General features: G+C 40.8%; 3 protein-coding genes across 6 annotated transcripts; 2 read left to right on the forward strand and 1 right to left on the reverse strand.

Annotated features, from left to right (window-relative positions):
- Positions 1-23,163: 23,163 nt before the first annotated feature.
- On the forward strand, positions 23,164-45,374 carry SPTY2D1 (SPT2 chromatin protein domain containing 1). 2 transcript variants are annotated; one of them, XM_081240455.1, is made up of 6 exons: positions 23,164-23,417; positions 33,900-34,014; positions 35,253-36,887; positions 39,113-39,284; positions 40,993-41,070; positions 42,031-45,374. In XM_081240455.1, exons 1-6 carry the CDS (start codon positions 23,358-23,360, stop codon positions 42,122-42,124), a joined length of 2,154 nt encoding a protein of 717 aa, XP_081096581.1. In that variant the 5' UTR covers positions 23,164-23,357; the 3' UTR covers positions 42,125-45,374. The 2 variants fall into 2 exon arrangements, with proteins under 2 accessions (XP_081096581.1, XP_081096582.1); XM_081240456.1 differs by lacking the exon at positions 23,164-23,417 and adding an exon at positions 23,442-23,685.
- A 4,443-nt stretch (positions 45,375-49,817) lies between these two features.
- On the reverse strand, positions 49,818-50,815 carry MISFA (mitochondrial sheath formation associated). Its single transcript, XM_081239958.1, is given in 4 exon segments — positions 49,818-50,137; positions 50,141-50,159; positions 50,161-50,165; positions 50,604-50,815. Coding segments are annotated over 4 exon segments (156 nt in total). The 5' UTR covers positions 50,673-50,815; the 3' UTR covers positions 49,818-50,074.
- Positions 50,816-62,511: 11,696 nt separating this feature from the next.
- UEVLD (UEV and lactate/malate dehyrogenase domains) lies at positions 62,512-110,146 on the forward strand. 3 transcript variants are annotated; one of them, XM_081241282.1, is made up of 10 exons: positions 62,512-62,621; positions 69,640-69,724; positions 72,979-73,044; positions 79,566-79,729; positions 84,150-84,285; positions 85,019-85,137; positions 89,253-89,355; positions 95,493-95,663; positions 96,692-96,865; positions 107,543-110,146. In XM_081241282.1, the coding sequence occupies exons 1-10, from the start codon at positions 62,580-62,582 to the stop codon at positions 107,578-107,580; spliced, it is 1,098 nt and encodes a 365-aa protein (XP_081097408.1). In that variant the 5' UTR covers positions 62,512-62,579; the 3' UTR covers positions 107,581-110,146. The 3 variants fall into 3 exon arrangements, with proteins under 3 accessions (XP_081097408.1, XP_081097410.1, XP_081097409.1); XM_081241284.1 differs by having other exon boundaries at positions 96,811-96,865; XM_081241283.1 differs by lacking the exon at positions 72,979-73,044.
- The last annotated feature ends 786 nt before the right edge of the window (positions 110,147-110,932 follow it).

Below are 110,932 nucleotides of genomic sequence, written 5' to 3' on the forward strand. Positions count from 1 at the left end.
AATTGTCCTTAGGCACACACTTCTCACAACTCAGAGACAACTGTAACACACACAAGAACACACCAGGAATGATAGATAGGCAGACCTGAGCATACTTAAGGACCCAAAGGAGTGTGAACTAACCCCACCAAAAATGCAACTTAAGCAGATTAATGTTGATGTCACACAGACTAAAAGTACACAGGCACATTTGGAACCAAGCATGTTCAGAATCATGGGAATTACATGATGCTGGGGTTTAAAAACTTCAGTAAGATATAGATTCTGGGAATTCCCTGGTGGTACAGTGGTTAGGACTCCTCACTCTCACTGCCATGGCCCGGGTTCAATCCCTGATCAGGGAACTAAGATTCCATAGGCCGTGTGGCGCAGCCAAAAGAAAAAAATATATGTAGGTTCTGTCCTCACAGAGTTCCGTTCAGGCAGGCAAGTAAACAGTAATTATGGAGTGTGGCAATTGAAATAATTGAGGCATGAAGATATGTCTCCTGTGACATCAAAAAAATGTCAGAATCATTCAGCCTGCCTGGAGGAGCTGAGAAAACTGGGGCTAAATCTACAAAGATGAGTTCGTCTTCACTGAGTAGACACTAATGGAAATGATGTTCTAGGTGCCAACTAAAAATTGTCACTTGCCTTCTGCCTCTACAAAGTCACTAGCCACTGCAGTCACTGACCTTCAACACACCGTGAAAGAAGTTCTGGGTGGAGATCAGGAATGAGGTCCTCTGTGCTCTGGGAAAAGCTGGCAGAACAGGCCTTCGGATAGTTAGATATTTTCAGAAGATTTTATGAGCCCAATTTCTTGCATCCCTCATATCTAGAAAAGCACTAAAGTCATTAACAAAGACATCTGCTCCTTGTGACTAGCAACAACTTTCTCGTGACTCGCAGAAACCCTCTGCCCAAATGTGTGCTTGATTGCACGTATGTCCCTTCACTAAAATCATATATAATACTGCCCCCCCCATATCTTCGGAGCAGTTCCTCAGAGCTATCTGAGACGCTGTCTCCCAGGCTATATTCCTCATTTTCCCCACATATAACTTAACTCACAACTCTCACGTTGTGCATTTTTTTTCAGTCAACATAGGACGGAGGGAACTGCATATGTACATAGAAGCACAAGAGACACACTGAATACAGGGAAATGCCTGTAGTCCTGGAGTGAGCTGGGGGGTGAAAAAGGTGAACCTGGAGAAGTAAGAATGTGCCAGGTCAGAAAGGATCTGAATGTTTTGCTAGGGAGTTTGGACTTGACATAGTAGATGACTGGAAGCCAGTTGCCTTCTGTTCCTTAAAAAAAAAAAGAAAGAAATCAGTTTCTCTGATCGTTTTCTGTTCTTACACACCAGACACATGGAGGATACACAGAAAGGGTGACCAACCATCATTCTGGGCTTGCCTTGCTTCCTCTTGTGGGGCTTTTTCTCACCAGTAGCCTCCTCCATCTCTGACCGCTGTGATTTTGCCCTGGGATATATTCTGCTCGCTTGGTTTGCCCCACTTGGCATTGTAATCCATTGTTTACCTGATTCCTGACCTGCTGCTGAATCTCAGCTAATTTCTACATGTCTGTTCCAGATCCCCAGAACACTTCTAACCAACCCTCAGGGCCACCCCACCCCATCCCACCCGTGCCCCACTTGGAGATCTGGGGAGGAAAATCAGACAATGGTGAATAAATACTAAGGAGGGTGTGACGAGTTTAGATGTTCTGATAGCAATGCAGGGGGAGTGAGTTGGTGAGTTGTTAGAAGTGAGCTGAATGTGTGTGCCAAGTGGAGGCGTTTGGGAGGAGCTGGATACACATCTGGAGCTCAGGACCAAGGTGACACATCTTCACTCCTGACTGTGTGCTCCAACAGCTTATGGTCTGCTTTGAGGCTCCATTCTCCCAACCCCAGCCCAGGGCATTCCTGCAGGTCTCTCCTGCTCTCTCTGCTTACAGGAGTCCACTTAGGGGTACCAAATCCCAGTGTAATCCATCTTCTGAAGACATTGGTTCCAGAATGCCTCTGTCCTGCTGGACCCCTCCTGGGCCAGGCAGGTGAGCCCTAGAGTAGCTGATGTAGCCTGGGATGCAGGGTCTGCTCCTGGAGCCTTTAGGAAAAGGACAAAGATTTTAACAAAACTCTCCAGACCCTCCATTAGGGCTAAATTTTTTTTTTTTTTTTTGGCTGTGTTGGGTCTTCGTTTCTGTGCGAGGGCTTTCTCTAGTTGCGGCAAGCGGGGGCCACTCTTCATCGCGGTGCGTGGGCCTCTCACTGTCCCGGCCTCTCTTGTTGTGGAGCACAGGCTCCAGACGCGCAGGCTCAGTAGTTGTGGCTCACGGGCCTAGTTGCTCCGCGGCATGTGGGATCCTCCCAGACCAGGGCTCGAACCTGTGTCCCCTGCATTGGCAGGCAGATTCTCAACCACTGCGCCACCAGGGAAGCCCCAAGGGCTAAATATTAATGCTGTCTTGAGATAATTTGTGGGTCAGTGTCCCTAAGGACATTCTGGGCTCTTTGTTTGGCTTCTGGGCTTGGGGCCGACACACATGGGTTCTTACTCCTCTTTCCTTTCCTTTGTTTACTGACAGGGGCATCATTATTAGACCTTAGACATAAGCGGATTTCTCTAACTGTAATACTGCCAAATCAAGGGTCTCCTAATGGAGTTCAATAACAGGGTTGTCTCAGGAGGGTTTCATAATTTTTGTGGGGTGTATGGGATTAGATGACCTCCAACACCCAAATGTGGTTACTGCTGATTTAAATAAAATCCCCCTTCTATCTCCTGAGCCTGTTTCCTTGGCTCTCGCTGCAGCAAGTGGAGATGGGCTGTGTAGTTGTGGCGCACAGGTTCCAGGGTGCATGGGCTCTGTAGTTTGCGGTACGCAGGCTCCATAGTTGAGGCGTGCAAGCTCAGTAGTTGCGGCGTTCGGGCTTAGTTGCCCTGCGGCGTGTGGGATCTTATTTCCCTGACCAGGGATCGAACCCACGTCCTCTGAATTGTAAGGTGGATTCTTTACCACTGGACCACCAGGGAAGTCCCGCTGTGTCATTCTTTTAAAAGTTGTGCACTGTCCCCTTCCCTCCTGTTTCAAGGGTACTTAGCTTTGCCTAGGAAAGAATTAAGCCATAGTAAAATGAAAGCATAGATACACATTCCATAGGCAGAACGTGGTCCATTTCAGAAGGTGAGAGCCACCCCGAAACATGGGGTGGTAAGTTTTTATGGGCTGGGTAAATTCGTAGGCTAACAAGTGGGAGGATTATTCCGACTATTTGGGGGAAGGGGCAGGGATTTCCAGGAACTGGGCCACTGCCCACTTTTTGGCCTTTTATGGTCAGTCTTGGAACTGTCACGGGCACCTGTGGGTGAATTATTTAGCATGCTAATGCATTACAATGAGCATATAATGAGGTTCAAGGTCTACTGGAAGTCAAATCTTCTGCCATCTTGAGCCTACTTGGTTCTAACCAGTTTATGTTGTATCCTCAGCAACTGTGTCACTCTTTTAATGGTTGTGCCCTGCCTGCTTCCCTCCTGAATCAGTTGGATCTTTCTGAACTTCAATTTCCTTTGAAGTGAGGAAACCAGTAGTCTTCGTAGAGAGTTTTTGTGGGGATTCAGCTTACATATAAGGCAGCTGATACTTATAAAGTACTCGGTAAATAGTGCTTTCCTTTGAGGAGACTTAAATTCAGAGTGGGCATTTATCTGCCTGGTATGACTTAGGCACAGTCTTTTCTGAAGATAAGTGGGATTTTGGAGCGCATCGAAATCATCTGGGAAGCTTGCTAAGCATACAGGTGTTAGCCCAGGTCGTTCTGTCTCAGTAGCTTTAGAGTGTGGCCCTGGCATTTATTTTAACAAGCTCACCAAGAAATTCATATGCGTATTGAAGTTTGAGAACTTCTGTACTAGATAACCCTTCATTCAGTAAGTATGAGCTAGATGCCAGGCAGAAACAAAGAAGAAAACAATGTATTTTTTGAAAGGCTAGTGCCTAGCACAGACCTGGCACTGATGAGCACTTATTAAATAGTTATCAAATGAAAGCCTTCAAGGAGGTGCATCCTATTGGGGATATGAGCAGATAAATCAGCTAGTAGCCACAAGAACGTGTAAGGAAAGTGGGCACCAAAGAAAGGGTAGCCAAAGGGTAACTAATGCTGTCTGCAGAGGGAGGTGTCTGAAAAGGCTTCCTAGGGGAAGGGTATCTGACAGCTTGAAGAATAGTCTGGGTTTACCAGCCAGATTAGTGGCTGTGTGCAAAGAACGTGACTAGGTATGTCTGGAGCATAGGTACCGGGGGAATGCTGGGAAATGAAGCAGGAAGAGATGTGTGTTTGGAGACTAGACTGTGATGGATCTGCTCTACTAGGGAGTTTCAACTTTAGGACGTTGGGGAGTCATACAGGTGATGGGGGTGAACAAACAGATTTTCACTGTAGAAAGCTCATTTTAGCAGTCGTCAGTATGGAGTACAGGATGGCACAGTCAATACTGGAGGCAAGGAGAGTGGTTAGGAAGCTGTTGCAGTAGTCCGTGAGAAATCTGGAAAAGATCCAAACTGCAGAAGTGACATTAGAGTGTAGACAGAGGCTTTTTATGTAGTCCTTTCCCATATTGGAATTCTGTCATGCCACTGTGGTCTTTTACAAAGGTTAGGGAGAAAATCTGTCTATGAGGCTATTAAAAAGAACCTTCTTTGATTGTGAAAGTAACACACATTCATTACGAAAAATTTGGAAAATATACAAAAGCATAAATAATAGGAATCACCTATAATGCCACAGTCCAGAGCAGAGATAATCACAGCTGAGTGTTTTGGTATATTTCCTTCCAATTGTTTTACATGCATATTTCAAGTTTTAAAATATAAATTCACCATAATTTATTTAATTTTCCCATATCGTTGAATATGTACATTTTTTCCCTACTATAAATAATGCTATAATGAACATGCTCCACATAAATCTTTGCCCACATCTTTGATTATTTTCTTAGGGAAGATTTTTAGAAGTAGGATGATTAAACCAAAGGAAATTATTATATTTATGATTCACAAACATCATTCCAGATTAATTGCCAAATTACTCTCCAAAACAGCTTCTGCTTTTGTGATAGCTATGAACCACATTAGTTCATCTGGGAAATAAACTTGTAAATTCTTTACTTAAGCATGATATAAAGATCTGTTTCTATTAACTTCTGAGAAGCTCTACTTCCTGTATTAATAATAACAAATGTTTTCTTGTGTTTGCTATATACCAGATGCTGTACTGGGTGCTGTGTGCATATATATAAATATATATATATATATATATTTTTTTTTAATAATTCAGATTATTTATTTATTTGTTGTTGGTTTTTTTTTTTTTTTTGGCTGCCCCACGTGGCTTGCAGGGTCTTAGTTCCCCAACGAGAGATGGAACCCACGCCCGTTGCAGTGGAAGCGTGGAGTCCTAACCACTGGACCGCCAGGGAATTTCCTCACTATATATTTTTTAATTCTTACAATATCTTTATGATACAGGCACTATTATTGTCTCCATGAGGAACTTGAGGCTCAGAGAGGCTAAGAGACTTGACCTAGGTCACATATGAGGAAACAGAAATGATAAACCCCCAAAATTCTTTAATCAGCATTGGCCAGAAATTATATTGAAGCCAGAAGCCACAAGCCTTAGTTCCCCGTTTAATGAGGAATCTTGAAAAGAATAAGTTGACTGTTGACACAGGTGCTTGGAGACAAAGTTTTTAGCTGGCCTTACATCTTGGGTAGATAATGAAAAGAATAGAGAATATTTACATACCAGTTATAAAATTTATGTTAAATCTATATTTACTTATAGCCTGTCATTATAAAGTTGAGCTTCTAAGTTTGTTTACTAAGAGGCAAAGAACTTCCTTGTGATATGACACATTGGTTTTCACGGTTTCCAGGGATTGCTGGCTAACAACCTTGAGACCATAAGTTTTTTTGTTTTTTTTTTTTGCGGTACGCGGGTCTCTCACTGTTGTGGCCTCTCCCGTTGCGGAGCACAGGCTCCAGACGCGCAGGCCCAGAGGCCATGGCTCACGGGCCCAGCCGCTCTGCGGCATGTGGGATCTTCCTGGACCGGGGCACGAACCCGTGTCCCCTGCATTGGCAGGCAGACTCTCAACCACTGCGCCACCAGGGAAGCCCCATAAATATTTTTTATAGGAAATTACTTCTGTTTAAATGTTTTTTGTATGAAATTAGGTTGTTTACTCAAGATTGTTTACCGGGCTTATCATAAGACACTGTCCTCATTTGTCAACTTGTGATAATTAACTCCCTATGACTTCCTTGACTTAATTAAGTCAATTTACTAGCAAAGGTGACTGAACTTGTTTGTTGGACAACACCGTGACCACCGCCTTTGACATTTATTCTTTTAGAGATGTCACCTCGATTTACAATTATGAGCACAATTAATGAGACTATTTGATTACTTTTTCCCCTACCAGATTAGAAGTTCCATAAGAGATGAGACCATGCCTGTTTCTGGCCATTATTGTGTCACCAGTGTTTAACACAGAGCCTGACACATAGTAGGTGCTCAATACATATTTGGCAAATAAATGAATGATGTCTGATTAAACATGCCATATAGCCTGTAGGGATCTCACTGAGGGAGGAGAGCTAGAAATGATGAAGAGGGAGAACTAGAAGGACTGGATATTGTGGCCACAGGAAAAAAAAGTCCACTGGTAATGAGACAGTTAAAGGGCTAACAAGAATGTAGATGATTATACAGTAAAGCAATGGCTCTCAAACCGTATTCCTGCAGAACTTCAGTGGTTCCTTAATGTTCTGTGAGCTGGCCTGAACATGGCTTTGTACCACTTAAAAAAAATAATCCTAGGCTTGTTCTCAATTTTAATTTTCTCAACCTTAAGTTTTAATTTCATGTATTTTTCTTAATTTTTTGATACCTGCCGTCCCTTATCTATATGAAGACCTAGTGTATTGTGGCATGTTATATAACATATAGTCAGCAAAAATTTAATATAAAATGCTTCATAAAGTCCACAAATAAGATGACAGCCTATTTGAAAATACCTGGGGAAAAGGGTTGCAGATGGCAGGATTTGTTTTGAGGTAACAGGGGCTGGGAGACCCCACACTAAAGCTTCAAGGCACCTTAGAACTGTGTTGGGGAGGTTGCCCAGATATAATGTTGTCCCGGTAATGTCTGCATCTGACCAGAGGAGAAAAGCCAGCTCTTTTGGTGACCATCTTGTCCCACCAGCCTGAGCTAAGCTTCTAGTTAATTAAATCCAAAATATTTTCTTCCATCCTTTGACTTGGTAATTTTTTGCATCTAAATTTAGGATTTGGTATTTTTCCTATTATGTTTTATCTCTGTTGATTCTTGTCCATGGCAGATTTGTGGATCCAGATTCTGGCAGTAAGTTCCATAGGTCCTGTCCATCCTCTCTGCTGTGGACTGAATTGTACCCCTCTTCAAATATAAAAGCCCTAACCCCCAGTATGACGGTATTTGGAGATAGGGCTTTGGGGAGGTAATTAGGGTTAGAGGAGGTCACTGTGGGTGAGGCTCTCTTGATGGGATTAGTGCCCCTATAAGAAGAGACACCAGAGAGCGTGCCCTCGCCCTCGCCTTCTCCCTCTCTCTTTCTCCCCACCATTGATATCACAGCTAGAAGACAGCAGTCTGCAAGCCAGGAAGAGACTCCTCACCAGAACCTGACCATGCTGGCACCCTGATCTCAGACTTTCAGCTTCTAGAGCTATGAGAAAATAAATGTCTACTGTTTAAGCCCCACAGTCTATGACATTTTGTTACAGTAGCCTAAGCTGATTAAGGCACCCTGTTTACCCCATTATCTCATGACTCCATTATCCTCAACTCTCCCCTTCTTTGCCATCTAGTTGCATCACCAGGTTACATGATTGCTCACCTTCCAGATGCCCTTGCATTTGCTCCACAAGCTACCCTAGGTCCCACCTGGCCTCTGTCCCTGCCAACTCCAACAAAATTGAATATGCCCTCCTCTGGGTTTTCCCTCCTCTATTAATCAAAATATGGAAGGCAGAGAGAGCCACTAACATTTAGCAAATCAATTAAAAACATAGGCTCTGAGGCCAGAATGTTAGGGTTCAAGTCCGAATTCTGCCATGTTAACTTCCTGACCTTAGGCAAGTAATTCAACCTATCTGTGCCTCAGTTAGCTCATCTATAAAACGAGGTGATTACATGAGTTAATAAACCTGTAGTACTTGGAATGTTATCTAGCGCATAGGAAAGACTCAGTAATTGTTACCATTATTACTACTCTGTCCCAGGCACAGTGCTAAGTGCTTCACATGTTGTATCTTACGTAATCTTTATATCAATCCTGTGAAGTAGGGATTACCATCTCCTTCTTCATGTAAGCAGCACCCCTGCCCACTCTATCCCTCTACCCTATTTTATTGTCTTTATAGCATCTACTACCATTCCCTTATGACATTATCTATTAGTTTTCTTGCCTGTTGTCTGTCTCCCCAACACCCCTTCACACCTGCTAAAATGAAAGCTCTTGGAGATAAGGGACTTTATCTTGTTCACCATGAAATTCTAATACCTAGTAAGTTCTCAATAAATATTTTTGAATAAATGTCTGATTGAATGAATGAATGAATGAAAATAAGGAGCTCAGGCACAGAGAGGCAAAGTTGCTAGGCCATGGTCACATAGCAAGTAAGGGGCAGAGCCAGGATTTGACATCAGGTCTAGATGGTTCTAAAAATCCATACTGTCTCTGTTGCTCCCCAGAGCAGCAGAGATGAGCGCAGCTGGAGGAAGAAGTCAGGAGGAGAGAGTTAGACAACATTCAGCTCCCTAAGTCAGAGCTCGCCCTGTCTCCTCCCACTGGTCAAGTCACACTTCACAGTTGGTAAAGTCCATGTTGACATCCAGGGTGCCTTCAGGACTTGTGACCCAGCTCCACCTTGCATCTATGAGAGGAATGTCTGGGATTTCCCAGAGAGAAAGCCTCAAGTATAGGAATGGTCCCAGTTCAGGAGTCCAGAGGCCAAGGCTACAATCCCAGTTTAGCAAGTCAACTACCCATTGAAGTAACATGCCAATTTTTTTTTTGGCCTGTGCCGTGAGGCTTGCGGGATCTTTACTACACATGCCTCTCTCGGCTAAGATGAGTGACTGTTACTTGTCTTGTTTATCAATGACAGATTTATTATCCCTGTAGTCAACTATCCCTGAAAATGAGATTTATTGAGATATTCTACCATAGAATTTCTATCATTTTCTCTTTTTATTTCATTAATTAATAATAATTATTATTATTTTTTTGGCCACACCACGCAGCTTGAGGGGTCTTAGTTCCCCGACCAGGGATCAAACCCAAGCCCTCTGCAGTGAAAGCACAGAGCCCTAACCACTGGACGACCAGGGAGTTCCTGAGAACACTCCACTTAAACTCTCTTAACCTTTCTTCTTCCTTTTTTCATTTGTGCTGATGACATGATTTTATTGACACAAATTAATAAACAAACTCACCATAAAGGGAACGTACTTTAGTACCAATTAATTGTCAGAAAGGCTGCCTTAGCATTAATCATGCCTAAATTTTAAAATGCTGTAATTTGGCAGGAATTCTCCAAAATTGAAGTGAAAAATATATGCTGAATGGCCAACTAATTTGCTACTCTGGGTACATTTGAGAATACATTTTTGGGAAGAGATATAAAATGATTTTTTCTGAATAATTACACCAAGGCTCAGTTTTAGTAAAAATTTTTATTCTTTGTTAAAATAACTGGCTTGTAATATTTTCACTTAACATTTTAGATATTCTCTTATAACCTTTATATGCAAAATGGTGGTATTTCAGCACTTTCCTTGAATTTTAGTTTCTTCCCTTGTAAAAAGGGGGCAATAATCCCTACCTCACAAACATGTTAAGAAATTCACATGGAATAATGTGTGTTGAACAATTGGAAGAGAGTGTGATACATAGTCAACACATGGTACTTCTATTAGTTTTCTTTTTCTGCATAACACATTAACCCTAAACTTCACACAACAGGCATTTCTTATCTTGTGGTTTCCAACGGCCAGGAATGCAGAAGTAGCTTAGCAGAGATGGTCTGACTCAGTCTCTCAAGAGGTTGCAGTCAAGTTGTCAGCTACTGGCCGAGGGCTGCAATGATCTCGGGCCTCAAACGGGGCTGAAAAATCCTCTTCTAACCTCACTCACAAGGTTGTTGACAAGCTTCAGTTCTCAGCTGCACAGAGGCTTCTGTTCCTTGCCTCACAGGTCTCTCCAAAGAGCTGTTGACAACGTAGAAGCTTGCTTCTCCAGAGTGACAGATTGAAGAAAGACAGGGAAAGTGGGCACCCAAGGTGGAAGCCGAAAACATTTGTAACCTAATCTTGGAAGAGAAATCACTTCATTTCTGCCAGATGCTAACCCAGGTACCATGCGGGAAGAAACTACACACGGGTGTGACTATCACAAGGCAGGAACCAATGGGGCCATCTTGGAGGCTGGCTACTATAGTGTTTGTTATTATTTCTTCATCTGGTTAAAATTCAATTTCCTGACCCCACCTCTAGACCTTCCCATGTAGTAGTACTGAAGTAGCCATCAAAAAGCCAGGCAAGTGGGGGCTTCCCTGGTGGCGCAGTAGTTGAGAGTCCGCCTGCCAATGCAGGGGACATGGGTTCGTGCCCCGGTCCGGGAGGATCCCACATGCCATGGAGCAGCTGGGCCCGTGAGCCATGGCCACTGAGCCTGCACGTCCGGAGCCTGTGCTCCACAACGGGAGAGGCCACAACAGTGAGAGGCCCGTGTACCAGGAAAAAAAAAAAAAAAAAGCCAGACAATTTTGATCCTGGTAGTCTGCAGACAGTGGTGAATTATCCAGTACAGAGATAATTGGAGTTATCTAAACTCCAGCTATCTATATCACAAGTTCCATGTATTAGCAAATAAGGGAAGCAGAAAGATGAGGAAAGGATTTTGTGTTTGGTATTTAAAAGATCAAAACAGTCACAGTGGGAAAATTCTAGAACTTATAGACATCCATACCTTTTTATTTTTTAATTACATATGTGTTAGGAGGTGGAGTCAGTGTTTTTCAATGTTTAGGGCCTTGTCTGGAGTGCACACGTTGAGAGCCACTGTTCTCATTCTAAATTCTCTCTCCTGGACTAAACTTCTTGTTTTTCCCGTTTGGCAGCTGCCCCTACTTCTGGCCTCTTTGCCTTTCTCTTCTTGCTACTGTTAATATTCTAGGCCTCTCCTATCAGTAGCATCAAAACCCCCAGTGACTAACATGACCACAGGCTCTTTGTCAAACCAAAAGAGTGATGTCTCAGACTGTGTTACTTGAAGTAAGGTACCCAGGTGAGGAGAGGCTTCAGGCCCTACCCTGTGCTGGTCTTTCTCATCCACAGTTTGTATGAATGTCATCTTATGCTCCGGCTGCCTGAGAAGCGGCCAGTGGTCAGGGTCCCTCCACAGCAGCTCCTTGAGTACAGAGGTTGTGGGCACTTTTCTAGCTCAAACCAAGGGAGGCCAGGCATCCTAGGAACCAGAGGTTTTTCCATGTGTTCTGGACAGAACTGCCCAGCTTGCGGCTGCCTCATGACACTCTCCGTTGCCCAGGGGCTGGACCCATTTCCCTTTTCCCATCTCATTTTTGGACACATTGCCTTCTACGTCTTAGTCTGACTTGACATTCTTTGTTTCTTCTAACTTCTACTTTACTTTAAATTGGTAAAGGTAATATCAACATGAGGTTTTCAAAAGTTAACAGGTGGGCTTCCCTGGTGGCGCAGTGGTTAAGAATCCGCCTGCCAGTGCAGGGGACACGGGTTCGAGCCCTGGTCCGGGAAGATCCCACATGCCGCGGAGCAACTAAGTCCATGTGCCACAGCTACTGAGCCTGCGCTCTAGAGCCCGCGAGACACAAATACTGAGCCCGCGTGCCACAACTACTGAAGCCCGTGTGCCCAGAGCCCGTGCTCTGCAACAAGAGAAGCCACTGCAATGAGAAGCCTGTGCACCACAACAAAGAGTGGCCTCCGCTCGACGCAACTAGAGAAAGCCCAGGCGCAGGAACGAAGGCCCAACGCAGCCAAAAATAAATAATAAATAAATAAATAAATAAATTTTAAAAAAAATTAACAGGTAAAACCCATGCGGTGGGTAGTAAACTTCCTTCCCATCCCGGACCCCTGCCTCCCTCCATCATGGAACTAGTGTGGACAGTTTCTTGGGTACCCCTTAGAACCAGTTTATGAATTCATAAATACATCTCATTCCCTCTCTGTTACACACAAATTTGTTAATTTGTGTGTAACAGAGAGGGAAGGTCTGCACATTGCTTTGTTCACTTGGCAAAATACCCTGGAATTTTTTACTGATCAACATATAGATCTACAGCATTCTTTAAATGGCCGCATAGTATTCCATTATCTGGATATGTTACCATTTATTAATTACGTCCCTTTGCATGGATGTTTAGGCTGTTTTTTTTTTTTTTTGGCTAGTACAACAATGAACATCTTCATATGTTTCCACATATATGTGAAAGCAAATTTGTTTGATAGATCCCTAAAAGTTAAATCACTGGTTAAAGGCTACATGCAATTTAACTTTTTATATTAATCCAAAGGTGATAGGCTAGTCTCCACCCACACAGTATTTCCTCACACTTTCAGACCATTGAGTATTATTAATCCTTTTGATATTTTTATTTTTGCCAATTTGAGAGTTGGAAAATATCTCATTTTAATTCAGGTTTACTCATTTAATTATGAATGGAGCTGAGCTTCTTTTCATGTTTATTAGTCATGAATAAGCTGTTCTTTTTCTGTGAGCTGCCTGCTCCTTCCTTTATGATTTGATTTGTGATTCTAGCCCTGATGGACAGCAGTCCCAAAGCCCTTTCCCAGGCCTGCTCTGCAGCCACCATCGGCCCCTCCCCGTGTCCTGCTCAGTCCTCTACTGCCGCCTAGTGGCAGGGGTTGGATTTACCACTGGCCCTCACGGCCCTCGCGGATGCTCTAAGTGCGGGCTCCTCGCTGGGGCTAACTCCCTGTGCTGAAATGATGTCCTTGCTTCCTAGGTACCTCTTTAAGCAAATTAAAATGCAAGACCTCCAGTTAATATGAATATCAGATAAACAACAAATAACTTTTTAGCTGGTACATACTTGTACTAAAAAATTACTCATGGTTTATCTGAAATCCAAATTTAGGTGTTGTGTAACTTATCCGGCAACCCTATTCCAGGGCTTCACTAAATCCGGGTTCCCAGCCCCACCATGTCTTATCCCCTTTATTCTCAGCAAGTTCTGTTGTATCACGTTCCACCTCAGCGGTTTTCAAGATGGTGGTTGCAGGTGATACGGGAATTACTGTGGCTCTGGATTTAGAATCCTAGCTCCAGCCTCTTACAAGGTGTGAAAGCTCATGAGAGTAACATCCTCTCTGGCACCTGTTTCCTCATCAGAAGGGTAAAAATAATATTTTCCTCATTGCGTTACTTTGATGATTTATAACATTAAAGCTACCATTTGTTGAGCACTAAACACTTCACATGTGTCCATTCCTGTTATCATTATTAGAGTAAAAAAGAAATTATAAAGATATTGTTTACGGGACTTCCCTGGTGGTCCAGCGGTTAAGACTCCGTGCTCCCAATGCAGGGGGCCCAGATTCGATCCCTGGTCAGGGGACTAGGTCCCACATGCCGCAACTAAGAGCACCCATGATGCAACTAAAAAGATCCCATGTGCCGCAACTAAGACCCGGTGCAGCCAAATACATAAAAAATAAAAAGAAACTTTTTAGACATATAAAAGTTAAATACTAGGGAGGCATCCAGAAGAATTGAGCGTGGTGGCCATTGCGGGGGGCATCCTGGGGAGTATGGAGAGGAGTGGTATAAAATACTATTCTTATTTAAAATAATTTTACTGGGACTTTTCTTGTGGTGCAGTGGTTAAGAATCCGCCTGCCAATGCAGGGGACATGGGTTTGAGCCCTGGTCTGGGAAGATCCCACATGCCACAGAGCAACTAAGCCCGTGCGCTACAACTACTGAGCCCACGTGCCACAACTACTGAACCCCGTGCACCTAGAGCCCGTGCTGCACAACAAGAGAAGCCACTGCAATGAGAAGCCCACGCACTGCAGCGAAGAGTAGCCCCTGCTCACCACAACTAGAGAAAGCCCGTGCAAAGCAACAAAGACCCAATGCAGCCAAAATTAATTAATTTTAAAAAATAATAATTTAAATTTTAAAACCAAATGCATGGGGCTTCCCTGGTGGCACAGTGGTTAGGAATCTGCCTGCCAATGCAGGGGGCACAGGTTCGAGCCCTGGTCTGGGAAGATCCCACATGCTGTGGAGCAACTAAGCCTGTGTGCCACAACTACTGAGCCTGCGCTCCAGAGCCCACAAGCCACAACTACTGAAGCCTGCGCGCCTAGAGCCTGTGTTCTGCAACAAGAGAAGCCACCACAATCAGAAGCCCGCACAAGGCAACAAAGAGTGGCCCCCGCTCGCCACAACTAGAGAAAGCCCACCCCACGTGCAACAACGAAGACCCAATGCAGCCGAAAATAAATAAATAAATTCATTAAAAAAAAAAACCAAATGCATGCATTCATTACTTGGTTAAAAAATTATTTTTGTTAAGTTTTTTAAGCAGAGAGGCATAAGGGCTCAGAGCTCTGATTGCATATTTCTGTAATTTTTTACTCTGTTTTTCTCTGTTCTCTTTAGGGTATTAGCTTCCCTTGTAATAGCAAAGTAGCTGCAGCCGTTCCAGGCCTCATATCAGCACAGATGTAAAACAGATAACTAGTGGGAAGCAGCCGCATAGCACAGGGAGTTCAGCTGGGTGCTGTGTGTCTACCTAGAGGGGTGGGATAGGGAGGGTGGGAGGGAGACTCAAGAGGGAGGGGATACGGGGATATATGTATATGTATAACTGATTCACTTTGTTAAAAGGCAGAAACTGACACACCATTGTAAAGTAATTATACTCCAATAAAGATGTTAAAAAAATACTGTGCAATACACCCATTTAAAAAATAACAAAAAATAACTGGCCTAAGGACACATAGCCCTTCCAAGGCAGAGCTAAGATGACAGCCTAGACCTGCGATTGGCAAAGGCAGCTCATTCCATTATTCCCTGTTCACACAACCTCTCTGAGTTTCCTTTCTCCCAGTAGCCCCCACCCTCCCCCCTCATTCCTGCATGTATCTCACCTTTTCTTCATCACCAAATGTCTTCACCTCCCAAAGTCACCCGTTCTTCCTCCCACTCATTAAGCCCTGGTCACTCTGTTCCCCTCAGGTCACATGGTCACATGGAGGAAACTGCTTATCAAAGCCCTGCTGTCAGGTTGGGTTTGTATAATTACTGGAGGAACTCTGAGTGCTGAGACAGCTAAACACACAGGCCTGCACTGCTCAGGCCTCTGCCTCTCACGGATGACAATAAAAGCACCACTGCTGTAGCTCAACGCTCTAGAGAGTCCATTCCAAATGGTGGTCTCTGATAGAGTATCTCATGTCTATAACATGACTCTCCAGAAAGGGGTCAATAAGGCTTTCCTCTAAGATCATTTGAGCATCAAAGAAACTCATGCATATGAGTGCACATTATAAAGTGGAGAGTGCTACAAAACCATTGGCTATTATAATCTCTTTTTTAAAGCCTGAAAAAAAAATGGTGTATTTTGAAAAAGTAGTACATGCACAAGAAGAAACATTCAAACAGCACCAAAGAGAATGAGATGGAAAGTAAACCTTCCTCCCTCCTACCTGTGACTGAGTTCTCTCCTCCACAGAAGCAATCAGTTTCTAGCTCATCTTCTTGGCAACCATCCGTTCAGAGATAATCTTTGTATATACAAGTGTATGTGTGTATCATATCTATATTTGCTTTTTTTTTTTTACCCCAGTAGGGGCACACTTCTATGTCTTGCTCTTTTCACCCAACACTATATCTCAGAGATCATGCCATATGCATACTTATGGATCTGCCTCATTCTTTCTAAGGGCTGCATAGTTTTCCACTCTAAGGCTGTACCAAAATGTGTTTAATTAGTCTCCTACTAATGGACATTCAGATTGTTTTTCAAACCATGCTGCAATAAATAATGTCATTCAATTGTCTTTGCACACATGTGTGAATATTCTGGTAGACCATTTTCCTAGAAGGGAAATTTCTGTGTCAGAGTAGTTGCCTTTTAGATTTTTGACTGATAGGGCCAGGATATTGTAATAGAGCACATACTGGAGCCACGTGCTGGCTCGTCCTCTTACCAGTTGGATGAACTTGGACAAGTCCCTTAACCTCCTCATCTCTAATGCCACAGTTTCCCCATCTCTAATAGGACCTCCCCCACAGGGTTGCTGTGAAAATTCAGTGAGTTAATATACAAATGAAACTGCTTAGAAGAGCACCTGGTATGCAATAAACACATAGCATTAGCCTTTATTACATGATATTATTTTCTTACTTTGTCACATTGCCTTCAAGAGGTTAAGGTAACTTATATTCCCACCATAGTGTCTTATTTCCCTGACCCTCACCAACATTGCTCATTTTCAAACTTTTGAACTTGGTCAATCTGATGGGTGAAAAGCATATCTCATTATTATTTTAATTTCCTTTCCTTTTCTTTTTTTTTTTTTTTTTTTTTGCGGTACGTGGGCCTCTCACTGTTGTGGTCTCTCCCGTTGCAGAGCACAGGCTCCGGACGTGCAGGCTCAGCGGCCATGGCTCACGGGCCCAGCCGCTCCACAGCATGTGGGATCTTCCTGGACCGGGGCACGAACCCGTGTCCCCTGCATCAGTAGGCGGACTCTCAACCACTGCGCCACCAAGGAAGCCCCTCCTTTTCTTTTTTTAAATTTATTTTTTGGGCATTAAAAAAAATTGAAGTATAGTTATTTTACAATGTTGTGTTAGTTTCAGATGTACAGCAAAATAATTCAGATATATATATATTACAGATTTTTTCCATTATAGGTTATTACAAGATATTGAATATAGTTCCTTGTGCTATACAGTAGGTCCTTGATGTTTATCTATTTTATACATAGTAGTGTGTATATGTCAATCCCAAACTCTTAATTGATCTCCCCCACCCCTGCTGGCCCCTTTGTTTTCTGTGTCTGTGAGTCTATTTCTGTTTTGTAAATAAGTTCATTAGCATCTTTTTTTAGATTCCCCATATAACTGATATCATATGATTTTAATTTTCATATAAAAACTCAATTGCTGAATTCAGTGACCTTCTGAGTCTTATTCCTACTGAACCTCTTGGTAGCATATGACATTTGAAGCCTAGACCTATTAGATTGTCCTCTCCTGAACAACTCTTCTCCAGGGCCTGCTGGAACACTGCACTCTACTCCTGGGGTTCTCCTCCTGCCTCTCTGACTGGTCTTATTTATTTATTTATTTATATAAATTTATTTATTTATTTTTGGCTGCATTGGGTCTTCGTTGTTGTGTGCAGGCTTTCTCTAGTTGCGGCAAGCAGGGGCTACCCTTCGTTGCGGTGTGAGGGCTTCTCATTGCGGTGGCTTCTCATTGCGGAGCACGGGCTCTAGGCGTGCGGGTTTCGGTAGTTGTGGCGCACGGGCTTAGTTGCTCCGCGGCATGTGGGATCTTCCCGGACCAGGGCTCAAACCCATGTCCCCTGCATTGGCAGGCGATTCTTAACCAGTACGCCACCAGGGAAACCCCTGACTTTTCTTTTTTACTTGTTCCTCTTCCTCCTTCTCTCCTGCCGTGGCTCTCAAGACCTTCTCAACATGGGTTCACCTACTTCTCTGACCTTATTTTCTTCTAAACACATCTACTTGTTCTCTGAACACTTATATATGTTTTCCTGCTTCTCTGTCTCTGCTCATGTTCTAAGTGGAACTCCATCACTGTTAGGGTTGCCAGATAAAATACAGGACACTCAGTTAAATTTGAATTTCAGATAAACAACAAACTATTTTTAGTGTTTATCTGAAATTCAGATAGATATTTTATTTGCTAAATCTGGCCACCCTACCCCCAGTACTTTGTACCCCTAATGCAGTTAACATTTTGTCTGACATCATTGTTACTAGTGTTCATACAAGAACTAAAGCCCTGGCCAGGCAAGGGCTGGGTCTTTGTATTGTACATAGGGCCAGGCACACAGTAGTTTCTCAGGAAATATTTGCCGAATTCGGTGATACAAATTTTTTTTGGGTACAGGAAAATTACTCCTTTCCTCTTATTCCTTACCTCACTCCCACATTCAGCAATTGTTCTTGGTGATTTTGAGTAACCATATATTAGTTATCTAATCCAAGCTCTCTTAGATTATCTATAATTTCACGTGTATATGTTTACAGCTGTTCATGGATTAATTGAAAGATAAAGAAGCAGTCTAGCATGGTGGCCAGTCTCTCCCCGATTTAAGTCTTGGTTCTCTTTAACCATTTGTACAATATTAGCCCAGTTATTTCATCTCTTCAAACCTCAGTTTTTCCATGTATAAAATAGGAACAAGTGCCTTACTACAGGCACTTATGATTAAATCAGCTATTATGATATTGAATATTGAGGGCTTTCATTTGGCCAAATATGTGGGGGTTTTTTGGCCATGCCATGCAGCTTGCGGGATCTTAGTTCCCCAACCAGGAATTGAACCCAGGGCCCGGCTCCTAACCACTGGGCTGCCAGGGAATTCCCAAAAAAATGCTTTCTTGTTTTTTTCAAATGGTAGACCTTTTCCTTTTTCAAATTGAGGTAAATTGACATAAAATATTTTATGTTTCAGGTGTACAACATAATGATTCAATATTTGTATATATTGTGAAGTGATCACTACTGTAAGTCTAATTGACATCCATCACCATACTTAGTTACAAAAGTTTTTTTCTTGTGGTGAGGACTTTAAAAATCTACTCTTTTAGCAACTTTCAACTATGTATCCCAAAGTGTTTATTGCAGCTTTTATGTGCATGAGCAGGGAACTGTGCTGGTGACAGGAACAGTAATGGATAAAATAGGTTTGGTCCCTGTTCTCATGGACCTTACAATCTAACACTAGAGAGAGCCAGTAGTTAGAAAGAAAAAACCACAAATATGTAATTACAAATTGTGATAGGTTCTATGAAGCAAAATGCTGGGGGCTGTAAGAATTTACGAAACGGGTCCTGAGCTAGTTCAGGGAGAGCTTCCTTGAGAAATAATACCTGACATTTATTGAATACTCACCATATGCCAGTGTATTAGCTTGCTAGGGCTGCCATAACAAAGTAGTACAGACTGGGTGGCATGAACAACAGAAATTTATTTTCTCACAATTTTTTTTTTTTTTTTAATTTTATTTATTTATTTATGGCTGTGTTGGGTCTTTGTTTCTGTGCGAGGGCTTTCTCTAGTTGCGGCAAGTGGGGGCCACTCCTCATCGCGGTGCGCGGGCCTCTCATTATCGCGGCCTCTCTTGTTGTGGAGCACAGGCTCCAGACGCGCAGGCTCAGTAATTGTGGCTCACGGGGCTAGCCGCTCCGCGGCATGTGGGATCTTCCCAGACCAGGGCTCGAACCCATGTCCCCTGCATTGGCAGGTAGATTCTCAACCACTGCACCACCAGGGAAGCCCTCTCACAATTTTTTTTCTTTTTTTTTTTTGTGGTACACGGGCCTCTCACTGTTGTGGCCTCTCCCGTTGCGGAGCACAGGCTCCGGACGCGCAGACTCAGCGGCCATGGCTCACGGGCCCAGCCACTCCGTGGCATGTGGGATCTTCCCGGACTGGGGCACGAACCTGTGTCCCCTGCATCGGCAGGCGGACTCTCAACCACTGCGCCACCAGGGAAGACCCCAATTTTCTCACAATTTTTGAAGCTAGAAGTCTGAGATCAAGGTGTCAGCAGGGCTGATTTCTTCTGAGACCTTCCTCCTTGGCTTATAGACGGCTATCTTCTCCCTGTGTCTTCTCTCTGTACCTGTGTCCATATTTCCTCTTCTTATAAAGACAACCATCATGTTGGACTAGGGCCCACTCTAATGACCTCATTTTAACTTAGTTATCTCTTTAAAGACCCTATCTACAGGGAATTCCCTGGTGGTCCAGTGGTTAGGACTCTTGCTTCCATTGCAGGGGTCACAGTTTCCATCCCTGGTTATGGAACTAAGATCCCGCAAGCCATGTGGTGCGGCTAAAGAAAAAAAGATTAAAAAAGAAAAAAAGACCCTATCTACAAATATGGTCATACTCTGGGATCCTGGGTGTTTGGATGGAAGAAATTTTCTCATATTGAGGTGTGGGGAAGTCATCCTGGCTTATACATGATTTAACTTTAAACTTTATGCTAACTAGAATAGCCTGTTTTGTGGCATATTAAGCATACACTGTACATCTGCTCTAACCATTAAAGAAAAGGGTGCATCGTCCAGAAGTAAAGAATGTCTGTTTTGAAGATAGAGATAAATACCTCCCTTCCTGGAACATCAATGCTACACTCCTTTGATGATAAGACTCTCTTTGCAGGCTCCAAGTCCAGGCTGATTTGCTGTGTACGTGCTCATCTATCTTCTTTGAAATTTTGAAGGTATGTACCCTGTAATGTTTGATGTTCTTTGCTCTGACAAGATACAAAGCTGTGCTAAAAACCATGCTTCTTTGGAACAGTGCCTCAGAGCTATCTGAGAGACTGTCTCCTTGGCTATAGTCCTCAGTTTGGCTCAAATAAAACTCTTTTCTAGTCCCATTACAGATTGTTTATTGCTTATTTCTGTCAACAATATGAATTTGAGGGCACAACTCATCACATAACAGCCAGATATTAATTAGCACTTACATGCATTATTTTACAGCAATCCTATCATTGTTACTTTACTATTATAGATTAAACTGAGGTACAGAGAGAGGTTACACACTTGCCTAAGGTCATACAATACCTAGGAGTCATGAAAACTGGGGCTTGAACCCTGATAACAATCACCACAAGCTTATGGAGTGCTGAACAACAAGTTGGAGCTGGCCCAGCAAAGGCTAGAGGGCACATACCAGGCAGATGGGATTATATGCAAAGGGCCCGGAGTAGAGGAGAGCTTGGCACTTCTGACAGAATGAAAGAGTCAAGTTGATAACGTTAAAGAAGAGGGCCAGAACCTAGGGGCAGGACAGCAATAAAGACGCAGACCTGGGCTTCCCTGGTGGCGCAGTGGTTGAGAGTCCGCCTGCCGATGCAGAGGACACGGGTTCGGGCCAAGATCCCACATCCCGCGGAGTGGCTAGGCCTGTGAGCCATGGCCACTGAGCCCGCGAGTCTGGAGCCTGTGCTCCACAGCAGGAGAGGCCACAACAGTGAGAGGGCTGCGTACCGTAAAAAAAAAAAAAAAAAAAAAAAAAAAGACGCAGACCTACTAGAGAATGGACTTGAGGACACGGGGAGGGACAAGGGTAAGCTGGGACAAAGTGAGAGAGTGGCATGGACATATATACACTACCAAATGTAAAATAGATAGCTAGTGGGAAGCAGCCACATAGCACAGGGAGATCAGCTTGGTGTTTTGTGACCACCTAGAGGTGTAGGATAGGGAGGGTAGGAGGGAGATGCAAGAGGGAGGAGATACAGGGATATATGTATATGTATAGCTGAATCACTTTGTTATAAAGCAGAAACCAACACACCATTGTACAGCAATTATACTCCAATAAAGATGTTAAAAAAAAAAAAAGAAGGCGGCCAGGGTAACTCATAGCAGTCCTTTCAGGCCACGATAGGATTAAGATTTTGGTCTTCATCCTAAGAACAATGGGAAACCATTGGCTTTATCTGCTGAATAGAGAACCACTTGAAGGAACTTTCAAAATCTTAGTTTTAATTTTTAATAGATGAGGAACCTGACATCTGTTAGTTTTTTCAATATATTACACCCAAGATTCCATATAACTTACAATCCTGTGAGGGGGAAATATTTGTAGAGTTGGCCTCCAGCAAGTGTGAACTACTTAAAATAGATGGGTATGTATTTGAAAGGAACTATGGCATAAGTTACAGTATGCTATGCTGGGTTCCACAGAGGGCGTAAAAACATTGAGAACTACAGTTCTGCCATTGGACAAAGGCTTAATTTTGGTCTGTTGTTTGGGCAGCCTTAAATGGAGAAAGGTAGTTAGGGCCACACCTTCAGCATTAAACTTCGGTTGAAAAAGGAAGACAGAGAGGCTTTGCCTAATATTTTTAAACAGCTTTATTGAGATAAGTTACATACTGCAAAATTCACCTGTTTTAAGTGCACGATGATGTGCCATCAGCACATCCAGTTTGGGAGCATTTCCAGCACACCAGAAAGCTCCCTACTGTTTGCAGTCGACCCGGCCTATTCTTCCCCACAGCCCCAGGCCTGCCTAATTAGTGTATTTTACTGAGTAAAAATTACCCCAGATAACCTTAAGAGGAACCCTCGACTGAATATGAATACGTACATATAAATATATGTACGTCTTGATCAGTGGGCCTAGTATATCCAGGCCGGGGGTGTATGTGAGAAATTCCTCCATTTATCCACTGAGCAAAACACACAGTTCGCTGCCCTACATGGGGCTTATTATCTAAATGAGGCAAAAGCAGTAAGCGGGCGCCTCTATACACGGCATGCGTGCATGTGTGTAGGAGGTGAGCACACGCCCTGTGCCAAGACGCTTTGAGCAACGTGTGTGTACCCAAGACAGACGACCAGTCGGTGCGGTTTGCGCCTGCGCAGCTTGGCGAGTGCCTACAAACGGGTAACTGAAACCCCCTGCTCGAGACCTGTCGGGTCTGCTGTTGGGACGCCGCCGTCTCAAACCTGAGCGTCCACCCGTGACACCCAGCGAACCCAGGCCTGGTAGGTAACCCCTCACCCCCTCGACTCCCCTACCCAGACCTCACAAGGGGCACCAAAATTGTCAGGGCTCCCGCCAAGGCCCTCAGGGTAGCGATTCTCTCCCTTGGCCACACCCCACAGTTTACTAGGCCGAGTCTCCTTGGTCGGTGAAGGGCTTAGTCCCGCCCCTTCGAGCCAACGTCAACAGCCACGTACCACGTTTCTACGTGTCTGAAAGCGGAAGTTACGCCGCAAACAAGCGAGGGAAGCGGCGGACCTGGAAGGGTACTGGCCGCTGGAGGAAAGAGGGTGGGCAGACGGCTTTGGAAGGCTCCGGAAGTGGTTGTGCACTGGGGGGGGTGGGAGAGGGGCTGGTCAGGCAGTTCATTCGGATGTTGCTGGTCGCCTCGCTAAGGCGCAGGTTCACTCTTCTCCGAGAGGCTGGCCCAGCCCTCCGCCTCGGCCAGAATGGACTTCAGGGAAATTCTCCTGATAGCTTCCAAAGCACAAGGTGTCAACAACGTGCCGGTAAGTACCAGCCGGGGCGCGACTGTAGGAGATCCTGGACTTCCAGTTACGAATGTGTGGCCCTTGGAACTTCCAGGAATCCGTCTGTCGGCTCTGGGAGAGGAAAGACCTGGACGGCGTTTTTGTTTGTTGGTTGGTTGGTGGTTTTGTTTTTTTTCTCTTGGACATGTACTTCTGAGTACTGGGGGTGAAGACGGGCTTGAGATGCGAGGCGGGAGCCTTCTGACGAGCGGCTTGTTTAGGCTGTTACCCCTGCAACTTTGCGCTGGTGAGTAGAGCCATGCTTGGCACGTAGTGCAATCTAGCGCTAGTAGTTTCTAGCTTCGGCGTAAACGTCAATCCAAAGGTTGGGGAGTTCAGGAATTTTAGGGACTTGGCCTGATAGCTTTTGAGGCGATTTCCCACTGATCTTTGGGTCAGCGTTTTGTGATTTCCCAAAAAAGTTCTTTGACTTGTGGCCCCACCCACTCAACCAACCAGGTGATTGAATTATCACCTCCCAAGGCGGGAGTTGAGTGGATTCCACGAAATCCTTGGCCAACAGAATGAGTGAAGTAGTTTCAGCTTCCATTTATTTGTGGTCTTCCAGATTTGTCTTTGTTTCAAATCTAGGTCCCATTTACTCAGTAAGGTTTGCTAACTCGCTAACATTCGCAGAGCGGTGTAAGACTTTAAATGAGGTAGTGGGTGAGAGTGCCTGCTTTGCGGGGGTGTAGCTGTTTTGCATAAACTAATCATTTCTGTATCCTCAGATGGTACCACAGCCCAGCTGTAAACCGATAAATTGCATTGTGTTACCTGCGGTTTGAGCGATGAGGTGTAGAGCTCAAATGGCTCTCTTTTAAAGTCAATTCAACTGGACCTTATTGAGCTCTCACTATGCATTTCTTAGATTTTTGTATATTTGCAATATTTTTTCCCTCCCCTGCGCTTTTCTTGTCTTTTGAGGCTGGCTCATTGTTTTTACTCTTTTGAAGATATTGATCTAAAAATAGTAAAATAACTGGTAAATAAAACTGATATTCATCAGCTTATTATATATATTCACATCCCATCCGAAATACTCCGAATGATCTTGAAGTTATGAAACCTTGAATGACAGAATTACTTTCTGCACCTGTAAATTTCCTAGACAAGTCGATATTGGATCTAGTAACATTCATATTTGCATAAATTAGGTCCATATCTCATTCTACATCTTACTCAATTTCAGTGGAGGTCAAAGATAGATAATACTAGCCCTGATGCCGAAGACTATTCTGTGGAAGAATCAGAACCAAGTTACTCGTTTCTTATTCTAAAAACCAATGGTTGCTGAGAGAAAAGTACATATTTCTAGAGCAGAAGTTTTCAAACTATGTCTGTATTTCAGAATATATATATTATCGATTTATCTATGTTTGGAATAACAAAGATTGGAAGCAAAAAGGAGAATGGGTAAATTGGTGGTCATTTAAAATTTAATAGATGAACATAGGCATGTACTTCATGAAAGCATGCTTTTCCCTCCCACCCACCCCAAAAGCTAGTAAGCCTGGAAGTTTGATTTAGTTATCAGCATTATAACCCTTACCTTTTTACTTCAGATGAAAGTAAGTCACAAAAGAAACTATTGAGGAATAGAGCAAGATTGTATTTAATTTAATCCATTATCTTGTTTTTACTCGATTCATCTAATTATTTTAAGTTATTGAATATTTGCTTTATCAGCTCAAAGTAAAGCCTTTTAGAGCACACTATCACTTGTGAAATCTAACACATATTGTACAGTGTAAGATTGTTACAAAGCAAGTATCCTTATAAACCACCATCCAAGTCAAGAAAAACATTTCTGCAAGTGCACAGACACACACACACACACACTCTCTCTCTCTCTCTCTCTCTCTCCCTCCCTCTCCCTCTCCCTCCCTCCCTCCCTCCCTCCCTGCTTGACAAAAACTTTACTGATTGAATTATGGTCTGAGAACCACAGAGGCTTTGCAGTAATTGCAGATAACTGCATCCTTCTCTAGTGCTTGGTTCATATTTCTCTTTTAGCCATCTCTTCCCCCACCTTCCATTTGGATCCTGTCGGAGCTGACTTTCGATTTCAGTCATCAAGTTCCTGTGTCACACCTTTGCTACAGAAAAGAAGTACACTAGCATTGATTGGACTAAAATCCAAGGGAGACTAAAATCTGAAACACCTGTACAGCCATTTGGAACTCTTTGCAGGGCTTTTATTTTTAGGAAGTGTCTACTGTATATGACTTGAAAAGCAATGAACAGTTCCCATTGGGACAGCTTTCTTTTACATTGTTTCTTTCTAAGAGAAATAGTTGCCTTTATAATGTTTTAGTTAAAAGAAGGATTGCATCATGCCTAGAAATATTCAGCATGCTGTCATTTCACAGTGGAAAACTGAATACAAAAAAGCAGCTGATCGGGCTTCCCTGGTGGTGCAGTGGTTGGGAGTCCGCCTGCCGATGCAGGGGACACGGGTTCGTGCCCCGGTCCGGGAGGATCCCACGTGCCGCGGAGCGGCTGGGCCCGTGAGCCATGGCCGCTGGGCCTGCGTGACCGGAGCCTGTGCTCCGCAGCGGGAGAGGCCGCAGCAGTGAGAGGCCCGCGTACCGCAAAAAAAAAAAAAAAAGCAGCTGATCAAGGGGATGTAACCAGTCACTGTTTTTAGCTCTGTTTATTTTAAAGGAGGAAAGATATTTTTGGTAACCTTGCCCTTAATATTTTTCTCCCGGGGTTCCTCTAACAAAGACAAAGTGGTTGTCTTGTTTAGCAGAATAGAAGAGCTTAGAATCTGGATTCTTACAGGTTACAAGTAACTATAATTGATGGCTTGTAGCACATGAGGCAAGTTAAATGGTCTTTCTCACAGTCAGTCTGAAAATCATCCCAGACAAGATACTGTAGCTCTGGTGTGACCCTCAGATCAAAAAGTAAGGGGAAGCCTTCATGTGGTATCAGACATATAAGGATTTGGGGAGCTATAGACCCTTGAGGGTAAGAATATAGGTACTTTATAGTAGTTACATTTCCTTTTTTTTAAATTGAAGTGTAGTTGACTTACAATATTGCATTAGTTTCAGGTGACAATATAGTCATTTGATATTTTTATAGATTATACTCCATATAAAATTATTATAAAATACTAGCTATATTCCTTGTGCTGGTTATATTTCCTTTTTTATTTTTTAAAAACTTAAAAATTTTTAAAAATTATTATTGCAGTATAGTTGATTTACAATGTTGTGTTAGTTTCTGGTGAACTGTAAAGTGAAGCAGTTATACATATACATATATCCACTCTTTTTTAGATGCTTTTCCCATATAGGTCATTACAGAGTACTGAACAGAGTTCCCTGTGCTATACACAGTCCTTATTATCTATTTTATTAGATAATAAAAGGTCCTTATTATCTATTTTATATATAGTAGTGTGTTTATGTCAACCCCAATCTTCCGATTTATCCCTCCCCCGCCCTTTCCCCTGGTAACCATAAGTTTGTTTTCTACATCTGTGACTCTATTTCTGTTTTGTAGATAAGTTCATTTGTACCATTTATTTTTAGAGTCCACGTATAAGTGATATCATATGATATTTGTCTTTCTCTGTCTGACTTCACTCAGTATGACAATCCCTGGGTCCATCCATGTCACTGCAAATGGCATTATTTTGTTCTTTTTTATGGCTGAGTAATATTCCACTGTATATGTGTACCACATTTTTATTCACTCCTATGTCAGTGGACATTTAGGTTGCTTCCATGTCTTGGCTATTGTAAATAGTGCTGCAGTGAACATAGGGGTGCATGTATCTTTTCGAATTATGGTTTTCTCCAGATATATGCCCAGGAGTGGGATTACTGGATCATATGGTCATTCTATATTTAGTTTTTTAAGGAGCCTTCATGCTGTCCTCCATAATGGTTGTACCAATTTACATTCCCATCAACAGTGAGGGAGGGTTCCGTTTTCTCCACTCCCTCTCTAGCATTTATTGTTTGTAGATTTTTTGATGATGGCCATTCTGTAGTTTTGATTTGCATTTCTATAATAATTAGTGATGTTGAGCCTCTTTTCGTGTGCTTTTTGTCCATCTATACTTCCTTTTAAAGAATAGTATAGGCCAACAAAAAAGTTTCCGCAGGCAGTCACTTTGTAACCCTTGATGATAGTTGATTATAACTGGATTATTTCCCACTCTTAGATGTGAAGATGACTTTGTAGTGCCTGGGGCAGCTTTAGATTTCTAGCCTGGAGCAGTACTTATGAACTGGTGTTTTAGGGAAAGGGTCTTTTAGAAACTACTGCCCCACAGAGATTATATTATTTCTCTTCCCCATCACTACCTAGACAATCTCTTTATGAATAATAAGGATAATAGTAACAACAATTAACATTTATAGTGCTTCCTTTGTGCCAGGCACTGTTCTAGGCACTTTTTGTATATTAATTAATTTAATCATCATAATAACCATATACGGAAGCTTGTTTTACAGATCAGGAAACTGAAGTCCAGGGAGATGAAGAAATGTTCCCAGAGTCACACAGCTAATAAGTGACAGGGTTAGTCATGGCAGAGCGGAGAAAGTAGTCCAGGCAAACTGGCTTCAGAGTTCTTGCTCTTAATCACTACCCTGTGTTGAATGAGGAGAGTCTTTTGGAAATGGGGTGGTGAGGAAGGTTGTCTTCTATAAAGCCTGAATCCATCTAGCTCCCTATCCCCAACTCCAGCCTCATATAGCCTTGGGCAGTAACCCTGTTGTTTTTTTGATGACACTTCTCAGTGTACAGTAAAGTCTGATGGGAGAGAAATTTAAAGACCAAACTAACAGCATATGGAAACTGGAGGACAGAGATTTACAGCCTGTTTGGGAGAGTGCCAGCATAGTTAACAGAAATAGAGTCTGAGGTTGAGGGAAGGTTCAGTGGTGGACCTGTTTGGGGTAATGGCACGATCTAAGAGGCAGATAGAAATTAGGGAATAGCATTTAAGAATGAGGTTCGAGCTAGAGATGAAAATGTTGGGATTAAGTTAGAAGTGAAGCATTTTGTAGTGGGAACACTTTTGCCCCTGAGTCAGGAGACCTAGATTCTAATTCAGACACTGCTACAAATTGTGTGAGTGATAGCCAGTAGTAAATACACAGTTGTCTTTTGGGGGCCATTTCTAACATGAAGTTGGACTAGAGGCTCTGAGGTATCCATTTGATACATTTTATATAATCTGGTATACTTTTTAAACACAGTAATAGTAAAATTTACATTTGACCCCATAGCAGTCTCGAATAGCATGCTTTTTGGTTGTTTTATTTTCACCCTCTTAGCTACCCAGCTAAGCAAGCCTAATGCAAATCAGTGGTTTTCCAGGCCTGCATTCATTCCCTGAGTATGATGTTTTGAGAAGATTGTAGAAGTTGTGTAGTCATTATTAAAGTTAAGGATAAATTCTTTTATTTTATTTTTATTTTTTTGGCTGCGTTGGGTCTTCGTTGCTGCGCGCAGGCTTTCTCTAGTTGCAGTGGGTGGGGGCTACTCTTCATTGCAGTGTGCGGGGCTTCTCATTGTGGTGGCTTCTCTTGTTGTGAAGCACGGGCTCTAGATGCGCGGGCTTCAGTAGTTGTGGCTCGCGGGCTCAGTGGTTGTGACTCGTGGGGTCTAGGGTGCAGGCTCAGTCGTTGCCACGCACGGACTTAGTTGCTCCATGGCATTTGGGATGTTCCTGGAGCAGGGCTGGAACCCGTGTCCCCTGCATTGGCAGGTGGATTCTTTTTTTTTTTTTTTTTTTTTTTTGCGGTACTTGGGCCTCTCACTGTTGTGGCCTCTCCCGTTGCGGAGCACAGGCTCCAGACGCGCAGGCTCAGCGGCCATGGCTCATGGGCCCAGCCGCTCCACGGCATGTGGGATCTTCCCGGACCAAGGCACGAACCCGTGTCCCCTGCATCGGCAGGCGGACTCTCAACCACTGCGCCAACAGGGAAGTCCAGGATATATTCTTTGAATATTTCTAACTCCTATTTGTAACCAATGATAAACCTCTAATTTATATAAAACCATCAGGAAATATATATTTTCTACAATTACAACAATATATTATCTCCTGAGTAAAGAACAGCTTTCAAGAAGGAATTGACTATTGATTCTAATATAACATATTTGGTGAACATATATTTCCAGACTGAAAGCTCCTTATTTTCTTAATCTGACCATGACAGTATAGTTTCAATGCAAGGAACACATGTGTTTAAAAGTGACTTAACATTTTTTAGGTCTCTTGGCTTCAGAATTACAAATCTTGGCAAAATCTCTGATACTGTATTTCAATGGCATGTGCTTCACTGTTGTGGATCTTTCACTGGGGCCCAGCAGAATGACTGAGTCGGCTTGCAGTATAATAAAATGGGTACACTTAGGATAAAAGAAACTCTTGTCCAGCTGCTTCTCATGAAGCTCATACAATGAAGCAGCCTGGTGCCTTGAGTCAGATACAGAATTGGTGGATGCGTCTTGATGTGTTGCTGCTAGAGCTAAATGTGACCATCTGATGTGGGAGAAAGTGCAGACAGTTCTCCTGCATTATTAAATGGAATATAATGTAATCCCAGCCTGAAGCTTTCTTTTCAACACATGGTTCTCTGCTGGGCACCTCTGTGGGAGAAGGAGACTGTCTAATAAAATATTCTGTTACAGCAAATCTTCTAATACCAGGGTCTGACTGCAACCCCTTTTTCAAAAGTCTAGCCAGCTCAATGTTAGGAACGTCTATCGTGATAGACCCAAGAGAAAGGAAAATACACGTTACAGGAGAACTTGTACACAGATGTTCACAGCAGCATTATTCATAATAGCCAAAAAGTGGAAACAACCTAAATATCCATTAACTGATGATTAGATAAACGTGGTATATCCCTACAATGAAAAATTATTCATCCATAAAAGCAATGAAGTACTGACTATGTTACAACATGAACCTTGAAAACATTATGCTAAGTGAAAGTAGTAAGATAGGAAAGACCACTGTAGCAGTCAGGGTTCTCCAGAAAAACAGAACCAGTAGGATCTGTCTTAGGGAATTGGCTCATGTCGCTGTGGGGGCTGGCAAGTCTGGAATGTGTTGGGGAGGCTGGCGCTCAGGCTGGAGCTAATGCTGTCGGAAGTGGGGTGGTGAGGAAGGTTGTTGTCTGTAAAGCTCAAATCCATCTAGCTCCCTACTCCAGCTCTCCAACTCCAGCCTAATAAAGCCTTGGGCAGTAACCCTGTTGGTGTTTTTGATGACACTTGTAAGTGTTCAGTAAAGTCTGATGAGAGAGAGTTTCACATAGAAATTCTGGAGCAGATGGAGAAAAAAAAGTTTTTTTAATTGAAAAATCTTACCTACTTTGTATAATCACTTATCTACATAATCATTTACCTACGGCTTCTAAATTTTACCTTATTTTATGATGCATCTCAGTCACTATGTAGTGGTACATTAGGTGCATGATTTCATTTATATGAAATGTCCAGAAGTGGCAAATCCATAGAGACAGAAAGTAGATTAGTGGCTGCCAGGGGCATAGGTGAAGGGGGAATGGGGGAATGATTGCTGAAGGGTAAGGGATTTCTTTTTTGGAAGGTGAAAATGTTCTGGAATCAGATAGTGGTGATGGTTGTACAACTCTATGAATATACTCATACATATTAAACGGGTGGATTTTATCGTATGTGAATTAAATCTCATTAAAAATGTTAAAAAAGAAGATCATTATTATCTCTGGAGACCCAGCCCTTTTTTTTTTCTCCCCAGATTTCTAGGTTTTGATCTAAACTTGCCTAAGAGAATATTTTAATACTCTCCTGGTATCTGCTTTTGAGTGCATCAAGATACAGAGGATGTAAGAAACTATTAATTATGACTCAGCTTGTGTCAGTAAATAAGATTAAGCGTCATCAAGTAGGACCTTGTCCTACTTAAATTGTTTCCCAGCAGGCCTGCAGAGTAAGACGTTGTATAGATTCATTGAATTCCTTCTCCATCATATGGACAGGACAGCAAAATTGTTGGGTTAAATGTGAGGCCAGCTTAATAAGTATCCTTAAGGGTTAGCAGTGTTTAAAAATAAAAGCTGAATTTGAAATTGGCATGTGAATTGATGAAAATAGGTGTATACTTTGAAAAAAGCTCAAAGTAGTCTTTGGGATTCTTTTCTGAGTGAATCGAGTTCCTGAACCCCCTCCCTTGTTTCTTTATTGTGTTCGTCTTTCTTGTGCTTATATTTCCCAGTCGGTGTTTCCCAAAGTGAAGTACGCATAGCTTTGGCTGTACTATGATTTTAGGTGATACACAAATACGTTTTATTCTCATAGTTGCATTTTTTTTAAGTTATATATTTTGATAGGATTTGGAAAAATATAACTAGCCTTTCAAGCCTGTCATTTTATGGGTATTATTGCTTGAGGTAAAGCTGTAGTAATAAGTCATGGTGTTTGATCTACATGTTTTCTTAAAATTAGTAAATTATAATACAAGTGGTATACTATAAAAGGGCAAAAATCATGAAAGTGATATGCGAATGATTGGAGCTTAGTAAACAAGGCATTAAACTGCCCCATTGACACTGTGGTTTTCTCGTTCAGTGCTTGTATTCAGTCAAGAGTAGCTTTTCTGCTAGTCATACCCCATTACCTACCTCTTTAAGTCCCAGGTTAGGAAGAAAGATGTCTGCCCTGAAATCAAAGTAGGAAGTGCTCACTTGCTGCTGTCATACCTAGGTAACAAACCAATCCTGTTTTCAATCATTAACACGAATGTGTATATTGGCATTTTGGGGTAGGGGGAGCCCTGTGTAAGCTTTGATTTGGCAGGTGAATCTCTGGGCTATATAGTTGGCAGGGACAGAAAAATCTTGAGCCTTGGCAACACAAATCCACCCTTCCTCTTCTCACATATCTACTTGATGGCATGGGGTAGAGTGAGTGTGTGCCTCTGCTTATGAGTCTATGTGTCTTATGCAACTTGAACCATCTTCACGGTAGCACTTCTGTTAAGAAAATGTGAGCTTCCTGTGGATAAGGCCTATGTTTGAGGTTCTTGTAAACCATGACAAATTTTATATATCTAGTTAGGTAAGCAGTATTCTTTTTCTCCTGTCTTCCTTTCCCTTTCCTTTCTCCTTTACATATTGGGTCGCAATCCACTATGGAAAGGATTGCAACTAAACTTGCAAAGATATGGACTTCTTAAAGGATTTTATTATGACAGCCAAGGGGACTGGGAAAGGAATCTGGATGTTCTCTTTTGGAATTTCTCTCTATGTGGGATGTGTCAGGTCTCAAGCATTGCCATCACGTAGGATTTTCAGGTTGGATTAGGGCCTGCTGTCTTGGCCAGCTGCTTTGTTGGTAGACTAACTTAGCTGGAACTTCCAGCCTGTTTCAAGATGCCTTCTATTTGGCAGCTGTGTAGTAAGCATGAGTCCTTTGGCTTTCCTCCAGGAATTTCATACACATTTTGGGAGTCACTTTGTTGGTTCCTAAGTAGCTCCATTTGTTCTCATAGGTTAGTGTTTCTTAACTAGCACACCATCAGGTTGAGTGGATAAGAATGTCATCTGTCTAAGACGAAAGAAGGAGGGCATTAAAAAATTCTTATTTCCTATCCCATAAATTTAATTTGGAATGGTCCTAGAGATTAATCATCCTGGTCTGAGTTATTAGCTCTGTTTATCATACTTCTCTAATGATAAGATAAAAGGAAATATTTTTCCTTTTATAGTTTAAATTAGCATTATTCTAGTTTTAGTCATTTCCCAGTGCAGTTAGATAAAAATCCAAGCCCAGAGAAATACCATCTGTTCCAGGATAATGTAAGTACTTTTTGGGTGACATGGAAACCTGTCTAAAAGGGTTTGTGTGGCAAATTAATATTTAACGAACATAGAGCTGCACTTAAAGGTTACAGAGACTTGGGCCCTTCTTGCTGCTTAAATTTCTTTGAAATGCTTTTTGGCTATGGCTGGCCACCAGCTTTGCCCATGGTCAAAGGAGAATCTCAGTATTTCATGTTGAAAGCAAAGTAACCTATGAAGCAGCTATAAAAATCATCTGGAGTAGGGTACTCAGGAGGAAAACAGTTGTGATAGTAGTTTTTTCTGTTTGGAAAGTTCTGAAGAAGGCTAATCTTTTAAATCAGAATTCTAAAGCACTCAATCTGTTTTAGTGGTGATTTTTTTCAGTTCCCCCAGTCCAGGTATCTTTTTGGGAAAATAGCCTGAAAATAGTGTTTCTCTCAATTGTTCATTTATGTATTATTGAGGATGTTTAAAGAAACTCTGCACCTAAAAATAGTCATGTATAATCATATTTAGCCTGAAATTTTATAGCTAAGCTTTCATGTGGGTTATGTGATCTCTTAATTATTCAGAATAGATTTTTCAGTCAACATTTAAACTTCTCTACTGCTTCAAAGTTAATTGTGTATAACTTTTCCTTTGTTTTTATTTTTAGAAAAGATACAGTTTGGCAGTGGGGCCTCCCAAAAAAGACCCGAAAGTTAAGGGTGTCCAGTCGGCAGCTGTCCAGGCTTTTCTCAGAAGAAAAGAAGAAGAGCTCAGACAAAAAGGTATGAATCTCTAGCCTTATTCTCAATTTTAAAGTCTTCTATCTTCACAACTAGCTTGTACCTAACCAGTGGATGTTTGTAATATCATAACAGGCTGATGGATTTGTTGTGTATGTGTCTGAGTCAGCTGTATTTATAGCATTACGTATATTCTTATGTTGATCATTTGTATGGATGTTATCTTTTATTTCCTCTTAAATTAAAAGCTTTTTGGGTATAGTGACCATATCTTCTAATTGGCCATATTAGCTCTCCAGTAAGAAGTAAGAACTCCATTCTTTGACCTTGGTTCTTTTCCTGTTTGTTTATTTTTGGCTGTACCACGTGACTAGCAGGATCTTAGTTTCCTGACCAGGGATTGAACCCGGGACCACGGCAGTGAACGCACTGAGTCCTAACCATTGGACAACCAGGGAACTCCCCCTTGACCTTGGTTCTGAATCTGCTTCTACCTACTTTGTATTTTAATTAAAAAAAAATATGTTATTAAGAGTGCTATCTAGGGACTTCCCTGGTGGCGCAGTGGTTGGGAGTCCGCCTGCCAATGCAGGGGACACGGGTTCCAGCCCTGCTCCAGGAGGGTCCCACATGCCGTGGAGTGGCTAAGCCCATGTGCCACAACTGCTGAGGCCTGCGCGCCTGGAGCCCGTGCTCTGCAACAGGAGAAGCCACCGCAATGAGAAGTGTGTGCACAGCAGCGAAGAATGGCCCCCGCTCGCCACCACTGGAGAGGGCCCGCGCACAGCAACAAAGACCCAACGCAGCCGAAAAGATTAAAAAAATAAACAAATAAGAGTGCTACCTAAAAGGTTAAAATAGGGACACTTTTGTAAAATGAGTAAACTCAAGCAGTAGGTTTACTTCATGCAAATGACAAGAAAACTAATTCAATAAGTTTAAGTATCCACTGACTCATAATTAATAACAACTGTTAAGTGGGTACGAATATTCTCTTAACTTGGTATATTTATTTGGTATGAACTATTTTCTATATTTAAAGCTAAAAGCCAAGACTCTCCCTTGCTTAGTCATATAGAAAAACCCATATGTGACCCACTCATTATGTAAAGATGACTCAAATTGATACTTGTTTAATGACTTCCTCATTTGATTCTTAGATATCTTCGAACTTCTTCAAACTGTAACTTGAATGTTGCTTGGTTTTGGCCACCTACTGATATCAGATAAACATACTGTTATCGAGACCCTGAAATAATATGTTGTTTTGCCTCTTTTAGCTTTGGAAGAGAAAAGGAGAAAAGAAGAACTAGTGAAAAAGCGAATTGAGCTAAAACATGACAAGAAAGCAAGAGCTATGGCCAAGAGGACAAAGGATAATTTCCATGGTTACGATGGGATTCCTGCTGAGGAGAAGTCAAAGAAGAGGCAGGCAATGCAAACCCACACTAGCCAGGGAACAGACCAAGAGTTTGAGATGGAGGAAGAGGATGAATTCTTAGAATACAATCAAGCAGAGTCAGAGCAAGAGTATGAGGAAGAGCAAGAACGTCCTAAAGTTGAAAGCAAGCCAAAGGTCCCCCTTAAAAGTGCCCCACCACTCATGAACTTCAATGATCTACTCAGGCTGGCCGAGAAAAAGCAGTACGAACCGTTGGAGATAAAGGTAGTGAAGAAGCCAGAAGAGCGGCCTATGACTGCAGAAGAACTTAGGGAGCGAGAATTCCTTGAACAAAAGCGGAGGAAAAGGAAACCTGAGACAGAGGCAACATTACCACCAACCAGAAAAGTACCCTCTCAGAAAGAAAGTGTGGGCACAAAACTTAGCAAAGGTTCCGGAGACACGCATCCTTCTTCCAAGGGTACTCCCCTTCCTTATGCTGAGAAGAAATCCAGACCCAGCACAGCTAATGAGAAGCACTTGCGTTTATCTTCATCCAAATTCGTGCCAGGAGAAAGGACCAAAGTAGTATCTGGCAATTGCGCCCAACCCTTGCCTTGTGAGGGCCGTGACAGACCTGTTTTCAATGGGGCTGGAAAGCCCCACTCCAGCACCTGTTCACCAAGTATCCCAAAGACTTCTGCTAAAGGGACTCCAAAATCTGCTACTGAGCACAAAGCCAAAAAATCTCCTCATCCTAACCGTTCCAGGCCTGGACCCATGGTCACCCCACACAATAAGGCCAAGAGTCCAGGTGTCAGGCAGCCAGGCAGCAGCTCCAGCTCAGCCCCTGGGAGGCCTAGCACAGGGACTGCTTGGCCCACAGTTAGTTCTGGCCCCGTGCCCAGGCGCCAGGATGGCAACTCCAACTCAGGACCCGAGCGATCAGTCAGTGGGACCAGGAAGCCAACCAGTGACTTAAATCCCCCAGGACGGACAGTCAGTGGTACAAGTGGCCTTGGTCGACCTGCAGGCAGCTCAGGTTGCCCTGGGCGACCTACCAGTGGCTCCAGTGGTTCTGGGCGGCCTGTGGGCAGCTCTGGTGGCCTTGGGCGGCCTATGGGCGGCTCTGGTGGCCTTGGGCGGCCTATGGGCGGCTCTGGTGGCCCTGGGCGGCCTATGGGCAGCTCTGGTGGCCCTGGGCGGCCTGTGGGCAGCTCTGGTGGCCCTGGGCGGCCTGTGAGCAGTCCACATGACCGACGACCAGTGAGTGGCTCAGGGGCCCCTAGGCGGTCAGTCAGTGGCCCTGGCCAATCAGTAGTTCCAGCTGGACGGACTGTCAGCAGTTCAGGCCCTGGTAGACCAGTGAGCAGCTTTGGACCTGAGCGAACAGTTAGTACCTCAGGTCCCTCTCTGAAGCCCAAATGCACTGTTGTCTCAGAAACGATTTCTTCCAAGAATATAATCAGCCGATCCAGCAATGGACAGATGAATGGAATGAAGCCTTCCTTATCTGGCTACAGATCTGCCCAAGGTAAAATTTCCCCTCACCCTAAAAGTATTTATTTGTCACTAGGAAATTGGAAAGAATACTTTGTTTTATATAACCAAAGACCCTCTGAACTCTTCTGTGTGCTTTCAAATGTATTCTTGTGTTGATAGAATCCTGATGTTTTGTCTGTCCTATGCCAGAGAGTTCCTTTAGTAACCATGGCTTGGAAAATTCTTTAGAAAGAGACTTATCTAGGGCCCTCTGTGTTCACTCCTGTAATGTCTCTAAGTGCAGTAAACTTAGCTATGGGGTTTGTAAGACAGGGTGAGTGTGTATGTCTTTTGTGGTTCAATGAATGAATTCATCTTTACCTCTTCATGAAGACTATAGACACCTGTCTTCAAGGACTGGAGTGTATTGGTAAGCTTGAAGCCTTTTGCTGCATTGTTTGTCCATTAAATATTTGTTAAGCACCACTATGTGCCAGGAACTATTTTAGGTTGCCTTGTGTTTCTGGTCCTTACAGTGGCCCTAGCTACCAGTCCTGTAGGATTCTTCCGTCCCAAGGTATGGGACCATTGGTGGCACCTACTAAGTGCTAGGTCAGAGTTTCTACACAGTATTAAGGATTTGTTGAAGCACTTGTTAGGCACCGTGGAGAATATAAAAAGAAACAAAAGATGAGATTCCATGCTTTAAACTTCCTAATTCAGTCAAAACATTGGTTCTTTTTTTTTTAAAATAAATTTATTTATTTAATTTATTTATTTTTGGCTGCATTGGGTCTTCGTTGCTGTGTGTGGGCTCTCTCTAGTTGCGGCGAGCGGGGGCTACTCTTTGTTGCGGTGCACAGGCTTCTCATTACGGTGGCTTCTCGTTGTGGGGCATGGGCTCCAGGCGCGCGGGCTTCAGTAGTCATGGCTCACAGGCTGTAGAGCGCAGGCTCAGTAGTTGTGGCGCACGGGCTTAGTTGCTCCGCGGCATGTGGGATCTTCCCGGAACAGGGAACGAACCTGTGTCCCCTGCACTGGCAGGCGGATTCTTAACCACTGCGCCACCAGGGAAGCCCAAAATCATTGGTTCTTAACCAAGGACAACTTTGGTCCCCAGTGAACATTTGGCAGTGTCTGGAGACATTTTTGATTGACACAACTGGGGATGGGATGCTACTGGCAGCTAGTAGATGGAGGCCAGGCCATTATCCTACACTGCACAGGACAGCTTCCTGATAACCAAGAAATATCTGGCCCAAAATGTCAGAGTGCTAAAGTTAAAGAAACTCCGAGCTAAGGAGACAAGCCACGCATATTAAAAACAACTGTAGAACAACAAAGGGAGTGTCTGTAATCAAGGACTGGAAAGCAGTTGATCCCAGATACTGGTCTATTGATCAGTGCCTGTCTTTTGCAGGATTTTTAATCAGTCTTTTGGCAAAATGACAAAAATTAGGATGATGCAGTGAGTTTTTCCTTAAAGTCAGACTTGCTCAGTTTGAACAGTTATCCATATCTGAGAATCTGTCATACTTCATTGGACTTTTTAAAACTTTAATGGAATTATGGTGATAATAGATGGTAGATTGTTACCTTTGGCATCTTTTCTTGGCATGAGTAAAATTAGTGATCCTTTAGTGATTTGTAATTTTTTTTAAGAAATTGTACTAGTCTTTTAAATCCAAAACAGTAGGAACTACTAAGATAGAAAATGTAACAGTTCTAGTAAGCCCTGGGATAGACAGGAATTCTATTCCTTGGGGGTACCATGAAGCAACAGGGATGATGTAGTAATGAGTTCGTGCTGGGGGCCAGTTGCTGGCTCTGGTTGGTTGGTTGGTTGGTTGGTTGGTCTATGGCTGCGTTGGGTCTTCGTTGCTCTGCGTGGGCTTTCTCTAGTTGTGGTGAGCAGGGGCTACTCTTTGTTGTAGCGTGCAGGCTTCTCATTGTGGTGGCTTCTCTTGTTGCTGAACACAGGCTCTAGGCGCGCGGGCTTCAGTAGTTGTGGCTCGCAGGCTCTAGCACGCAGGTTCAGCAGTTGTGGTGCACGGGCTTAGTTTCTCCGTGGCATGTGGGATCTTCCCAGACCAGGACTTGAACCCGTGTCCCCTGCATTGGCAGGCGGATTCTTAACCACTGTGCCACCAGGGAAGACCCTGGCTCTGGTTTTTGAGGCTACCATCTTAATGAGTTCTTAAAATCTCAGCTTACATAGGACTTTGTTGGGACTACAAGTTTTAATGATCTTATAAATAATGGCTTTTCTATTCTTAGGTCCTCAAAGGCGTCCCTTCCCTGGTAGTTACAAAAGGCAGCGAGAATATGAAGAGGAGGAAGATGATGATGAATATGACTCTGAAATGGAAGATTTTATTGAAGATGAAGGAGAACCTCAGGAAGAAATATCCAAGCACATTCGAGAAATCTTTGGCTATGACCGAAAAAAGTAAGGCTAAAGAAGATTTAGATATATATACTTTTATTTTGAATAATCCATGCGATGGGGAAAAAAATAAACATTGATAGTAGAGGCATTGAATAAAATTCTTAATTAGGAATCCTTGGATGATTGTTTAGATTTACTTTTTTGGCACTTAATATTTAAGAATGAATGCAGAATTATTTGTGTAGTTACTTGTATGAGGGCCAAAAAATATCCCTTTTTAACTGTTCTCCTTATAAGATATATATTTAATGAGAGTGAAGCAGCTTGGTGTAGTAGAAATGGATTGGCTTTGAAATCAGAAAGCCATCCACAGAGCTATGTTGAAAGCCAGTTTGATCTGACACCTGCTTTTCTTTGATGTAAAAAGCTTTGCTACTCAAAAGTGTGGTCCCCGGGGCTTCCCTAGTGGCGCAGTGGTTGAGAGTCCGCCTGCCGATGCGGGGGACGCCGGTTCGTGCCCCGGTCCGGGAAGATCCCACATGCCGCGGAGCGCCTGGGCCCATGAGCCATGGCCGCTGAGACTGCGCGTCTGGAGCCTGTGCTCCGCAACGGGAGAGGCCGCAACAGTGAGAGGCCCACGTAACGCAAAAAAAAAAAAAAAAAAAAAAAAAAAAAAAAAGTGTGGTCCCTGAACAGCAAGCAGTATGGGACCAACAACATTGACGTCCCCCGGGAACTTGTTAGAAATGCAGGCTGCAGGCTTTCAGGCCCTACCTTAGATCTGAATCCAGATCAGCTTTATAAGGTTCCCAAGTGATTCACATGCACATTAAAGTTTGAGAAGTACTGATATAGAGCAAAGCTCGGGGTTTGAATGGAAGTTCCACAGCTTACTAGCTGGGTAAACTTGAGTAAGTTATTTTTTAAATGACATTTGGGAGGATTAAATGAGGTAGTATACAATTGACCTGTGAACAGTATAGGGGTTAGGAAAAATCCATATGTAACTTATAGTCAGCCCTCCGTATATATGGTTCCTCTGTGTACCAGTTCCTCCCTATCTGTGGTACCACATGTGTAGATTCAACCAATCATGGATTGTGTAGCACTGTAGTATGAAAAAAAATTCTCATGTAAGAGGACCCATGCAGTTCAAACCCATGTTGTTCAAGGGCCAACTGTATAAGTAAATCTGTCAGCACTTGCCCTCTCCTTTGAAGTCATGGATATTAGAAATCAGAAGGCAATGGTAAGAAAAGGTCTTTAAAAAAATTTAGCAGAAGAAAGAACTGGATTAAAAATCAGATCTAAAAACCTAATCTTAGTAGTGTCATAAGCTAGCTGTATGCTTTTGGTCAAGCTGCTATCTGCCTCAATCTCTGTTCTGAATCCATGAAACTCAAATGAGATTAATATATATATAATAATTTTCATATATATTGTGCTTTCATGATTTTAATATAAAGTATCATGTAAATAGAGGTGAGTGAGTTGAGCAAACATTGTTGGATTGGTACTTTGATCAAAATTAGATTCAGGAATAGTTGCCTTCTGGAAATATTAAGGGGTCATTTAATTTATCTTTACTTTAGAATCTCCCCTTTACCCAACCTCTGCCCACCTCACTGTCTGCCAAACAAGGAGGAATAATCCTAAATGTATGTTTGATTTAGTTATAAAGATGTTGATTTTAAAAACAGGAGGATGTAGTTCCTTTAGAAAATTGGGTTTTTCTTTTTTTTTAACAACTTTGATTTTCTTTTATCAGATACAAAGATGAAAGTGATTATGCCTTACGTTACATGGAGAGTAGTTGGAAAGAGCAGCAGAAGGAAGAAGCAAAGAGGTAAGCACAGATGTAACACGTTTGTGCAGAAATGTCCTAAAAATCCTTTTCTGTTCCCTCCTTCAGTTGCATCATTGGGAGCAGGGGCTTTGGGCCATGCTGTTTGAATTCCAATCCTGCTTACTTGCTGTGGGGCTTTAGACAAATTCCTTAGCCTTTTAAATCTTTTTTCCCATTTGTAAATGAGAATATACTGTTTTTATTCATTGAGGTTTTGTGAGGATTAAGATAATGTGTACAAGTTGCCCAGTGCAGTGACTCACCCATGTAGGCACACAATAAATGCTAGAGGCCTCCCCTGATCCTGTTGTAGCATGTTCTTATTTTTCTTTCCCCATCCTTAATTCCCTTTCCACATCAGATACATCTCAGTCTTGCTAACCTGTACCACCGCTGGCCTCAAGGACCTGTTGAGGAATATGAAATTCCCTATGTCTGATTCCTGTTTGGCCACCTGATATCAAATAAATGATCATTTCTTGGGTAGGGGTAACAAATGATTACTTTGTTTATAATGTTAACTTGGTGAAATAATTCACCTCATTCTCAACCCAGAATATTAAACCTCTTTCTCCCTCTTGCCGTCCCTCCTCTAACTAGATAAAATATCAAACTAAAGTGTTGGGAAGGGAAAAGAAAAGAATGTTACCTATTGAATAAATGTTTCTTGTTCTTTATTTTTTAAAGCTGATGAGATAATTTATATTTATTACTGTAATGGGAATATTAAGGTGTTGAGGTTATATGTAAGGTCTTTTTCCCACTATAACTTGAGGCAGTGGCAGTGGCTCCTGGTAAAAAGTATTCCTGCTTAGTCTGTTTTCAGTGGTTAAGGCTTGAGGCATTTTGAGTGCATCAGCACATTCCATGTAAGCTCTCAGTTGAAATTTCATTTTTGCTTTTTTAAAGAGAGCGGTAATTTCATGTATATTGATAAATACCCCCTTTTTTTCCTGACAGTTTAAGACTAGGTATGCAAGAAGATTTAGACGAAATGAGACGTGAAGAAGAAGAAATGAGACGTCGAAAAGCCAAGAAGCTGAAGAAGCATTAGCTGCTGCTTTTATTTATTTTTGTGAAATTCTGAAAACAGTCTGCTGCAAGGAAGTCCTGCCTTCAGACTGAAGAAGCCCCTTATCATTTTAATTTTAGAATTCTACTTAGGTACTCAAGGAGAAGGAATGCATACTGTCATCTATCTGCAGGCTGTCGTTAGAGCATAAAGTATTTTCAGATACTTTCCAGGGTGAAATCTGTAATGCAGATGACGTAACACCCAGTGAGCGCTCTTACAAAGCTAAACTGTTCACAGGTGCCACCCTTGATCCTGATGAGCTATGCACTCTCATGTGGGGCCGCTCACAAGTCAGCCAAACTTATGTTATTCCTTTGCTATTCTAAAAGGAAAAAAAAGGATTGCTCCTTTACTTCCGTAATTCTGCTGATGTGTGAGTACGGCACTGCCTGGCTCCCAGTCAAATTTACTTTGTCTTGATGAGGAAACTGGCCCTTCCATTAATGCTGCCAGCAATAAAGTGACCTGTCCTAACCTATATGTTTGGATTGAGAACTTGAAAATGTAGAGTAGCTGTTATAATTATATGGATGTCATTTCTGTGACTTTGAAGTAAAAAGTAGAATAAATTGTATTCTGCATTATTCATGGATTGGATGCTGAGCATTCTTATTCACTAATTTAGGTGATTAGGCAATTAACAGAAATTTTTCCAAGTTAAAATACAAGTTATGCCATTTTATATAAGACTATTCTTTTCCAAGGTTTACTTTCAGATTTACTGTTATGTCGGCTTTAGTGTAAAATAGACAAGGTCACTGTGCTGTTTGATTTTTACCTAAAAATTTCATTTTTATATTGAAGAAAAAATACTTATTTTATTCAAACATTAGATTTGGAAGAGTAATAATAGTTTAAAAAATAAGGAAGTGACATGTGAGGCTCCCCTCCTCCCCATTCCGCTCCCCCATTATAGAGATATTTTGGAATCCAAGGTGCCCTGGACCTTTTCATGTTAATGACTTTGTATTTTTATCTTAAATTCTTTAGTGATTAACGGTAAAAAACCAAAAACTAAATTCATGCGTATCAAGACCACCACCTTCTCTCTTTGCCCATATTGCACTTTTATTTCAAACTATGCACTGTGAAGAGATTTTTTTCCCAGGTGGAAAGGATGTTCCCTGTTACTGGTATTTACTAGGCTGTGGAACTTCTTCATTCTCACCTTTTCTTCAAGTCATATCTATAGACTTGTTATATCTCTTAAGCCTCAAGTCCAAGCACTTCCAATCGGGCTGACCTAGGTTCTGGCTGGAAAGAAGCCAAGTCTCAAAGAAAGTCAGCAACAGAAAATGAGGTATGATGATGCCAGAGAGCATTTGTCCTTGACTCTGAGGGTTGGGGACAGTGCGACATAAGCTTGTAGAACAATTCTGTAATAAACATTGTGGCTATTTAAGCCATTGACTGGTGGGGATTAGGAAGTAGGTGAGGTTATCCTACAAGAATCCTTACTCTTCAACAGGTCTAAAAGTTGTTTTTGTATATTCTTTTTTATCCGTAATGCTTTCTTTCTTTCTCAAGTTTGGGTGTTAACAGATTATCACTATTAGCCTTCCTTAATGGGATGGCCCATCCTTAATGGGAATACCAGTCCTTTTAAGACTTTTGACTCATCTTGAATTGAGTTTCAAACTTTAAAAATGCAAGAACTTAATTTTGAAGTTGAATCCTATGAAAGGTGTCTTCATCACTAGGAATAACACCCTTCTAATGATCACATAGAACTGTTAAACACTGGTGGCAGAAAAGCCTATTGACTGCCTCTCACCAATCTCAAATACCTTCAGTGAAATTGATTCAAGGGTAGTGTGATATTCCGTGTAATAAAACAGGTTTGGAACATTATTTCCTTTGCTGTCACTTATGTGATTTTTTTTTCCCCTTCAAAAGTTTGCTTGAATATATTTTTTTCTCTATTCAGACTCATTGAAATCTGTAGTTACAATCAAGTGCTTGTCATAGCTGAAAGATTTCTGGTGGCTTAAAGCTTACTAGCACTTTACTCAATGATATTGTGCAGTTATTTGTACAGAAAGGCACCATTGTGCTAGCTAAAAGTTCCAGAACTTGGTAGAAAAAGTCAGGTTGTGTCCTATGTGTCATCACTTCTGGGTGCATTTCTTCTTCTATAATACAGATGTTGATTTCAGTTTTCTTCAGCATCAGCATTATAAAAGGGCACTCCTGTAGCTCATTAAAAAAAAAAAAAAAAAAGGTTCTGAATCTTTTAATCTTGGCCTTGTTTCCAAATCCTGTCTTCCATTTTGTTCTGCATCTCCTGACCACTCTTACAAAAAGCTCACAAACCTTTGAAGAAACTGGAATAGGCTGTTATTTTATCAAGTTTACAAATTAAGTGCTTGATTTTTAATGTGTCCTCTGCTGTTCTGATTTTCAGATTTTATTAGTATTTGAAGATGTGCCTTTTATTGGATAATGTTAAGTCACGAATGTAGTAATGTTATTTCAGTATTGTAATAATGTTGCATGATCATGGATGCAGCATTCTCAAACACGATGTGAAGGGAAGGTAGTTTTCATAAAACTCATATAGCTCTGATTGCACAGTCCCACTTGCTTTAGGTATTGCTATGTCAAAGCAGGAGGGACTTTCTTTAAAGGCTACTTTCAGAACTTGTCTTTGTATTTTCTCTAAACTGTAAATGCAGTTATGTCCATTTGGAGGCCAGGGTACCACATGTCACAGGCAGCCTTACATGTGTGCCGTGAGAAGGTTCAAAGACTGTTAACAAGAAAGTCTATGGGAACTCGAAATTTCATTTTTTAATGTAATCCCCAAGATCTTTTCCAAGAAATACTGTTTTGTATTTTATAACTTAAAAGCAGCTCTTAGTACATTTCTGAGATATAGCAGGAGACCAAAACATGTTTGGAAAGAGAATAAATATATGAAGAGAGACTGGTTGTTTTATTTTCAATGTGCTGAATATATTAGACTACTATTTATTTTGTGCGTGGATGTGATGAAATAAATATTCAGGTGTTTAGTGTATGATTAAGAGTGGAATATAGATGTCTTTGGAGTTATTAAATCCATGTCTTTTACATAATGGACAAATCAAGTTTAAAGAAACATTTACATAGCATAGCTTGTTTTCTGGTGCTGTTGACCTGCAAGAGAATCTACTTTTGCATATACAGATAAAAGTTTTGCAATTTATGTATAAAAGATATTGTAGGCATTAAAAATATTTTATTGATATTTTCACTGATTTGCATTTATTTACTAAAACTCATATTCCTTATTTCATCACCCTGAACATTATTCCAGCTAGAAACCCCAGTAGACTCATCAGACTTCAGAGATGGGGTTTACCTCCTTACACACACCTCTGTTCCTTCTCCCTTACACATTCCCTTCTGCTCAGCCCCTGCCACTGACACCTCTCCCCTCTTGCACCACCAGCTTAGAGAACTATTCTGGTATCAGACACCCAAGTTAGGAGAACTGTTTGGAGGTGTAGTCAGGGAACAAGGGAAGAAGAAGAACTGGGTATATAGTTCCTCTTTTCAAGAAATTGAGTGGTTCTAATCCCCTGTAATACAAAGAGCCTGAGATAGCTGGGAAGATGAGTCCTTAGGAATATAAGAGGCAAGAGGGCACAGCCATGCAGCCAGAGAATGTAGGCACTTAACTCAATGGAATGTGTTGAGTCTAGGTCATACAAGTATCATAAAAGATGCTAGTATCCTAGATTTAGAAATTATAAATTTTTGCTTATGAATTTTGAATTCACTTTTTCTATTAAAAAAAGTAATCCATACAGTGCATACAGGCACTTAAAAATACTTTAGCAAACAAATACCAAATAGTCATCAACAATATGCTGTCTGTGTAACCAAAGATCTACTTTGTTGGTAAGTGTGTACTTTTGAACAATGAAACCATTGGTCATCCCAAAGCAACCACAGAATGGGAGCAGTTCCATATAATTTATTTTAAAAGTATTTGCTCCTGTTAGGTTTTCTTTCTTTCTTTCTTTTAGGGTCAGAAAGCTCAAACCACTTTTAGAGGGCTTATTAGGAATATCCTAGGGCTCAGACACCCAGATTAATTGCATGGTTCTTACACTTAGGTTCTCATTCTTGGTCTCATGAACTCAAACTGCATCATCATGAGGACTGGGAAGTTAGCTTTTGTTTCTACACATGCTGCCTGGATCAGCAGCGGTCACTGCTAAAAGAAAAGGCAACTTCTCGTTTATTCAGGTGAGGAAGACTTTTGAACCAAGAGGTAGTCAAGATCTTGGATAACCCAGCCTCTCTTGCTTGGCTCCTTTCCTTGGCATGTAAAAGCATACCAAAGAGAAGACCTGGACCTTAATTTTGACTCTGCTACTGAGAACTGTGTGGGTTGGTAAGGTACTTAAGCCTCTCGACTTCATTTTTGCCATTTTGTAAAATGAGGCTGAGGTTACTATAAGGATTCAAATACTGTATAGTTTAGTATCTAGCACCCAATATGAAAATGCCCTTTCCCCACATGGTGTAAGCTTTGGGCTTAATGATAGCTGTGAAAAGGCCACAGAGAAATACCCCCAGAGAATAGGCTTAAAGTTGCTGCAATCTCTAACCCTTTCTGTAACATTTACATTTTTCACCCCTGCCTGGACCCTGGACCTTGGACCCCAGGAGAAAGGTATTATGTGGGAAATAGGTCTAAAGAGCTCTAGAGGATTTCTATGTTCAAGGGTACAGAATAGGGGACAAATTGAAGTAGGTATCTTAGTCTTAATGCCACTCTTACAGACTATGAAGCAGAGGGGACCCAATCACTCCCATCCACCCAACAACCTCCTGACCCTCCATCTCCGTTTTTTTTTCTGCGGTACACGGGCCTCTCACTGCTGTGGCCTCTCCCGCTGCGGAGCACAGGCTCCGGACGCGCAGGCTCAGCGGCCATGGCTCACGGGCCCAGCCGCTCCGCGGCATGTGGGATCTTCCCAGACTGGGGCACGAACCCGTGTCCCCTGCATCGGCAGACGGATGCTCAACCACTGCGCCACCAGGGAAGCCCCATCTCCCTGTTTTGAGCTAACAGAATACCAAGTCTTCATCTTTAAAAGTGTGGTAACTTGTTACATAAAATGTGACAAAATGGTATGCAATTACTTTATGTGAAACCAACAGGAACAGCTGGTCAGGAAAGCTTCAGAGCTGCATTACTTCACCAGGATCATCTTTGCTTATTTCCACCGGGGTCTGGGGGGGGAAAAAGTATGTCAGGTGGGTCTTGCCTAGTGCTTGCTAGGGTGTGGGGCTGAGATAGTTGCCCTCAAGGGCAGGCAGGGGTAGCTGTGTCCAATTCTCTCTCACCTAATGCCTCCGATCCCAGTTGCCACAGGGGCTTAGCAGTGTGGGAGCTGACAAGAGGCAAAGAAAAGATGAATATCCAAGGTCTAACAGGAGGAGAAAGGAAAGAGACATCTGCCACCAGAACCGTTTTACAGACCAGTGTTTACCTGATGAGGGACAGTTAAGTGTGGGTTGCTGGTGTGGGCTAAGTGGTATAGAAGGCTGAACATATAAAGTGTCCCGTGAGCATGAGACTAGGTCAGCACTGTCAGACAGCTTTGAGTGTGGGCCTGAAATATCTTTATACCTCCAGTTTTTTTGAAAGACACTGAAGAACTTTAAAAAAGTAGACTCTTAGGAAAAGAGGTATAAAAGATCACATGAAAGAGGGAACTCTCTCAACTCTAAGTAGATAGCGAGTAACAATAGAAGTAGGTATGCTACAGTAACTTTTTTAATAAAGAAGAGAGTATTTGTTTCTAAAGTTGGATTTTGATGCTTAGATCATTTATCTCGGGGAATACAGTTCAAAGTAGGAAGAGAGAACACAGTTGAAGGCACACTTACCCCTCCTGGGGGATACTTATATCCCTTCCACATTGTTCCTGCAATGAGAAGCATCCATAAGACAACGATCATTGTGGGGCTTCTTGCTTAGCTGGTGGTGTGTACAGGGGGAAACAGCTGGTTCTAAAAGGTGTGGTGTTCTATTCCCTGAGTCCTGGAAACTGGGCTGTCTTCATTCATGACCAGATGATGGATGGTCCAGCATGATAGCTCCGGGCTGAGGAGCTTCGTGGTCTAGTCTGACCTGAAGTGGCTCGCCATGGCTACTTGGTGGTCAGAGCTCAGACACCAATTGTGACATCCGCTCCTGTGACCTTGGGGATCAGAGTGAGTAGCTATGGGACGGTTGGCCAGGATGCCAGGTGTGTAGAGGCTAAAGAGCCCTTAGCAGGAAGGCCCCATTCTTTAGTGACTCTGTGTGGTTAGGATCTAGCTGATATCTTATCTTTATTAACTCATCACCTGCCAAAAGTTTGACTACTTGCTTTATGCAATCAGATGCAAAAAAAAAAAAAAACATTGCTGTGAACAAAGCCAAATAAAACACACCCTGGATTAACTGGGAGGAGTGACTGGCTACGTATGCTATAAGCAATTACTTAAATACTACTGTTAGGCTATTCAAAGAAGAAAAATCTTGCACTTTGCAAAATGGCACAGTTAAACCCTCATCATGCAGGGGAAGCCTCCTATCAACTTGCCTGAGAAGGGAAGAGAAGGAAGATGGGCTATTATGCCCATTTCATAGCTGGAGAAACTGAGGCACAGAATAGTTTCAGTGGTTTGGTCAGGATCACACTGTGGCAGTGGCTCAATCTGAACAAGTGCCCATTGCCTCCATCTGCATCCCCATCCACCCGACACAGGTCTGACTGTTGGGCCAATACTCTCATAGAAATTCTGGGGCAGATTGAGAAAACACACAAACAAAAGAACCACCATCGGGCTTCCCTGGTGGCGCAGTGGTTGAGAATCCGCCTGCCGATGCAGGGGACACGGGTTTGTGCCCCGGTCTGGGAAGATCCCACATGCCGCGGAGCGGCTGGGCCTGTGAGCCATGGCCGCTGAGCCTGCGCATCCGGAGCCTGTGCTCCGCAACGGGAGAGGCCACAACAGTGAGAGGCCCACGTACCGCAAAAAAAAAAAAAAAAAACCACCATCATGCCTTGCTCCTAGTATACCTGGGTCTGGGACTTGATAGATACCCATGCCTTCTGGAGTCCCAGAAAACCTGCTCCTGTTATCGGCATATTACTAAATATTACTAAGACTCTTAGAGTTAAGTTTAACAATGGGAACATCTTTGAAAAAACTGGTCTGAATGACACGGGGTGGGATTTGAGAAACCCAGGAAATGGTTTGCTAAAAGGACACGGCTACTAATGTTTCCTATCGGCAGGCTGGTCTAGTGGAACGAGTGGGAGAGGTATTAAGTCCTGAGATCTATGCTTGCACCCCAGCTTCACAAATGGGTTGGTTTGTGTGGCCCTAGGTAAGTCACCAGTAACTCTTTGTTGACTGGTTCATTATTTTGCCTAGTTGTTAAGTTAGCATTTACTAAATGCTAATTGTCAAGCTTTGCAATAAATGCTTTACATGAATTCCCAGATGTAATCCTAACAAAAACAGAAAGATACTGGAACATCTCCATCATTCAGATGAAGAAACTTGAGGTTCAGAGAGATTAAATTTTCTCAAGGTCACATGGCTAGGAAGTTGCAAGGTTAGGACTTGAACTCGAATTTACACTAACTCCAGTTTCAGAGTCTGCCAAAGAGGGCATTAAAAATGCTGGTCTAATTTATTACAGAGTTTGCATGGACAAAATAGATGGAACAGTCTTTGAAAAGAATACCGATGAGGTATGGTTATTGACAAATCTTTGAACCAGGGCTTGCTGTCCTCAGCAGTACTCCCCAAATTCTTTCCCCTTCCTCAGTCTATTTTATTTTCCAGAGGAATGTAAACTTTCCATTGAGATTTCAGGGTGCCACCGAGTTCTCTTGAAAGGGAAGAATCCAGCCCAACAGTCACGTCCACTCACAGCTGCAGATCTTCATCCAAAGTCCTGCTCCTCAGGTGTGTCTTGCTCTCCTGAACAGCCTACCTCTCTTTCCACTTCAGAGGGAGGCTGAGGAAGAAAGAAACTCAAAGGCAGAGCTGGCCCTACTCGTTGGCACAGTAGGTGACTGCTTCTGTATGTGACTGGAAGGGCTGCTGAAAAGGTCCCACCAATGTCCACATTCCCTTTCCTCCCAGCAATCACTGATCCACTTGTCCTGAAATCCAGAAGTCAGGCACTCTCTCCACCAGACCCCTTATAAATTCCATAGTGCTTTGAAATAAGTGATGTTAAGTACCCAAGTGGAGGGGGAAAGGCTTAAAGATGTCCCAGTGGGATGGGAAGTAGCCTGGGGAACAAAGTTAGTTCACATCCTGACCTCTTATTAGTGGTGAGACCCCAACTATCTTTCCTGTTTGGTCAGAAACCCCATCTGGGAGGGTTAGCCAGAGCCAGGACTGACTACGAGGGATTAAGGTCACTTAATTAGGCAAGGTCACTACTTACCACGAACTCTGGAAATGTGCCCATGTAACATGCAAATCCAACAAAAAGCATCCAGCCAAGCACGATCATGATAATAAGTAAAACAATTTCTAAGACACGATTGCACAGCAAGACTATTCACCAAGATCTTGACAAAGTAGTATGCTCATGAAACCCTCAGTTGGTAGAGGTCTCGCGTGTCAGTTCCAGTCCTTAGCTCCAAAGGATCTGCAACTCCCTAGCAGAGAAGGTGGAGTCTAGTAGGGCGTTGTGACATCACTGATTATATGGCCCAGGCCACAACAGGTCAGAGAGACTGCCCCCAGACCAGCAGTTGAGCAGCAAACTAAGCTCTTTGAATGCGTTATCTCACAACAACAATATGAGGTAGGTACTATTATTTATCCCATTTTACTAATGAGAAAACTGAGGTTTACAGAGCTTGAGTGACCTGCACTAGGTCACACAGGTGATGCTCCAGATCAGGACCCAGTTGCCTGTTAGGAAGTTGGGCTCTTTAGACTAGAGACAGGGATTGGGAAAGGTGTGTTCCTAGGTCTGTGACAGCTGTGAATGAAACAAAACTGAATTCTAGGGAAATGAGAACTCTTTATTTCTGTCCTTGCAATCCCTCCCCTCCCATCTCAAGGGCTCTCTCACCACCATTTTATACCATTCTTCAGTTCCTTTGGTCAGCTCCTGTCCACTGGTTCTGTTTTCTTTTCTTTTATTATTTTTAAATAAATTTATTTATTTATTATTATTATATTTTTGGCTGCGTTGGGTCTTCATTGCTGCGCTCAGGCTTTCTCTAGTTGCAGCGAGCAGGGCCTACTCTTTGTTGCGGTGCGCAAGCTTCTCATTGCAGTGGCTTCTCTTGTTGCGGAGAACGGGTTCTAGGCATGCGGACTTCAGTAGTTGTGGCTCGCGGGCTCTAGAGCGCAGGCTCAGTAGCTGTGGCACATGGGCTTAGTTGCTCCGCGGCATGTGGGATCTTCCCGGACCAGGGCTCGAACCCATGTCTCCTGCATTGGCAGGTGGATTCTTAACCACTGAGCCACCAGGGAGGTCCTGGTTCTCTTTTCTTGGCCTTCAAGAAGCCACAAGTATCCTTGTCCTCTACTCACAAAAACCTCCAACTGTTGCTGTGGCTCCCTTCTTAACTGTCCTGTTTCTTAACTGCCTTTTACGACCAAACTTCCTAAACACGTGGCCCATACTCAAAGCCTTTCTTTCCAGTCCACACTTTTCTTCCATGCATCACGTCCTGACTTCTGCCCCCACCTCACTACTTAGATGCTCTCTCAGAGGTTACCAAAGATCTCCTTTTTGTCACATTTAATGATCTCATCTTGATCCCTTTGACCTCCCTGCACTGGTACAGTGGACCTCTCCCTCCACCAAAGTTCCTCCTACATACACATCTCCCTATTATTTTCATATTCCCTTTACTTTCATGATAAATCATTGTAAAACATGAAACTATCCAAAGATGTATAAAGAAAAACGTAATACTCTCCCCCTCTTTCTTAGCCACATGATGTAACCAGTGTTACCAGCTTAGCGTGTGTTCTTCTGCCAAAGACTTCTCTACAAGCTTGCAAATATCACTACACATATAGAGGGATACAGAGGGGTTTTTACAGTGTTGTTTTATTTAAGGTGATCACACTACATATGCTTACTATGTAACTTGCTTTTCTCCTATAACAATACATCATGGACATCCTCCTGGGTTAACTGATAAAAAATCTAAACACATTCCGTTTTTGTTTCTAATAATAAGCTTTATTGAGGTACAAATCCATATGATAAAGCACACTCATTTTTAGTGTATAGTTGATATGTTTTTAAAAATGTGTCAATCTTGTAACTACCACCACAATCAGGGTAGAAAAAATTGTGGTCATCTCAAAAAGCTCCCCGTACGCCTTTGCAGTCAATCCCTTCCCCCTAAATCCCTTGGCCCCTGGCGACCACTGATCTGCTTTGCATTTTCTAGAACTTCATATAAATGGAATCATAACCTTTTTCCACTGGCTTCTTTCACTTAGCATTAAGGCTTTTGAGATTCATTCATGTTGTACGAGAGTTAGTTCTTTTTTATGGAATATTATTCCATTGTATGGATGTATCGGTTTATCAATTTACCTGTCAAAGAGCATTAGGGTTGTTTCTAGTTTGGGGCTATTTTGAATAGAGATTTTGTTTTTTGAATAGAGATGTTATAAATATTTGTGTACAGCTTTTTAAGGGAATATAAGTTTTAATTTTTTAGGGTAAATCCCAGGAGGAGGATTGCTGGATCATATGAAAAGTGTCTGTTTACAAAAGACCCCGAATAGCCAAAGCAATCTTGAGAAAGAAAAACGGAGCTGGAGGAATCAGGCTCCCTGACTTCAGATTATACTACAAAGCTACAGTAATCAAGACAGTATGGTACTGGAACAAAAACAGAAATATAGATCAGTGGAACAGGATAGAAAGCCCAGAGATAAACCCACACACATATGGTCACCTTATCTTTGATAAAGGAGGGAAGAATATACAGTGGAGAAAAGACAGCCTATTCAAAAAGTGGTGCTGGGAAAACTGGACAGCTACCTGTAAAAGAATGAAATTAGAACACTTCCTACACCATATACAAAAATAAACTCAAAGTGGATTAAAGACCTAAATGTAAGGCCAGACACTATCAAACTCTTAGAGGAAAACATAGGCAGAACACTCTATGACATAAATCACAGCAAGATCCTTTTTGACCCACCTCCTAGAGAAATGCAAATAAAAACACAAACAAATGGGACCTAATGAAACTTCAAAGCTTTTGCACAGCAAAGGAAACCATAAACAAGACCAAAAGACAACCCTCAGAATGGGAGAAAATATTTGCAAACGAAGCAACTGACAAAGGATTAATCTCCAAAATTTACAAGCAGCTCATGCAGCTCAATATCAAAAAAAACAAACAACCCAATCCAAAAATGGGCAGAAGACCGAAATAGACATTTCTCCAAAGAATATATACAGATTGCCAACAAACACATGAAAGGATGCTCAACATCACTGATCATTAGAGAAATACAAATCAAAACTGCAATGAGGGGCTTCCCTGGTGGCGCAGTGGTTGAGAGTCTGCCTGACGATGCAGGGGACACAGATTCGTGCCCCCGTCCAGGAAGATCCCACATGCCGCGGAGCAGCTGGGCCCATGAGCCACGGCTGCTGAGCCTGCGCATCTGGAGCCTGTGCTCCGCAACGGGAGAGGCCACAGCAGTGAGAGGCCCACGTACCGGAAAAAAAAAAACAAAACAAAAAAACTGCAATGAGGTATCACCTCACACCGGTCAGATGGCCATCATCAAAAATCCACAAAGAATAAATGCTGGAGAGGGTGTGGAGAAAAGGGAACCCTCTTGCACTGTTGGTGGGAATGTAAATTGATACAGCCACTATGGAGAACGGTATGGAGGTTCCTTAAAAAACTAAAAATAGAACTACCATATGACCCAGCACTCCCACTACTGGGCATATACCCTGAGAAAACCATAATTCAAAAAGAGTCATGTACCACAATGTTCACTGCAGCACTATTTACAATGCCCAGGACATGGAAGCAACCTAAGTGTCCATCGACAGATGAATGGATAAAGAAGATGTGGCACATATATACAATAGAATATTACTCAGCCATAAAAAGAAACGAAATTGAGCTATTTGTAATGAGGTGGATGGACCTAGAGTCTGTCATACAGAGTGAAGTAAGTCAGAAAGAGAAAAACAAGTACTATATGCTAATGCATATATATGGAATCTAAAAAACGGTTCTGATGAACCTAGGGTAAGGATAGGAATAAAGACACAGACATAGAGAATGGACTTGAGGATACGGGGAGGAGGAAGGGTAAGCTGGGACGAAGTGAGAGAGTGGCATGGACATATATACACTACCAAATGCAAAACAGATAACTAGTGGGAAGCAGCCGCATAGCACGGGGAGATCAGCTCGGTGCTTTGTGACCACCTATGGGGTGGGATAGAGAGGGTGGGAGAGAGACCCAAGAGGGAGGGGATATGGGGATGTATGTATAACAAAGTGCATCAGCAGAAACTAACACAACATTGTAAAGCAATTATACTCCAATAAAGATGTTAAAAAAAATAAAAAGGAAAAGTGCCTGTTTAAAAATTTCTCTATCACTAATTTTCAGCAATTTTATTTTCAGGTTGCTTTGTGTAACTTTCTGCATGTTTCTTCTACCAGGGATTTGGTGAACTTCTTGAATCTGTGGGCTTATGGTTTTCATCAAATTGGAAAAATATTTGGCTACTGTTCCTTCAAACATTTTTTTCTGTCCCCGCCTTTCCCCTTCTGTGACCTCCACTACTTGTGTATTAGACCAACAACCAGTGTGATTCTGTCCCACAGCTTGCTGGTACTCTGTTCATTTTTCTTCTCTTTGTGTTTCATTCTGGATAGTTTCCACTGCTGTCTTTTTCAAGTTCACTCATCTTTCCCCCTAATCTTCGAAACTTCTGTTAATCCTATACAGTGTATTTTTAATTTGATTTTGTATTTTTCATCTCTAGAAGCTCAATTTCTTTTTCTTTAATTCTACCTTTCATTTTTCTCCACATGGTGTTCATGTTTTCCTTTACATCCTTGAGTATATTTATGAGATTGATAATAACAATTTTAAGGAAGCTGTCTGCAACTCTATCATCTCTATCATTTCTGGGGCTGTTTCAATGGTTGATTTTTCTCTTTGTTGTGGGTGATATTTTCCTGTTTCTTTGAATGCCTGGTAACTTGTGGTTGGATGTTCAACATGGTGAATTTTACAGTGTTGAGGGCTGGATTTTGTTGTATTTTTTTAAATTAATTAATTAATTAATTTATGGTAGCGTTGGGTCTTTGTTGCTGCACACAGGCTTTCTCTAGTTGTGGCAAGTGGGGCCTACTCTTCGTAGCAGTGCGTGGGCTTCTCATTGTGGTGGCTCCTCTTGTTGCAGAGCATGGGCTCTAGGCACACGGGCTTCAGTAGTTGTGGCACGCGGGCTCAGTAGCTGTGGTTCGCGGGCTCTAGAGTGCAGGCTCAGTAGTTGTGGCACACGGGCTTAGATGCTCCGCGGCATGTGGGATCTTCCCGGACCAGGGCTCAAACCCATGTTCCCTGCATTGGTAGGTGGATTCTTAACCACTGCAGGGAAGCCCTGTTGTATTCTTTTTGATAGTGTTGGGTTTTCTTCTGGGATGCAGTTAAGTTACCTGCAATCAGTTTGAGTGTTCTGAGGTAAGTTTTAAGCTTTGTTATGGTGGGCCAGGAGCAGCCCTTACTCTAGAGATAATCATCCCCACTACTGAGCTATGACCCTTTTAAGCGCTCTCTCTGATGCCAATGGTATTAGGTCTTTCCGATCTGTGGAATTTCCCACAACTCCCAGCCCTTCTGGGAGCTCCAAGAAATGTTTGGCCTACTGTTTCTGGGTGGTTCTTTTCCCGGCCTCATGGAATTTTACCCCATGTGTCCACAGACAGAACTCAGCTAAAGACTCACAAGGGTCCCTGTGGAGATGTCCAGAGTTCTTTCTCTGTGGAATTGCCTCTTTTCAGTACTCCATCCTGCAAATTCCTGGCACTTTGGCCTCCTTTGTAGGCCACTATCTTTCTTTTCAATTCAGCTTTGTTTGGGTAACCCCTCTCTGTGCTGCAGTCTGAAAACTGCCTCTGGGCAGTAGGCAGGGGCTTTTAAAGCTCATCTCTTTTGTTTCCTTTCTTTCAAAGTTCACAGTCTGGTGCTGGCCCTTGTGCAAGATCTGAAAATAATTATTTCATATATTTTATGCAATTTTCTATTAGTTTATGGAGAGAAGACAACTCCTGTAGCAGTTGATTCTTCATAGACAGAAGCAGAAGTCTAACTTATTTTTTTAATTCCTGTATAATATTCCACGTGTATTTCTTCTTTCTCTCTCTCTCTTTTACTGGCCGAGCCACATGGCTTGTGGGATCTTAGTTTCCCGACCAGGGATTGATCCCAGGCCCCAGCAGTGAAGGCGCCGAGTCCTAACCACTGGACCGCCAGGGAATTTCCTCATCTTTCTCCTAATAATGGATATATCAGTCAAGATCTAGTCAGGAGATAGAAACTACACAATAATTTGAACAGAGAAAGTTAGATAAAAAGAATTATTAACTAGGAACAGGAGATTAATGGAAGAGGTAGAAAGCTCTACGTGTCACAGGAATAGCAATATATAGGGAGCAGCCACCACCACTAGAACTGAGGCAAAGCATCCAAGGAAGGAATAAACTTGAAAGAGTCTCTGCCCTTACAGGGTTGAGATCCAAAACTTGGACAAGTGGTGGTCATGACCAACTGGATGGTAGGGAAATCCAATGAGCTGCTGTAGGCTGAACCTGGTACGTAGGGCGCCACCCTCTGAGATGCTGGTGGAATCTGCTGGGAAGTCTCCATGGGGGGGCGTCTGTCAAGCTTACTGATCATTGCTGAGAATCTACCCTCTGGGGATACGCCAGTAGAATGTACTGGGAAGCCACCTTGTTGGGGGTGGTAGAACTCATTGAGTAGCAGGAGCGCCACTGAAACTCAATGGAAAGCACCGTACAGAAGGGCCACTGAAACTCGACAGAGGTGAGCACTACTGGATATCCCGACTCGTGCCACTGGCAGCCACACGGTAGGACCAAGAACAAAAGCACACTGGAAGGAGGAAGTCTCTTACTCCTGCAGTATCACCCCCAGGCCCTCTATTGACAAAACTTAATATTGTGCCCACTAGCAAGGGAGAAATGCTTAAAAGGTCCAGCTCCACAACAGCAGAGCAAGCAATAAATGGTGTAATTGGAACTGAAAGGTAATAAATTAGTAACAGGCACAATGTGCATTTAGATTTTTTTCCCCAACTTTTTATCACCATAAACAATGCTGTGATTGTCATAAACAAAATTTCTTGGACACATTTCTCTTGCATGTTGCCATTTTTTTACTTAACCAGAGAAGCAGCAAAATGACCAAAAAAAAGTATGCCAGTTCAGACAGAGCATGAAAATTGAGAGGCGATATAAAATCCTTAGAAAAAAGAACTAGTTTGAGAAAAGAAAGATTGCAGTTTCATTTCACAAGGTCAAAGGACATTTGTGGAAGGATGGCCTGAGATGCAGCATATGCTGTCAGTCAATGAATAACAATATAAGCTCCACACATCTAAAGAGTAAATGATACTGTCTTGTTTTTTTGGTTTGTTTTTTTTTTTTTGGCCACGCTGCACATAGCCTGTGGGACCTTAGTTTTCCAATCAGGGATTGAACCTGGGCCATGGCGGTGAAAGCACTGAGTCCCAACCACTGGACCGCCAGGGAATTCTCAATACTGTCTTCTGATGGACAAAATTTCTAAATTTTCATGAGGTCCAATCTGTCTATTTTTTTCTTTTGTTTCCTATGTCTTAGGTGTCATATCCAAGAAATCACTGCCAAATCCAATGTCATAACGCTTTTGTCCTACATTTTTTTCTAAGAGTTTTATTGTTTTAGGGCTTACATTTAGGTCTTTGATCCATTTTGAGTTAAAATTTGTATATGGTATTAGATAAGGATCTAACTGCATTTTTGCATATGGATATTCAGTTTTCCCAACACCATTTGTTGAGAAGACTGTCCTTTTCCCACTGAATGGTCTTGGCACTTTTGTCAAAAATAATTGACCATATATGTGAGGGTCTGTTTCTGGACTCTCTACTCCACTGGTGACATACTTAGAGTAGTCAAAATCACAAAGGCAGAAAGCAGAATGGTGCTTGCCAGGGGCTGGAGGGAGGGAAGAATGGGAAGTTATTGTTTAAAGGGTACAGAGTTTGTTTTACAAGATGAAAAGAGTTATGGGGACAGACGGTAGTGATGGCTGTAAAACATTACGAATGTAATTAATACCACTGAACTGTATACTTAAAAATGGTTAAGATGGTAAATTGGGGCTTCCCTGGTGGCGCAGTGGTTAAGAATCTGCCTGCCAATGCAGGAGACACGGGTTCAATCCCTGGCCCGGGAAGATTCCCACATGCCGTGGAGCAACGAAGCCCGTGTGCCACAACTACTGAGCCTGCGCTCTCGAGCCCGTGCTCTGCAACAAGAGAAGCCACGACAATGAGAAGCCCACGCACCACTCACTGCAACTAGAGAAAGCCCGCGCACAGAACAAAGACCCAACACAGCCAAAAAAAAAAAAAAGAAAAAAAAAATAAAAAGATGGTAAATTGTACATTATGTGTATTTTACAATTAAAACTTTTTTTAAAGAAGTAAGTGATAAGGATACATTTGTCTGATATTCAGAATACCAAGGTTTTATCCCTAAACAATGTGTCTGATAGGACCCATAACTATGAAAGCAAAGAGTGTAAACAGAGATCAGAAGCAGAGGACAAAGAAAAGCCATTCTTGTGTTTTTTCTCAAACTATAAACAAAGGAGCAGAATATACACTATTCCCATTTCTTAGCCTGGGGACTTTTTTTCTCTTTTAATATAATTAACATCTTTGTATAATACATACATCCTGGGTACTTTTATTTCTCTAAGACAAATTCCCAAAAGTGGGGATAAAACTGGTATGTATATTTAATTTTGTAACCTTTTCTCCCCAGAACATTGTCAGTAATACATCTCTTATTCAACAGGATCTCAGAAACAAGGAAATAGGAAATACTTCACTAAACCTCAGTTGGCTCAACAGTAAAAGTGAGATAATAATTGATAATAATTCCATCTAGGGTTTTGTGAAGATTAACTGCAATGAAGCGTATAAAACTCTTAGCAATGTACCTTCCACATGGGAATTGATAGCTACACACATGCGTGTGTGTGCATGCGTGCGCACACACACACACACACAAACAGGCGTAGAGTGTTCCCAGTGCCTATAATTCAGCCATAGTTATTAAACCAGAAGAGAATTGGTGGTTTGGATGGAAGGCCTCTTCCATAAAAGGTTCTTTCATAAAAGATGGAAGAACCTTGTTCAGGCCTTACTTCTAACTTGATAGCTTTTCCTTGATTAATGGATTTCTGATAGGACCTGTTAAATCTTAGAATCTCTGGAAGTTTCAAAGTTTCTGAGGTGTGTTAGATCTGGCTGAGGTGCTTTTAACAAGCCTCTTATCCTTCAACCATCTCACCTCCTACCTTGTCTCCCGGCTTCCACTCTCCACTCCCCACCCCCTGCCACCCCAAGTCTCTTCACAACTCATCTGTCAGACTTATTCTTTTTCAACTCAGTCAGATCGTGTCACTCCTCTGTTCAAAACCCTCCAGTGGCTTCCACTCTCTCAGAGCAAAAGCCTAAGAAAGAAAAAAGCGGCTCCTGACATCTGGGAACTGGACTGACCTAGCTAGGTCTCAGTGTTGCTACAAGCTGACCTGGCCCTCACAGCCAGGCTCCTGTTGTCTCCTGTTGGATATAAACAATCTCAGAACACTGACGTCAGACAGGGTCTCTCAGACCATGATAAAATGAGACCAAACAAGGCCTCGTCATAATTTCTTCTAAGCAGAGACAAAAACAAGGTCACTGTGCAACCCAGGAAATACCCAAACATCATCTTCTCTCTGCTAATGCGATTACTGGTTCTCTACCAATTACAGCCTTAACCTTGCTCTAGTTTACCCATCTGAGAGATAATATATATTGAGATACCCAATCATAGAATTGTCCCTGCCTTCTGACAGCACCCAATCCAAAGTAAAGCTTTGATTCCTTAAGCCCTCTCCCAAATCACCCAGAGCCCAAATCCTATAATAGGTTCTTTCCACACTCTTAGTCAGCTGTCCCAGTGGTTCTCCACAGTATCTGCTCCCTCACGGGAAGGAGGAATTAACCCAACTTGTTTAAGTATGGGTGTGTTCCTGATGGTCTCTGGTGGGAGGGCATTGACAAGCCAGAGTCACAGTTGTCCACAAAGTTCTTATAGTGGTTAGAATCACCCAGGCTTGTTAAAACAGATTGCTTGACCTGATCCCCAGTTTCTGATTCTGCTAAGTCTGGGGTGAGGCCTTAGAATCCATATTTCTAACAAGTTCCAGGTGATGCTGAGGCTGCAGGTCTGGGGACCACACAGGAAGAATCACTGTCCTAAACCATCTGTGGCTCCCCCTTATTTCTCTGAAGTAGCCTACTTCTGCTTCCTCACCTCTTCTTTGGACTCCAGCCACACTGGCCTCCCCGCGGTTTTGACTCTCCCCAAGCACACGTCTGTCTTAGGGCTCTGGATGCCCTCTAATATGGAATGCTTACTTTCTCACCTCTCAGGGAGACCTACCCTCACTTCCTTACCCTGCCTTTTAAAAATTATTCCTCACAACACTTAATCAGTTCTTACATACGGTCTAATTTACTTACTATTTTTATTGTTTGCTCTCCTCCTACTAATAAAAGAATGACAACCTTAGGACTGCTGATACTTTTGTCTATTTTGTTTACTGCAGTATCCTCAGACCTAGAAAAATATTGCAGGGGAGCAAAATTTGCCATCCTAAAATGTGCCTCTTTGGCAGGAGGGTCAACTTAGGATGCCCATTTTTAAGGCCCCAAAGACTTCCCCCTAACTGCCTAAAAGGATTTAGAGAGAAGGCCCGTTCCCCTAAATAAGGTGTCACCAGAGATATCTGCAAAGAATATGGGCTAGGTGTGGTGGCGGGAACTCAGCAGAGCCTAGAAATCAGAGTCTCCTAGTCTCTGCAAGGGCCAGCAAACATTTGTTTACCAAGTATTTACTTTCTCCATGTGAACTGCCTTTCTCCCCTTTGAAGTCTCAAACCACAACCCCCAACATCCTCTTTTGCCATAGCCGAAGATGGTATTTAGGGTGAGGACTTCAGCCATTAAGGCGAGTCACTCAGTTCTCCTGGGTCTCTCCCAGGTATACATGCTATTAACTTTTGTTTGATTTTCTCCTATTATTCTGTCTGGTGTCAGTTTACTTCTTAGACCAGCCAGAGGAAGCTAGAAGAATAGAGGAGAATTTCTTCCTCCCCGACAATATCTAGCAAGTAGCCAATGCTCAACAAAAGTTTGTTGAATAAATAAGTGCTCCTTCCAGTCTTTCCCTTTCTTCTCCCAGTAGAATCACAGCATTCCTACCTTTGGCTCTTCCTATAAATACAATCACCTTCTTGCCCACCCAACCTCTTGACAGTTACAATAGCCAGCTCCCAGGACTTTTTAGGCCCACTGGCTCAAACCAGGGATGCAAAGCAGCTAAGTAACTCATTCAAGGAAATCAAACAAGGCCCACAAATTGCATCTCTTCGTCTTACTTCTCCAGATGACCTTAACCACCAATCTACCTTTTTTTGTCTTCAAACTCTGTTACCTGACTTTTTCCTCTCTCGGCCACCAACGCTGTTATGCTCTGCCCTGCCCCGCCAAAGGCACACCACCCTCACTCGGCTGCCTTATCTCCCAGTTCTGACAATTCTCCTCCTGCGTCCGTTTTCCTTTCCAGCCCCCCCGAAATTTCTCTTTTGAAGCTCCATTACCTCTTCCTTCCTAAATCCAACCACAATTTGGGGTTTTTCTTGATCTTTCTCGATACTCTACTGAATTTATCACATCCTTCTCGAAACTCTCTCCCAGAACAGCGCCAATATCTTCTACCTCCTTTACTGCTTTTCCTCGGGTCCTTCCTATTCCTGTCTTCACCGATGTCCCCAAGTTTCCCTCCAGCAAGCTGGGTCGTGGTTCCCTTGGCGCTCACGCGTTTCTGAACGCGCTCAGGGTTCGCGGAGGAGCAGTGGTGAGACTCTGGGCGGAGCCTCGCTGAGCCTAGGGCGTTGGACACCGGTGGACTTTCGAGTCTGGGAAGGGGCGGGGCCTTGGACCGCTCGGGAAGTTTGGTCCTCGGCAGCCTCCGTCCAGTACAGTGCGGAAGGAGATTCCGGGGCTGGGGTCTCAGAACCCGGCTCGTGGTCTTGGCTGGAGATGGAGTTCAACAATGAGGGTGTGAGGCGACTGCTTGGCAAGGTGCGGCCAGCCCGCCGGGCAGGGTCTGGGGCGCCGGGGCTTGGGGGCGTTTCCACCCCTGGCCGGGCCACCTACTTGAGGCGTTTCCCCGGCTTGTCAAGGGGCTTGGAGCGGGGGGGGTGCTGGCCTGAAGCCGGCTGCGGGGAGTGGCCGCAGGGAGGGCGCGGACCTCTCCTTCCCGAGGCCGGGGCCCTGGCTTCGCCTGCAAATCGGAGATCCCCCAACCTCCACCCGCTGTGAGACCTTCTCACGCCACCAGCTTCTCTTGGTCTCAGCTTCCAGCCCTCGCCAGTCCCTTTAACCACGCCTTTCTCTCTGCAGAAATGGCCTGCCCTCACCCCACCCCCTTTTTTTATGACTTGCGTTGCTAATCCTTTGTAGGACTCAACTCAGATGTCACTCCCTAGAAACAGAATCACTACCTCCTTTACTTGCTTTCAGAAATATCGATTATCACATCTGGAGTAATTATTTACATACAAACCTTACTCGGGCGGTAAACTCTGATGGCAGAGACAGTGCTGTAGTATTCCCATCACCTAGCCTGGCACGACGGAGTGCTGAGTAACCGTGCAGTGAATGAAAGACCTGTGTAGACTTAAGAATGAAGACAGGGTTGGAAGGCCCGGAAAAGATCCTCGTAATGTTGAAAGGTTGAGGTGGAGGGCTGACCCGGAAGTCTGACCTGCGTTTCTCGGGCATGACTAACGCCAGTTTCTATGTTACACCAGGCTCTTAGTTCAGGCTCTCTGATTCCGCACCAGTGTACAGTCTGAGGCAACCACATTTTTCACCAGTTTCTTAGCTATATGATTCATAATGCTTCTTAAAACTTCGCTATGCGGAAACCGTACGTTCATGACTTTTTTTTGTTTTGTTTTTTATGAAAAAAACTGATAAAAATTTTATTGAAGCATGAGACATGATACATTCTGAATAAAACAGTAGCAAAATGTAATGGCAGCAGTTAAATATGAAACATATACATGCACATACTTTTCTGGTTCTTTTGATTACATTTTCCTCTGAAGATAAACTGCTCTCTCTTTAGTTGGGTTTGCTTGTGTCTTTCTTTTGTTGGGGCAGTTTGTACACCCCTTCGAGATTTTGAAGCCTTATGACTGAAATTGTTTATATACTTGATTTGAATGATTTTATCTACTGTGACAGGTGTGTAGGTCTTGTAGGAAGAGAAGTATCATCGTCCTTAGGATTACACCCTTTCTGTCTCCTCTTCAGAGAACATGAAATTAAAAGAACCACTCTCAAGTTTTTCAGTGACGGAAGCATGGTGTATTGTCCAGGGGGAAGAATTGCTAAAGCTGAGAATAGAAAAAGAACTTCATAATTTTGGTGGAACTGGAATGCAGGAAAAAGACAAAAGAGAGAATAATTTTCTCAAAGGTGGGAACAGAATAGTTGAGGAAGGTTTTTGTTTTTGTTTTTTATCATCATGGAGTCTGGCACTTAGGTGCTTGATAAATGTCTGTTGGATGTGTAAATTAAGGAGACCATTTAGAAACATGTTAGTCCAGCAAATATTTCCAAAGTTCCTTAACCCTCGAGGTAGGCAAATAATATAATAACTTAATACTTAGAAATAATTTTACTGCTGAAAAATTTGTGAAGTGAACAATACATTAAAATCAAGCAACTGTAAGGAGAACATGAAAAATCTTATTGAAAACAAATGAAACCTAATAAGTATTCCAACCTAGATAAATATTCCAGCTTCGTGGATGTGAAGATGTCAGCTCTCTCCAGATAGATCTATAGAGCCAAAGCAATTCCAATCAAAATTCTAACAGGGTATTTGGGGAACTTTTCAGACTGATTCTAAAATCATTTGGAAGGGCAGAAGGCCGGGAATAATCTCGACATTTTTACAGAAGAAGAATAGTTGTGGGACTTGCTCTACCAGATGTCAAGACTAGTAATTGAGGCTTAGTGTGATATTGGTATAGGATAGACAAATTAACCAGTGGAACAGACTAGAGGGCTTAGAACCATGTTCACATGTGTTTGGAAATGCGATAAAAAACAGAAGAGGCATTGCAGATAACTACAGAAAGGAGAGTGCAGAGACAAATGATTATCTATACAGGAGAAAATGAAATTGGACCCTTACCTCTGACCAAACATAAAAATTCCCCGTGGACTGAAGATTCAAGTGTAAAAGACGAGCTTTAAAACATATAGAGATAAATGTAGGAAAGAATCTTCATGGACTCAGAGTATGCAAACATTTTTTTAAACAAGACGTAAAATACTCAAAGAAGAGTGATAAATTTGATTGCATTCAAATTAAGAACTTTTATGTATAAAAAGACACCACGAAGAGAGTGAAGAGGCAAAATACAAACTTGGAGAATAATATTGTAACGCATAATTGATGAAGTATTGGTATCCAGAATATATAAATTAGCCTACAAATCAATATTAAAACCAATAGAAAATTGGACAAAAGACATGAATAATCTTTTTTTTTTTTTTTTTTTTTTTGTGGTACGCGGGCCTCTCACTGTTGTGGCCTCTCCCGTTGCGGAGCACAGGCTACGGACGCGCAGGCTCAGTGACCATGGCTCACGGGCCCAGCCACTCCGTGGCATGTGGGATCTTCCCGGACCGGGACACGAACCCGTGTCCCCTGCATGGGTAGGTGGACTCTCAACCACTGCGCCACCAGGGAAGCCCACGAATAATCATTTTTTAAAAAACAAAAGAAGAATCAGGGAAATGAATGTTTGCTCAACCCATTAGTAACCATGGAAAAGCAAATTGAGAGCATGGTAAAACACCATTTTCTCTCACTAGATTGTCATAAATTAAGATCATTTCAAAGGGTTTGGAGGATGTGGATGAATGGGAATTTTAAACTCTATGGTAGTTACCATAGAGAATTCATAATATATGAAGCAAGAGACATTCACAGAATTACTCATCATTAAAAATTAGAAACAACCCAAATGTTCATTGACAGAAGGAAGGATAATTTGTTCTGTACTCATTCACACAATGGAAGACACTATGTAGCAGTGAAAATGAATGAACTACATCATGCAACAATACAAGTGAATCTTAGAAACATTATATTCAGTGAAAAAAATTGGAGGTTATATGCAAGATTATATTTTGATTAAAACAAGCAACAACAACGAACAGTGTGGTGTTTAGGGATGCACACAAATGCGATAAAAACTATGTAGGGCAAAAGCAAAGGAATGTGACCACACAATTTAAGGTAGGCAGTTGAATGGTTAAGAGAGGGAGCACCCAGACAGATGTAATGGAATTGGAAAGGTCTGTGCTGTCCAGTATGGTAGCCACTAGCCACATGTGGCTCTTTAAATCCATCAAAATTAGATAAAATTAAAAATGAGTTTCTCAGTCACACCAGCCACATATTAAGTGTCAGTAGCCACATGTGGCTTGTGGCTACTGTATTGGACAGAACACATAATGATCTTTTCCACCATGGCAGAAAGTTTTGTTGGACAGCACTGTTCTAGATCAAACATGGGTGAGTTGGTGCCTGAGTGTTTATTCTTCAAAATGTATATATATATACATATATGTTTATATGTATATATATTCTTTAGTTGTATTAAATATTAAGTTTAGAAAACTTCTCTGGTTCCCTAATTCCTATTTCCCACTCCCCTGGCCAAGTTACCTTGGACAGGTAACTTAACCTCGATTTGCTCAGTTATGAAATAATAGGATTGGATTTGATCTGTAAGATTCCTTAATGCTTAATTTTTTTTTAACAAAATGATGCCACAAAGTATTCCTCAGGGTGTTCAACATTTGAGCAATGTCATACAGGAGTACTCTTGATGTTCGTAAGTATCAGTCTACTAAATAAACATACTGTAGTATAGTGGATAAAGTTAAAATTTTAGTAACTTCTCAATTTTTCAGCTGATTTTTATGATAGTATAATTGCTTTAGTTTTAGAATCTCATGGGCCAGTTTTCCTCTTTAGTTCCCTGCCTGCACCCTTTAAGCAAATGGCATTATCTGAGGCATATTCCTTGGAGAATGTTATACAAGCTTCTCTTAGGTGGTATAAGAACAGTAATGGAACATATGTCTTAATATTACACTAAGAAGATATTCTGTTTCATATATAGTGAAAATGATATGCTTTTTATTTTTCTCGAACAGATAAAATAGGTCTTTTTTGTCAGAAGGGCAAATCACATATTCGACTAGTAGTGATGTTTGGATTTTCAAGCTCTAACAAAGAGTGCTTTTGCCCTCTTTTGACAAACTTTTATGTCAGTTTTGCAGTTAGATCAATTCTGGTATATAGCCCCATGCAACCATTAATCATTACATTCTCACAGGATGTTAAGGATGTAGAAAACAGCTTATAACATCAAGTAGAAAACAAAAATTATTTGGTTCATAATAAATGTATATTCCAGGTGACAACAATGCAGCCTTTTGTACATTTGTGTAGTGTCTGGAGTTGAGATGGTTTCATTCACTTTTGTTTTCACTGAATCAGGGACACTGAATCTGGGACTCATTTTTACCCTGCTGTAGTTAATACTGATCGATTCTTAGTTTTAGTGATCTTAGTGATCGATGCTCAGTCCTTTGGATCATAATTGCTTTCTATATCCACTCTACTCATATAAATCTGCCTCTTTGCTAACTCCCATCCAATTAGCCTACATTTATTGAAGCCATACCCTGTGCTAAATGCTATGGGGAAATAAAAATGAGTAAGAGATGTTTCCAGTCCTCAAGTTGTTAATTATACACTTTTTCTTTGCCAAATTCTTTCCCATCTTAAAATGACCTTCCTCCTTCCCTCTAATTTTCTGTACCATTCTAGGCTCTAATGTGAATTGTAGACAGCTCTTTTCAGAGGCCTTTCTGTAACATAGGTATGCTTTGTCGATTCATTATTTCCTGTCGGTACTTACTATTGTATACACATTTTGTTTAATATCTCACTTTTACATATGTTAATCATGAAATCTTCATACATACCTGCTGAAGTTGGCAGGCAGTAGAGCTATATCTCTTTTGCCCATGAAAAACTTAAGACTCAGAGAGAGGAAATAGGATCTCTTAGCAGTTATTTTATTTTCTCCCAATCTCCTCCAACCCTAGGCAACCAATAAGCTACTTTCTGTTTCTATGGATTTGCCTATTTTGGGTACTTTATATACAAGTCATACAATATGTGGCTTTTTGTGTCTGTTTTCTTTAACTTAGTGTAATGTTTTCAAGGTTTATCCATGTATGTATCAGTTCTTCATTCATTTTTATGGCTGAATATTCCATTTTATGGATATGTCACTTTATTCATCAGTTGATGGGCATTTGGATTGTTTTCACTTTTTGATTGTTATGAATAATGCTGCTATGAACAATTGTGGACAAGTTTTTGTGTGGACATGTTTTCATTTTTCTTGGGTATGTACCTCAGAGTGGAAGTGTTGGGTCATATGGTAACTCTGTGTTTAATCTTTTGAAGAACTGCCAAACTCTTCCAAAGAAGCTGCACCATTTTACCACCAGCAGTGGTGTATGTATATGAGGGTTCTGATTTCTCCACATCCTTTCCCACATTTGTTACTGTCTTTTTGATTATAGTATGAATCCTCCGACTTCTTTTTTTTTTTTCTAATTTGTTTTTGGCTGCATTGTGTCTTCGTTGCTGCACTCGGGCTTCCTCTAGTTGCGGCGAGCGGGGACTACTCTTCGTTGTGGTGCGCGGGCTTCTCATTGCGGTGGCTTCTCTTGTTTCGGAGCATGGACTCTAGGCGCGCTGCCTTCAGTAGTTGTAGCACGCGGGCTCAGTAGTTGTGGCTCGTGGGCTCTAGAGCGCAGGCTCAGTAGTTGTGGTGCACGGGCTTAGTTGCTCTGTGGCATGTGGGATCTTCCCCGACTAGGGCTCAAACCTGTGTCCCCTGCATTGCCAGGCGGATTCTTAACCACCACGCCACCAGGGAAGCCCTTTTTTATTCTTTTTTAAGATTGTTTTGGCTGCATTCCTTGAATTTCCATATGAATTTTAAGGTCCATTTGTAAATTTTTGCAAATGAGCAAAAAAAGTCAGCTGGGATTTTGATATGGATTGGCGATTGTTGAATCTGTTGGGGAGCATTGCCATCTTACAATATCAAGTCTTCTGATCTATCGACAAGGGATATCTTTCTATTCATTTAGATCTATTTTAATTTCTTTCAACAAGGTTTTGTAGTTTTTGGAGTCTAAGTTTTGCATCTTGTTAAATTTATTCCTAAGTATTTTATTCTTTTTGATGCTATTGTAAATGTAATTATTTTCTCAATTTCATTTTCAGAATGGTAATAGACTCTTAACATACTTTTTTTTTTTTCATTTAATGCCTAGCACATTTAATGCCTAGTCCGGGAGGTGGGTATAATTTCTCTTTGCGAATGAGAAAATAAGTGCAAAGAAGTTAAATGATTTTGCCCACAGGGCAACCAAGGTAGTATTTCTGAGACTACATCTGGATGAATGAGGAGGCAGTTCACTCAACCTGACTGCAAACCTTTGCATGCTTTCTGTTTTCCCTTTGAAACCCAGCTGCGGTACCAGGTAGGGAAATTCAGGGTGTCTCAAGTGAATGAGATATTCAGGCATGAGAGGTGGATCTTACAGTGATGAGAGGGGTGCTACATCCTGCCCTACTTCTTAAGCCTTCAGGAAGTATTTAGAGGCATTTGATATAGTGATTAAAGGCCCAGGCACTGGGTTTGAGCTCTGGCTTCACTACTTAACTTGCTATCTACCACAGCAAGTTATTTTGATTCTCTGGCTTTCATTTTCATCTTCTGTAAAGTCAAGCAGTTATAAGCCCTGCCTACTTCATAGGGTCGTTATTAAAAGGATGAAGTCAAATACTATTCATGTTTGTAAAACTCAGAGCCCAGGGCCTAGCACATAGTAAGTGTTCAGTTAAATGTTAATTTGTAATTGTTCTGTTGCTTATAATTTTATTCTTATTCTGTGTTCATTTTTCTCTATTCAGTACAAGTTCAGGGATCTAACTATGGAAGAACTGAAGAATGTAAATATGTTTTTCCCACATTTCAGATATTCCATGGATACCTATGGTAAGAATTGTATCTTCTAGTTTTTGCTACATTATTTAAACTATTAATTATTTGTTCCTAGAGATCTACAAACTTATTATAATTTCTCATTTCTCTCTTTTTTTTTGCGGTACGCGGGCCTCTCACTGTTGTGGCCTCTCCCGTTGCGGAGCACAGGGCTCCAGACGCACAAGCTCAGCGGCCATGGCTCACGGGCCCAGCCGCTCCGCGGCATGTGGGATCTTCCCCAACCGGGGCACGAACCCGTGTCCCCTGCATCGGCAGGCGGACTCTCAACCACTGCGCCACCAGGGAAGCCCTCATTTCTCTCTTTTATCCCCTGATTTTGAGCTACACTTTATGACCTGTGGTTTTTGAGGAAATTTAAGTTAATAAAATTTATATGGTATTAGTTTTCTATTGCTGCTGTAACAAATGAACACAAATTTAGTGGCTTAAAACAACACAGGGACTTCCCTGGTGGTCCAGTGGTTAAGACTTCGCCTTCCAATGCAGGGGGTGCAGGTTCAATCCCTGGTCAGGGAGTTAAGATCCCACATATCTCGAGGCGAAAAAACCAAAACATAAAGCAGAAGCAATATTGTAACAAATTCAATAAAGATTTTAAAAATGGTCCACATCAAAAAAAAATCTTTAAAAAAAAAAGCAACACAAATTACTTAACTTAATTGTATCTAAAAAGTCTCTTTGCCAAATAAGGTAACATATGCACAGGTTCCAAGGATTAGGATATTGGACATCCATGGAGGCCATTATTCTGCCTACCACATATATGGTTGATAATAAATTAATAGCAAAGTTTTTGTTATCTTCTTCACTTAATATAGAGGGTCTGGTTACCTGAGAAAGATTTTACTTTACTATCTTTCAAAATTTCTGACCACAACCCACACTTGGAAATGTATTTTATATCATGACCCCATATACACACAACTAAAGTATTATGTACACCTTGGCGTTTTCTCTTCTATTCCATTCCATACCGTTTAAAAAAAAATGCTGATTGAGACTCACTAAATTGATTTCAGGACCCAGGAATTAGTCAAAACACAGTTTTGAAAAGCTTCTTTATTCTACACGGGTATGTTTTGTATTTGAATTAGCTTGGGTTACAAAAATATGTCTAATTCAGAATTATATATTGGAAAATTTGAGGCATTATTGAAGTATTTCTTAGGAATAGCTAATTTTATGTGTGGAAGAAATGATTAGATTCTGACCTACCTGTGTCTGGCCTCTCTTGATTAGCACCCAGGTATTTGGTGCTGCATAAATGCCTGGGATGGGGGATTTAACATCTACTATTTATTGAACACCAGATATACTTCCAAATGTTTTATCTATATTATTTTACATATTGTTGTACAACCAAAGCTGTGAGGTGAGTATTATCATCTTCATTTTTCAGAGAAAGAAACTGAGGCTCAGAGAGTTTAAATAACTTGCTTAAGATTACACAGCTAGTTAGGCATGAAGTTGGGGCTTGTACTCATGTCCATCTTGCCCTCTGCTTGAATAATACTTGTTCTTTTACAATCTATAAGTAATCTTATAGATTTAAACCTTTGTTATACCAGTTAATTCTTATTCTCATTTCCCCCATCTAGAGAAAGTAGGCTGTGGTGCCATTAAACCCTCAAGCTATAGGATTAATATTGTCAAGGTACATTTTATTATTGAAGACAATGTTAGTCATGTATTATAATCATTTTTCTTTTGGCTTTTTGAATAATTTGGACAATGACTATTTACACCCATAGTTTCTCTACCACATTTTCAGGTTCTTCTGTGTCCCCGAGAAACAATCCCTGTTCCACTCCTCTGTCCATTTTAGTTTTGCCTTAAGAGTGATCCCTTCACCCATTGTTACCTTTCACTCATATAGTTCAAGGTAAATATTTGTACTTATGTACACTCTTGGCCTTGAGTTTTCTGTCAGCCTGGCTTTTCCTCTTCTCCCTTTCTGATAGGTCATCAAGTCTATTTAGACTTTTTTCTTCCCCTGCATAAATAGTATAGTAAGCTACTGAAGTCCTTAAAGGACCACATTCCAAGGCAGTTTGACAGTTTGAAACCAGATGTAGTGTTTTCTGTATTCAGTTCAGAAATTAGGGCATTGATTCTCCATCAGTGTGTCCCAGATGGGTAAGTTGAAATTTCAGGGATGTGAAGATTGAGAAAAGGTTGAGAATAATGGAGTTAGAGAAAGCAAAGATAATTATTAATCCTTCTAAAAGGTCACTTTCAAAAGTAAAACTAACTTCTTTTTTCTGATTATAAAAGTTATAATCTGATATCTGAAAGTGATTATAACTGATGTCACATGTGACAGTTATTTGATAATGTCCCCGCATTTTATAATCCTTTACTTCTTATTAAGGGTTTTCACATCATCTCATTTAATCATTATGACAACTTTATGATGCAGTCTTGATAGATTTTATATCTTTATTTTATAGATGATGAAACTGAAGTTCAAAGAGGTTAAAGTAACCAAAAGTCACACGCCTCTGTCGACGGAAATAATAAACAGTCTGTAATAGGAATAGAAAAGAGTTTTATTTGAGCCAGTCTGAGCACTATAGCCTCAGATAGTTCTGAAGAGCTTTCCAAAGAAGCATGGTTTTCAGCACAGTTTTATATCTGTCAGAACAAAGAACATCAAACATCACAGGGGTGCATTCCTTCAAGGTTTCAAAAAAAGACAAATGAGCATGCACACAATGAGTCAGCATGGCCTTGGCGCCTGTGAAGGGAGCTTTATCATTGAAGGAGTGCTAGCGTTGATGTTTTAGGGAAGGGAGGCATTTATCTCTGTCTTCAAAACAGACATTCTTTACTTCTGGACAATGCACCCTTTTCTTTAATGATTAAAGCAGATGTACAATGTATGTTTAATGGGCCACAAAACTGGCTATTCTAGTTAGCATAAAGCTTAAGTTAAATAATGTATAAGCTAGGATGACTTCCCCATATTTCAATATGTGAAAATTTCTTCCATCACCTCTAAGTAGGAAAAGTTGGCCAAAAACTTGGGATTTCAGTATCTAAGTCCTGTGTTCTTTCAACTACCTGCTCTGCTTTCTAAGAGAACATCATTTAGTTCTTTGCCCTTGTCAACATATTTACTGATTCCTAGATGATGGTATTTAGAAATTATGTGTGTTTCCGTGTGTGTGTATGTACATGCACACACTTTAATACAGTTCTTCCTACTTCTGATTGCGCATTCTGGGGCTTTTTTTTTCTTCCAGTTTTCAAAGATAGTTCCCAGAAAAACCTGCTGAATTTCACTGGCACTATTCCTGTGATGTATCAGGGTAAGTGTGGAAGTTGAGAAAATGTGGGAATTTTCTAAAAGAGCAGTTTAATTAGAACTTATATTTGTTTAGTTCCGTAACATTCTGAAAGTGGTTTTTTTTTTTTTTTTTTAAAGAACATTGTTACAAGCCGGTCAATTTTTTATTTATTTATTTTTTAGATATTTATTTTCTTGGCCACACTATGTGGCTTGCGGGATCTTAGTTCCCCCAACCGGGGATCAAACCTGGGCCCCCAGCAGTGGAAGCTCAGAGTCCTAACCACTGGGTTGCCAGGGAATTCCCCTCAAAGTGTTTTAACATGTATATGATCTATACTGAACCTTACTGGATATAGCAGAATGCTGTCCCAGTGAAGGAAGACTTAGGTTAATACCAACAAATTCAGTTCAGTTCAACGAATATTTATTTATTGAATGTCAACTATCTGCCCACTACTCTGCTAGGTTTTGAGGTACAGAGGCAAGCAAGACAGACATAGGTCTGCGCTTGTGGAGAGCTAACTCTGCTTTCCATAGCAAACTGCAGGGATCCCACCTTTTTCTCCCATTACATGAATGTTTTGTTCCCCTCCCTTTCCCTCTATATGATGTAGCATTATCCCCATTCTATTGGTGAAACTGAGTCCTGCTCACGTGGTTTACCTGAGTCCACACAGCTGCTATCAGACTGGAACTTAAAACTCCAATAGGGGGCTTCCCTGGTGGCGCAGTGGTTGAGAGTCCGCCTGCCAATGCAGGGGACACGGGTTCATGCCCTGGTCCGGGAAGATCCCACATGCCGCTGTGCGGCGGTGCCCGTGAGCCATGGCCGCTGGGCCTGTGCGTCCGGAGCCTGTGCTCCGCAACGGGAGAGGCCACAGCAGTGAGAGGCCCGCGTACCGCAAAAAAAAAAAACAAAAACCAAAACAAAACTCCAATAGGAAATTTTTTAAACACAGGTGCCATTAAAGCTCAAAAAAAAGCAACATATTTTCAGATGACCTGACAGGTTAAAATAGCTAAGTGTTTGCCCAAAAAGAAAAAAAAAATCACTAACATCCCTATAATTAATTCTGTTTGTCTAGACCTACTTCCTTCAACATTTAACAGGACTAACCTGTCAGATGGGTGTCATAGGAGGTTGCTTGTCTAGTATGATTTGAAGAACACCAGAGAAGCATTGGTTCCAATTATTTCTCTGAAGTGGTGCTTGAAATTCCACCATTAAAAATCCATTCCTCTTTTAAAATGCAAATAATCTCAGGAGGAATAACATCCAAAATCACTAATATACAGTGCTGTGTTTATAGAAAATGCTCGGTAAATATTTGTTGAATGATTGAGTTAGTTTATTTGATTACTGGCTGAAGGGCTTAGGAATAGATGAACTTACTGGGTATTTGAAAGAGGAGGTGCACTGAAAAAGGGCTGAGGAAGATCAGGAAACCAAATGGGGAGAGAGCAGTGCAGTTTGCTGTCTCTTACAAAGGATTCATCACTGTATTATGGGAGCACATTGCCCAACAGACACCAAGAAGATGTATTTTGGGGGACTTTTTTCAAAGTAAGTGCTTCATTATGGTAGTGGCTAGACTGTTACAAACCCTCCTTTATTGCTTCCCCCTGCCCCCGTGATGACTTATTGCCAGGGGTACACTCATGTTTTATTCTTCCTCTGTGTATGTTCAATCATAACATCTCCTTTGGCACAGAGAATGCTTAGAAATCCAGTTTGGTTTTTACGAATAGGAATGTGGTTGGAGATGAAAGTAGGTAGCAGTGGGCTCTGAAAAAATTGCAGTGAGGTAGGCAGAGCAGGTATAGAGTCGATTTTTATTTTCTTTCCTTGCTTCTCCCCTCCCAAACTCTCAGACTGTTTTCTGGCTGCCTAGAGAATTTTACTGAGACCTGTTTCCCATTACTTGTATTCTGTGTTTATTATGGTTAGATGTTAGAGAGAGAAAGAATTCTTACCACCCCAATGATTGATTGATTGATTGATTGACTGATTCCATAGTTCTTACCAACCCCAGTGATTTCAAGGGTAGTTGCATATTGACAGAGGAACTTACAAATTTAAATGAATCATTGCTTAGTAGCCCTCAGTTTCTAGGACAATGTGGAGAGGTTACAGGAGGGCATAAAAGTTATCTTAAGATGCCACTCATTGGCACTCTGCATCTTCCTAGAGCGGTGGAGTCAGGTCATTGATTCTTATGCTGGTAGTAATTCCAAGGTAGTAATGATACCTGCAATACCTTTTTTTTTTTTTTTTTGGTAGTACACTCTTTTTCCCCTTTGCTTTTGACTGGAATTATAGCGACTCCTTGTGATGCATACTAGTTATTTCCTGCTGATCAGAAGGTCAGAATGTATTATCTTTCTCATCTGTAAAATGGGCCAATGATAGAGCCTAACTCTACAATTTTGAGGATTAAATGCATTACTCTAAGTAAAGCTCTTCGCATAGTTCCTGGCACATAGTAAGTGCCTAATAAACGTTGGCCATTATTATTTGCATGCTTTTGTTACTTTTACCTGTTTCCTAGTTTTGTTAGTATAATAATAGTACATGCTCATGTTAAAAACATTTAAACAATTGAAAAGAGATGAGGTTAAGCTTATATCTAACCTCCCACTCAGTGCTATTCCCCAGGTGAATCTTCTGTTGATATTTCCTTATATATACCTGCAGAAGTTTTCTGGATTATTTCTTTTTTTTTTTTTTCGGTATGCGGGCCTCTCACTGTTGTGGCCTCTCCCGTTGCGGAGCACAGGCTCCGGACGCGCAGGCCCAGCGGCCATGGCTCACGGGCCCAGCCGCTCCGCGGCATATGGGATTCTCCCAGACCGGGGCACGAACCCGTATTCCCTGCATCGGCAGGCGGACCCTCAACCACTGCGCCACCAGGGAGGCCCTCTGGATTATTTCTTATCCCTCCAAGATTGTGTCAAGGTTGTGATGACACTTTTCCTTCACCCACCCATTGTTTAGAGATATGTATCATCTTAGTAAGATGATACCCATCTGAACTTTATTTACAGCTAACTTAAATTATGTCCTTATGATATAATTACTTTAAATCTGAGGACTCTACCAGGAGTCCTGACTCTTTGATGATGAATTACTGAAAGTAAGTGAGCAGGGTAGGAGGCAGGGCATTTGCTGACAGAAAAGAATGAGAAAGAAGGACGAAGGGCACAGAGAATACCAGTAGTGAAATCTTACAAGTTATAGACATGGGAATCAGGCTCACCATGCGCTTTGCCAGGAGTGTGGTATTAAAATACATGAATGCTGCTGGGGAGAGGCATTGATGGAGGCAGCAGATCCTTGATCAACCAGGAAGATAACCTTCAATAGACATTGCTTTCCTTTTCTTTAATGTGTAGTGATTAACATTAGAAAATGGCTCCATCCAGATTGGGACTACCACTCCAAAACAAAAAAAATTGCATGGCCTGGGACTTCCCTGGAGGTTCAGTCTTTAGGACTCTGCACTGTCAATGCAGAGGGCATGTGTTCAATCCCTGGTCGGGGAACTAAGATCCTGCATGCTGCACAGTGTGGAAAAAAAAAATTTCATGGTCCAAACAGTGGCTTATAAATGTTTGATTGCGACCCACAATAAGAAATACTTTCGTATACCTAGTTATATATGTATATAACTAAAATTAAATATTATTGTTTGCAGCCCACTAAATTAATTTCATGACCTATTTATTGTGACCAACATTTGAAAAACACTGGTCTAGAGTATATAACATTAGACAGAGTGACTTCTGGAGGAATGTGATGATGTGTCTCAATACCTGTTGGCCACTCTGTGATGCTGTGATCACATGACTTTATAATCATAGAGTACCAACAGCTATGCCTGTATCCATACTGTAAGTACTTAGATACTAGGTATGGTGATGGATGTTAGCTAGACTTATTGTGGTGATTATTTTGCAATATATACAAATATTGAGTCATTATGTTGTATACATGAAACTAATACAGTGTTATATATCAATTAAGTCCAAATAAAAACAGTTTTTAAAAAAATATTTATTTATCAAACAACCCATACATATTTGTTAGTATAGACATCGTGCAAGGTTAAAACATATTCAAACATCAAGATCCACATTCAGGGCTTCCCTGGTGGCGCAGTGGTTGATAGTCCGCCTGCCGATGCAGGGGACGCGGGTTCGTGCCCCGGTCCGGGAGGGTCCCACGTGCTGTGGAGTGGCTGGGCACATGAGCCGTGGCCGCTGGGCCTGCGTGTCTGGAGCCTGTGCTCCGCAGCGGGAGAGGCCACGGCAGTGAGAGGCCCGCGTAAGTTCTAGAGGCTGGAAGTCTGGGGTCAAGGTGCAAGTGTAGTTGGGCTCTGGTGAGAGCTCTCTTCTTGGCTTGCAGATGGTTGCTTTCTTGTTGTGTCCTCACATAGCAGAGAAAGAGAAAGAGGAAGAGGAAGAAGAAGAGGAGTAAGAGAGAAAGAGAGAGAGAGAGAGAGAGGGAGAGAAAAAAAACAGTTTTTTTAATACTTAGATAAAATTAGAAGAGGAGTATGGTTCTGAGAACTGCTGATATAAAATAGTAGAAATAGTACTAGGACATTTCTATTATGTAGTGACTTTCAGTTCTCTAGAATTACATGGGAAGCTTTTTAAAAATGTTGTCCAAACCCTGTCCCACTGAATCAGAAACTTTTGGGGAGAGGCCTGGATATTGGTATGTTTCAGAGTTCCTTAAGCATTTCTAATATGCAGACAGAGCTGAGTATCATTGTGCTTAGGGCAGGAGGAAGCAAGATGAAAAAAGCAGAGGATTTCCTTAGTAAGAAAAAGATTGCAGTGGAGAACAAAACTTTTTATTTATACCTTGCTTATTTCCAAAGTGGGTTTGAGGTAAATTGTAAAAATTGCCAACCCGTCATGGTACTTACCATGTCATGTACTGTTCTAAGCATTTTATGTACCTTAACTAATTTTATCCTCACCAACAATCCTATGAGGTAGGAGCTTTTATTATTCTCATTTTGTAGAGGAAGGAGTTGAGGCACAGAGAAGTTAAGTAACTTGCCTAAAATCATATAGCTAGTAATGTGTGCAACTAGGATTTGAACCTAGGCATTTGTGCTCCTGAGCAGCCATGTTTTTAAATATATTGAAAGACACATGCATTAAGACTGTGAAAGCAGGAATATATATCGGGAGATACAATAGAACAGTTAAGATAATTGATCACGTTTCTAGTTAAGGTTAGTTTTTGCACTTATATTAGGTTTAGCTTTGGGCTTCCTGTAAACCAGAACAGTCAGAGATTTTGGCTCTCAGTAGACATGACATACATGGTTACATAGTATATGGTACAGGGTTACATAGTACATGGTACATGGTTACATGGTACATGTACATGGAAGAGCTTTCATTTGGGTTCCTATCTCAGTACACTAAAATTTAAGAGCCACTGGACAAGGTGACTGTTAAGGTTGTTTTCAGCTCTAAGTTGTATGTATCTAACCCAGCTTGTATGTTACACTATCTGCAATTAATGAACAACTTGAGGGCCAGTATCAAATGCATCTTTCATTTGTTCATTCATTCATTCATTTAAAAAATATTTATTTATTTGGCTGCGCTGGGTCTTAGTTGCAGCACGTGGGATCTTTAGTTGTGGCATGCGGGATCTTTGGTTGCAGCATGCGAACTCTTAGTTGAGGCATGTGGAATCTAGTTCCCTGACCAGGGATCGAACCTGGGCCCCCTGCATTGGGAGTGCAGAGTTTTAGCCACTGGACCAACAGGGAAGTACCCATTCATTCATTCTTTTTTTTTTTTCTGTACGCGGGCCTCTCACCGCTGTGGCCTCTCACCGCTGTGGCCTCTCACCGCTGCGGCCTCTCACCGCTGCGGCCTCTCCCGCTGCGGAGCACAGGCTCCGAATGCGCAGGCCCAGCGGCCATGGCTCACAGGCCCAGCCGCTCTGCGGCATGTGGGATCCTCCCGGACTGGGGCACGAACCCGTGTCCCCTGAATCGGCAGGCAGACTCTCAACCACTGCACCACCAGGGAAGCCCCATTCATTCTTATTTATATAAGAAACTTTTATTGAGTATCCAGTATGTTAGGCACTATACTTGTTGTAGGGGACGTGGAAATGAATAATACATAATCATCTCTAGACGTTTATAGTGTAAAAAGAGAAACAGACTTGTAGGCAAATAAATTGGGTGGAGCAAAGAAGGTTACCTAAAGAAGATGTATCCCATACTCCTAGCACAGTAGGTCCTATAAATATTTATTGAATTGAATTGAATAAGCTGGCCATTGTCTTGATTATATTTCCTCAAATGTTATACTGGTGCTTTAATGGGAGCATATTTCCAATGTGAATGTGGATAAAAATAGGAAAATAGGCCTCAGTTTACGTAAATCCTTTATGTATAAACTTGACTAGACTTGTGTTTTAAAATGCCACCTAGCTATACCATAAATATAATGTGTGTGGTTCATTATTGTTTGAAGATATGTTTATTTTGTCTCAAATAGGTAATACATATAACATACCAATTCGTTTGTGGATTTTGGATTCTCACCCTTTTGCTCCCCCCATTTGCTTCTTAAAGCCAACTGCAAATATGGGAATCTCAGTTGGAAAACATGTGGATGCTCAAGGCAGAATATACTTGCCCTACCTCCAAAACTGGAGCCATGTAAGATCAATTTGGATTTTCTTTTAAAAGTTTTTATTTTTCTAAATATTTATCTTTGATCCTAACGGTACAAATAAGTTAGTGAATTTTCTTTCAATGATGATTCTTCTTATGGTCTTTAAAAATAATTTGAAATTGAGCTCCCCAGGGCCACCCAAGACCCAGAACCCTGATGATGGCAGCCTGCATGAAGCTGCTCTCTCCAGGTCTGGGAGGCAACCATTGTTTGCTTCCTGTCTTTTTATAGTTCTTTGCCGTTTGATAAAGCAAATGAAGAGCTACTAGAAAAATATTGGGCATTATTTCCTCGTTCCTCCCCAGTAAAGGTTCTTATGTAATATGTGTATTTATTTGTAGTTTTGCCTGTTTTTTTGTTTTGTTTTGTTTTGTTTTTTGCAGTACGCGGGCCTCTCACTGTTGTGGCCTCTCCCGTTGCGGAGCACAGGCTCCGGACGCGCAGGCTCAGTGGCCATGGCTCACGGGCCCAGCCGCTCCGCGGCATGTGGGATCTTCCCGGACCGGGGCACGAACCCGTGTCCCCTACATCAGCAGGCAGACTCCCAACCACTCCGCCACCAGGGAAGCCCAGTTTTGCTTGTTTTTAACCTTTATGTAAATTGAATCATATTGTATATAATCTTCTATTACATGCTGTGTTTTAACTGAGCATTAAGTTTTAAAAATTCACCCACAGCGATGCATGAAACTGTAACTTATGTGTTTTACAAGCCCTCACAGGGACTTCCCTGGTGGTCTAGTGATTAAGACTCTGTGCTTCCACTGCAGGGGGCACAGGTTCAGGGAACTAATCCCACTAATTTGGCACGGCCAAATAAATAAACATAAAAGTAAAAAAATAAATAAATAAAAATAAATGGCCCCTGGGCTTCCCTGGTGACACAGTGGTTGAGAGTCTGTCTGCCTGCCGATGCAGGAGACACGGGTTCGTGCCCCGGTCCGGGAAGACTCCACATGCCGCGGAGCAGCTGGGCCCATGAGCCATGGCCACTGAGCCTGCACTTCCGGAGCCTGTGCTCCACAACGAGAGAGGCCACAGCAGTGAGAGGCCCGCGTATCACAAAAAAAAAAGAAAAATAAAAAATAAAAAATGGCCCAGACTTAAAAAACAGAAACAAAACAGAACAAAAACACAAGCCCTCACATTATGCAGTTTTGTATTCTGCATATTTCATCTATCATTATATTGAGCATTTTTCCATATTAAACAATATTTTCAAAATACATGGTTTTTAACGGTTGCCTGATGTATTTGTAAATTGCTCTGTTAGAAATTTAATAATGAGCATCCTTAAATATAAATATATGTAAATATAAATGATATATCTTATAAATCTTTAATAATTTCCTAATGATAAATCTCTAGGAATGGAATTATTGGATCAAAGTTTTTAAATGTTTTGAAGGCTATTCTTATATATTCCCAAATTGGCCTCCAAGAGGTAGACAAAATGTTGTAATTCTACCATCAATAGAAATCAGTATGGGGGGTACCTGTTTTACAGCACCTTTGCTCTAAAGGGTGCTATAAAAGAAGGTACTATCATTAAAACAAAACAAACCTTTGCTTATCTCTATGGTTCATTTACTTAGAAGGATGTAGAATCTGCTCTCATTTTTGTAAGTAACTAAAACTTTTATGAAAGGATAATTTATAATATATTTGTATATACCCAGAAAGTTGTAGGATAGGAGGACAGGGATCTGTCAGAGAGGAGTGAGGTTGAAGTAGAGGATGGCATTAGGATTATCACTTCTTATTTTATATACATATTGTAAAAGGATATGCAATTGTGGCTGCATTTCATATTGTTTTATGGTTTTCTATTTTTTTCATATAAATAAAACTTTTAAAAAGAAGATAAAAAAGAAATAGAAAAAGAAAAGTTGCATACCAAATTGTCAGTAGTGGAGTTTAGGTGGGGAAACATTAATCTTTTACTTTATGAACTTGTACATTATTTGCATTACTTGGTGATTTAAATAATAAGATTACCAGTTAAATGTGATGAATAGGGCATGATAAAAATTTGTTAGTTGGAAGGACAAAAATGATGTCTTAACCTTAATATTTAGTTCTTTGGTTATTTGAGAAAGTGAAATCTTATCATACATTTATTTATCATGTACGTTTCTTCTTTTTTGAATTGTCTGTTTATCTCTTTCATCCATTTTTACAACTTTTTAAAAAAATACTATCCTTTAACAGTATTTTGACATCTGTGCCCTATTGTGGGAATTTATCTTTCCTGTTTCCTCTTTCTGGTTTTCTTTGCATCTCTTTTCATAGTTTTGTTTGTTTAATAAATACTCAGAGATAGTCCTATAATCTAGTCAAGGTTGTGCTTGATTTCAGATCAGACAGTATTGATTTCATTTTACTACTCTGAACCTCTTTATTATAAGCTATAACTAGTCTTAAGAAGATATTATATTATTTAAATGGCCCTATTTAGAAGAACTACATTTGGGGGAGGAGGAGGGATTAGTTAGGAGTTTGGGATTAACAGATACACACTACTATATATAAAATAGATAATATGGCACAGGGAACTATATTCAATATATTGTAATAACCTATAATGGAAAAGAATCTGAAAAAGAATATATATATATATATATATATATATATATATATATATATATATATAACTGAATCACTTTGCTGTACACCTGAAACTATAACACAACATTGTAAATCAACTATACATCAATTAAAAAAAAGTATGATGTTATGATTTTTAAAAGTACTACGTAAACTTTAAGTTCCACGTGCAGTTGGAATTACATAGTATAACTATACAGAGTTTGGAGCTAGGAGGAATCTAGAGGTCATCTAGGCCAAGGATTGCAGACATTTTCCCCAAGAGAGTCAGTGTGCTGCATTAGGCCTACAGAATTTTGTTTGAACAGCACAGTGGTTTTGTTTTGCTTTGTTTTGTTCTTAATTTGAATTTGAATGACTATACATGTACTCTTTCCAATTTACCACAGTGACCATCTCCCCAAATTTTCTAATACTTGACAACTTCACACATTATGTTATCTGCTTAGTCTTTAAAGGTATATGAGCTTTTTTATTTTAATAAAAAATTTATTAGAGTGGGCTTCCCTGGTGGCGCAGTGGTTGAGAGTCCGCCTGCCGATGCAGGGGACACGGGTTTGTGCCCCGGTCTGGGAAGATCCCACATGCCGTGGAGCGGCTGGGCCCGTGAGCCGTGGCTGCTGAGCCTGCGCGTCCGGAGCCTGTGCTCTGCAACGGGAGAGGCCACAACAGTGAGAGGCCCGCGTACCACAAAAAAAAAAAAAAAAATTTATTAGAGTGAAACCCAGACTCTGAGAAATTAAACAATTTTTAAAATGAGCAAGCCACTAAATATTCCTAATAATAATAATAATAAACATATATTTTATACTCACAACATATAATTTGCATATATTAGCTCATTTGTTTCTCATATTATTGGGATTTATTATTCACATTGTATTGCTAATAATACTGAAGCTCAGAGAGGTTAAGTGCATTTCACTAAGGTTGCTTAACCAGTTAAATTAAAATGAACAGTACTGGATTAGATAAATATCAGTATTAATTTTATGATTTCATAGTGGTTATATAGGAGAATGTTTTGTTCTTTCTTTTAGGAAATATATGCTAAAGTATTTAGGGGTGAAGGGTTATCATATCTTCAGTTTACTCTCGGTTCAGAAAATAGAGGAAAAGAGACTAAGAAAGCAAATGTGATAAAATGTTAACATTTGAGTAATCTGGGTGAAGAGTATATGGAAATTTTTTTTTTTTTTTTTTTTTTTTTTTTTTTTTTTTGCTGTACGCGGGCCTCTCACTGCTGTGGCCTCTCCCGTTGCGGAGCACAGGCTCCGGACACACAGGCTCCGCGGCCATGGCTCGCGGGCCCAGCCGCTGCGCGGCATGTGGGATCTTCCGGGATAGGGGCACGAACCCGTGTCCCCTGCATCGGCAGGCGGACTCTCAACCACTGCGCCACCAGGGAAGCCCTGGAAATTTTTTATACTATTTTTTTGCTACTTTTCTGTAAGTCTGCAATTATTTCAAAATAAAAAGTTAAAAAAAGGCAGATAGACAAGACCATTCCCAAATATAGGTACTCTGCTAGTAAGCACATTTATGCTGTTTTCCCACTTTTTGGAGATGTGGATTTAGCATTTCTCTCTTTATTTTTTAGCTAAAAAAATTATTTTTTTTCAATTAAATGTATTAAAAAAGTTTAAAATATCATATAATTTGTATGGTAGTTTTCGAAAAATGAGAGCATGATGTAATACTTTCTTTTGGCTAACTCTATAACAATGTATAGGTTAACAAGGTAGTATTCCTTAGCAAAATTTTTGCATAACTTTTCCCTTTGTGTGTGTTCTGTAGCCTAAATCTGTCATTGTTGGATTAATTAAAGAAATGATTGCCAAGTTTCAAGAAGAACTTCCTCTGTATTCTCTGTCATCATCTGATGAGGCACAGCAGGTAGACTTGCTAGCCTATATTGCAAAAATCACTGAAGGTTTGTATTTTTGTTAATCATAGAGTTATTAGTTTACGATTTCTCACTAATGTCCTTTACTCTCTGCTACTTGATTTCTCTAAATAAATACATGCTTGTATATGTACATATCTGTGTTGAATCAAAAATTCCTATATGTTTATCATAAGGTAAGTATTACCATACAGTTCCAATGAATATGGTTTCTTAAAATGTAAAAGATTACTTTTATCCTGACAGCTAAAATAATTTTTTTTTTCAAAACCACTTGATATATGTTAATGATCCCAAACCTTTTTCATTATATGTTTATGTGGCTTTTTGCCTCATTCAGTATACTGGACCAGAGAACCTATGATTCTCATTGTTTCTCATTGAGGATAAAGCAAAATACCCATGCTTGCAAAATTTCATGTTAAACATTTTTTTGCATTGTAGACTAGAGCAGTAAGAATCACAATGTTTTTCAGAATTATGGAAATCCCATTTTTTTAAGAGTCTTATATAATATTTTTTAAATGTTTGGAAAGATATTTTCTTTTTAAAATGATAGCCTCTATTTAGTAGAATATTTAATATGAGATTCCTGTCTTTCTTGCATTTCATTTGTTCAACAATATTTTTGAATGTCTATTATGGAGTGCCTAGTACCATGTTTTCTGTCCAAGTTATTGAACTTTGGTGTATTTTTTTAAGATGCTAAAAATATTTTTGATATTTTTAAATTCTTATGATAGTTCACTTTACTTTTTAGGTGTCTCAGATATAAATTCAAAGAACTGGGCAAATCATGAGAATAAAACAGTCAATAAAATTACCGTGGTTGGCGGTGGAGAACTGGGAATTGCCTGCACATTAGCAATTTCAGCAAAGGTATTGTAAGCATAGTGGTTATAAATACATCTGTCATATTGCTACACTTTTAGGCAGTTTCTATTTAACACACAAGAAGTAATGGCTTCATTTTGTCATGTGGGAAAACTTCATTTTGCCTTAAAATATATTTAGTAAGCTGACAAAAAAAATATGTGAAAGCTCTCATCAGTAATGTTGACTTCTTAATTAGTAGTTAGTCGTGGAATAGGCTTTGAAAACATGATTAGAACAATGGGCTCATCATCCTAATCCAAGGGAAACCTCAAGTTGACATTGATCTGACTTAGTCACAAATTCTTTTGTGTTTTCTGAGTCCTGCTGCTTTAATTAAACTCTTATTTAATATAATACTTAATTTAGCTATTTCTAAAATTAACATTTTTTAAAAAACAATTGCCTTTTCTTGTGTAATTACTCCACTTTCTTTTGGGATCATAGTTCCTGATTTGATATTTTACAGTAGTTTGAGATTTGCCTATTTTTCCATCAGTCCTTTTTACTAGATCTTTTCTGTACAAATTATTTTCAGAAAGGCTTAAGTCCCCCTCCAGAGAGGTTGAAAGACCCTCCAGGGCCCAGTATCATGGTAACAGCATGTCTGTGTCATTTGAGCCATGTAGACCAGAATAGACTAGTTCAGGTGTCCCCAGCCCCCGGGCCGAGGACCACTACCGGTCTGCGGCCTGTTAGGAACCAGGCAAGAGGTGAGCGGTGGGCGAGCGAGTAAAACTTCATCTGCTGCTCCCCATCGCCTGAACCATAACCTCCTGAACCATAACCGCCTGAGCCATCCATCCCACCACCCCTCCACCGCCCCGCCCCCGCCCTCGTCTGAGGAGAAATTGTCTTCCATGAAACCCGTCCCTGGTGCCAAAAAGGTTGGGGACTGCTGGACTAGCTCTCCTTCCACGTATTTATTTGATAGCTGGTATTTGGTTTTCTTTTCTATTAAAGTTTGATTGATTGCCATCTAAATTCTTCCCTTTCCATTTAAGATTCACTTATATCTTGGAGGTAGGTTCTACTTCAGCAAATAGTTAAATTGTATCCAGGGAGCTAGAAGATTTTAAAAGCTAACTGTTCAGAACCATATATATGGTATATATGGTTATATATATGGTTATATATGCTAACATAACCATATATATGCTGACTTTTGCCATATTATATTTTCATTTCCTCCACACTCCATCTGAATGCAGTCTTCCTTCTTAAGTGGAATTTGAAATGTTTGTAGATCTTTTGTTAGTAAATAGAATGCTTCTATAAACATTGCCTTACAAGTTGTTTATTTTCTTGTCTGCATTTTCTGTTAGGGGTACATAATCTCAGAAATAGTACTAGTGAGTCAGAAGGCATGAATGGTTTTTATGGTACTTATTACATATTGCTAGATTGCTCTTCAGAAGGACAGAACTTTACACTGCGAATAACAGTGTAATTTACACTGCTAATAACAATGCACACATCAACCTGATTTTTGGCATTGCTAACAGTACTAAGTTTTATCAATTTTATTTGTTTTTGGTAAGTGTAAGAAGACCCCTTAAAGTCATATTTCTTTAACTGTTAGAAGTCACACTATCAGTATTTCTTTGCCTGTGAACTGTCTAGTTGGAAAGTTTTTTTCCGTTTTTCCCTTTAAATGTTACTATTTTGATACAAGGTACAATATTCGAATAGTGCAACAATATTCAACTAGTGCAGTAGTAGTCATAAGAATGGCAGTAGTTGAAGTGGTGGTCGCAGCAGTAACTAACCCTTACTGAATGCTTACTAGATCCAGGCACTTGTCTGAACACTTGTTTCATTTTTTTTTTTAATTGATTGATTTTTTTGGCTGCGTTGGGTCTTCGTTGCTGCGAGCGGGCTCTTCTCTAGTTGCAGTGAGCGGGGGCTACTCTTCGTTGCAGTGCATGGGCTTCTCATTGCAGTGGCTTTTCTCGTTGCAGAGCATGGGCTGTAGGTGCACGGGCTTCAGTAGTTGTGGCACATGGGCTCAGTAGTTGTGGCTCGCAGGCTCTAGAGCTCAGGCTCAGTAGTTGTAGTTCACATGCTTAGTTGCTCTGCGGCATGTGGGATCCTCCTGGACCAGGGCTCGAGTTCCCTGCATTGGCAGGCGGATTCTTAACCACTGCGCCACCAGGGAAGTCCCACTTGATTAATTTTTACAAGAACCTTGTGGCTTAGGTACTATCGTTACTGTCATTTTACAAATGAAGAAACCAGGGCATAGGGAGGTTACCTAACTTGCCCAAAGTCACAGTATTAATAAAAGGAGCCAGGGTTTGAGGTTGGGCAATCTATTTACAGAGCCTGTATTCTAGATCCTTATTACCCAACGTGTGGCATTGGCATCATCTGAGATTTTATTGGAAATACATAATCTCAGGCCCTACTCCAGATCAAAGGAAGTAAATCTGCATTTTTACAAAATTCCTGGTAATCCATGTGCTTCACTGATCTATTAAAATGGCGATCCCTTAAAGCTTGAGAAGCTCTGCTCTAAACCACTATGTAACACTGCCTTGTTGTGGTTAGTGATGGACATTTAGTTTGTTTCTAGTCTTTTGAATATCCTTATACATATTGTATCATTTTACACATATACTAATAAACTTGTAGGATGATTTCTACAAATGAGGTTGATGGATTAAGGGAGTTGTGTTTTTATTTATTTATTTTTATAAGGATTTTTTTTTTGATGCGGACTTTTTTTTTTTCTTTTTTGTCTGTATTGAAATTTGTTACAGCATTGCTTCTGTTTTTATGTTTTGGTTTTTTGGCCACGAGGCATGTGGGATCTTAGCTCCCCAACCAGGGATCGAACCTGCACCCCCTGCATTGGAAGGCAAAGTCTTAACCACTGGACCACCAGGGAAGCCCCTGTGTTTTTAAACTTTGACAGAAATTGTCAAATTATCCCTCATGTCAATTGTGCTAGTTCATTCTCATTCCCACAGTGTATGAGAATACCTGTTTTCCCACACTACTGTTAAACTTTGGGATCTTTGCATGTCTGATAAATGAAAAATGGTAACTCATAGTTTTCTTTGCATTTCTCTTATGAGTGTGGTTAATTTAATAAAATTAATAGGTACAATTTAGAGAGGACTGCTCTTTGCCAGCCCTGTGTCACATAATTAATCTTCAAAACTCCAAGAAACAAGACCAAGTTCAGTGACTTGCTCAGTCTTACAAAGTTAATAAGTAACATGGCTGGATTGCTTCCTGTACACTTTCTGCCTCATAGTCTGGTAGATCCCTGGGTACTCTTGCTCCTGCACCCTAAGATAGGAGAGATGCTCATATCCCTTGCTGCTTTGGAAAAAGGACTTCCACGAAGATAAATCTACTCTTAGGAGTTTCCATGCTGTTGTTTATGGTCAGCCCACCATGGCAACTAGAAAGCTGTCTACAGGCATGTGAAGTATTTTCCATGAGATCTCTGGGGAGAGAACTGCATGATAATTGGGTTTTATTTTAGCTTTATGACTATTACCATTTTTTCTTTTTAAGAGAAACTTGGCATTAGTGTTGACATTGATGCTAAAATAGACCAAAAAATAGACCCAAAAAAATCACTCTAGGGCTTCCCTGGTGGCCCAGTGGTTGAGGGTTCGCCTGCCAATGCAGGGGACACGGGTTCATGCCCTGGTCCGGGAAGATCCCACATGCCACGGAGCGGCTGGGCCCGTGAGCCATGGCCGCTGAGCCTGCGTGTCTGGAAAAAAAAATCACTCTAAATTCTTTCAGAATGGAAATTATGACAAAATGAAAACATAAATGGAAGAACAATAGTAAACATATTGAGTGCACCATGTCATCTTTATTACTCATTATCCCATCAAAAGAAACCTGCACTCTGTGACTTCTGAGTTAAGCCCTGTTAGAGCCCAGTTTTTAGTTAAGCCTAAAGGATCACATTATTCAAGTGCATAGTATTTTCTTGCTTGCATGTCCCTTTTATTGCTGTTGTGCTACTTCCTTCATAAGAGAACACATAGGCCTATGTATTCGTTCTCCCTTAGCTCTCACTTCTGAATGAATTTAAACTGAGTAACTGGCCACGTGCAGTGTAATGCTGTTCTTTTTCTTATTGTACTGTACAGGGCATTGCAGACAGACTGGTCCTCATAGACGTCTCAGAAGGGGCTAAAGGAGTGATAATGGACCTTGACATATTCAACCTGCCTAATGTGGAGATCAGCAAAGGTCTGGTTATTCTGCTTAAAAGATTTGTGCCTTGTTTGTCCTTATATTTGAGTCATAGAATTTTTTTGTAGACTTTATTTTTTAGAGCAGTTTTAGGTTCAGAGTATTATTGAGCAAAAGATACAGAGATTTCCTGTATACCCCCTGCCCCCACACATGCACAGCCTCTACATTGTCAGTGTCCCCTACCTAAGCGGTATAATTGATAAACCTCCCTGGACACATCATTATCATCCAAAGTCCATAGTTTACATTAGGGTTCACTCTTGTCTTTGTATATTCTATAGGTGTGGACAAATCAAACCTGTATCCAACATTATGGTATTAAACAGACTTGTTTCACTGCCCTAAAAATTCTCTGTGCTCTACCTAGAGTCCTAGAATTTTATTGCTGAAAGCATCTTAAAGATCACCTAGTCCAAGTCCCTCATTTTACATATTGGGAAACTGAGGTTCATATAAATTAAGGGACTTACCTAAAGTCATACAGATTGCAACTAATTAGGCTAATAAGAGTCAGATAAGCAAGTAACATTCAAATCGGTTGGAAGGCTTTATTCTCAGTCTCTGACTTATACCTTAGTATAAATTGTTCTCTCTGATTGCTTCCTTTTTCATAATATATTGGTTAAGAACACTGATTTTAGAGTTAGACATGGGGGTTTGCATACTAGCTCTGCCATTTGTCAGATTATCTAATCTCTCAAAATTCAGTTTTATCATCTGTAAAGTGGGAATTAATACATACCTCTCGGTATATAGCAAAGTGCTAAACCAAGATTAAAAAAAAATTCATTCACATTGCTTTCACTAAAAATATATTGTTAAAATGAATTTTAATAAGAACAAAAGAGGGGTTTGTATCATTAATAAATAAAATTTAGAATGTTTAAAAAGTAATTTTTTAAATCTTTTTAATTCAAAAGATTTGCATATATTTAACAATGTACATAATATATTAGTACAGACATATATATGTAGGTAAATACCAAATTTGGGGATGTGGGAATAAAGTTATTTTATTACCAGGGATGCATGATCAAAAAAAATTGGAAGGCCATTGAACTAGAGAATGTTTAGTCTCCGAAAACCAGGTTATAGCTAGAGTCAGGTTGTAATATGCTATAGTTGCTTAGCTTTCCTTTGCCTTTCCTTACTCAGGTCTCGTGTATTCTTTTTTTTTAAATAAATTTATTTATTTTATTTATTGGCTGTGTTGGGTTTTCGTTGCTGCGCGCGGGCTTTCTCTAGTTGCAGGGAGCGGGGGCAACTCTTCATTGTGGTGCGTTGTGGGCTTCTCATTGCGGTGGCTTCTCTTGTTGCAGAGCACAGTCTCTAGGCGCGCTGGCTTCAGTAGTTGTGGCACGTAGGCTCAGTAGTTGTGGTTCACGGGCTCTAGAGCGCAGGCTCAGTAGTTGTGGTGCATGGGCTTAGTTGCTCCACAGCATGTGGGATCTTCCTGGACCAGGGCTTAAACCTGTGTCCCCTGCATTGGCAGGTGGATTCTTAACCACTGCGCCACCGGGGAAGCCCTCGTGTATTCTTAACCATATTTTCCAAATAAAATATCGAGACATATGGTTTCACAAGGCTGAATGTACTAAGAACTGCAGTGGATCAAAAAGTTGAAATTATACCTATAGGTTATAAAAATTGGGTGTAATAGTTTTAGCAAGCCTCTGGATCCCTGTAGGATACAATGGATTTATTTTCCTTCTCTGGAAAGAGCACAATAGTTGCTTTAGTGATCCTTTTGTAGGCCTTATACAGAGGATCCCTTGGGGAGTTGGGTAGTCTCTTGTGCCTCTCATTTCCAGGTCCTGAAGTTCTTAAGGGACCTCTTCACTCTTCCAAATCACTCCAGGAGACTGTTTAGTACATGGACCCTAGAGGTTGTGAGGCCATTTAGGACCTGAGGAAATTGTTTCTTCCTATGTGTCTCATTAACCATCAATAACTATTGTTTCAGATAATTGAAAGAATAGAATCCTTGGAGTAGATATGTAGGATGTGATACTTGCCACCAAGTAAGGAGTTTTGAATGAATGAGCACTATATTGGGGCAACTTTCATGTTCCCCTTGTTAATTTGATTGCGTATTCCTGATAATTACTATTACATGAGGTAATTTAAAATATAATATTAGCTAACATCTCAAATATGTTCTATGATATGGAGAAGTGTGTTAATAATTTTGGGAAAGTAAGCTCATTTGGAAATTTTAGTAATGCCCCATCATGACAGGCATTGATGATCATCCTAGAGTTGTACTTTTCTCCATTTGGATTTTTTAAATAGCTACTAAAATACTTTGGGGAGGGTTGTGCATATGTATATATGAGCCTGCAAACATGCATACTATACATACATAAACAAACAGTGTGTGCATAGACTAAATCTGGAGAAATACTGAGGAACTGTTAAGAGTAGTTGCTTCAGGAGTCAGATTGGGGAAACTGGTTCTGCACTTGTTTTTTGCGCTTAACATTTTTATCCCTTTTTTTATTGTGTTAAAATACATATAACATAAATTTACCATTAGTGACATTCATTAGTGACATGTTGTGCAACTGTCATGAATATCTAGTTCCAGAACATTTTCCTCACCCCAAAAGGAAACCCTCTACACATTAAGCAATCACTCCACATTTTCCCTTTTCCCCAGGCCCTGGCAACCACTGATCTACCCTGGATTTGCTTCTTCTGGATATTTCATATACATGGAATTATACAATATGTGGCCTTTTGTGTCTGGCTTCTTTCACTTAGTATAATGTTTGCAAGGTTCATCTATATTGTAGCATTTATCACTCCTTTTTATGGTTGAATAATATTCTGTGGTCTGGATATGCCACATTTTATTTATCCATTTATCAGTTGATGTACATTTGGGTTGCATCTTTTTGTTACTGTCAGTAGTGCTGCTGTGAACATTTTTGTACAAGTTTTTGTTTGAACACCTCTTTTCAGTTCTTTTTGGTATGTACCCAGAAATGGAATTGCTAGGTCATATCGTAATTCTATGTTTAAGTTATTGATTAATTTATAGTATCATTTTGAAGATCATTATTAATAGCACATAGAGGTCTAAATAGCTCTATTTCTTTGAACAGCTTTATAATAATATTCCATCATATGGATGTCTGTCTCCTATTGGTAGACATTTAGTTTTTTTGTGTTTTTTTGTGATTACAAATAATGCTGCAGAGAACATTGTAATGTAGTAAAAATCTTTGTGTATTTCTCTACCTAGTAGGATAAAGTAGAATTACTGGGTCAAAGGTGTTTTTAAAATGTATATTATTAAGCTGTACTAATTTATACTCTCACCAGCAGTATATGAGGGTTCCTGTTTCCTTTCTGCTGATTACTTTTATTTTATATTAAACATAGCTAATAGAATAATTATCCTATGATATTATTTTGATCATGTCATTTCCTGGCTGAAGACACTATTATGTTGTTCCCTTATCCTTAATAATAATAATAGATGCCGTTTTTTTTTCAGGGAATCCAGTAATATAAGCTAGATAGTTTACATATATTCCATTACTTCTCTTACTTTATTTTATAGATGGCTGAGAGAGATTGTGGCTTTGGTCATGCAGTTAGTAAGCAGGAGTTTCAAACATGTCTGTTACCAATTTCTTATGATTCACTCCAGAAATGGTCTCTGCATATACAAGCATAGATGTTTGGGTGTATGAGTATGTGTATGTGTGTGCCTCAAGAAAAAAGTGTTCAATAGTTGCAAATTAAAAAATAAGTTGTTGGGAGTTCCTTGGCAGTCCAGTAGTTAGGGCTCCAGGCTTCCACTGCAGGGAGCATGGGTTGGATCCCTGGTCAGGAAACTAGGATCTCACATGCTGCGTGGCGTGTCCAAAAACAAACAAAAAAAGCTGTTGTTGACATATGGAGCAAAGTAAAGTTTTCTTAATAGCCAGTGGTTCTTAAAACATGGGTTATGGATTGATCCCTTGTGTGAGAATCACCTGAGGTGCTTTTTAAACTTACAGAAGCCTGTGTCCACCCCAGGCCTATGGAGAGATCAAAAGGCTTTAGAGTAGGAAGGCTTTCTTGCACTTCTGAAATCATATTAGACAGCTACTACTCCGTTTACTTATAAGTCAAGCTTGAGGGTGAAGGCATTTCATCATTCAAAGTAGAGGAAGCTAAAGAAGGAAAAGAAAGGAAATATGATCCTGGCAAGATAGGTTAGGGCCAAACTGTAGGGTCATAATTTCAACTGTTCACTGATATTTAATACAGTAGTATGGACAAGCTACCTAATCCTTCCAGATATCAATTTCCTCAACTTTATGAGGGTATAGGACTAAGTTTCTAAATATAGCATAGTGTTGAACAGCACTCTGAAGCCAGTCTGCCTGGGCTTGAATTCTGGCTCTGCTACTTACTAGCTCTATGACTTTGAGCAGGTTACTTAACTTCTCTGTGCCTCAGATTCCTCATCTGTAAAATGGGGATGATATTGCCCCACAGTGTGTTGTGGATTACATTAAATGAGTAAATACAGGTCAAGGTCTTAGAACAGTACCTGGCACATAGAAGTGGTATGGAAGTATTAACTGTATCCCTTTCAGTTCTAATGTCTTCCAATGCTGAGATTTTGACTCATTACCAGGTATCTATTCTGAACACGAGAACGTGGGCATTATTTACTTAAGAGGACTCATGAAGAATCATAATTAAAATGCAGGACTTCAGTTTTTGGATCTACCCCCACAGCTGTGTCAGATTATGAATTAAAATTGGATAATGCATTTCCCAGTGGACACCTTGCACAAGGGTTTCATTCTGCAACTTGTTTAGGAAAATGGCCTTATAGGCTTAATTAAGACTATAAACCCTGGAATCTACTCATTGTCTCGCTGAGATGCTAATAATCATTTACACATGTTGACTGAACTGTTATCACCCTAGTTACTTTATTATTTTCCTGTTGTTTCTGATACTGATAATTCTGGCCACTGTTTTGGCATGTACTTCTGTAAAACACACTGTGTAATAGAGAGTAATGTAGTTGTAAAATAGCACAAGTATGCTTGAGGATCAGAGGCGTGAATTCTGGAGAACAGCTTTTCCTAAGTGATAACAGTTGCTTACACGTAAGCCCCATTAGAAGAACCTAATACCAAGACACTGGGCTTCAATGTAAGGAAAAGTCAGTAAAAAAAAAGAACCAAGATGTTTTATCTTGATTTAAAGATTTTCAAATAATTTTTTTCCTCTTTGGAGTAGAATCCTTAATAAATAAAACAGATACAAACAACACTATTCTGTGCCTGACAGCTTTCTTTCCGCTTATTCCCATTCCTACATGGCCTCTTAGTCACTTTCAAGGAACTCTAGGACTCCTAAACTTGCAGTTTAAAAGTCAGTGATGAGAACAAACATATGGATACCAAGGGGGAAGGGGGGGTGGGATGAGTTGGGAGATTGGGATTGACATATATACACTATTGATACTATGTATGAAATAGATAACTAATGAGAACCTACTGTATAGCACAGGGAATGCTACTGAATGCTTTATGGTGACCTAAATGGGAAGGAAATCCAAAAAAGAGGGGATATAAGTATATGTATAGCTGATTCACTTTGTTGTACAGTAGGAACTAACACAACATTGTAAAGCAACTATACCCCGATAAAAAATTTTTTAAAAGATGCGGTATATATAAAAAATGGAATATTACTCAGCCATAAAAAGGATGAAATAATGCCATTTGCAGCAACATGGATAGACCTAGAGTTTTAAAAAAAAATCAGTGATGTAATTGATTATAGGTGCATTCTGCCTATAGCATATTATTTATTTTTTCTAAGAAAATTGTGAATTACATAGAAACCTAATTCCCTGTTTGTGGAGTCTGGATCCTGTAATTTATTTTATCTTTTTTGCTCTTTCCTCCCCTGGGATACATTCTTGCTTTTAATCCTCTCTTTCTGGAGGCAAACCTCAGCACTTCGTATCCTTCCTATGGACACAGGATTGATCTAGAGGCAATTGTGCTTAAAAGCTGTCTAATTGTAGAAAAGAAGAACCTGATTATCATGAACAGGAACTTGGTTAAAACCTTTATCTTGAGCTCAGACTGTTTCTTTTTATTCATTAGATTTGTCTGCCTCTGCTCATTCCAAGGTGGTGATCTTCACAGTCAACTCTCTGGGTAGTTCTCAGTCCTACCTCGATGTGGTACAGAGAAATGTGGATATGTTCAGAGCCTTTGTTGCAGCTCTGGGACATTATAGTCCACATGGCATCCTGCTCGTTGCATCTCAACCAGGTACAAGACTTTATTTTAAATAAATTTGGTGGTCCAGTGTATCAGTAGAATTGCCATTTCTGATAAAAGTCATAAAACAAGGTTATAAAGGGACAGCCAGAGCATTCAGTTAAATTGCTCTTATGATGAACAATGCAGTATTTTCCATATCCTGTCAACCAGTTACTTCTTCTGACTGGCATTAACTAGAAGGTTACAACTTACAATTTTTTATGTAATATTACTATTAATATGTTCCAGGTTGTTAGCCATGCCTTTCTCAGTGAGAAAATGGTTAAACGCCCAAGAGAAAGATGCAGTAGCTTATAGGAAGGATCCTTTGTTAACTCTGAAGTGTCATAAAATGTTAGTGAGCACACCAGAGTGCATTTTTAACATTTGGTTTCTCAAATTATTTGAGAAATTTTTTTCAAAGAATTAGGACTCAAATTGGTGAACAGATTTTTTTTTAATGTTCGCAGTATAGGAGTATAATATGAATTTCACTTGTTTTCCTATAGCAATTGATTGAGGGATGTTGGTCTAATTCCTGGCATCCTTTTGGCACATAAGAAAAAAAATAGTTGTATTTTTGTTGATAATGCTGTATAGCATGGTGGTGGTATATGAATCAGTATTTTAATTTAAAGATAGAAATTCAGCTTAAGCTAGATATAAAAGAGAACTTGATCAATGAAAAAAATTATTTTCTGGTTTTCTGTACCCAGTTTGCATCTTTCTTGCTTAACTGCTCTAGGAAATTATCTGTTTTCCACTCTTAAAAATTTATATTTAACAGCAAAGTTATGTAAAATCCTGCTGAAACCTGGTTAGTTGTTTTTAATTATTAATTAAAATTAAATATATTAAATTTATATAATATATAATAAAATTAAAAATATGTTATGCTTCATAGTGCATTTAGGACCTAAGAAGAGTATATACAACTTTTAATATACTTATTAAAATAATAAATCCTTTGTTTAGGAACTAGGCTAGAAGTATATTTTTTAAAATATTTATATTTTCACCTTGTATGTAATATTTAGTGGAAATCATGACCTATGTGACATGGAAACTGAGTGCATTTCCTGCAAATCGAGTGATTGGAATTGGTTGCAATCTGGATTCACAGAGATTACAATATATTATTACAAATGTTTTGAAGGCACAGACTTCAGGAAGAGAAGTATGGGTTATTGGTGAGCAGGGAGAAGACAAAGGTAAGAAATACATGTTTATTAGTTATGTATATTGATAACCTACATCACCAGAGGCCATGATATGCATGATATGCACAGTTCTGGGGACTCCAGAATTGTGGCGCTTAATTGGCTTTCCTTCCACATTTGAGTGCCTTTCGTGTGACAGGCCCTGTATTGTGAATATACTCTGCAAACATGTCATTCTGATTGTATTTACTTTTCTGTAAGTAAAAGGCAAGACCCCCTTAGGTTATATATTTTTATTTATCTTTTTATATTTTGTATTTGAATTTCAGCATCCAGGATCAATTTAAAAGTTTAATTTTCTGGAGAGCAACATTTACATAAACCCTAAAGCATATACAGAACTCTTTCCTTTACTCTCCCATCCTGCAATCTTGCTTACCTTTCCCTAAGTTCAGACTTTCTCCCTAGGTATATACCTCCTGTCTGTTTCTCACCTTTTTAAACAGAATTTTCATTCTTTATTTACCCTTATGGCCTTTTTTTTTACCAGCTACTTGCTCTCTGCTCTGTCCCTACCACAGAAAGCATTCATAAAATATAGTCCCCTGGATTTGGAAGCCCTTTTTCCTATCCCAAAAGAATGCTTTCCCTATTTGATTCAAGAATCTCTTTTTTCTTTATTTTTCGCTCATGCTATAAAGTCAGGTTGGTTAGGTGATAAAAGTGCTTTATCCTAAGTTTGTTCATTTTTATTCATTTAAACAAGTATATGAGTGTCTACTCTTCTCACTACTATATAAGATGTTAGTGTGATACAAAAGAGGCACAGAGCACAGTCTCTTCCTTCATCATACTTAAAAATACTTAAAAATACTTAAAAATTATTTTAGAGCAACAAGAAAAATACTTACAAGATGTTTTGGCTAACAATGAAAGTATCGGATACTATTTGATTAAGGGCCAAAATGAATATATTTTAGACTTACAGTGCTTAGACACTTATGAGTGAGCATTTAACATGGGTTGAAATGACTGGAGAAAATTCTGTGCAGGCCATCATTGAACTGTACTTTGGAAGAATGATTAGGATTTGAATAAATAGCAAAGAGTGGGACAGACATTCCATGAATGGGAAAACAGGCAAAGGCACACACTTAAGTATGGCATGTTCATGGGATAAAAATATCTAGACTGGTTGCTGCAGTTTCTACCAGATAAACTTGGTTGCTGTCACATTTTGGAGATCCTTGAATACCTGATAATGAGTTGGAAAGTGATTCCCAGGCAGAGGGGAACTATTAAAGGTATTTGAGCATGTGGGTAATATGCTAAAAAGGTAATTTGGGGAAAATTAATCATTGCTTCCTCATTTAAAGTATATTACTATTACTCTATTCACCCTGTAGGTTCTGTAGGGTAGAGCACAATGTAGAAAAGAACTTCTCTGCCTGTGAGGAAGTGATCATTTAACTGGAGAACTGGAGGAAGATTTTAAATCTGTATAAATCTGCACTGGCTACCTAGAAAGTTCAGTGCTAGAAAGACTCAAGGTATAGAATAAACCTTGACAAAACCTGACAGTGTGATTCAAGCAGAAATAACTTTTCAGGCTCAGAATGCTTCCTGACACTAAACACTAATCAACAGAACCAGAAAAGGGGAGCAAATAAGAACTTGGAGCTGATGTATTAGAGTAACAAATGTCTAGGGATTCAAACAAACTCAAGACCCCAAATTTTACTCACTACTACCATTTGAATTCTGGTCCATGTTGATCTCCTGCTTGCCTGATTATTGCAGATCTCCCAGTTAATTTGCTCTTTTCTCTCTAGTCTACCCTGTAAATGATGCCAAATTAATAATGATATTAGCTAAAACTTACAGTGTTTGCAGTATGTTTCACATATTAATTCAATGTTCCTAAGTCACGTTCCTCTTTTCAAAAACTTTCACAGGCTTCCTCTGACCAAGTTATTAAATTCTTTTGCTTGCCATTCAAGGAGTCCCAAAATGCAGTCTTAATCTTCCTTCCCAATTACAGTTATGGAGAGAGTCGTGTTATTAGAGAGCTGGAAGCGACCCAAGGGATCATCAATTACAGTTTGTTGTAGGGAGCCAGCAATGGATGCAGGGATGCTAAGAGTGACCTCCCCAGGAGGCTGTAGCTTTTCAGGTCAGAGCGGGGCTAAACCCCAGGTCTTGTGCATCTCGGCCCCACCCCACAGCTTTGCATCAGCCGCAGGGACCTTTGCCCGTTGCATTTACCTTTCCCATAATCCCTTCTCTTTCTCTCTCAGCATATTCAAATCTCATTCTTCAAGATCTAGGTCAAGGCTCCCTTACCTTACCCTTTGCAGCTTTTCCTGATCACATCATTGCACAGTGATTCCTTCATTCCTTTGAGCTAAAAGTTCTTGCAAGCTATGTGGTAATTAACCATATATTGTCTCAAGATATTTATTCTTTTGTTAAACTGCTGTTTATTCTGATCCAATTTGAATTTTGTGTGTGTACCTTCTCCTTACTGAAAGAGTAAATTATTAAGCTGTTCTTTTAGTTGAAAAAGTCGTACATTCACATTGTAAAAGGATTAAATAGTACAAAAAAATATGTAGTGAAAAATAAGTCTGCCTTCTATGCCAGACACCCAGTCCCTCTCTCTAGAAGCCATGCAACCTTGCAGAAATGTTCTGTGTATGGGCAAGCACATGTATGAAATATACATAATACATCATTCTCCACCTTGCCTTTTACTTATTGATATGACTTGGAAATGATTGCATAATAACATATATAGATCTTGCTCATTCTTTTAAACTACTGGATATACCAACATTTATTTAACCAGTCCCCCTAATAAGTTATAATTTTTGAAGGAATAAGAACATTTCACACCATGGTTATATTAATACCTCAAATTGTAAAGAGAAAATAAAGGATGGTGTGACTTGATAAATAAACCTAAGGTACTGTGCTGACTGCTGTTGGAGCTACATAAATGAATAAGAACCTGACCCTGTCTTTAGGCAGCTTGGAGTCTAATATAGGAAATGACTATAATAAAAGGCACAGTTGACTTGCAATAAGAGAGGTCCAAGGGAAGTAAGACAAAAGCACGAGGAAGGGAGCTCTCAAGTAGGAGCCAGAAATAGAGAGATGTAGGTGCATGTGAATTGAGATCACTTAAATATAACATTATGTAATATTTGACACACACAAAAGAATACATATAGCATATATGTATGTTTTAAAGCATCATAGTAGAACAAACATTCATGAATCCATCTTCTCAATTAAGAACAATACAAATACCATTGAAGCTACCTATGTACTCCCCAACCCGTCTCCCTATCTCCCTTCTAGGTCCTGCTATCAGATCACGTTTTACCCTGTCTTCTACTTTGTTTCAGAGGCAGTTCTATCCACTGGTAATTACCTTGGTCTTGAAGCCAGAAATGGATTAGAGGCTCCCCCTGCTGGTTTCATGTATGGACACCAGTTGGTTCTATCTTTGCATAGGTGACACCACAGTAATAGCAAAATCAGAATTATTTTTTATGGAGTATTAAATGCTTTTCATATCTCATTTAAAATTTAAAAACACTCCATGAAGGAGGTGGTAGTTTTCCAAATCAATATGTGAGGAAGCTTCAGATTCAATGAGGTTAACAATTTGTCCAAGGTTTACACATTTAGTAAGGGCAGAACTGCAATTTGCACCCTGGTCTGACTCCAAAGCTGTACTTTTTCTTGCTGCGACTTAATTAGATAATTTATCTCAAGCATTTAGGACAGTGCCTGGCACAGAGTAAACACTCAGTAAATGGTAGCTGTTACTACAATGATCAAGACGGCGAGATGATGATGAATACAAAATTGGCAAAGGGACGTGGAAAAACTACACTTTGAAATAATGCAGTATTAGGGTTTAGAAACAGAGTTATAAGAATAGCAGGACTTCCGGGTAAGATGGCGGAAGAGTAAGACGCGGAGATCACCTTCCTCCCCACGGATACACCAGAAATACAGCTACACGTGGAACAACCCCTACAGAACACCTACTGAATGCTGGCAGAAGACCCCAGACCTCCCAAAAGGCAAGAAACTCCCCACATACCTGGGTAGGGCAAAGCGGAGAGATTCCCGCACAGAGGATCGGTGCCGAGCGGCACTCACCCGCCCGAGAGGCTTGTCTGCTCGCCCGCCAGGGCGGGCGGCGCTGGAAGCTGAGGCTCGGGCTTCGGTCAGAGCGCAGGGAAAGGACTGGGGCTGGCGGCGAGAACTCAGCCTGAAGGGGGCTAATGTGCCACAGCTAGCCGGCAGGGAGTCCGGGAAAACTCTGGAGCTGCCGAAGAGGCAAGAGACTTTTTCTTCCCTCTTGGTTTCCTGGTGCGCGAGGAGAGGGGATTAAGAGCGCTGCTTAAAGGGGCTCCACAGACGGGCGCGAGTCACGACTGAAAGCGCGGAGCCCAGTGACGGGCGTGGGACGCTGGGGCTGCTGCTGCCGCCGCCAAGAAGCCTGTGTGCGAGCGCAGGTCACTGTCCACACCGCCCTTCCGGGAGCCTGTGCAGCCCGCCACTGCCGGGGTCCCAGGATCCAGGGGCGGCTTCTCTGGGAGAACGCACGGCGCGCCTCAGGCTGGTGCAACGTCACGCCGAACTCTGCTGCTGCAGGCTCGCCCCGCACTCCGTGCCCCTCCCTCCCGCCCGGCCTGAGTGAGCCAGAGTCCCCGAAGAGGCTACTCCTTTAACCCTGTCCTGTCTGAGCGAAGAACAGACGCCCTCCGGCGACCTACACGCAGAGGCGGGGCCAAATCCAAAGCTGAGACCCAGGAGCTGTGAGAACAAAGAAGAGAAAGGGAAACCTCTCCCAGCAGCCTCAGAAGCAGCGGATTAAAGCTCCACAATCAACTTGATGTACCCTGCATCTGTGGAATACATGAATAGACAACAAATCATCCCAAATTGAGGAGCCAGGAGTCAGTGCTGTGCCTCTGAGGTGGGAGAGCCAACTTCAGGACACTGGTCCACAAGAGACCTCCCAGCTCCACATAATATCAAACGGCGAAAATCTTCCAGAGATCTCCATCTCAACACCAGCACCCAGCTTCACTCAACGACCAGCAAGCTACAGTGCTGGACACCCTATGCCAAACAACTAGCAAGACAGAAACACAACGCCACCCATTAGCAGAGAGGTGGCCTAAAATCATAAAAAGTCCGCAGACACCCCAAAACACACCACCAGACGTGGACCTGCCCACCAGAAAGACAAGATCCAGCCTCATTCACCAGAACACAGGCACTAGTACCTTCCACCAGGAAGCCTACACAACCCACTAAACCAACCTTAGCCACTGGGGACAGACACCAAAAACAACGGGAACTACGAACCTGCAGCCTGCAAAAAGGAGACCCCAAACACAGTAACATAAGCAAAATGAGAAGACAGAAAAACACACAGCAGGAGAAGGAACAAGATAAAAACCCACCAGACCTAACAAATGAAGACATAATAGGCAGTCTACCTGAAAAAGAATTCAGAATAATGATGGTAAAGATGATCCAAGATTCTATTTCCCAGATCCAAAATCTTGGAAATAGAATAGACAAAATGCAAGAAACAGTTAACAAGGACCTAGAAGAACTAAAGATGAATCAAGCATCGATTAAAAACACAATACATGAAATAAAAAATACTCTAGATGGGATCAATAGCAGAATAACTGAGGCAGAAGAACGGATAAGTGAGGTGGAAGATAAAATAGTGGAAATAACTGCTGCAGAGCAAAATAAAAAAGAATGAAAAGAACAGAGGACAGTCTCAGAGACCTCTGGGACAACATTAAACGCACCAACATTCGAATTATAGGGGTTCCAGAAGAAGAAGAGAAAAAGAAAGGGACTGAGAAAATATTTGAAGAGATTATAGTTGAAAACTTCCCCAATATGGGAAAGGAAATAGTTAATCAAGTCCAGGAAGCACAGAGAGTCCCATACAGAATAAATCCAAGGAGAAATACGCCAAGACACATATTAATCAAACTGTCAAAAATTAAACACAAAGAAATCATATTAAAAGCAGCAAGGCAAAAACAACAAATAACACACAAGGGAATCCCCATCAGGATAACAGCTGATCTATCAGCAGAAACTCTACAAGCCAGAAGGGAGTGGCAGGACATAATTAAAGTGATGAAGGAGAAAAACCTGCAACCAAGATTACTCTACCCAGCAAGGATCTCCTTCAGATTTGATGGAGAAATTAAAACCTTTACAGACAAGCAAAAGCTGAGAGAGTTCAGCACCACCAAACCAGCTTTACAACAAATGCTAAAGGAACTTCTCTAGGCAAGAAACACAACAGAAGGAAAAGACCTACAATAACGAACCCAAAACAATTAAGAAAATGGGAATAGGAACATACATATCGATAATTACCTTAAATGTAAATGGACTAAATGCTCCCACCAAAAGACACAGATTGGCTGAATGGATACAAAAACAAGACCCATATATATGCTGTCTACAAGAGACCCACTTCAGACCTAGAGACACATACAGACTGAAAGTAAGGGGATGGAAAAAGATATTCCATGCAAATGGAAACCAAAAGAAAGCTGGAGTAGCAATTCTCATATCAGACAAAATAGACTTTAAAATAAAGACTACTAGAAGAGACAAAGAAGGACACTACATAATGATCAAGGGATCGATCCAAGAAGAAGATATAACAATTGTAAATATTTATGCACCAAACATAGGAGCACCTCAATACATAAGGCAAATACTAACAGCCATAAAAGGAGAAATCGACAGTAACACAATCATAGTAGGGGACTTTAGCACCCCACTTTCACCAATGGACAGATCTTCCAAAATGAAAATAAATAAGGAAACACAAGCTTTAAATGATACATTAAACAAGATGGACTTAATTGATATTTATAGGACATTCCATCCAAAAACAACAGAATACACATTTTTCTCAAATGCTCATGGCACATTCTCCAGGATAGATCATATCTTGGGTCACAAATCAAGCCTTGGTAAATTTAAGAAAATTGAAATTGTATCGTGTCTTTTCTGACCACAATGCTATGAGACTAGATATCAATTACAGGAAAGGAGCTGTAAAAAATACAAACACATGGAGGCTAAACAATACACTACTTAATAACGAAGTGATCACTGAAGAAATCAAAGAGGAAATTAAAAAATACCTAGAAACAAATGACAATGGAGACACGACGACCCAAAACCTATGGGATGCAGCAAAAGCAGTTCTAAGAGGGAAGTTTATAGCAATACAATCCCACCTTAAGAAACAGGAAACATTTCGAATAAACAACCTAACCTTGCACCTAAAGCAATTAGAGAAAGAAGAACAAAAACACCCCAAAGTTAGCAGAAGGAAAGAAATCATAAAAATCAGATCAGAAATAAATGAAAAAGAAATGAAGGAAACGATAGCAAAGATCAATAAAACTAAAAGCTGGTTCTTTGAGAAGATAAACAAAATTGATAAACCATTAGCCAGACTCATCAAGAAAAGAAGGGAGAAGACTCAAATCAATAGAATTAGAAATGAAAAAGGAGAAGTAACAACTGACACTGCAGAAATACAAAAGATCATGAGAGATTACTACAAGCAACTCTATGCCCATAAAATGGACAACCTGGAAGAGATGGACAAATTCTTAGAAATGCACAACCTGCCAAGACTGACTCAGGAAGAAATAGAAAATATGAATAGACCAATCACAAGCACTGAAATTGAAACTGTGATTAAAAATCTTCCATCAAACAAAAGTCCAGGACCAGATGGCTTCACAGGCGAATTCTATCAAACATTTAGAGAAGAGCTAACACCCATCCTTCTCAAACTCTTCCAAACAATATCAGAGGAAGGAACACTCCCAAACTCATTCTACGAGGCCACCATCACCTTGATACCAAAACCAGGCAAGGATGTCACAAAGAAAGAAAACTACAGGCCAATATCACTGATGAACATAGATGCAAAAATCCTCAACAAAATACTAGCAAACAGAATCCAACAGCACATTAAAAGGATCATACACCATGATCAAGTGGGGTTTATTCCAGGAATGCAAGGATTCTTCAATATACGCAAATCAATCAATGTGATACACCATATTAACAAGTTGAAAGAGAAAAACCATATGATCATCTCAATAGATGCAGAGAAAGCTTTCGACAAAATTCAACACCCATTTATGATAAAAACCCTGCAGAAAGTAGGCATAGAGGGAACTTTCCTCAACATCATAAAGGCCATATATGACAAACCCACAGCCAACATTGTCCTCAATGGTGAAAAACTGAAACCATTTCCACTAAGATCAGGAACAAGACAAGGCTGCCCACTCTCACCACTCTTATTCAACATAGTTTTGGAAGTTTTAGCCACAGCAATCAGAGAAGAAAAGGAAATAAAAGGAATCCAAATTGGAAAAGAAGAAGTAAAGCTGTCACTGTTTGCAGATGACATGATACTATACATAGAGAATCCTAAAGATGCTACCGAAAAACTACTAGAACTAATGAATGAATTTGGTAAAGTAGCAGGATACAAAATTAATGTACAGAAATCTCTGGCATTCCTGTACACTAATGATGAAAAATCTGAAAATGAAATCAAGAAAACACTCCCATTTACCATTGCAACAAAAAGAATAAAATATCTAGGAATAAACCTACCTAAGGAGACAAAAGACCTGTATGCAGAAAATTATAAGGCACTGATGAAAGAAATTAAAGATGATACAAATAGATGGAGAGATATACCATGCTCCTGGATTGGAAGAATCAATATTGTGAAAATGACTCTACTACCCAAAGCAATCTACAGATTCAATGCAATCCCTATCAAACTACCACTGGCATTTTTCACAGAACTAGAACAAAAAATTTCAAAATTTGTTTGGAAAAACAAAAGACCCCGAATAGCCAAAGCAATCTTGAGAACGAAAAACGGAGCTGGAGGAATCAGGCTCCCTGACTTCAGACTATACTACAAAGCTACAGTAATCAAGACAGTGTGGTACTGGCATAAAAACAGAAAGATAGATCAGTGGATCAGGATAGAAAGCCCAGAGATAAACCCACGCACATATGGCCAACTTATCTTTGATAAAGGAGGCAGGAATGTACAGTGGAGAAAGGACAGTCTCTTCAATAAGTGGTGCTGGGAAAACTGGACAGGGACATGTAAAAGTTTGAGATTAGATCATTCCCTAACACCATACACAAAAATAAGCTCAAAATGGATTAAAGACTTAAATGTAAGGCCAGAAACTATCAAACTCTTAGAGGAAAACATAGGTAGAACACTCTATGACATAAATCACAGCAAGATCCTTTTGGACCCACGTCCTAGAGAAATGGAAATAAAAACAAAGATAAACAAATGGGACCTAATGAAACTTCAAAGCTTTTGCACAGCAAAGGAAACCATAAACAAGACCAAAAGACAACCCTCAGAATGGGAGAAAATATTTGCAAATGAAGCAACTGACAAAGGATTAATCTCCAAAATTTATAAACAGCTCATGCAGCTCAATAGCAAAAAAACAAACAACCCAATCCAAAAATGGGCAGAAGACTTAAACAGGCATTTCTCCAAAGAAGATATACAGACTGCCAACAAACACATGAAAGGATGCTCAACATCATTAATCATTAGAGAAATGCAAATCAAAACTACAATGAGATATCATCTCACACCAGTCAGAATGGCCATCATCAAGAAATCTAGAAACAATAAATGCTGGAGAGGGTGTGGAAAAAAGGGAACACTCTTGCACTGCTGGTGGGAATGTGAATTGGTACAGCCACTATGGAGAACAGTATGGAGGTTCCTTAAAAAACTAAAAATAGAACTACCATATGACCCAGCAATCCCACTACTAGGCATATACCCTGAGAAAACCATAATTCCAAAAGAGACATGTACCAAAATGTTCATTGCAGCTCTATTCACAATAGCCCGGAGCTGGAAACAACCTAAGTGTCCATCATCGGATGAATGGATAAAGAAGATGTGGCACATATATACAATGGAATATTACTCAGCCATAAAAAGAAACGAAACTGAGCTATTTGTAATGAGGTGGATAGACCTAGAGTCTGTCATACAGAGTGAAGTAAGTCAGAAAGAGAAAGACAAATACTGTATGCTAACACATATATACGGAATTAAAAAAAAAAAAAAAGTCATGAAGGACCTAGGGGCAAAACGGGAATAAAGACACAGACCTACTTGAGAATGGACTTGAGGATATGGGGAGGGGGAAGGGTAAGCTGTGACAAAGCGAAAGAGAGGCATGGACATATATACACTACCAAACGTAAGGTAGATAGATAGTGGGAAGCAGCCACAGAGCACAGGGAGATCAGCTCGGTGCTTTGTGACCGCCTGGAGGGGTGGGATGGGGAGGGTGGGAGGGAGGGAGATGCATGAGGGAAGGGATGTGGGAACAGATGTATATGTATGACTGATTCACTTTGTTATAAAGCAGAAACTAAAAAAAAAAAAAAATAATAATAATAATAATAATAATAATAATTACAAAAAAAAAAGAATAGCAGATATGTAAGTGAAATTATTTAAGTATTTCAGAGACAAATGACAGTTCCAGCCTGGAGGAGGAATTACATGACATATAAGACCCTTTAGGATTTGTTTCGTGCTTCCTTCCTCAGCCTCATCTTCTGCCATTCTGACAAGCATTTTATGCTAGTCAGATGATCAACTTCCCGAAGGGTTCATGCACTCTCTTGCCGCCTTGCCTTTGCACCTGATACTTCCTTTCCCTGAACATTCATTAATTTGGCTGTCCTGCTTACCCTTCAAGACTGGGCTTGAGGGCTTCCCTGTTGGCACAGTGGTTAAGAATCTGCCTGCCAGTGCAGGGGACACGGGTTCGAGCCCTGGTCCGGGAAGATCCCACATGCCGCGGAGCAGCTAAGTCCGTGCGCCACAACTACTGAGCCTGCACTCTAGAGCCCATGAGCCACAGCTACTGAGCCCGTGTGCCCCAACTACTGAAGCCCGCGTGCCTAGAGCCTGTGCTCCGCAACAAGAAAAGACGCCGCGATAAGAAGCCGGTGCACTGCAACAAAGAGTAGCCCCTGCTCGCCGCAACTAGAGAAAGCCCGCGCATAACAACGGAGACCCAGTGCAGCCAAAAATAAACAAATAAAAATAAGTAAATAAATTTATTTAAAAAAAAAAAGACTGGGCTTGAGTGCCACCTCTCCCAGGAAGCCTTCCCTAATTCTCCAGGTTAAGTAAGTTTATGCCTCTATTATAACCACTATCACACTGTGTTATAATTGCATATTTACTTGTCTCTTCACCCCGACAGACTGTAAACTTCTTGAGCTTGGAACGGCCTCAGTAAATATGTTTTGAAATTAATGAATGATCCTGATACCATCTTGTTGTATCCAAAGGTCATTCATACTGTGCCCCACCAAATTAGTCAGTAGAACATGTGCTTTGGAGCTGCTATTTTTAGCTGTGATATTGAAATCATATGTAAACTGCAGATAACTCCTTCAAATGGTGTTTTAGAAACCCAAGGGCTGGACCTCAAAACAGAGTGTTAGATCATCTGCTTTGGGCCTCAATCTTACCTAAAGGATAGGTGTTATATGTAATGGAAAAGAGAGATCACATGGTCATTTTTTTATTAAAATTTTTGGGGTCAGGGGATTACTGTTTTTAAGGAGTAGACCCAGAAAGATTAGGATTGATTAGATGCATTATTTGAAAGAGATTCTTAAACTAGGATAAATATACATTTAGGAAGTGTGAAGCGTTGGGCAGTAAATGAACAAAAAAATGAAATAATTCAGTCCATCTAAACTTAACTGAAAATCCTAATGACTGTGTCAGAAGCAAACGTGAACACAGTGAAGCTTTCTCCCTCTCTCCAAACATTGTTTTCTCATGGCTCTTATAAGTCCAAACTCAGAGGAAAGATAAAACATGATTATGTGTGTAATATATAATGGCAGTAATACTCATAATTAAATTCCAGACTTCTTTGTGTCTTTTGTCTTTTCTTATACCTACCTTGCCCTTTTTATTTATCTTTCCAAGGTCTGTAAATGCTGTGTTCCATTTAGCAGACATTTCTCTGCAATTTTCTGTATATTGTGAATATACTAATAATGTGCCAAAATTTTGTTTTAGAAAATAATTCATGTATAGCCCTTCCATTCAAATGAAACATTTTTTAAAACCCCTTAATTTGTCCACATGTATTTATATTTTTCATGTAACAATTTTTGGTTTTGCTTATTTTTTAACTTAACATAAAAACTTTTAAAACTTTTCGATGTTTTTCAACTTAACTGTTGCAACTATGTTTTCCTCTTTGTTTAATATAATTATGGATTGTGGACTTCCCTGGTGGCACAGTGGTTAAGAATCTGGGGCTTTCCTGGTGGCACAGTGGTTGAGAATCTGCCTGCCAATGCAGGGGACACGGGTTCGAGCCCTGGTCTGGGAAGATCCCACATGCTGCGCAGCAACTAGGCCCGTGAGCCACAACTACTGAGCCTGCGCCTCTGGAGCCTGTGCTCTGCAACAAGCGAGGCCACGATAGTGAGAGGCCCGCGCACTGCGATGAAGAGTGGCGCCCGCTCGCCGCAACTAGAGAAAGCCCTTGCACAGAAACAAAGACCCAACACAGCCAAAAAAAAAAAAAAAAAAAAAATCTGCCTGCCAATCCCTGGTCTGGGAAGATCCCACATGCCGCAGAGCAACTAAGCCCATGCGCCACAACTACTGAGCCTGCGCTCTAGAGCCCGTGAGCCACAACTACTGAGACCACGTGCTACAACTACTAAAACCCGTGTGCTCTAGGGCCTGTGCTCCGCAACAAGAGAGGCCACTGCTAGAAGATGCCCGTGCACTGCAACAAAGAGTAGCTCCCACTCACCGCAACTAGAGAAAGCCCGTGCGCAGCAACCAAGACCCAACACAGCAAAAAAAAAAAAAAAAAAGAAAGAAAAAAATTAAAAATATATAAATAAATAAAAATACCTTAAAATATTATGGATTGTGTGCAAAGTCAGCTCATATTATCTCCTGTGCATTCTTTTTTAAAATAAATTTATTTATTTATTATTTTTATTATTTATTAATAAAACTATTTATTTTATTTTTTATTTTTATTTTTTATAAATAATTATTATTTTTCGTTGCAGTCTTCGTTGCTGCGTGCAGGCTTTCTCTAGTTGCGGCAAGTGGGGGCTACTCTTCGTTGCGGTGCACGGGCTTCTCATTGCAGTGGCTTCTCTTGGCGGAACACAGGCTCTAGGCACGCGGGCTTCAGTAGTTGTGGCTTGCGGGCTCTAGAGCACAGGCTCAGTAGTTGTGGCGCACGGGCTTAGTTGCTCTGCGGCATGTGGAATATTCCTGGACCAGGGCACGAACCTGTGTCCCCTGCATTGGCAGGCGGATTCTTAACCACTGTGACACCAGGGAAGCCCATCCTGTGCATTCTTTACTGTGGTAAAGAATCTGTGTTGGAGGACACAAAAGAAAAACACATGATCCCTGACCCCTGGAAGCTTATTATCAGTTTGAGGAGGGGAAGCTGTCCTTTGTTGCTGACACATCAGTAACTGGCCTAATCTTGAATGCAGTTTAGAAGACTTATGGGAATTCCCTGGCAGTCCAGTGGTTAGGACTTGGCGCTTTCACTGTCGTGCCTGGGTTCAATCCCTGGCCAGAGCTAAAGATCTTGCAATCCGCGTGGTGTGGCCAAAAAAAAAAAAAAAAGACTTGTATCTTAAACATAAAATAGTCTTACATACCCGAATGTGTTTTTATTTTGCCTACCCAAATAAAGATTTGTATCAAAGAATGTCTTCACAATGGTGAGAAACAGATGACTATTAGAAAGGTTTCAAAATGTTACTTTCAATTTAGTATTAAAGTGTGGTATAAATATCCAGTTCATGTGTATAGCTTTGAGTTTTTAAATTGTTTTTATAAATGGTGTAGTAAGAGGCAATGGGAAACCCAAATATGCTGTTAGAAAACAGAACCCTGCCTCTCTAACAGCTGTGGAAATC

The sequence above is a fragment of the Mesoplodon bidens genome (assembly GCF_964165515.1).
Source record: "Mesoplodon bidens genome assembly, chromosome: 7".
Lineage (NCBI taxonomy): Eukaryota > Metazoa > Chordata > Mammalia > Artiodactyla > Ziphiidae > Mesoplodon > Mesoplodon bidens.

Bases quoted from the DNA above. Each gene is read 5' to 3' on its own strand.
- SPTY2D1 (XM_081240455.1), top strand. From the start codon at position 23,358: ATGGACTTCAGGGAAATTCTCCTGATAGCTTCCAAAGCACAAGGTGTC. The intron at 36,888-39,112 runs GTAAAATTTCCC...TTCTATTCTTAG, and splicing joins TGGCTACAGATCTGCCCAAG to GTCCTCAAAGGCGTCCCTTC. The intron at 39,285-40,992 runs GTAAGGCTAAAG...TTCTTTTATCAG, and splicing joins TTTGGCTATGACCGAAAAAA to ATACAAAGATGAAAGTGATT.
- UEVLD (XM_081241282.1), top strand. From the start codon at position 62,580: ATGGAGTTCAACAATGAGGGTGTGAGGCGACTGCTTGGCAAG. The intron at 85,138-89,252 runs GTATTGTAAGCA...TGTACTGTACAG, and splicing joins CATTAGCAATTTCAGCAAAG to GGCATTGCAGACAGACTGGT. The intron at 96,866-107,542 runs GTAAGAAATACA...TTCCTTCCTCAG, and splicing joins TGAGCAGGGAGAAGACAAAG to CCTCATCTTCTGCCATTCTG.